The following is a 144,179-nucleotide window of genomic DNA, read 5'->3' as shown; positions in this document are numbered from 1 at the left end:
CACATTAAATGTAATTTTCTTAAACCATTAACACATTAAATGTAATTATCTTAAACTATTAACACATTAAATGTAATTATCTTAAACCATTAGCACATTAAATGTAAGTATATTAAACTATTAACACATTAAATGTAATTATCTTAAACTGTTAACAGATTAAATGTAATTATCTTTAACTGTTAACACATTAAATGTAATTATCTTAAACTATTAACACATTAAATGTAATTATCTTAAACTGTTAACACATTAAATGTAATTATCTTAAACCGTTAACACATTAAATGTAATTATCTTAAACCATTAACAGATTAAATGTAATTATCTTAAACTATTAACACATTAAATGTAATTATCTTAAACTGTTAACACATTAAATGTAATTATCTTAAACTATTAACACATTAAATGTAATTATCTTAAACCATTAACACATTAAATGTAATTATCTTAAACCATTAACACATTAAATGTAATTATCTTAAACCATTAACACATTAAATGTAATTATCTTAAACCATTAACACATTAAATGTAATTATCTTAAACTGTTAACACATTAAATGTAATTATCTTAAACCGTTAACACATTAAATGTAATTATCTTAAACTATTAACATATTAAATGTAATTATCTTAAACTATTAACACATTAAATGTAATTATCTTAAACCATTAACACATTAAATGTAATTATCTTAAACCATTAACACATTAAATGTAATTATCTTAAACCATTAACACATTAAATGTAATTATCTTAAACCGTTAACACATTAAATGTAATTATCTTAAACCATTAACACATTTAATGTAATTATCTTAAACCATTAACACATTAAATGTAATTATCTTAAACCATTAACACATTAAATGTAATTATCTTAAACCATTAACACATTAGATGTAATTATCTTAAACCATTAACACATTAAATGTAATTATCTTAAACCATTAACACATTAAATGTAATTATCTTAAACCATTAACACATTAAATGTAATTATCTTAAACCATTAACACATTAAATGTAATTATCTTAAACCATTAACACATTAAATGTAATTATCTTAAACCATTAACACATTAAATGTAATTATCTTAAACTATTAACACATTAAATGTAATTATCTTAAACCATTAACACATTAAATGTAATTATCTTAAACCATTAACACATTAAATGTAATTATCTTAAACCATTAACACATTAAATGTAATTATCTTAAACCATTAACACATTAAATGTAATTATCTTAAACCATTAACACATTAAATGTAATTATCTTAAACTATTGCTATTTCGTAGATAATCTTACATTCTACACATGCATGAAATGTTATTACAGTATCATATGCATATTTGAAGTGAGAATATAAGGAAGAAATACAGAAAACATTATATCTGAGCATTGTTTTAAATAAACGCAAATTAAAAATCTCAACAATATGCAGCTTGTTCATCATTTAGCATCATTCACATGGATTCCAACGAAATCCGCAGTAAAACATCTCGTAAGAAAATTAGCATTCCACAAGAAAAAAAAAAACAAATAGACAAATTATTTCTATATTTAAGATCCTTTTAATCGTAAAATTGTAATTTATAATCTTTGTCCATGTAACGTTCAGAAAATTTCGAACTGAACCTTCGCTTTAATCTACTGCAGTAGGTTACTTTCGTCCTGTGTTGCTTGACATGTTTAGTATTGTTGGTTGCAATCATGTTAAACCTGCACAAATAAGAAATAGCACCTTTAATATCTTAACGAAGCTATTTAAGTCTTTTCTCTATCCATTTAACACCACTTTTTCCTTGTCAAGGAATCAGATTCTTTTGGTATTTTGCAAGTTCATCCTCCAGTCCTCATGCTCCAGTCGGTTCACCGTCTTCAAACTCCACTCTCTATGGTGTTGACATTTATTAATCCACATGAGCGTAACAAATTGTCCTTTCCCATATTTAGAGAAGAATGCTTATTGAATTAGTGAAGAAAGATACCCCGATACAATTCGTGTTTTATGTTTAACAGCGACATTATATGAAATTTTTAAAATTGATTTTTTTTAAATTGAATTTTTGGTAATTGGTCGAGCTCACCTTTTAAAAATAGGTTGATGGGTGATAACGTAGTGAGAATATGAAATTGCTTTAGCTATTTATATTTATTTATTTAATTTAATTTATTTTATATTATTTATTTAAATAGCTAAAGCAATAGAGAAGCAGGAAATTCCATGGAATGAGAAATATATTTAATCAACAAATACGTTTTGATAAAACTCGTATTTTTCTGGAAAGCACAAGAATTAGTTTTTTGGATACTAAATAACACAAAGCAATATCTCATGTTCTTCTCCAGGGATGCCAGATTAGCCCTTTTAAAGCAAAATCTCTCGAATTTGGCCTTTATTGAAGAAGTTTGGCATTCAAAAATTGTATTTGGCTTTTTTCAAAATTTAACTCCAATTTTTTTTTTCTGATTATTTTACAAAAATATTTACTTGATTAAAGTTGCATAGTAAAGAGGTTGCATAGTTATGAGTTTTGACTGAATCTAATTAGGAAAGTGTAATGCACAAACAAACTAAGGAATAAATAATCATAATATTATACAGATGATCAGATTTCCCAGTTGCTTTAATTTTTTTTCAAATTTGAATATCAATAAAATATAATCATTCATTATCTTTCATATCCGAATAATTACTGAATTACATATGTGTAAAGGCATATATATGTTTGCCTTTCTCTCTCTCTCTTTCTCTCTCTCTCTTTCTCTCTCTCTCTATACATCTGTGTGTGTGTGTGTGTGTTTGTGTATATGTATATATACATATACATTATATAATAAAATATTCTCTGTGAATGTGAGGATTCTGCATGAATCCCAAGGGCGTAAGTCTTTTAGAAAGATCATGAGCTTTTTTGACTCCTTATGAAACATTTAATGCTTCCTTTATTACATTTGGAATCTTGTTGGACAACTCATAATAGAAAATAATCCCCAAGTAATTAAAGGAATCAGTATGTTTTACATGCAACGAGAATCACCAGAAGTAATATTGTGCTGTTGATCCTGAATCAGTAGCATGGAAAAGGTCAGTCCATGAGAGTAATGAAGCCTGTGCAGAAAGACAGGTGAGCCTGGATCATATTGAGATTACAGGTTTCTGTTTAACACTTTTATTTGGCATTTCCTTTCTGTGTGGTGGAATGGCAGCACAGTTCATACCGAATCTAATTCCTCAGAGCAATGGCTGATTGATCCTGACCTGAATGTTTATTACACAGTTGCAATTCTGGGTGGAAAAGAAAAAGACTGAAAGAGAAAAACGAGAGGGGGGGGAGGGAACAGTAAGTAAATAGTTAAGACTTTTTCGTGTGTGTATAGCTTTAAGAAATGTTTGTGCTAAGAGAGAAAGTAAGATGAGAAGTCAAACCGCTTATAAACTTAAATAACAAACGTAAAGATAATGCTAATTTGTTCAAAGTAAAATTGTTCATCAAACTCTACAATATTCTAGATCTATAATGATAAACATTTCAAATATGAAAATATAAAATTGGAACTATATTTTCATTCATTTTGTCAGTGGCTTTATTCAGATGCCCACATCCACGTTTTCCTCTTGTGGCTAAAAAATTGGAACACATTGATGACTATGTATGGCGTATAATATTTGAAACATTAATTTATTAACTTGATTCAACAAATAATTATAGATCGGTTAATTTGTATGCTCTAAACAGTTTGGCATTATTATTTTTCCTTTTTTCGAATTGCTAATAAAAATGTAATCAGATACAATAACCTGTCACCAAGTTTTGTACGTTGCAAGTTTTTTATTTTAATAAACCTAGTTTATTTATTTTTATAAAATTCTATCTAAAGAAAGAAAAAGTGTTGCTTATATATCTCCTTACTAGAATGGATATATTGTCTAAGTTAACCAAGGATAGGATATATTCTTAATTCATTTTTTTCTGATTATATAAAATTCTTTTATCTCTTAATCTCCCCCTCTCTGTCTTTATATAGTGTAGTAAGTTATAAATATATATATGGCAATTAAGCTACACAGAATATTACGCGTTTCATTCTCGGGAGAATTTGTGAGGTCTTAATTGTCATGTATATTTTTATAACTTACTACTTAGCTCTACCTATGTATTAAGCACTGTTGAATTTAATACTGAAAATTTATGCATAAAATTATATTTTCGTATATTAATTTATATGATTAAATGAAGTAGTCATATATATATATATATATATATATATATATATATATATATATATATATATATATATATATGTGTGTGTGTGTACATAGAGAGAAAGAGATAGATAGATAGATAGAAAGAAATACCTGCGTGTTCCCTATAGAAAAAAAAAGCTTAAAGAATCAACATACAACCTTTAAGGGTATTTATATGTTAAATTTTCAGGAGAATACAATATAAGTGAATCCGAATCAACGAACATGTTCAAGGAGATAATGAGTGCAGAACCTCCGTTGAATATTTAATCCCTCCTATATTGATGAAATTTAAATCATAAAGCAAAAATTTTTCCAGTGGGACAATAGAAGTGATCCTGAATCTATAATTGTCCTCTAAAGACATGTATGGATTCTTAAACTCTCTTAAAATTTCAAATATATTCTATTTTAATACAATTTAAATTATATGTATAATATTTTATGGGGAAGATAATGGAAATGATCTCAAATCTCTACATGTTTTCTATATACCGAATATCTATGCACCCCTACCCAAGTGAGGTCTGGATGCAGATACTCCTTAGAAGTTCAAATAAATACATGCTATCCTAATGAAATTTAAATCATATATATAAACTTTTCTGCTGACAATATTGGGGGCAAAAAAAGCGGGAGTGAGAAGAGAAGACAATATGGCGTTATGAGCATAGTAAAAAAGATATAGTAGTGTTCTTCAGTCAGTCTCAAGCAATATTGGATCTTTTTATTCTCTAAAGACTTTATCTCTACTTTGTGTGTCTGTCTGTGAGTGTATGTGTGAGTTTGTTCTCCATGGACGCTGAAATGATTGGTTCGACGTTTTTGAACTTTTGCACAAATGTACTTTGCATGTTTTGAAGTGTTCTCAAATAGGATTTGTTCTGGATAAGTTTCGAAAATCGATAATCGAAAAAATTCGATTAAAGAAGGAACAATCCTATTTTAGCCAAAGTTAACACCTTTATATAACCTATCATCACAAGTGTATTTGAGAAGTTTTATTACCGCACAAGCAGACCATCTAGGTGTATAAAATCAACTTTAGATTTTTTGATAAGACAAAGGTGCGTTCGAATTGAATCTTTCTGTATATAGCACAATTAAACCAATGATATTTGACTTTTGTATTTTAAACTTTAATTAAAGCCATTATATTAAAATAAGTTAATGAAATCAGCAGTAGGTTCTCTACAGTGTAATGTAAACTACAATTTATTGTGGATTAAGTACCGAGAGGCACGTAAAGCGTTCTCTCGGTGCACGATGACAGTAAAAATATTGGAAGTGTGAAACATTCATTGCCCCTCATTCAATCCCGGGCACATCAGGTTTCCCTGTAGTTTCCACTAAAATTTAAAAAAAAAATAGTTTGCACGTCATATTCTTATTAACGTTTCTATAATTGTCTTTTATTACATGCAACTTGAAAATGAAAAACAATAACTTATCTATATTGATTGTTCACTGGAATGTAAAACACTGTTGACTGAATCTGAATATCTACTAATTTAGAAACAAGATATTTTTCTATTCACAAATGTTCAAATAACTGAAATGAAGATTTTAAGTGTTATTCAGACTAAAATAACAAAAACTGTTTTTTTCTAATAGTTTAGGAAATATAAATCAAATTTTAAACACCTTCACAGGAAATTAGTTTGTTAAATCTATAATATAAAGCTGAACGTCTGTGTGTGTCTGGTTACGAATAGGCTCCTATATGGTTGACTATTATAGAAAACTGATCACATATAATGGTAGAAGATGTATCGAGATACAAGAATGGGTATGTTTCATCTGGCATAATGATGATTCATTAAAATTGTGGGATCTGCATACGTGCCTGGTCCACAAAGTATGGAAATAAAAAAATGTAAAAATTAAAAAAAAAAACGCTTACAAGTGTTTTTTATATAGATGTACATAAGAATACTTTGATAAGTATGTTTTAACTTAAATAGGGATGGTGTAATAAAATTGTGGAGTCTGGTTCGCGCCTGGCCTCCATAGAATGGAAATAGGCACAAACTTTAATAAAGACTTTTCATATCTATCTGCGTAAGTATACTTTGATAATTATGTTTCAGTTTGAAGAAATATGGTATAATAAAATTATGGGGTATTCGTTCGCACCTGACCTCAATAGAATGGAAATACGTCACAAAGTTTAACAAGGTTTTTTTTAATATAGATCCACAGAATATTGTGATAAGTGTTTCAGTGTGAACAAGTATGGTATAATAAATCATAGGGTTTATCTATTTTATTTTTACTTTCATCATATTTTGCTTTGGTTTTGATACCCCCAAATTCGAAGCTATCTCTTTACAACCCTTTCTTTTCATAACCTATCATACTTTCATAAATCAGAGTCCATTTTCTGTAGGTTGTTTTTGAACCCAGTCAACGACGTGTACTTTTGCTAGTATTATAATAAAATGTTTACCTGAATTCTTGGGATAACGAGTTATTATTACTGACAATTATTTGGAAGGACTTTCTCTATCAATGTTGATAAGAATGTGTGATCAATATATTCTTTGACCTTCTTTTGATCTAGTGTTCATTTGCAGTAATGTTTGCCATGTATATAAACTTCTAAGTTTATCGATTATTTCTAAATTAATTAATACTAATATATGGTGTGAAATAAACAATAGATGCTTTTTTTTATAAAAGCTTGTTATTGTTTGATATTATTTTTTGTATTTATGTCTAAGCTATGTTGCTTAGTAACACTTGAATAATCTGACAGATGAACAGATTCTTTAAAATGTAGGACACATCGGCTGAAGTGTAATGGAAACATCATATTTGATGAGGATAATACTCCAAAGTAAAGCAATGAAGACGATATCATTGCTATCATGTGTTCTTTTAATTAGCAGATTCTGATGAAAGTGTAGTATATGTTCTGTCCCAATACAAGAAGGAAAAATCCGTCTTAACTGGGGTCATTTTCATTTTTGTTTTATCCAGATTACCGTGTTTTCGGGTTATCCTCCACCTACAAAACAATCTGATGTCATTTTTTTTCAAAGTGAGAAATTGTGCATTTCTCAATAGTATGAGAATAGATCTGCCATTTAATTGTGCTTTTGCGAATATTTTATAATTTACTTGGAAGTTCATTAAAACTTGTCTGAATAATTTGTATCTCAATATGATTATATAAAATAACCATCTTTCGATTCCAAGCATGAATGTAATCACATCTTGAGTTTCATTTGTAATGGAGGCTGAAATTCTTCTATTAGTCTTAGTTATGTTTAGGAAAATGCAATTTGCAAATAATTACATTTCTTTTTAATTTAAAATATGATTTAAAGATTTATACTTCTTCAGAAAGTAACAAAATATAGAAAGCAAATAATATTTGTAGAGCGAAGAATGTTTGTAGAATGAAGAAAATGTCTAAAAGATAAAGATATTGATGAAAATATAATTTGAAATGAAGGCAGAAACATAAGTGAATTTACACAGTGAAAGAAAACAGAATTTATGATTAAAAGAAAAGAAAACAGTAAAGAAAATAATCCCATCTAGAAATGAGAATAAAAGGAAGAAAAAGGAAGTCACTAGGTAGCGAGTTCGCATTAAACACATAATCTAAACGTATGTCGACATCTAAAAGCATTTGAGCGTTGTTCTGTAGAAAATATAAGACATTTAGACGGACAAAAATGGATCCTTTTGATTGCAAAACATTTGGCAGAATATACACATCGTGTGTCCAGCAAAAGTCAAATGCAGCTGATCTTTAATATTCTTATAGACTTGTAAAAACTGATATATCCAAGAGAGCAAGAAAAAGTGCGAATACCATTTTTCTGAGAGAAAATTAAAAATACCAACATATTTCATATTTATACGTATATAGACGTACTATCTTTCTATCTATCGTTCTATGAATATGAATTAAGCAGATATACCGACACAATGGAATCAAATCAACTCATATAGAGCTTAATATTTAGTTTTAAATACACAAATGACTTCATCATAAAGGAGTTACATCAATTAGCTTTAAGTTAAACTGAAATGACCAGAGGAAACGTGTGGAGAAGAGGGGGAACTTTTAAATAGAAACTAAATACCAATGAATTTAAGCAGTGGAAGTATACAATTTTATCATAAAAGGGATGCTAGAATTTAAATTCCTTGCAGTTAGGCGGAGTGGAGTGAATGAAATACTGAGGTTTCTGATTAGCACACTTACCATTAAAAAATATGACATTAAATTTGAACTCAACCTCAGATCAAAAGTCTCAAACTCAAATCCAACTGTTCTCTTCTCTCTGCACTTTCCACACTGACGCCCAAAATAAAGAAGACGGCTCTTTTATAGAGAGACCCAACTACATCTCATTTGCATACTCCCTCCCCTCTCTCGTCACATCACGTGATTTTCAGTCCATAAATACCACGCAGGCTTGTTCTTCTCTCTGTGTTACAGCCAATAGATGTCGCCATTCATAAAAAAAAAATAGACCGGTGCGGCACTGAATTTTCGTCTTGACCAGCCTTCAGCATCATATTGTACCAAAAAACTGCTTCTTGGGGCGAAATCTGGCTTCTTGATACTACAGCTTTATAGTGCGATGGTGCCTCTCTATAATTACATTTCCATTTGGACGGTATGCAGCTCTAAAATATAGTCCCACATTCCACTTCGCACATAAGTCTCTAAAAACTTCCGAGTGAAAAGATGTACCATTATCCACCAACACCTCTTCTACTGGCCCCCTTTCCATAAAAACCTCTTCGACAACTCTCTTTACCTCTTCTGCTGTTTCATTCTTGATTTTCCGCCATATCACTACTCTCCCAGGCCCACAATCAATCATAGTTACATGCGGTTCATGTTGATAATGTGTGATGTCAATGGCCAATCTCCGCCAATTCTCTTCAACATGCAGTTCCCCTTTTTCATGTCTAGCCGGTGCAGGGTCGATTGATTGGCATTCCCTACATTGTTCCACCACCTTTTGGACGTCTTGCATTGTGACGTGCGGGTTTACTTTTCTTGCCAGCTAAAGGGTTCGTTCCTTTCCAAAATGATGCAAATTATGCAGGTCTTTTAAATTCTCTACTGCACAACATGCTGGAGCCCCGTCTCTTTCCTTAACTCTTGTCAGCCCATCTGCTTTATTTTTTTATGCCGAAACTAAGGTAATAGACACCTTTAGTTCGAATTCTCGAACTAAGTCTCCCAGCGCTCCAAGTCTATGCTTGATAAGCATCTCCGCTGCTCCTTTTGTTTTGGTCCGCTTATCACCAGACAGCTCCGATTTAATCCACGACACCACTGTTGCAGAGTCTGTTTTAACGTTCACTATCTGTAGCCCCCATTTCAGAGCCAGATTGATGCCTTTCATCACATCATCGAGTTCTGCAACATTGATATGGGCGCTATCATCCTTTTTGCATAGCCAAGCAGCATCTTCAACAGCCACTTCTCCTATTTCCAATAATACCCCTAATGCTACACTGCTAGCATCAGTCCATATAACCCCTTCATGACCCTCCTTTACATGCCATTCTCCTCTCACAGGGTCCATTTTTTTCACTTCTGCAATGACTTCTTGTATCATGAGAAGCACTTTTTGATCAACTGCATCTTCCCAACTGTCTGTCCCAGTCTGCCTTTTAATAAAACTGCACGCAGTTCGCAGCTATCCAGCTATTAGGTAGTGGCCAACCAGCTTTCCACATTTAGAGAAAAGCTCTCTCTTGGCTAGGTCAACCTTGGCTTCAGGGATCTCATTTCCTCGCCCAAACATCAATTTTCTTGCCTTATTGTTCTGTAGTCGAAATCCCAAAGCCATTCCGTTTTCCAGTGACTCAGGCGGTTTTGTCGTCAGTCCATATGCTTTGATATGCTCTCTCACCCTTTCCGCAGTCACCTCTGTTTCGTCCACTAGTACATCGTCGATGTAAGAGCAGGTGCCTCTCTTCACTGCATCGTCTTTGGCCAACACTGTCTTAAGAACTGCAGTCATTATCTTTGGTGCGGAGTTCAGACCAAATCCTAATCTGGTCAGACAATAAACTTGACTTTTGTACTCTACCAATTGATATTTCCACAATTTCTCATCCACATGAAGTTGGAGGTAGGCTGACTTCAGGTCCACAATTTTAGTTGCCTGCTTCATCCTCCTCCATTTCCTTACGACTTCTTCACACACGTCGATTCTGTCCTTTGTGTGACAAGCGACAAACTTGTTCAGCTCACGGAAATCCAACACTGGCCTAACTTTCTTCTTAATAGGTTGGACCACAGCCATGAGTGGCAAAATTCCTTCAACTTTCCCTGACCACGGCATTAATATTCCTTCATCTATCCATCTCTCAACTTCTTTTTCAAACTGTGGCTCCGCAGCTCCTTTCAGTGTGCTTTTGTAGCAGCTGACCCGATTCGTCAATACAGGTGACTCCGTGGTCCATCGCCATTCTACCATCCATTTTTCGCCATCGAAGCAGGCTCGAAAGTCATCATCCTCAATCAGACATGGTCGAGGTTTCGATGGTTGGTTGGTATCACCCCTGGTTACACTTCCTGTTATTCCCAGTGCACTCTGATTGCCAAACTTCACCTGGCCTTTAGCAATAGTAGCTCCTCCCAGTTGGTCTATCGCGTCCAGGCCTAGCACCACATCAATTCCTGCAACCAGTCTATCCAGCACGATCACTCTTAGCCGCAATGGCATATTCCTTACTACAATCTCCGCATCAACCTCTCCACAGCATTCCACTTCTCTGCCATCCACCGCTCTAACGTTGTTGGTTCCATTCCAAGAGTTGGCGAAGCTCGTAGTAATAAGTGTTGTTGTACATCCAGTATCAACAAGAGCTCTAGCCCTCTTTCCATTGATTGTGATCACTAACTGTGGCAACAAACTCTCATACCCCTTTACTCGGACAATTCCTTCTAATGTGCCCTACTTGGCCACACCGAAAAAAGATAATGTCTAACCATGGCTCCCTACAGTCTCTCATCATGTGTGTCCTTGACATCGAAAGCATTTACCGGTAAATCCACGGTCTTGTTTCATCACTGGTCGCTCCTTTCTGCTTGCCACAGCAGCTCACCGGACTGTTTCGCCAAAACTCTAGCATGCCTTAGAATCTCCTCCACCTCCATGGTTTCAATATCAGTAAGTCGTTGCAGTTCCATGGAGACGCGATCAGGGAAACTAGTTACAAGTTTTCTCAAGGCTGCGTCCCCCATATCCAGCCAATCCTGCTAGTCACCTTATCTCTGCCACGTACACGTCCACAGACTCCCCAGTCCAGGTGACTCTTTTGAGCTTGTTGTAAGCCTCAAACATGCTCTCGGAAAATGCGGTCTTTAACCGGTTTTCAATGCTCTCAGCAATGGCCTGATCCGTCTCTCCCATTTCTAGATAGACCGCTAGAGCACTTCCTTCCAAATACATTGGTATTAACGTGGCTACATCCTCGATCTTCTGCAGCCTTGCCACCAACTTCAGCTTGTTAAGCCATGCAACCACGTCATCTTCTTCAGTAAATGGCCTCAGGATATCGATACTCAATCTTATTCGGTCATCCATTTTTGTCACTGTGCCGAAATAGCTTGACGTTAAATTTGAACTCAACCTCAGATCAAAAGTCTCAAACTCAAATCCAACTTTTCTCTTGTCTCTGCACTTTCCACACTGACGCCCAAAATAAAGAAAACGGCTCTTTTATAGAGCGACCCAACAACATCTCATTTGCATACCCCCTCCCCCCTCTCGTCACATCACGTGATTTTCAGTCCATAAATACCAGGGGCGGCCATTTTTATTTTCTCTTTTTTTTTTCTTTCCTAACACGAGCCGCACGATGCATGAGGTAAGGTTCTTTACTTTTAACCACAAAATATTTTCCTTTAATTTTATTTGGTATTTGTGTGTATGTTTTTTTTCATTTGAAAAGCAAACAACAAGAAAGTCTCTCTGTGTTGGCTAATGTTTAGAAAAAAAAAAGTTTCTTATTCTATAAACATGTTGGGTGCTTTTCCTCTCATTATTAAAAAAAAATAATGAAAAAATTTCTTTCAGTAATTATGTTTTAAATAAAAATGACACTTTAGTTGTAAAATTGTTATCATAAACGGAAATAACACCTGCTCTCAACGTCAGTTGCTTATAATATTTCGAAATAGAGTATGTATCTCATGTCAGCAGGAAATATCAACACATATACAAGAGCAAAGTATGTAATTTTTATTTATTTTACTAGCAGGATACATTAATCGTGGAAGCGGATCCAGAAGAGAATTGTTAAAAATATAGCATAATTAAAGTCTTAATAATCGCACAAAAATAAAAAAAATTAAATATTAGTATTCGTAAAAGAATTTTCTGAAGGCCGTTTTTGGTGGGGGAGGGTAGTGTCGTGTCGGTATTTTGTGCATTCCCAAACCAATGTTGTGTTTAAATTTTGAGAGTGTTCCGCCCGTGCAAGGAAGGAGCAATATGTGTTTGTTTACATTTTATGGTAGTTCCGTTTCTGCGGGGAAAGATACATCTTATAATGCTAATAATTCTCAAACTTTTTGAGTTCACCATAGTAAAGTTTTAAGGGTTCCAGTATTTAAGTTTCATAATTTTGAGCGATTATTAAGGCTTCAAAGACGCTATATAGGTTTTTAGCAGAATTGCATCATGTTTAGAAGTTGATTTAATTTCATATTTTTGTATGATTATCGACTTTTTAGAGACATTAAGCATATTTTTTTTTTACTTATGCTTGTATGTTAACAAGTTGAATTGTTAAAATTAATTGCCATTATTTATGAAACATTAGGATAATTTAATTTATTTAATTTTCTGTTTTTGAGCGATTATTATGTTTGTATTTGGTTTTTAGCGCTACTGCGTCCTGTGGAGAAGTATTTTTTTTATGTTAGAATGTATTCTCAGATTCCACCATGCAATTATTTTACTACAGTATTATTTAAAAAAAGTCTTTTCCAGTTAAATTTAAGCTTTACAGCATCTGTTATTAATTTGTCAGGTGATCGTATGCAATAATTACAAAACACTATCCCCTCCTCACGTTTGTACCTACCGACGCCATATTGTCATGTTCTAAAGTGTTCGTTTAGAATGATCTAATTCCAGAATAAGAGAATTAGCGGGCAACCAATCAGATGCAGCAGACTTTTCTGAGGGAGACTTTATCATTTTTTTTTATTCTACTAAGGGAAAGATAATGGTATATCTGTGTATGTATGAGCCAATTATGGTCGGTGTAAGCGTATAATCTGTGAAACATGTAGACTTCCTCCCAGTGTTGACTGGTTGCTGTGGTAGGACTAACCATTTAGAGGGAAAAATTGGTACCCCTTCCTCTTACGATGTTGTGATTGTGATGATGTTGCTCCAAGGATGTAATGTAGTATTTTATTATCACAATTGAATATGTCTACGAAGGTGTTTGAAAGCTACATAAGATAGTGGCTATTAGCCTAGCTGCATTGAAATTGTATGTGGCATTTGTTGTTGCAAACCTACAATACTTTTTTCCAGAGGGGAATTCATGCAGCTACTTTATTAATATAGAGAAGAGAAGAGATATATTTACAGATGCCTACATGTATAGTGTAGGAATGAAAATATACACACTATACACACACACACACACACACACACACACACACACACATATATATATAGAATGCAAAGGAGTATGTTGAAAAGAAATCAATAAAGTGCTCGGTTTGAGAGCTGGAATATGCAACGGATAATTTTTAAATTTTAAATGAATAATTGGTGTATGAATACATATATATATATATATATATATATATATATATATATATATATATATATATATGGATAGATAGATGTGTGTGTTCATTTTTGTTTTGGAGTGTAGCTATTTTTTGTAGTGGTTTCTGTCTAGAAAGGGAGATATATATAATTTACAAATACCTTTAGAAAGGAAAGGAAGGGCAAACTTAAAATTAATGAAACTAAATTAAAACTGAATGTATATTTATTCTGAAAAGAGTATGATAGTTCTATTATGTATGTATACAGCTACCCGCACACTAGTTTCATGAATGGAAAACAATATTTGTGTGATCATATATCTATCCCTATATAGATGCATTTTAATATTGAATAAAATGTAAAAATAAAAAAGATAATAAAAATAATTTTTAAAATAAGATAATATTGCAATGATAATATAAAACACATTAAAGTAAAAGAACCATGGTGGGATTAACAGATTTAAAAACTCAATTACAAAGTTTCCAGAGTCCGACAGACACATTCTTGAGTTCAACAAGATACACCTGATGAAAGTCAGAGGTTACATCGACCGAAGCATTGTGCAAATACCATTCAAAATGAGAACAGTAGTCTAATGAACCGAAATAATACGATCAATCACAAAGGTAATCCAGTTTATGGCCTGATATGATCTTGGACCAAAATATGATTGCATTTGTGTAAGAATTTAATTTTTATTTGTATAATATTTTTATTCGTATATATGTAAACAATAGAGATATGTGACCATAAGTATAGTTTTACTAGTATATATATATATATACTAGTAAACTATACTTATAAAAAAAAAAAATAAACATACATACACATAAACTATCACACACACACACACACACATATGCATATATATAAACTAGCAAAAAAGAACAAAACATTTAACCTAGATTTAAAATAGGCCAGGACACTAGATATATATGCTCCCCCTCACAAAATAGCACACACATAGAAACAGGTCAACCGGAAGTCAACTGGGTCTTTGTCCTGATAAGGAAGGGTGCTGTGGAAACTAGAAAGCTGATTGGCTTACTAAAAACTCAATAGAAGGTGCGTATATAAAAATGCGAGACATCCACAAAATTTTCGCATAAGCCTGATGCATCCTAGCGTGGATGAAACACGGAATATTCTGTGTAGCTTAATCGCCATATATATTTTATAACTTACTATATATATCTATATATATATATCTATCTATCTATCTATATATATATATATATATATATATATATATATATATATATATATATATAGGGTGACCCCCCCAAAAAAACGGACCCCAACTCTAATGAGGCCCCGTTTCTTAGTATTTTGTCCAAATTAAATGAAACTTTGGTCATAACTAGTTTATTATATTCAAAACATCACATCAAAACATTAGGGTTTTTGGCTTTTTTTCTCCGATTTACAGCATATGTTCTAGATGGACTCCATTTAGCTTTTGTTTTTGGGGGGGTCACCCGGTATATATATAGCAAAACTGGTAATTAGTAAAAACCTGAAGAAGGTGCTCAATACTATTGCAGAGCAAATATATAATTTTTTATTACCGTTTTATCTGTTCTAGTTACACATGTTTCTGTTACCGGATCGTATTTACGATCCAGCAATTTCCTCAGACTTGAACAGAAGTGGTTATTAAGATTTGGAAAGACAATATTAGAAGAAGACGATGAAAAAAAGGGGGAATCTCAATTTTGATCTGACAGCATGTCAGTTTTAAGATTTAATAATTAAATAAATAAATTAAAAAACATCGAACACGGGTGAAGTTAAAAACTTTAGCCAAATAGAAACGGATTTCAATTGTATGGAAACGGGAGATAGATAGATAGAGAGAGAGAGAGAGAGAGAGAGAGAGAGAGAGAGAGAGAGAGGAAGAGGGGTAGGTGGAGAGAGAAGTTGGAGGAGGTAATGTTGTCATGGTGTCATATGGAATTTGACACGTTAATGATTTACATGGATTGGGGGGGGGGGCTTGTTCGGAGTAAATAAGATGCGTCCTCTTAAGGTAAGCAAAAATTACAACCAATTTAAGTGAATTACCTATTTAAATGCACTTGCTGTAATGGTATTTAAGAAATTAAATAATTTAAATTAAATTAAAAAGTAAATTAAAAATTGCCGGGGATGGATTGAATAGGTATAAAATTATAAAATATGCATGGAGGTAGATATAGGTAATAATAATAGTAATAATAATAATAAAAGATAAAATAATATATATATATATATATATATATAATAAAATAAAATAAAACTAATAATGATTAAAATGAAAATAATAATAATAATAATGATAATAAAAAAAGATAATGATAGAAACAGAGAGCGATACTAATAATAGAATGATAAAGATAAAAATAATAGTAAAAATGAAAGTAAAGGAAATTGGGTAGATATGTACATATACATATAAATGCATATATATATATACACATACATATATATATATATATATATATATACATACATATATATATATATATATATATACATACATATATATATATATATATATATATATATACATACATATATATATATATATATATATACATACATATATATATATATATATATATATACATATATATATATATATATACACATACATATACATGAATATATATATAAAAATAGAGATGGGATATATATAAATAAGTAAGTATAATTAACTGGGCTAGTTTAGTGCCAAATGCAACAAAATACATCAATTGTACCCAGAAGCAAATAAATATATATATACATGCATATAAACACACACACACACACATATATATATGCATACATATACACATACATATACAAACATAGGCATACACATACAGAAATATAAATACATATACACAAATCTAAAAAAGATATAAAAAATATAGAAAAATGTATATATAAATAAATATATGAAAAAAAGGTAAGATAAAAATGGGATATATAAGTAGGTATAATTTATTAAGTGAGTTTATTGTCAAATATATCACATGTATCCATGTGTACACAAGTACATATATGTATATATACATAAATATATATCCGTACAGACATATATGCAAGCACACATAAATATACACATACACATACATAAATACATATACATGTAGATTGGCACGCATATACAAGTGCATACACACATATACATACTTACATATGGACACACATACATATATATATATATATAAATAAATATGACCCATGCATACAATCACCTATACAAATACAAATAAATACATATAAATACAAACATACATATAAATATATACACACACATATACCAATATCCACATATATACATACACATACAGAACATACAGGAGCATATAGACGTACAAACACACGGATACTCATAGATTTGAGGATTAAGTAAGTAACCTGAAGTTAGTAAAAAAAACGGGTAAGACATATTAATAATGGTGTTCGGAGTATACCCGTATACATGCATAAATAAGTAGGTGACTTGGTAATATAATTAATTTATGGGTATCCAGGAGTATTTTAGGCTTTATTCCTAGCAAGTAGGGAGTGAGTGTGTGTTCTAGATGCTTATATGGTTAATAGTTGGGTGGGATGGTGGTCCCGGGAATGTATGATTATAGAGTTTGGGGAGAAGTCTAGGGTAGTTTTATGGAGATTAAATGTTTCACTTATGGCCTTAGGTTGATATATTCGATTTTAACTATATTCTAATATACATTATAAACTATTTCATGTCCATACTTATATAGGGATATCTATATAAGTTATCTACACATGTATATAAATGCAATATTCTCCAACAAACTAGGGAATTGTTTTGGGAATAGGTGTATCAATTTAACTCAAAGAACAATGGACGTAGATTACTAGGTAATTGTATAGTAAAAAGTTAAGTGGGGTTTAAATTGATAATATTCGAACGTATAGGTTATTTTGTTGGATTTGGGGGGATGAAAGTGTAGAGTAGCGTGTGTGGGAAAAGCAGATGACAACACTAATCCACGTGCGAAAACGATCCCGTCAGAAACAAAGCGCCGAAGAGTTAGAAGACTTGAATAAAACACTGCTCGTAGGTAGTGTTGATGACATTATATAAGTATGTAGTTCGTATGTAACCTGAGAGCATCTCAACAGGATACATCTTCCTACGCCAAATGGTCACTAAGTAGTGACGGAGTCCTTTTTTCTCCATTTTCTTTCACCCCATGTTGTGTGGGTACGATTTCCGAATAGAACTTAATCAGAGTTACTATACATCACATAGTTCTCTTCTAACAACTTGGACATCTTCAGATTCGTGAAGACCGATGCAGATCACTAATTTCATCAGGAACTATACTCTGGAGGCTTTCTTCTATCGGGTCCATACGGTTTGTACTGTCATCTTGCATGCTTTGTGCGTCTCTATGTTTAGTAGAGTCCGATTGTTCATTGAATGATGAATTGGGTTCGATATATTTAGGGATATTTATTTCATTTTCACTTCCGTTTGGATCAGTGGTGAAATGGTTAGGGCGTTGTTCAACTTTGATAATATCACATTTCTTCACTTTGTATCTTTTCCCCCTAAACTGTCTGTCCATAAACTTCTGCACAGTAGAATAATGATCTCCAACTTCCATCACCATATATCTACTGCGGGCGTTAGTTTTCACCCTATCTTGGTATAGATAGACAATCTCCCCAACTTTGACATCGATCTTTAGCTCAATAGTTTTGCCTCGCCCTTTTTATTTAGCTGATGCCTCTGACTTTTTAACCTATTTTAGTATTTTTCTTTAATCAGGTGTTTGTCTTCTATCGGTAGTTGCTCTCCAGTGGTTTGGTCTCTCATTGTCCAAACTTCTAGAGGAGAGTAGCCGTTTTCTCTAACTCTACTATTCATATTAGATATTATCACGGCCAATGCAGTATCCGTTATCTTACTGCCGGATGGTTTTTATTTGCATAATTCCATATGAAATTCTGATACTGAGCGTTCACTAATTGGATTTTTGTTACAGTTCTTTATCTCTCCAATCTCTATTTTAATACGGAATGATCCCAGTAAACTGCCTGTGAGTAGGGCTTGAAATCCAGAAGCGCCATCAACCCTGATCTTTACTTCATCACCTGACAGGGGACGGAACCTCGATATGGCTGTGATTAAACCATCTCTTAGAGATTGGCTGCTTTCTGATAATAGTAATGTTGGATGTGTTAGGGCAGAAACATTTTCTCGAACCAATAATACTAGTTGTCCTTCACGTTTTACGACATCACCAGCGTACCAGCTCCCAATTTTATCTGGTGGTTTTGTTGAGGATTGTTTTTTGAATTGGCTTAGTATCTGCTTTAGTGACATGCAGGTGTGGCAATTATCTATGGTATGACTGATGGCCTTGTCCACATCCAGTGCATAGAATCCCATATTAAAAATCTGCTTTAACTGGTGTTTAGTGGCAGGGTGAAGTTGTAAGTGTAGAGCGACTAAAAGTCCGTCTAATACTCCTTGGGAAATGACGATTCTCTGTCTAGCTGGGTGCAAGGCTTCTTCCTGTGTAACTATGATCAACCCATCTGCCGGGGTTGATGAGAGTTTACAATGTTTAATAATGGTTAAACCATTCTTCTTCTTAGATGGAGTTCTGCCATCGCATACTAGTCTATAGACTTGTTGTAAGTCTGGACAGTCTTGTTGAGCCTGGATCTATGCGTTATGAGTCATGTATGAGATCCGACAATGACCAGCTAATATATCTTTTACGGTGATTTCTCTAATTACTGATGTCTCCAGGGAGTTGATAAATTTACAAATTTGGCATTTTTCCTTGCAATGAATAGTGTTCCGGCTAGCATAATCTGATATATTATTTTTCCCTGGTATATGGGATAATTTAATAGAATATCAAGGAATGCTGTGACTCTAGAGCTCGCAGAGAATGCACCACGTTGGAGTTTCTTATATGCTTGTACACAGGGGCAGCTATCTGTGAGCACTTTGGTAACGTGTTCTGATTGAATTATATATGAACTGAAGTGCTTGATAGCCGAAGCAATCCCCAGAACTTCCAACTCACAGGCTAGCCAACCTGCTTGGTTAGATGTTTTACGAGCATTGAATAAACCTGCGAGATGAGCTTTGTCTCCTCTCAAGATGAAAAGAGATGCTGCTAAGCCAGCAGAAGTCGTGGATGCGTCTGTAATTATTTGTAATTGGTCCTCTCTTCTAGGTAAGGTCAGGATTTTTGCTTACTTAAGATGTTCTTTTACTTTGAAGAATGCCTCCTCCAGGTCTGACGTCCATCTGATTCTGTCATTTGATGAACCTGTTGGGCAGACTTTATCCAGAGGTGCTAAAAAATCCGAGTGCTCAGTTATGACTTTACTCAGGAAATGTAGGATCCTATGAATGATCTCATGTTTTTGATGGTTTCAGGGGGATCACAGATTGCCAAAGTATTCAGACGATGGCTTGTAGCTTTGAGCGTTCTCCTGGTCCATTGCCAACCTAGGATTTCTGTTGATACCACACAGCAAATGGTTTTGGATGGGGACTATCTTAAATTATTCTCATGTAGTGTTAGTGTTACATGATAAAGGGCTGGCCTCTTTTCATGTAAGTAAAAAAATAGGAAATTAGTTAAATGTAAATATGAAATAGGATAGTCAAGGATTCGAACTTGCGAAGCTAGACTTGGAATTGAAAATTCCAATCATAAGTACATAAATAAATAAATAAATACAGAATGTTATTGAAATAAGGAATTGCAATTGTTTGTCTGCGTGGTTCCCGTAAGTACTTATTTTTTTTTTTTACTTCAGTAAAGGTCTATTTGGTCAGGTTCAGATTCTGTAGCAGCACGCTAATTTCAATAATAGATTAAAACAAACTAATGTGTGGCACGTAGATACGAGAATACACATAAATGTACTAATATAAAATTGTCATGTGATTGTCGTGTCCCTGCATCACAGTAAAACGACTTCAGAAAACTGGTTATATTGTCACTTTCAAAGGGAACTGTTGGTTTAAACCTGCATACAGTTTTTTACTTCTAAATTAGCAAGAAAAAGAACAAATGATTCTCTTTTTTAAGTAGAATAAAGTACATTTACATTTTATTCTGGGGATGTTGATGACTATAATTTGAATATTTTATATTATTTGTTCGTTCGTTATGACAATCCAATGTGTTCACATTGTTTTCTGATTTGAATATTGAGCCTCCGTAATGGGGGAGGGTTTCTGTGGAGAAAGTCGCTTACCGTTAAAGAGGCTACGTGTTTGTGCCTGCACAGCACAAACTAAGAATCAAGATGGCGCCCGCATGCGTTTATGTGGAAAAAAGTCTCGTGGAATCTTGGAGAATCTCGTACCCTGATTCGATAAATAACGAGGAAAGAAAAGCGGGAAGGGAGACGATTTTGAGTGACGGAAACGAACGGACGTGTGTAAAAGAAGAGGGAGAAGAAAAGAGTGTGGTGAACGAAACAAACAACGACTCGGTTGAAAGTAGAGTTGTAACGAACACAAGCTATTTCGGCATGACGTCAGGATTTGACCCCAAGCTAATTCCCCTGTTTGATGGCAGTAGCACTGATCACTCAGTGCAGGAATGGGTGGAAAAAGCAGAATTAATATGTCAGCTCAGTGGGGTGAAGCGTATAGAATGCGTGGTCCCAATGCGCCTCACTGGGGGAGCATATGCAGTATACCAGTAGTTGGCTGATGAGGAAAAAACAGATTTTGCCTGCATCAAGCGCGCCCTTTTTACAGCATTTGCATTAGATCCAATTACTGCATGGAAGGAATTCATGGCCCGAAAATTACATCCCGGGGAAACGGTGGATGTGTATCTGGCTGAGCTAAAAAAGCTATTGGTCCTTTTTGGAGGGATGTCAGACAAAGGCTTGGTGTGCGCCTTTGTTGCAGGATTACCTAAGAGTGTGGAAGATCTGCTCCGTGCCTCATCCCAAGTGGACGAGATGGACATATCGGAAGTATTGGCGCGGGCACAAGCAATACTAAAGAAAAGCCCTAACACTATAGACCAAGTGGCAGCTGTACAACCATCACAGGTTGGATTGCAGGACCTGGGTGCAGCTACAACCTGCTATAAGTGTGGAGGACCCAACCATTTGACCCGTGATTGTCTTTCGTCACGTCAACCAACTCGGAAACTTGACGGGCCGCAGTGCTACAAGTGCAAAAAACGCGGACACCTGGCCCGCACCTGTCCGGGAAACGGGCAAGGGGAAGAAGCTACAGCGCCAGTCTTCTCTCCAGATCGTCATTGAGCAGGGCGCTACCCACTGTAAGCATACACATTAATGGAAGCGAGTGCCTCGCGCTTGTGGACACTGGGTGCACCCAGACTCTCGTAAGCAAGATATGCTGTGCTACTTGGAAAGCAGAGAGAATTCCGGTACTAAGCGGAGGTTCACTAGCCTCTTGTGGGGTGAGCATTATCCGCGCAAGCATCAACGATGGGCCTGCAGTAGCCGTGCGAGCCCTGGTGATGGAGGGAGAGCTTCTCGGGTACGACCTACTCCTGGGTATGGACTTGATTACACAACTGGGTGGAATTACCGTGGATAGAACCGGCAAGGTACAGTTCTCCCAATGTGAGGAACATGTTTGTGCTGCCATAACTCTCGACGAGCCTGACTTTCATGCAGAGTATGATAGAAACACAAATGCATGGACGGCGTCTTGGAAGTGGTCAAACGATCAGCCACCAATATCCTTGCGAAACCGGTTATCAGAATATCCCCCACCCATGTGGCTAAGGGAACAGTATGAAGAAGAACTGCAAACGTGGATCGACAATGGCTGGCTTCTTCCATACCCAGAGGATGAGCTTGGCCCCCTGCGAGGGCTGATTCCCTTGATGGCCGTCGTACAAGAGACCAAACAAAAGGTCTGCCCCGTCCTAGACTATCGTGAGCTCAATGAGCATGTTGACCCATATACAGCAAGGGCTGATGTGTGTGCACTCAAATTAAGGGAGTGGCGACAGCAGGGATCGAATGTGGCAACTCAGTACCTACACAGGGCCTATCTGCAAATACGCATCGAGAAGAAATTGTGGCCATTTCAGACTGTGGAAATTAGAGGAACCCGATATTGTCTAACCAGGCTAGGGTTCGGTCTAAATGTGGCCCCAGGCATTATGACAGCAATCATGCATGCTATCCGGCAGCAAGATGAGGCAGTGCAACAGGCAACATCCTCATACATCGATGATATATTCGTCAATGAGAACCTCATGTCAGTGCAATCGGTTAGAATGCACTTTGAAAGCTTTGGACTTACATGTAAGGAAACAGAGCATCTGTGCGATGGAGCAAAAGTTCTCGGCCTGCACGTGCGCAATAGCAAGGAGGGACTTTGCTGGAGAAGAGGAAGTCACGTTCCCAAGGTCCCATCAAACATCACTCGACGAACAGTGTTTTCGCTTGTGGAAAGATGGTAGGCCATTTCCCTGTGTGCGGTGGCCGTGGCAGCCATAAAGAGACATGCAACAGCTGTGTCGTCAGGATGGGACGATGCAGTACACAATGTCACCCTAATGAGCATGTTGACAGAGACTGTGTCCAGAGTGACCAGTGATGACCCCATTCAGGGAAAGTGGTGCATCAGCGGGAATGAGTTCACGGTCTGGGTGGATGCTAGTTCACTGGCCCTTGGAGTTGCCCTTGCAGTTAATGATTCCATTATTGAAGATGCCTGTTGGCTTCGGCCAGAGAATGATTCGAGGCACATAAACCTGGCCGAAATTGATGCCACATTGAAGGGCGTTAACATGGCGCTTCAATGGCATGCCAAGGTTCTACATATCATGACTGACTCGGCATGCACTCATCGGTGGATAACCGATGCATTAAGTGGAAGAGCACGGCTGACAACACGAGCATCGAGTGAGATGTTAATTTGAAGACGGCTTGCCACCTTGGTCAACACCATCACGGAGTACGACCTGACCGTGGACGTAGTGTTGATCAGGTCTGCGCTCAACAGAGCAGATGCTTTGACAAGAGTCCCTCAACGATGGCTTCTGGCTGGTGCTCGGAGAGATGCTGATAATCTGCAAAACACATGTGCAGCAGTTGTGTGTAAATGTGGATGCAGCGCGCATCATGGACATTCATCGACAGTGTGGACATCCTGGCATCAAGCGGACACTGTACTTTGTCAAGATGATTGATCCAGGAGTAGGAAAAAAAGATATCCGAAGAGTGGTGGAAAGTGTTGCGAAGCCTACCAATCCATCGACCCAGCTCCAGCATGATGGAAGAAAGGGGAGTTAGGAGTGAGTGGTAAGTGGCAGAGAGTGGGCATAGACATCACACACTACGATGGCAACCACTTCCTTACCCTCATCGATTGTGGGCCTACACGTTTCGCAGTCTGTAGACTCCTCGGGCGCCAGGACTCTTGCAACATTATTCACCAGCTGTCATCCGTGTTCTGTGAAAGAGGTGCGCCTGATGAAGTGCTGACGGACAATGACCCAGCCTTTTGCAGCCATCAGATGAGGCAGTTCTTACAAGAATGGGGTGTGCGGCTGCGGCTTGGATGCGTTTATGTGCCTTCTGGCAATGGTATAGCTGAGAGAAGCCATCGCAGCATCAAAACAATTGCAGCCATCGCAGAAGCTGTGTACTGGTATAATTTCATGCCAAAGGATGGCGTCTCTCCAGGAACGGCGCCTGCAAACGCAATCTATCAGTACTGTGTCCGAGAAAAAGGGATCCACCCCGATACAACTGTGGCCACTGAGATAGAACGGAATCGATATGCCAAAGGGATGCTGTCTGGGTGAAGCCGCCAGGAAACCGATGTACTGACAAGTATAAACGAGGCACAGTGACCGATGTGGTGAGTCAGCAGTGTGTCCAGGTTGATGGCGTACCCCGTCATGTTAGGGACCTATGGCCGGCGACACATGTACCACCTCCAGTGGACGATGAGAGTGATTCTGACTCTGAGACGAGTGGGCCATCACTTTGGTTTGCACCATCCCTATCAAGCAGTGACTCTGATATCAGTAACCTCCACGGAGATGAAGCCTACCCCGACCATCAGGCGGTGGATGAGAGCGCACACGAAGACGAGAGAAGCACTGTCCCCTTTCGTAGAAGCACCCGACGGCGGCGATCACCACCCCCTGTCGTCTCTGTGATCATGAGATCAGGGGGGAGTGTGGAGAAAGTCGCTTACCGTTAAAGAGGCTACGCGTTTGTGCCTGCACAGCACAAACTAAGAATCAAGATGGCGCCCGCATGCGTTTATGTGGAAAAAAGTCTTGTGGAATCTCGGAGAATCTCGTACCCTGATTCGATAAATAACGAGGAAAGAAAAGCGGGAAGGGAGACGATTTTGAGTCACGGAAACGAACGGACGTGTGTAAAAGAAGAGGTAGAAGAAAAGAGTGTGGTGAACAAAACAAACAACGACTTGGTTGAAAGTAGAGTTGTAACGAACACAGTTTCACCTCAAACACATAAAAAAGATTATAATTTCAGAAAGTATCTCCACTCCCGTTGCGCCTACTCTCCTGCCCGATCTGGAATCGCTCAGCACCGAAAAATGAAGCTCGTTTTGTAGTTTCCAGCTTCACGCGCACACGAGATTATGCGAGAACGCACGTAATAAAATGCTGGCCGCCATCTTTGTTTTTCCTTTTCTCAGCCTGAACTCACTCGCTGAGCACCCACGATAAGACTTGTTTTTTCTTAACTTCTAAGCACATGCCTCCCTGATCTCAAGATCATATTTCATAGTCTCTCATGTGGTGATCGCCTCTCTCTACTTGGCCTCTGAGGTGTCTCGTCCTCCTCCTGTTGCTGAACATTCCCCTCCATTGCTTCGCCTTCCACTGGTCTGATGTCGAGAATATGCCTCGGTACTCCGTCCACCACAATGTTGTTTCTAGTGTTCCTCCCAGTCACGCGACCTCTACTCCATTGTGTGGTGCAGCGCGCCCTCGGTGACTTCACCCATACCTCATCCCCGAGTTTAATGGTCCCTGTGGCCTCTGCCTCTCTGCTTGCCGGCTCAACTCTGGGATGTCTCCAGGAATATGCAAACGTTGACAGTTGCGGAACCGTCTCTGGCACTTGTTCCAATCTAGGTGACATATTATACCAGAAGACAGCTTGTTCAGGTGAGGTGCCTCCTCTTTCCGCAACTTCCTTTATGGTGCGGTGGTTTCTCTCCACGATCCCATTGCCACTGGGTCTGTAGGCAGCTCTGAAAAATTGTTGGATATTCCATTTCTTCATTACTTCCGTCACTGCTACTGACTTGAATGCGGTCCCATTGTCGGTTAGCAACTCTTCCACGGGACCTCGCTCCAAAAACACCTCATCGAGGATTGACGCTATTTCATTGCCTGTTCCTCCACGTAGCTTCTTCCATAGGGCAAATCGCCCAGGCCCGCAGTCAATCATGGTCAGGTAAAGTCCACCCCTGTAATGGGTGACATCGCATGCCAGTCTCTCCCAGATCCCACTCACCCCCAATTGACCAGCTTCATGCATGCTTGACAGCAGGATCAATCAACTGACATCTGTTGCATATCCTAACCACTTGCCGCACTTGCTCCTTGGTGACACTCGGGTTGACTTTCTTCACCAAGTACCACATTCTCTCTACCCCCATATTGTGCAGATTGTGCAGCTCTCACATGCCAACATCATCTAGATTCGATGCAGCAACAACATCTTTCTTTGGCAAAAACCAACTCTTCTTCACTCTCGTGAGAACATCTGCTCGGTTCTTCTCAGAAGCCACCATGTCTACGCGAAGCTTCAAACAAAACTCCTGCATCAGCTCAGCTAGCATCCCAAGCCTGTGCTTCACTAACATCTCTGCTGCGCCTTTCATTCTTATCCTTTTTTCGCTTGAAATGAGGAACTTTAGCCAAGCAAACACCATAGCAGAGTCTGTTTTGATGCAGATGTCATGCAGTCCCCATTTCAAGGCCAGATTGACCCCTTTGATTATCGCATCTAATTCCGCTACATTGATGTGGCTGACATCATTCTTCTTCCTTAAGCAGGCCGCATCTTCTGCAACCACTCCTCCAACTTCCAAAACGACCCCTGTTGCAATGCTGCTTGCATCACACCACACGACTCCATCCAATGTTCGCGGTACATTCCAGGTTCCCCAGACTGGGTCTTGCTGTTCTGCTTCTTTCAGGAACTCTTCCATCATAACAACTGTTCTTCCTCCCACGTTATCATTCCACCCTCTTCCTTCAGCATGCCTCTTTATGTAGCTGCATGCTGGTCTAAGCCAGCTAGTAATGGGGTAATGTCCGATCAACTTCCCACATATGGAAAAAAGTTCCTGTCTGTTGAGCTCTTGCTTCAGTTGTGGGGTCTAGTTCTTCCTGCAAAACTCTAGGCTGCCCTACGCACCTTGCTTCAGCCTTAGCCTCAAAGCAGCCCCTCGGTCTAATTTTTCTGGCACTTTGGCGACCAACCTACACCTCTTCAAATGAGCCACCACCTCCTTGAATGTCGTCTATGTATGAACTCACTGCCCCATCTCCCTTTCCCATTGTCTCCAGAATCTTCCTGAGGATAGTTGACATAATCTTGGGGGCCTAATTTAACCCGAACCCCACTCGCGTAAGGTAGTAGGTTTTGCCTTTGTACCTGACTAACTGGTATTTCCAGAGCTTCTTGGCGATGTGGAGTTGCAAATAGGCAGATTTTAGATCTACCAACGTAGACGCGCCATTCACCTGCCTCCATTCTCTAATGGTCTCACTGCACACATCTATGGTGTCGCCTCCAGTATGGCACTTAACATGGCCGTTCAGCTCTCAGAAATCAAGGACCGGTCTTACTTTCCTTTTAGTTGGTTGCAGAACGGCCATCAACGGCAAAATGCCCGATTCAATGTCATCCGTCCAAGGCAGCAGTATACCCTCCTCAATCCATCGGTCCACTTCTTGTTCAAACTCCTTTCTCGCCCCTCCTCTAAGCAAATTAGTGTAGCACGCCACCCTGTTTGTCAGCGATGGCACTTGATGTTTCCATGCCTACTCCACCGTCCACTGCTCTGCGTCAAATTCAGCTCGGAAGTCCTGATCTTTGATCGACATTTTTCTTTCCTCCCTGGCCTTGTTGGTCCCTCTGGGAGCTTGCACTGTCACTGCGCACACAGCTAGTCCGAACCTCACGTTGTTGCATGTGATGGTAACGCCTCCAAGTCGGCATATAACATCCATTCCAACGATGGCTTGGACGCCAGGCACCAGATGATCGGTGACAATTGCATGGACCCTCATCCGGTGTTCAGCAATATCAATAGTGATGGTTTTCCTCCCTCAACACTTCACTCGCAACCCATCGAATGCCGCTACTTCACCCTTCCCTTTCCATCTTCCAACCAGGGTCGTGTGCCCCATGGTAGTGGTACAGTCAGTGTCGATTAGGGCCATAACTCCCTGTCCTTCCACCACGATCTTCTGCTTGGCCATCTGCTGCGAGTGTGCCACTATTTCCGAATCGGGACGGCTGCCTGCACATATGCTTCCCCTTGCCAATTTCCCAAACTCGCGCATTTTACCGCTAAATGGCCTCTCCGATTGCATTTATAACACACTGTCCATTGCAAGAACTTCCTGCAGTCTCTTCTCATGTGTGGTCCTCCACATTCGAAGCATGCCACCCTTGGGTTCGGCAGACTCCTGACCACATCCTGCTGTACCGTTGCTGTTGTCCCTCCAGACTCCATGGGCTGGGTGCTCACCAAGATCTTTGCAGTTTTGAGGAGCTCACTCACATCTAGGGTCTCCACTCCCAGGACCCGCTGCAAACGTTTTGATATCTCTTCCAGGAACCCAGTAATGAATGTCATTTTGACTACGTGACTAGTGGTGTGTCCCCTGATGCCCAACAACTCAACCAATCTCTTTATTTCGTTCGCGTAGACATCAACAGATTCACCAGTCCACCTCTTCTCCTTCAACTTATTAAAGGCCTCGAAAGGCCCCTTTGCAAAAGCTTCGATCAGTCAACCCTCGATGGCGTCCTCATCACCCTGTTCCCACTTGCTGAGCTCCAAATAGAGGGCCAGCGCGTCCCCTTCTAGAAACAGTGGTATTACTGCGGCCACATCGTCCAACTTTTGAATCCTTGCCACAAGGTCCACTGTTTTAAGCCACACCACCACATCAATGTCGCCATTAAAAGGCTTAATCATGTTGCTTAAGCAAGCGTTGGCCATCGCTGAAATAGCTTGAGCCTCCGTAATGGGGGGGTTTCACCTCAAACACATTAAAAAGGATTATAATTTCAGAAAGTATCTCCACTCCCGTTGCGCCTACTCTCCTGCCCGATCTGGAATCGCTCAGCACCGAGAACTGAAGCTCGTTTTTTATTTTCCAGCTTCACGCATACACAAGATTATGCGAGAACGCACGTAATAAAAGCTCGCTGACATCTTTGTTTTTCCTTTTCTCAGCCTGAACCCATGGTAAGACTTGTTTTTCTTAGCTTCTAACCACAAATATAATGTTTGTTTGCAACTTACTGCGTGGCTCTCGCAAGCAAGTAATTTTTTTTTCTTTTACTGCATGGTTTGCATAAGTGACTAATATATTTAGTACTTTTTTTTTTCTTGGAGATGCATATAACCCTAACCCTAACCCCTCGCATTTATTTCTGGCTTAAGCCATCTGCACTCGTACTTAGAAACGACTTGTAGGAGTACGATGTTGATTTATTACTTTTTTTTTCTTATCAGTTATTTTTTGAAAATCGTCTCTTCTCATCGTTTTTGTAGCGACTCGAAATCTTAAGGTATGATGTGGTATTTGTCGTAATTCTTTCAGGGTACTTTCCGACATGCAATATAACGCGACTTGTAATCCTCGCACTTTTAACTTAATATTTCCGTGAAAACTTTTGTGTATACTTAGTCAATGAGTACGACTGTTCTCGTTTGTAGAACATATTATCGTCGAAGGCTGAATTCTTTTGAATGTTTGCTGCTGCCACCACGTGTGTGGCTTTAAGGTGCCTTTTCTGAGAAAAGCAGATGACAACAATAACCCACGTGAGAAAGCGATCACGTCAGAGACAAAGCGCCGAATAGTTAGCAGACTTGAATAAAACACTGCTCGTAGGTAGTTGTAGAGTTGAATGTAATAATCAAAGAGGAAAGCTCCCCCGTGTGCGTGTGTCGTGCAGTCATACAACTTACCTTCGGATGGGATCTGAGAGAAAGAGAAATTAAAGATGGCAGCCATGGATTTATAAGGTGTAGTCTCGTGGAATCTCACGAGATCTCATCTTCCACTGCACATGTATGCAAATGGAATGGGGTCAGTTTTCTGATAAAATGTCTGTTGGCAAAGGCAGTGGAGAGAGACGTGCTGGAAGTTGAGAGAGAAAGTTGTCAGTGACGAATTCTAGCTGGACTTTTGCGTATTGTATTTGGTTTATTTTGTTTTGCCGTTTACCAGCCCATTTAAAGTCAAGCTATTTCAGCATAAATTCGACCATAAATTAATACCGGAATTTGACGGCTCGACCCCAGTACTTGACTGGGCGGAGAAGGTGAAACTGCATTGCCTGTTGTCTAGTGTGAAGAATATTGAACATGTGGTTCCTCTACGTCTTTCCGGCGGGGCTTTTGCAGTATATCAACATCTTAGTCCTGAGGAAAAACAGGATTATGAAAGGATCGAGGCGGCATTATACAAGGCATCTGCTATGGACCCCGCCACTGCTTGGGAGCAATTTGAGGCAAGAACCTTGCATCCCGGTAAAACTGTCGACGTTTATTTGGCCGAGCTGACAAAATTGACGGTGTTGTTTGGTGGGCTGCCTGAGCGGGCCTTGGCATGCAAATGTTTGGCAGGGCTCCCAACTGAAGCAAAGCAACTCCTGCGGGCTAGCTCAAGCATAGCTTCATTGTCCCTTAACGACCTTGCCAGGACCGTGATGAAGAATACTTATGAGATGGGAGAACCGGTAGTCGCTGCTGCACAGCGCACATTAAATGAGAATAGATCGTCCCAGGGTCCTGTCCTGCGCGGTGAAATCATGTGTTATAGGTGCAATGACCAGGGCCACATATCGAGGAACTGCCGATGGCGACTGACAGCTATTCACTGCTACTGATGTAATAAGACTGGTCATATAGCCCGGGATTGTTCGGGAAACAGAATCGTAGACAAGGTGCCATCGTCGACCTCTTCCCCAAACAGAAATTAGACGAGGCGCTTCTGACCATTCAGGTTTATGTCAATGAGACATTGTGCTCAGCACTCTTCGACTCTGGGTGCTCTCGCACCGTAGTGAGTGTGGGCCTCTACCGCACTCGGAAGAAGAAAACTACTAGATTAACCACCCTCAGTGGAGTGACGTGGACATGTTGCGGGGTGGGAACTGTGAACATTCGCACTAAAACTGGAAATTCAGCTAACATCGAAGCACTGGTGGTACTCAAGAAACTGCTCAGCTTTGACCTGCCCCTAGGCTATGATGCCATCAGAGCCCTAGGTGGGGCTCATATAACGCAGACAGAGGCGATACAGTTTCAGGAGAAGGTTCCAGTGTGCGCTGCTTTGAAGATTGATCAGCCAGAGTTTATTGTCGAGTTTGACCAGCAGCAGAAGGCTTGGACAGTCACATGGAAATGGTTGGAAAACCAGGAACCAGCCAAACTGCAAAATGAGGTAACAGAGTACCATCTGCCTGACCAAATGAGGCCTGCATATGAAGAGGAACTTCGTGATTGGATCAAAGGATGGCTGGTTGATTCCCTACTCCTATGAGAAACTTGGACCTCCCAAAGGCCTGACTCCACTGATGACGGTCGCTCAGTACAACAAAGCAAAGGTGAGGCCAGTGATGGACTATCGCGAACTGAATGCGCATGTTGATGTGTTCACGATAGATGCTGACGATTTTGCCAGCAAGTTACGAGAGTGGCGCCAGCAGGGTTCCAATGTGTCCCTGCTGGATCTAAGAAAAGCATACCTGCAGGTCCAAATCAGTGAAACAATGTGGCCATTTCATATGGTAGTGTTTGCTGGCAGGAGGTACTGCCTTACCAGACTAGTCTTTGGGCTGAATGTGGCACCCCAAATAATGAAGACCATTATTAACACTGTGTTCTTACAGGAAGAAACAATAAAAGATGGGACATCGGCGTACCTTGATGACATATACGTAAACAAAGACATTGTGTCATCGACATGTGTGAGGGCCAAACTGGCTGAGTTTGGTTTGATGTGCAAGGATGCAGAACATTTGGTGAATGGCGTTCATGTCTTGGGCCTGAACGTTCAACAGGAGCGAGGGACTTTGAAATGGAGGCGCGGAACTGCAGTTCCTGAAGTGCCCGATGTCTTCACAAGGCAAGCAGTATTCTCCTTGTGTGAAAAAATTGTGGGGCACCTACCAGTGTGTGGATGGACTCGCATGGCAACAGGCATCATAAAAAGGAGGGCAAACGCAGTCACAAAAGACTGGGATGATGAAACAGCCAACGATCTGTTGATTTGCATGGTGAAGGAGACCATTACAAGGGTAAAACAGGACAACCCTGCCAAAGGAGACTGGTGTGTGCAGGGATACAAACTGAAGCTCTCTGGCAATTAGTATGCTGTTGGAGAAGAATGGTGCTGCGATTGAGGATGCTTGCTGGTTGCGACCGGCGAGTGACGCTGCTCATATCAACCTGGCAGAGCTTGATACAGTGATAAAAGGTATCAACCTGGCACTCCAGTGGAAAGTCAGGAAATTACGCATACACACAGATTCACTGTGCATGTACCACTGGATATCAGACATACTTACAGGCAAGATTAGGGTGCGCACTAAGGCAGCCAGCGAAATGCTGATCAGACGGCGGTTGGAGACCGTAAAAAAGCTGGTAACAGAGTACAACCTGTCAGTGGCAACGGCATAGCAGAGCGATGCCATCGAAGCATGAAGACGATCACAGCAAGAAAACAATGCACGATCACAGAGGTGGTCTATAGTATAATGCAACTCCAAAGGATGGCATGACTGCTGCAAGCGCACCCACCAATGCAATCCATTGCTATCGAGTGTGCATCAAGGACATTGATGCCCGTCTGCCTGATCGGCAGGAAACCCGAGGGCTGTATGAGTTAGGGGACACTGTTTGGGTGAAGCCTCCCAATAATCGATGCACCAGCAGCTTTCAAAGAGGGAGAATCACTGGCATCATCAGTGAGCAAGCCATGCTAGTCAATGGTACTCCACGCCATGTGAAGGATATCTGGCCTGCACTGAATACGAACCAGATGGCGAGTAGCAGTGACGGTGAATCATCCAACGATGACCTGTGGATCCGTCCTATTCCCCATGATGGTACAACTGTGAACCCCAAGACTGATGCTGATAGTTCGAGCATCCCCTCTGAGAGTTCTGATGAAGATGAAGAAGTCCAGCATGATGGTATGACTGTACACCCTAACGCTGATGCTAATGGTTCTGACATATCTTCTGAGAGCTCTAATGAAGATGAAGTAGTCCAACCAATCCCCCTTCGTAGGAGTGCCCACAACAAACGACCGCGCCCACCATACCAAATGTGTGGTCTGGAGACCAGGGGGTAGTGTAGAGTTGAATGTAATAATCAAAGAGGAAAGCGCCCCCGTGTGTGTGTGTCGTGCGGTCATACAACTTACCTTCGGATGGGATCTGAGAGAAAGAGAAATTAAAGATGGCAGCCATGGATTTATAAGGTGCAGATGTTACAGTAATTAGTTGTATGTGGAAAATGGTTGTATCGGGTGTATGGTTTGGCAGATTAAGGACTTTGTTTGGGGATGTTTTAAAAAAGTGTATAATTGCTAAGAAGGTGGGATTTGTAATGACGACAGTTTATGGAAGTTTTGTGTTTCCCATTAAGTAATATATCTCTATCTTTAAAATTAGAGATAAAAAGTTTTCCGTTTAGGCAAAGGAGGCAAAGGAGAATTTCAAGATTTACTTATGTTAGATTTTTGGAGGATTTCCCAAGTAATGGTTGGTGTACGGTTACTTTGGATTAGATGTAGATAGTGTGAAGTTATGAGGTTTTATTAGGATGGTTGGGACTTGTAAAGGAGTATTTATATACTATAAATCGGTCTTTAAAAGAGGTGACGGCCAGGCCAACATAGTATTTTTTGTTGTTTGGGTTTTCTGTGGAAGCAATTATAGTTTATATATATTACTTCTGTCAGTAGATATTGTTGAATAAGTGCGCATTCCGATTTGTTGGTGCAATTATAATTAGTATTGTTAGTGTTGTTTGTATTTTTATCCATGTTAAGTATCTTCCTATTATTTCTTGATTATTTTTTCTAAGTTTTTTTTCATCGTCTTCTTCAAATATTGTCCTTCCAAATCATAATAACCACTTCTGTTCAAGTCTGACAAAGTTACTGGATCGTGAATACGATCCGGTAGCAGAAACACGAGAAACTAAAGCAGATAAAACGGTAATATATATATATATATATATATGCATGCATATGTGCTTATATATATATATATATATATATATATATATATATATATATATATATATGCATGCATATGTGCTTATATATATACATATATATATATATATATGCATGCATATGTGCTTATATATATATACATATATATATATATATATGCATGCATGTGCTTATATATATATACATATATATATGCATGCATATGTGCTTATATATATACATAATATATATATGCATATGTGCATATATATATATATATATGCATATGTGCTTATATATATATATATATATGCATATGTATTTGTATATATATATATATATATATGCACATGTGCTTATATATATATGTGCTTATATATATGCATATGTGCTTATATATATATGTGCTTATATATATGCATATGTGCTTATATATATATATGAATATGTGCTTATATATATGCATATGTGCTTATATATATATGCATATGTGCTTATATATATATGCATATGTGCTTATATATATATATATATATGAATATGTGCTTATATATATATGCATATGTGCTTATATATATATATGTGCATATGTGCTTATATATATGCATATGTGCTTATATATATGGATATGTGCTTATATATAATTATATGCATATGTGCTTATATATGTATATATATGCATATGTGCTTATATATATATGCATATGTGCTTATATATATATGTATATGCATATGTGCTTATGCATATATATATATATGTGCTTATATATATACATATGGGCTTATATATATATATACATATGGGCTTATATATATATACGCATATGTGCTTATATATATATATATGCATGCATATGTCCTTATATATATAAATTCATATGTGCTTATATATATGCATATGTGCTTATATATATATATGCATGTGTGCTTTTATATATATATACATGCATATGTGCTTTTATATATATATATATATGTATATATATGCATATGTGCTTATATATATATATGCATATGTGCTTATATATATATATATATATATATATGAATATGTGCTTATATATATAAATATATATGAATATGTGCTTATATATATATGCATATGTGCTTATATAAATATGTATATATGTATTTACATATGTGCTTATATAAATATATATATATATGCATATGTGCTTATATATATGCATATGTGCTTTTATATATATATATATGCATATGTGCTTTTTTATATATATATATATATATATATATATGCATATGTGCTTATATATATAAATATACATATATATGCATATGTGCTTATATATATATAAATATATATGCATATGTGCTTGTATAAATATATATATATATGCATATGTTCTTATATAAATATATATATATATACATATGTGCTTATATAAATATATATATATATGCATATGTGCTTATGCATATATATATATATATATATATATATTTATATATGTGCTTATATAAATATATATATATATATACATATGTGCTTATATATATATGCATATGTGCTTATATAAATATATATATATATATATACATATGTGCTTATATATATATATATGCATATGTGCTTATATATATATGTGCTTATATATATAGTATATATATATACGTATATACATACATATATATATATATGTGCATATGTATATGTACATATTATATATTTATATATTATATAATTAAATGTAGTTGGTAATGCCCTTTTTTTCCCCTGTACCCTCTTTCCTACAGAGGTGACATTGCGAGTCTGTCTCTGCTCTATCATTATTCCCATTCTCGTCTGACCTTAAATCTTAGGTTTTCCCCTGTCAAACTTTCACAAAATGTACTCGTCCAGCTACAGTTTATCTGTGCTTAAATATAAATGCAACTCCATGAACAAAGCATCTTTCCTAGAACTCCCCACTTGTGGAACTCTGTTTCTTTAACCTGCTTTTTAGCTAACTACAACATGGTCGTCTTCAAGTCCAATGTAAACAAGTTCTTGTTGAACTGCCCCCGTAAATAATCAAATGTACATAAACACTATCACTAACGATCACTATGCTTTTATCTCACTCACAACATTACACTTATTAACCCTTATCCTCGAGTAGCCTTTGGGCCTTGTTAAGTGGAATATATATATATATATATATATATATATATATATATATAGGCTTGCCCAGAAGTAGTGACCTATTTTTAAACTTGAATAACTTTGAAAATACATCACTACTTCTGGGCCTTACTGTATAAATGGTACATGAACATGAGAACGAGAGAGAGGAGTGTGGGAGAGAGAGAATGAGATATATATAGAGAGACCGGACTCACATCACATACATATCTGGGCATGATTGTTGTGTTAAAGCTAATACTGCTACCAAGCGAATAAGCAGCAGCTATAGTGGAATTCCTTCTTCCATGTGGTCAAATATAGAATTGAGCTGTCAGACATATTCTATAATTCCTAATATGTGGTCATGATTAGTTTGCAACCATTTTTGGTAACACAAGTATTACTGCTGCTATAACTTAACTGCAGCAGAAATAAGCCTAACCCCGACAGCAGAGTGTAGCTTAATCATAGAATAATATATTAACACCTGCAATGTATGAACGCCATGAATTATAAAGATATGTAAATATGGCATTTCGCATGAATGCATTCAAGTTAGTTGGATATTTGGGGGTTTAGTACCCGTTTCAACATGTTTGATTAAATACCACTTAAATACATTTTTCCATAGATTAATGCAGCTTCTCGTCCAGTGCAACATGAATCATAGTCGAATATCATATTTATCATCATGACTGATCATGATGATTCCAAAAAACGAATTGATCTATTTGCATGCATACTCAAATATTTATAGTTTTCTATTTGTAGATATATTAACTCATTAAGCCAGCGTTGCCCGAATTAGAGTTTAACATCACATGAAAAATAATATTAAGGGGAGTTTATCTTTGCTGTCGAGCTATTCAGATATATGTTGATACTCTAAAACTAGTGCTTATCAATAGATTAATTTATGTTAGAAAGCTTCATTAGTTCATTTAAGGTGCAGCTAGAGATGCAGAACTACTTCCATTATAAACACATGCAAATTGTACATGTGAATACACTTACTTAGTATTGTACAAATTGTACATGTGAATACACTTACTTAGTATTGTACAAATTGTACATGTGAATACACTTACTTAGTATTGTACAAATTGTACATGTGAATACACTTGTATTTAAGGTACACTACTTAGTGTATCTTCATTTTTATAGAAAAACTTGCCTCCTTTATATATTTTTTTATTTCTCCTTTACATACATGCATATATATATATATATATATACAGCTTGTAATAAAAATCAGATTTTCATTGCATTTTGTATAAGCTATATCGCCTGAAGAGGTCTCTAGTTATTTGTAACTAGCTGTCCAGAACATGTGCATGAATGTATCCGACATATAATTGCTTATGTAAAAACCAATAAAAAGGATATATATATATATATATATATATATATATATATATATATATATATATATATATATAACCTTTCCTCTGATGAGAAGAATTGCTCTTTTTGAAACTCCATGGAATAAGGTTTTTCTTGTTTTATTTTTATTCTTTGTCGAATAATTAAAATTCTTCTTTACAGGTTTATAAACATTTTTGAAAATTTGAAGAAATTTTCACTATCAAGATTTTTATTCTCTTTTTCTCCTTCTCTCTCTCTCTCTCTCTCTCTCTCTCTCTCTCTATATATATATATATATATATATATATATATATATATATATATATATATATATATATATATTAAGATAAAGCCGTATTCCTGTTTTTAGTTTGTTTGTTCACATAGTCATCTATGACCTCATAGCAACTGATATATATGTGCAGTATACATGATATATGACATTATAGCAGATGACGTCATGTATGATGATGTCATATGTCATGATCTCATATATAACGCGAGAGCCAAAAGACAGTTTAAAAAAAATGGAGGGGGCAAAATTGGAAGTAAAGATTTCCGGGCAACGTCGGGTATATTGCCCAGTATATAAATATATGTGAAAATGTGCTTATTCAATTATATTTCACGTTTTACTCATGCCAATCCTTTAATTTATGAAGCTCGATGTAACTACAGAGCATATACAGATTAATTACAAAAGGTCTATATTCTAGATTTCAAGATATGCCCATTTTACCATTTATTTCTTTAAGCATGTTAAAATATTCAATATCTAACAGCACCTGCTTCTTAGTGCTGAATCATTTATGTCAATTATTGAATTTATGCCGCCTTTAACTCATCAAAAGAAAAGGGACTCATTAACTTAAAAAATAAAGGATTATGGGCATGATTAAAAAATCTGAAAATGGGAAGAGAAGTTGCAATCGTGTTTTCTTTTAGTTATACCATCTTAGAATTTTAATGTAGAGCCACCAATGTTAGATCTACGTATTTATAATAATATTATTATGATTTAAATAAAAATATCTTATTTTATTAATTTATTATTAAATAGAAAAATGCAAGCAAAGTAATACGTTAAGCTTAGAAAAGTAAAAGTACTAGTTGTTAAATCTGGAAAAGAAAGATAAACTATTCTAGTAAAAATGTAATAAATGTATAACTTAAAATATTGCAGCATAAGAATTAAAAAAAAAATTCAATTTCACATTATATATCAATTCTTAATCGGTCCTGGATATGACCTTAAACTATATTCGATGGTGAGGCCCCAGCTTGCGGGCTTTGGGGAGTGTGGAGCCACCCTTTAATTGCCATTGATGCCAGGTCCACTCTGACCTGGACTGGTAGTACCTGTTAGGATCCCAACTATGGGTTAAATAGAAACTGACTTAAAAAACAAATATACTCTATTAAAAATTGTTCTACAAAATCACTGGATTCGGCATTAAATAACCTGAAAAGGGTTGATATGCTGTAAAACAAAAATAACCAATTCTTAATGCTGCAATATTTTAAGTTATAAATTTATCTTTTTTTGCTAGAATATCTTTTTCTTTTTCCAGTTTTAACAACTAGTCCTTTTACTTTTCTAAGCTTAATCTTAATCATATTACTTTTTATGCTCGCATTTTTCTATGTAATCCATGATTTTCCCAGGCTTTGCTTTAAAATAATATTTTCTTTTTTGTGTTCAATATTATACACAATGTCAAAAACCCATAAAAAAATATTACCAACTTCTTAAATAGACGTAATAAAAGAATCAAATAAAAGACGTATATAAATAGAAAGCAGGGACAAAAAAAGAGAATTAACGGATGACATTGTAAGCGAAATATTATCAGCCCTACCACAGCAAAGAGCATCACTTTTATTAACTCGCTCTATATAACCCAAATAAGATGGCATGCGATCGACATGCCTGCTATGATTTATGAAGGTTTCAGAGACGAAAAAGTTGCTATGGTAACCAACAGCCAATTAGAAGAAATCGTCTCTCATGTTCCTTACTTATACTGAGGACTTTTGAACACCAGTAATTTTATTATTTTTTAATTTTTTCTTAATTACATTTTTACCCCAAACTAGGCACATTGCCACTTTATTGTAGGGGCTACTATAAGGAACATAGGCATCAGGGATACTGTGTAGGGAGTTGGGCAGCAAGCTGTCAGTTCACGTTACACTTGAACTTCTGCATGTCAGTATAGTTGGGGAAGCAGGGACCTAGAAGGGGATTCCAAAGTCTAGCTGTCTTTGGGCAGAAACTACTGGAGTAGAAGGTTCTCTTACATCTAGGGATCTCTATTGTGTAGGGGTGGGATTTAGCTGCTTGTCAGGTTTGTGGGGGTATTTACATCGAGGCAGCACAAGTGCTTGCAGTTCGTCAGAGCATTCACCGTTAAAGTACTTGTAGAACAGGCAGAGGGATGCAACGTTTCGTCGATGGGACAAAGGCTGAAGTTTAGATGACAGTTCAGGACCTATCAGATTGGCGACTGTCATTTGAACCTTTTCTAGGCGCGAGAGACTAGTGGCAGATATAGGATACTTTTGTTTTAATAAACGAACATCGAATATTTTTATTTCAAAATATAGCAGAGGTGACCTATGAACTGTAAACATTGTTTGAAATTTTGTCACAAAATGAGTAAGCGATGAATCTTTAAAGCAATTCTACGTGATTAAAACTAACACTTAACAACATATTCAAACACGGTAGTGTTTGAATTATTTACAATTAATCTATATTTTTCTAAGATAATATTGATAACGGTCAAATCCAGAATGTGTATAATTATGTTTATTTCATATGAAACTACTTATTAAATCTATTGATTTGTGTATGATAATAACCGTTGATAAATTAGATTAAAATTTTGCTCATCTATAACCTTCTTTTGTTACATGAATAAATATTTTTATTATGAATATTTCTACGTTTAAACGGATTTCTATTATTGTCATTTAGTTAGATTTAATTAATCATTCATTTACATTATTATGAGACATTTTTTTAATTTTTTACAATACATTTATTTATTTTCTGCGTCCAAGGGAGACAATTTACTTCCAGAAATATACTGAGTGTTTTTCCATTACATATTCTAATTTTATTCTTTAGATTTTATGAACTTTAACTGTACTAATTAAATGTTGTTATATTCTAATTTAGTAGTTTTACTTTATTTACTTATTTATTTATTTAATTTTTATCATTTATTGATTATATTTGTTCATTTAGACCTTAATATTTTAAAACAATTTTCAATATAAATTAATCCATATTTATATCTGAGTTTTATACATTTCTATTAAACTTTTAAGTATTATACAGGGTGACCCAAAAATATACAAAAGCTAAATGGAGGCCATCTAGAACATATGAATTTGGACGAATTTTTTAATGTTATGCTAATTTTTCTATTTTCTGGTAATTTTAAGTGTGTATCACTTTATTGCAAGTGTCTAAAAATCTATATTTTCGGTAATAAAACAATATTCTAACTTCACATTTCTATTTATATGAAATAAAGAAAATATCCAGTAACAATATTGACTAAAAACAAGAAAAAATTTCATATTGTTTTGTTTAAGGAAATATTTATTTATCAACATAACTCCCATGCTTCAAAATCACTTTGAATAGCCTCTTGTCAATGGATGATGTCAATCAGCGGATTTGAGATGATGTGATGCTATAGGATGCGCGAGCCTTGTCTAGTCTCACACAAAAACACGCGTTCACATCTCAAGCTATATCACTTGTCATATACATACGCGCACACAAACATACGCACGCACGTCCACACACGTACATATATTCACGTTGGCATATATACACTCACATTCATGTGTATACACACACATGCTAACGTACACACATGTACTCACATACGTGCACACGTACACACACATGGGCAACATCACTTCCCCTTTCAAAGGAAATTCACACATGCGCAAAAGTCCACCGGAAACAACTATAAAAACGAGAGCAAATTTCTTTTCCGGACCAGCTTCCGACCAACAGCATGCCCTTTCGGCAGGTGCGCGCCCGCGCACCTCACGCCACTTACTACTATGTGGGGCAAAGAGCTAACAAACAGTACATACACTTTATACACTTTCTATCTCCATAACCTGGATTGACTTTCTCTTTCTCTCTATCTACAACTTGTGCCAGAGAACACCCCCGCGTAGCTGACTGCTAACATGGCGTGCATTTTAACTGATGTCAACCCTCTATCTTTGTTTTTGTCGGCACGCGAGACTATCATTCTCATTTCCACTACATTACTCACGCCTCTTTCCACGAGCGAACAAACGATAGTGACCTGAACGTGAGATGAACACACATTTCCTTTTCCTTCTATACTACAAGTCCCGCAACAAACGATGGTGACACCCACGCGGACATGAACACGTGTTACACTTAAAACATCCATTCTTCAACAGTAAATAAACGACACGTTTATTTTATACAGCAATTGAGTCTTTGTTTCCTTCTTTTCATTCGTTTCATAATTTTCTTTTGTAACGGGATTAGGATATATATCCTAGTCCTCTACAAGGAAACAGCACCATGCAAAACTGCTACATAGACATACACAGAAAATTTTGGGCAAATATGGTAAAATAATCTCAAAAACGGAGTGTTTTTATTAGCCCTAAAGGAGCCCTGGGGCACACACAAAAGTTATTGCAAAGTATAGACAAACAAAATTATATAAAAATCAGTTAGTTACAACTTATTAGAAAGTTTTATAAAAATCCAAGGCATAAATTTTTTCAATAAGCATAAGAGTGTCAATTTTAGCCATTTTAACCCGAAAGGGGAGGGGGGAGCAACCGGGGTTTTCCCAGAAAATTCGTTCTGTTACTTTTTAACTTATATCATGTTTAATCTTTGTGAAAAATTTCAAAAAATTCAAGGGCGTAGTCATTGAGAAAAGTGCGTACAAACGAACGGACAAGAGTGAATTTACAGGTGCCCCCCCCACTTTTGTCAGACGACCAAAAAATATTGATCTGCAATAAGCGATACACAGTGTTTATATGTTGACTAATCTAATTTGGGGAACGCAAATATAGCATAATTCGCCTTATATTTATTTTTAAATCAATTGCTCATTTACCATATATACACTTATTCAAATTTATAAAATTAATTCATTTTATTACAATTCAAGATTCAATACACATTCTTCTATTATTATATTTAGATCATACTTATCTCTAGCAGTAGTGTTCGTGTGTGTGTCTGTGTCTACAAATCCCCATTGTCAAAGAAATATATAAATCCGTTATAGGCTATTTCTTGCAAAGCAGATGACACATTCAATTTTATGCGCTAGTTTTATATATAGTATTTTACAAGCGAAATCCGCACGGAATGAGTTGCCTCATTTACATATAACATTAACGAAAATCTATTTAATAATTAGCTCAGTCTTATTTATTAGTTCATGTAATAGAATCGTTTCAATTATACGATTTAGAAGTATTATTTAAAAGTTTTTTATTTAGTTTAGTTTTAATTTAATTTATATTTGACTATCATTTCAGCCCGGCGTTGCCCGGGTGTTTGGAGGTGTATGTTAAAGAAAAAAAGAAAAAGCGGTCAATTTTTTTAACTTTGACCCCTATTATAATTTTATTATATTATGTTTGGAGTTGTATGCTGAACAAAAAAAAAATAACAAAAAAAAAAACGGTAAATTTGTTTAACTTTGACCCCTATTGTGACCCCTTAAACTTTATTATTTGGGGCTCAAATCGAGTTATTAAGTTAGATCCATGTCCAAGGAACCTATATCTAAATTTTCAAATGTTTAGACCCCAATTTCTTGGAGGAGTTTAGTAGAGTTCTCAAAGGTCAAATCATTGAACTTTGACCCCTTAACAGCCAAATTTCAGGCCGAAAATGGATTACAAAGATTTTCCCAAATTTCAGTACCCTGTATATCAAATTTCAAGTCGGTCGACTAAAAATTAACAGAGTTAGTGCATAGGGAAATGTACACAGACACACACACAGACACGTTCACTTTTATAGATATATAGATTACTAGCATTTCATCCCGGCGTTGCCCGGGTGTTTGGATGTGTATGTTGAGCAAAAAAAAAGTGGTAGTAGGAAGGCAGGCTCGAACTCGTACCGCAAAGGAGTTAAAGAACGGGGTAAAATCTAACGTTTATGCTGTTATGACCACCGCCAAACCAGAAGCGACATTTTTTAAAATTAAGGCTAGACAATCTAAAGGCGAGGATAACTTTAAAAAAATATCGGCGAAAGAAGTGACTCCCCCTGTAGAAAAATGCCTATTTGAAGGGGAAGCCAATTTTTTGATATTTGTCGTATGAAAGGTCGAACTTTAAAACGATACTGATCTTGGTAAAATCCGTCGCCTCTGTCGAAAGTTTTAGGCAGATATGCAAACAGACAGACATACATACATTTATATATTGGTAACTAAACATTTTCGACCCATACTGATGAAAAAGATTGCCCTGTCTCTGAATACCCTTTATGCAAAATTTCAAATATTTAGACCAGAAATTGTCTGAGTAATTTGGAAGAGACCGCAGAGGTCAATTTTTTTACAACTTTGACCCCCTTAAAATTTATTGTTTTGGGCTCAAATCGAGTTATTAAGTTAGATCCATGTCCAAGGAACCTATATCTAAAATTTCAAGTGCGTAGCCCCAAAATTGTCGGAGGAGTTTGGTAGAGTTCTCAAAGGTCAAATCGTTGAACTTCGACTCCTTAATCGGCAAATTTCTGGCCAAACACCAATCACATCGATTTTCCAAAATCTCAGTATCCTGTATATCAAATTTCGAGTCTGTAGACTGAAAATTGACAGAGTTATTGCGTAGGGAAATGTACACACACACACACACACACACACACACACACACACACACACACACACACACGCACACACACACGTTCCAAGGAGATAACTCTCAAAGTTTAATTGTTAGAAATCCGGAAGTAATTGTTCATTTAAACGCTGAGAGTTACAATAAGCGCGACGTTATTAAATGTTATATTTGTTTAAATTTAGAAATATTCTTTAAAGCTGATTTATTATTTTTATTTTTAATTTTAATGTTTTGCGTTTAAAGCCGGGGGTAATTTTCTATAATTTGTGTTCAATTATTTTAATTTTTAACAAACGTTTTTATTTTTGTTGTTGTAGTGATCCGTTTCACTCTGTTTTAAAACTTATTTAAGGTTTTCTTTCTTAGGAAATGAAGCAAAAATAAATCCTTTAATTTTAAATAATGTCCACGCAAAAATGTCATTTATTTTCTCATATATATTTTTTTACATAAATTCTTCATAAACGTCCTCATTTACTTGCATCTCCAGGAAAGCAGAATTAGTTAGACACAAGGTCGCTTTTTAATGTTAGCAAAATCCAGCCTTCCAAAGAGAATACTTTGGATTGGGACACTAATTTAAAGTGCCTCAGTCTAGAAACATTTCTCATTTACTGACCGAGAATAGACAGAGAATACCAGCAGAACAGATACTATACTTTTCAAAATATGATCATTTTACAATTATATTTTATATAGTTATAAAAAATAAGCATTATTTTCTTCACTTTGTTTCTAATAATCATAATATAGTATCCGTACCGTGCTGATGATAACATACTCTCAGGGATTATCAAAGACTTTTCAGGGTGGGGAGGAGAATTGAAAAGGATCTGCGAACTACATCCTCTCTACGATACTTTAATGTATCCATTAATGTAACCCTATCGTTTTCTATCTTACGATATCTACTTGAAGGCATTCAATGGGCGAAACATTACCCAACAGCAGTTTTATTCCTATCATTTGAGGATTTGACCTGGAACCTATTTTCTCCAATACCGAAAGCTGTTTTAACAATGACTAGTGGATGTGTACTACAAGATTGAAGTAGAACGTTTACAGTTGCTGAGGCAGGAACAACAGACTTTGAGAGTTTACAATTATGGCAAATTGAGGGATTCAATTCTTATGAAGGATGGGACTTCAGGACAGATTGGTCAATTTTATTACTTCCGGCAACTTACACAGGAGGCCCTTAATACATGTTTCAGCGCCAAAATGACGTCATGGCTTATGTTCAGTGAATCGACTGAGCCAACCTCTTCATCACTTTCATGACAAATCCACAGTGGACAGAAATTACAGAAAATTGCCTTCCGGATATTGTTGCTAGGCAACAGAATCTAAAAAAAGTAATGGAATTTATTAAAAAAGGGAGATTTGTCAGATTGAGGGCTTTCCTGTAAAGTATTGAATACCAAAAGAGAGGACTGTCGCATGCCCATATACTCACCTGGCAGGCCCCAGAGGACAAAATTCTACCAGAACAAATGGATCTTTATATATCTGCATCACTGACAAAGAGGAAACCCTGACCTTGATGCAAAAGCGATGGCGCATATGGTGCACGGACCTTGTGGACCATTGAATCCAAGTTGTCTGTGTATGATCGACAACAAATGCCCCCAAAACATACCCTAAAGAATTTCTACAGTGTACCAAGCAAGGCCAAGACTCTTATCCCAAGTACAGGCGAAGAAAACCAGAAGATAGAGACCAGACTGGTACAATAAGGATGAAGAAAAATGGTTGGTATGTTCATCAAGAAATCACAAACCAGTGGATTGTTCCCTACAACAGGATACTCCTTCAGCAGTTCAATGTTCACATTAATGCAGAAATTTGCAGCTCGATCCAAAGCATCAAATACGTGAACAAAGGATGCGACCAAGCAGTGTTTGAGCTATAACTGATGGAGCAGCTAACCAATAAGGTCAAGTACAAAGACAAATTGTGGATGAGATCGAACAGTTCCAGAATGCAAAGTATGTCGGCAGTTTAGAGGCAGCCTGGATAATATTGGAGCATCCCATTCCTGAACATTTCCATCCAATTGTACAACTTTCTGTTCATCTTGAAAATGGGCAGCGTGGCATGTTCTCAGCTGATACAGCTCTGGAACGAGTCCAAGGTCAACCGCCTGCCACAACTTTGACAGCATCTTTTCAACTCTGCCATGAAGATGGCTTTGCAAAGGGCCTCAAATACGTAGAAGTCCTCGAGTTGTTTATACGTGGAACAAATCAACAAAGAAATAGAAGAGAAGAATGCGTGAGGAACAAGTTAAAGGAGCTGACAATGATGATGTATGGAAGACATCATGCATTGGAAGAATCTACAGGATTAGTCCAAGAGCAGAGCAGTGTTATTTCTTACGGTTGTTGCTCAATGAAGTTGCTGATCCAACTTCGTTTCAAGATTTGCAAGCATACAATGGTCCAATTTTTTAAACATACAGAACAGCGTGCCTTGCTTGAGGCCTTCTTGAAAATCATTTGTAGCAAGTAATGGGAGAGGCAAGTTCCACTCAATCATCTTCGAATTTGTGAAGTCTGTTCACATTAATTTTAATGGCATGTGAGCCAAGCAATCCTCTTGAAATTTGGATGAGTTTCCAGGATGTAATTTCTGAAGACATCCTTCACAGACACAGGAAAGAAGTTAAAAATCGAGAAGCAGGTTTTAATGATGGCATTTACAACAAAACTCTTTGCCTATTTGAAGAAAAAGTTTTCCTTATGTGCGGTCAACCATTGGCAAGCTATGGATTACCTGCACCGAGGCAAAAAGATGAAAGACTTGCAAGAGAGTATCATCGTGATGTACATTACAATATTGAAGAACTTTCCCTACAAGCAGAAAATATGCAAGAAAAACTGACATATTATCAAAGAGAAGGTTACAATTCATTCATGGTAATGTTGAAATCAGAAGGTGAGATAAACAAAAGCATGATATTTCTTGATGCTCCAGGTGGCAAGATTTTTTGTAATCAATTTGATCTTTGCAAAGATTATATCCATGGGAAAGATTGTGCACAACAGCATCCAGTGGCATTGCTGCCACTCTACTACAAGGTGGTCACACTCTTCACAGCATACTGATTGAATGGATCAGCCAGTTTGCAAAATTAATAATACCTCATCGATGGCCAATGTCATTTGAGACATCTCAGCAGTCATTGTAGATGAAGCCCCAATGATACAAAAGAGTGCTTATGAAGCAATTGACCGAACACTGCAAGACATCACAGGAAACAAGAATCCTATGGAGGCATTCCAACCTTATTTTGCGGTGATTTCCATCAAATCCTCCCAGTGGTTAAAAATGGCACAAGGGCAAACATTCTCAATGCAAGTTTGAAGCAGTCCTACCTCTGGAGGCATGTTATAGTGAAGAGACTGACTACTAATATGAGAGCCCATAACTCTGGAAATACAGCCGCAGCCGACTTCTCAAAATTGATTCTCGAAATTGGTAATGTTCTGTTTCCAATCACTTCTCCACCTGACACAATTAAGATTTTGACCTAGCTTGGTAATTGGGTGGATAATCAGAAGAAACTGAAAAACAAAGTTTACCCTAACCTGCAAAACAACAGAAAATCACCGAAGTGGCTTGCTGAGAGGGCTATTATTTTGCCATTAAACAGCAATGTGAATCGCTTGAACAATTGGATAATGGATGAATTTCCAGGGGACTCAAATGAATACAAGTCAGTAAATTCGACTATTGAAGGTGAAGCTGTTCACTATACTGTGGAGTTTTTAAACTCTTTAGAACTATCTGGAATGCCTCCTCACATTTTAAATCTCCAAATTTGATCTCCAATCATGATTCCTCGATCCTTGCAACTGCCAAAAAACAACTGATTGAACCAGATGTGTTCGCACCAGATTGGATACCAATGTACTTGAGACCACCAATTCTTGTAGTCCTTATAAAGGCGAAACAGTTCTACTGGCAAGGATGCCAACTCGGAACTTACATTTAAATTCCGGAAACCCCAATTTCCTGTGAAAGTGTTTTGCAATGAGTATCAATAAAAGTCAAGGTCAGACATTTAAAACCATTGGACCTGATATCAGAATGATTCAGTCAAAGTACATTCTATATCTCCATCAGCTGGACAGTAAGTTCAGAAAAAATCACATTCTTGCTCCAAATCAAAGCAACAGAAATGTGGTTCTTCAATAAAAAAATTTATAGAAGAGGATATGATGAAGAATGATATGATCTTGATTGTGGTTTTAAGTATTGAATGTGTTAGATAAAATTTAAGCAATGAGTTCAAACTAACATGAAAAATTTACTATGTGATATCATCTCTGATAAAAAATGTATTTGTGATATTAAACAAATGTTAACCAAACTGTTTCTTTGTAATTGGTTCAATTTTTATGTGTAATAATATCAGTGTCAACTTTGATATAATCTACTTGCTTTAAAGTTCATGGTTGGATTTTAGTCACTTCAGGAGATAGTTAAACATTTTAACCACCTAAGGCAATAGACTTACTGGAAGGGTATCTGCAAAGCAGGTATGACCAAACCTGGCATGATGATGGTCCCACACCATCTATATATATAAAGTAGTAGTGTTTGTGTGTATGTATGTGTGCGTACAACTCTCCTTCAAATCACACCATGGGATCGATTATGAGCAAACCTGATGTGATGATGGTCCCCCTACCTAGGGATCGTGCACACCATTTATATATATGAAGTAGTAGCGTCCATGTGTGCGTGTGTATCTGTGTGTGCGTCTCTTTTCAAAGGGCTATTATTTTGCCATTAAACAGCAATGTGAATCGCTTGAACAAAGTTATGGTTAAAGCTCAATGTCATCATAGCCTATGTATATATACTCCCCTACAGCATGATCATGATCAAACCTGGCATGATGATGGTCCCCGACCTAGGGATGGTACACACCATTTTTCAACTATACGGTCAAAGGTCAAGGTCATAGCCTGTCTATATATATTCTCCACCAGCCCACACCACTGGATTGATCATGACCAAACCTGACATAATTATGGTCTCCGACATACGAATGATGGAGACCATTTTTCAAGTTCAAGGTCAAATGTTAAGATTATATTTAGTGCGGCTCTTCATCAACTCTTCACCTAGGGATTGTGCACACCAAGTTGAGGTTCACTACCATTCCGGGGTCATCACCATGGCGCCGGTCAACTTCTTTTTGAATTTGAATCAGATCACCCTCCTCCATTTCCGTCCCCTCAACCAATTAAACAAATGTTAACAATTGTGAGTCTTTGTAATTGTTTCAATTTTAATGTGTTACAATATAAGTGTCAACTTTAATATAATCTATTTGCTTTAAAATTCATAGTTGGATTTCAGTCTCTTAAGGGGGTAGTTAAAAGTTTTGAATAGTTGCTCTTACAACATCCACTTACTGTAAGGGTGTCCACGAAGTTGGTATCCGTGCATACAGGAAAGTCCTGTGTGAACCATGGTTATATTTGCTAGTAAATCTCTATCTATCTCTATCTATCTATCTATCTATTTATATCTATCTATCATATATATATATATATATAGAGAGAGAGAGATGGATAGATAGATAGATATAGAAATATAGAGAGCGATAAACAGAGAAAAAGGGAAAGGCTGGCAAAGAGACATTACATACTAAATATATAAACATTTTTCACTTACATGTTATATCAAAAATGAATATATTATTTTATTATTTCTTTCTATTCAGGGCTCGATTTTTGCCCTACAAACTGTATTTGAGGCTGTCACCCATGTTTATATCGATCCTGATGGATGTGTTCAACTATTGGTTTGATCAGAGATACATCTCAGGTCAAGTCACCAAGGGAGTGATCACATTGCTGAGGAAGAGGAACAGGCATTAGATGACTACAGGCCTATAATTCTGCTAAACACAGAATTTAAGATTTGGGCTAGAATCCTAGCCAATCTGCTGCAGACTGTTATAGGCGATCTGGTCGAACCTGAGCAGAACTACTCTGTGAAGGGGAGATCGATCCAAAACAATTTACACCTGATCCACACGATTTTAGACGGAGGAATAGAAGAGGATATGAAAGCTGTGTTAATCAATTTGGACTAATCCAAAGCTTCCGATAGGGTTGACCATCGCTTCCTGGCATCTGTTTTAGAGACTGCTGGTTTTAAATCAGACTTCTGCAAATAGATCTGTTCTGTACCGCACACCGACATCCATGGTGCAAGTGAACAGAAAGCGTTTGAAACCCTTTGTTATCTCCTGGTCAATCCATCAAGGCTGTCTGCTGTCCTCCTTGCTCTACATCCTTGCATTGGAGCCACTACTCTTTGGAAGCTGAAGAGCGGGGAGGCAAGTTTGGTCCTGCCCAGAATAGCTCTGCCCAGCAGAATGCCAGCCAGCATCTCCATGTTCACTGCCACATCTTCATGTTGTGCTTTCAAGACAGTGACAGAGGTGCTCACTCGATATGAAACAGTTACAGGGGCCAAAATCAACTACAGCAAATCGATCGGTCTGCATTTGGGTGCACAGAGAGGTGCCACCACCCTTCCAATGCCTTTCAACAGGACAGATGGGCTGGTTCAGATCCTCAGCATGTGATTCAGACCTGGTCTCCAGCTAGGAAAGAATTGGTCAGAAGTATGGTCAGAGGTCGCTGCTATGGTCGCCTCTTAGCAGCAAAGGCAACTTTTCTTAAAGGGTGGAATGGAGGCGTGTGCCACTTATGTCTTTCCTCTCATATTTTACCGGCTGGCCATACTTCCCTTACCTGTAAAACACCTGAAGGCCCTCTGGTGCTGCCTGTAAAGCTACCCTAGAATGAGGGGAAGCGTTGGGTTTCCAGGCAGGTCTGTATGAGGAAGGCTTGGGAATGCCTGATTTGTAGTGTCACTGCAACACCAAAAGGCTGGCCTTCCTTAGTCAAACCTTGATGGAGGAGTCTGTGTGAGGCCCATCGGTCGACTCCACTTTTGCCAACCTCATCCTTGACCACACAGTTGAGGCATGTTGAAGGTCATGGGCGCCAGGTAGGAGAATAATGAACAACTCTCTAGAAGTGTAAGCCATGTTTAGTTTTAGAAACGTTTCAGATGGTTCGTTGTTTTAAACAAGTCTTGAGAGGTGACTGGTTTGCAGTAGACAGAACAGTTTCCGATGGTTCGTTGTTACGCACAAGTCCTGAGAGGTGACTTGTTTGCAGTAGACAGTTCCACAGAGCAAAATATTCTTATCGTGTCGAGACAGAAAAAAAACATGTGTAATTGCTCCAGAAAAGGTTTAATATTTATGAAGCAATTCTGGTTTCTGATTGGTTGGTAGCAAAACGTGAATGAATTCGATTCGTCAGTTCCTAGCAGCATCGTTTATAAATAGAATCGTCCGACTGTGTGGGATCATACCCCATTCTTCGTCGTTAGGATGGGATGTGTATCCTAGCAGCTTCGGCTGCAGGGAGACAGGGTAGTAGTACTCGTCAAGGATCCATTCTTGACACTCAGCCCAACAGGTGAGGGGCCGGGAACCGGCCCAGCACCTGTTGAACTGAGGTACGCCGCCTGGGTACTACCTAGGAGGTCCACCCTCCCAGGCCTTGCCACCGGGCTTTCCGGTGGGGCAAGTTAATTGCTTGTCGCCTGAGGCGCCCCTACCGGAGCATGCCGACGAGGGTGCCCAGGCAATTTTCATGAGGCAAGAGCGCCCCTCCTTTAGGGGAGCTTGCCTATTTCCACCTTCCGGCCTTGTGCCACATTTTGGTGTGGTGGACACCAAATAAATAGCTATCCCATTCTTCGTCCAAAATATTGCAACATATCCCAAATTCTCTCTGACCTGGCAACTGTCCCAAAATGTGTTGCCCCTTAATGCTATAGAATGCCAAACTAGTGAGTTCACCCAACTGCCTCCACTGTGGGACTTCAGCAGAAGAAACACAGGAGCACAGTGAACTCTATTGGTACTGGACATATGTCAACAAGGTGACGGCTCGCATTGATCCCGAGCATCCTCACCCGATGGTGTTTCTCCCGATCCTGGCTGTAGCCAGAATGGTTGTGTGGACGTTGAGACTGAATGAGAAGCATGGGGTTGATCAGGATCTGGTCGCATTCTTCAAACAGCAACTGAAGGTCAAGATTGGGACAGATAAGAAGAGATTACATCTTGCGGCTTTCGAAAGACAATGGATTAAGGCAGTGAGCCAAGTTAGAGTTCCCTGCCAAGGCATGTTGTGCATGGCTCCTAGTCTTGTTGGACCCCAGTCCCAGTAAGGTAAGCCTTGTTTCCTTTAGCTAGTCGAGTGAATGGTCCTCCTCTCCTATCCCGATAGAGAACTCCAAGTTGCCTGCCCCATTTTTTTTTTTTTGCCCCTGGCTCTTTTTCCACAAACTTGGAGGGTACCCCCCCCCCCCAACTTCCCCATCTTTTATTTTGTCCAAAACTTAGTTTTTCAAACACCTTAATGATCGACCGGCTTGTTTTCGGCCTTCATCAAGCCGGAAAACAGTGGAAGGGCTCCACTAACAACTTTTTTCTTTTTAGATTGTTTTTTCCTCACCCTTAACCAATGCAATCTTTTTCTACTCTTGTTGAATTTGTTTTTTTATTAAAAAACGATCAATCTTTTCTGTTATATAAAAAAAAAAATCTATTTGGAAACAGGAATTAGGACAGCCCTGGAGTTATAATTGCGAGTGATATTTGTGAGTGAGAACTTTAGCTAAGGATATTCCTTAGACAAGTAAAAATGTACAGTGACAAGAATCACTACAGACTCCCTTCTTAATGTAAGATTGTTTAACATATGTGCTGGCTATCATTAGTTGCTCTTAATTAAATGTAATTTTACGTTTGCAGAAAATAGATGATAAAAACTTCATATGTAATATCTGTTCTGATGCTACACTTTATTTTTTCTGTCCTCGATCAGTGGAAGAGAAATCTTTCATGATTGAGACAATTTTTTTGTTTTCCTATCCAGAGTGACTCTTTTTGAGGAGCTGGATTTTGCCTACATTAAAAACCAACCTAGTGTTTAACTCTGCCCTCGTGGGGAGGCAAGTATATATATATATATATATATATATATATATATATATGATTTATTGCAAGTCTTCTGTAATTTTATATGAATATTATTGCAATGTTATGTGTATATTAGAATATTTTTGCTTGTTATGTTAACAACTCTGCCCTTGAGATTTTCGACTGTCATTAATTTTATAGTGTTTCTAATATTTCTTAATGCACATATTATACTATACTGTACAACACCGACTAGAATAGACTAGCATTGGATTGTTAGTAGCGATCCTCTGAGAGGGGTAGAAGATAGTTGACTCCTGAATTAAGACCCCTTTCCATTTTCATACTATTTCATGGAAAAGTGTAGTTAGAATGATTATTTCCAATTGCTTAAGAAACACTATACTATAAAGCTATAGCTTTTGTTTCATGGCAAAGCAATATTAAAAATGAGGAAGAAAAGTTCATGAGAAAAATTGAAGAAAGAAAAAATTAAATATTTAAACCAAATAAGTTTCTAAATTCACAAATCATAAATCTTGGTCAAACTGGTACCAACTTTGACCTCAAAATAATAAAAAAAATATGACATTCTATGATTCAATATCATTCAATTGTCACTGTACCTCTTTACTTGTCTAAAATATTTAATAGATAAATACTCAAATCTTTAATATCATCGTTTTATCTACATTTGTCTTGCATGATTTTCTATCAGACAGTTACGTCATCAATTTTAATAACAGCATTTCTTACACACTACACACAAAGCTTTAAGCAAATTTCAACCCACCACCACCACCACCACCACCACCACCACCACCACCATCATGATCATCATCATCATCATCATCAGCAGCAGCAGCAGCAGCATTTATTATCATTGTAGATCATAACACTGCATATAATGATGCTAATGTTTTTTGGCTAGATAGCATTTTACTTAATTTAAAGAACTATTATGTATTAAATATGATTAAATTAACAACCTCAGATTGCATGAATAAAAATTCATCTTCATATGCGTTTCAACATCTCTTAAAAGCAACGAATGCTAGTCAGCCATTTTACCTCTAAACAGTTGTGCGTATTATTTCACATATTAACTGTCATGGTGATAACGGTTTATTTACCCATGTACATTATTCTCACTTTAAAATTTCCCAAGTGGAACGAAGATATTATTTATTAACCAGTTGGGCAATTACTGAAAGGTAAACTTGTAATATAAGTTTACACTCAGACAATTATTGAATACCAAATCGGCGTTTATAAATTAGTCACACAGTCACTAAACAGCCTTCTGGAATTGACACATTATTAGTTGCTCAGATATCTCTCAGTGTTGCTGCATATGCCCCAAAATAATGATTCTAATAAAAATCGAGACTATCTCTTGCTTCAAGTTATTGAAGAACAAATTGACATACTATTTCTCATTAGAGCACATCTATGCACAATTCCTCAAAATTTACTTGGAAAAAAAACTTGGAGAAAAACACCATGTGTATCGCTTTATTGCAGGTCAATATATTTTTTTAATTTTGAAATTGCTATGAAACGCAAAGAAATGAAATTTGGCATACTGGAAGAGCATAACAGCCTTATTTTCTTGATTTTTGTGGAATGTAAACAAATATTTTGAAAGTTACGCTTATTTTTCTATTTTCTGGTAATTTTAAGTGTGTATCACTTTATTGCAATTGTCTAAAAATGTATATTTTCGGTAATAAAACAATATTCTAACTTCATATTTCTATTTATATGAAATAAAGAACATATCCAGTAACAAATATTAACCAAAAACAAGAACAAATTTCACATTATTTTGTTTAAGGAAATATTTATTTATCAACATAACTCCCATGCTTCAAAATAACTTTGAATAGCCTCTTGTCAACTGATGATGTCAATCGGCGGATTTGAGATGATGTGATGCTATAGGAAACTTCCAAATTTCATCCTTCGACGAAAATTGAACACCTCTTTCATAAACTTTATCCTTATTATTGACCAGAACTACTCAATTGGGTTTATATCTGAAGAACAAGGTGGTCATGTCATCAAATTTTTTCCACTAATGCCTAATGACTTAAGGTAGGATGCTGTAGCTTTGGCTGAGTGGGATGGCACATTGCGTGCATAAAAATCAATTTGCGCCAATGCACCAATGGAAGGTCATCAAGCCATGCTGACAAATGCTCATTTAAAAATAAAATATAAGATTGGCTTGTCGGTTTGCCACCTTCTGGAACTCGAAATGGCCCAATTAGTTCATCGCAGATTATTCCAGCTCAAAACATGTCACTTCCACCTCCTTGTTGATGACAGAATCGATGAGAGTAGGGAATCCAAGAAGACTTCAAACTTTGGCTCACCGAACTGGTCCATCAAGAGTTGATCTGACCTTATCGGTGAAAAGAACATTTTAAAAGCTGGTTTTCATGTATTTCTGAGTCCAAACCAAACGTTTTTCCTTATGAGTTTGATTTAAAAGAGGTCTTGCTAACGGCTTAATGCTTCTTTACATTTCGTTTAAGACATTGCAATGTGTTTTTGGACAAGAAAGGCATTCCAGCCTTGTCAAATATAGCTGACCGGCTGCTTGATAAGTTGATGGCGAATTTTTCTACAATCAGGAGCAGAGTCTCAATTTTCCATAGTCACAAACTTCGGAAACCGCACGACCATGACGAAGATAGCATAATTTGACTTTATATATAAAGACTGTAACTCCAGAAACCTTGAGTAGTACAGTCAATGAAACAAACACTTGTGAAGAATAAAGACAACTAACCAGACTTCCACCATTGACAAGAAAAAGCTTGCAAGTAGTTGCAACTCCCCCACTCGGACACTGACTTAGAATACTCTAAACTCTTACAACAGCTTACCTTAAAGATTATGTTGCAGACTTCCTATTTACACACTTCTATACAATATAATATTAAAAAAATAAATGATAGAACAAAAAATGATAAAAAGATATCACACCAGTAATTTTCTAATTCTGAGTTATGGTTACTTGAATTTTGGTCTCCAAACAATGAACACTGATCAATCATCCTTCATTGTCTCTCAGTTTGTTTACGTTTGACGATCTGAATAAATTCTAATTATTTCATGAATTATCTTTCCGGCTTTATCTCACAACTGAGCACAACTCATGGGAAACAAAAGTGCTTGTTTTAATTCCAAGAAGAAATTCGGACAGTGTTTGTCATTCTGGAAAGAAACGACAAAAAGGATTATAAATAAAACTGGCAAAACTATTAGTCATTTTATTGGTCGTAAGTATGTAATGTTAGGAGAAAATATACACCCCCCTCCTTATATCACAATGGATATATAGATATGAGCCAGACAGACCTCCCCTTCCACCCTTCCAAGTCAAGCAGCAGACCTCCCCTTCCTAAGTTGAACAGCGACCAATTGAACGACACAATCCCTCTCTCCCTCACTGATCAACTATAAGCAGCAGTCAAAAACCCACGCAAACATAGGTAACCATAACAACCGACATCAGGCGATTTTGACGTTAAGTGCAGAAAGAAAACGTGCGAAAAAGTTTAGTTTCAAGCTGACAACCGTTGTGAAATGACGGCAATATTTTCTGCTCCCCAAAAAGCAGGAATATGCACCCGTGTGAACGACGCATGGTGACCGACAAATGATCAGCTCAACTCAACTTGGAGACGGCCATGAGACCAAAAAGGGACATTTACTCCAACATGGAATTACCTTGGTTAACATAATTTAACGAGAGCCATTCTACCCGAGAACTTTGTCAGGACAAACCCCGTATTGAAGATGACGAAGAAAGAAAAAGAAGTGATAAAGAAAAACTAAGGGCATTATCACATCATTGAAATGCGCGCGTCAGGAGAGAAATTTCCACGAAAAAAGCTAAGTATCGTTCGATATCCATTCTCTCATATTTCACCCCCCCCCTCAGCCCACTCAGTGACAGTCGAGTTCTTTCCGTGAAATAATTTCTTTCCTCACCAAGCATAAAAGTGAAAGAATTTGAAAAAGAAAAGAAAGATAAGGAGAGAAAGAAAATTGTTACCTAACTTTCACTTTGATTGTTCGAATGTTTGTTTCAACTGTGACTTTATGCATTATCAAAAGAAAAGAGAAATCATAACCCCATCCCAACCTGATATTGTCTGCTACCCGACTTTCATTTTGATTATCCTAATATTTTGTTTGGTCTGTGTCTTTGTTTTGCCAAAGTCTGTGACCCGACTTTCATTTTGAATATTCTAATATTTTGTTTTAACTGTGACTCTGTGTTTTATCAAAAAAGAAAAGAAGAAACGGAGAGAAAAGGAAAAGAAAACAATAATATATCTCCACCAATGACCCCCTCCCCCATCCTGATGTGATGTTGTCTGTGACTGGACTCTCATTATGACTGTTTTATTATTTTTATTTCCTTCATTTGTTTTTTTTTTTTGTTTGAATAATAAATTTATATATTTTAACGTTATTCATTTGGTGTCCGACCTTTTTCATTCTCTGCCATCTTTATTATTAAACGTGAACGTTATCCATGACGATTCCACTGATTCGAAACTTGGGAAGTGCCATGCGGTTGTGATATCATTACGGCCGGCAAAATTCCACACTTTTCCTTTTCTTACGACGTGTATTTGGGTATAGAATTTCTTGCGAAATTCCTCACCCCTAGGCTAGACCCGGAACACGGCACAGTAAGAACAAATACTATATGTATGTGTGTGTGTGTGTGTATAATCTCGTCAGAAAACGAATCATTTGATTCAACACAACTAAATTGGTACAGTAATTACTTTAATAATTGAATTATTCTTTAAACTAATAGATAAACTTTTCTCCTGAGACTACATTTGCAATGCCATAAATAGGACAATTTTATGATCATTTACGTATAGGCAACATGCTAGCTATAATAAGGACACATAACATATTGAATAGTTACAAATAAACCAACGACAATAACAAAAATATCAACACCAATAACCAAAGCATAAATAATAGCAACAGTATCCACCTATGGAATTGTGGAATCGGGGCAAACTGTCATTTGATGAAAAGTTGCTGTAAAAATATTACATGAGAAACTACTACATGAAACAATATTTATAATTAAAAAAAACGTCATATGTCTACTACTACTACTAATAATAATAATAATAATAATAAGAAGAAGAAGAAGAAGAAGGAGAAGAGGAAATAATAATAATAACAATAATAATAAGAAGAAAAAGATGAAGAAGAAGTAGAAGAGGAAATAATAATAATAATAATAATAATAATAATAATAATAATAATAATAATAGTAAAAGGAAGAAATATAAATAGTTCTAAAATATAAAAAAACAATTGTTGAAATCATTACCAACGTTATATATAAAATATATTTAATCATTAATATGAACAAAAAATAAATAAATAACATAAGAGGTATTCACACTAATCTAGTAAAAAACAAAACAATAATAACACTGAAATGAAGGCAATATGACAGAAATAAGATTAACCAGATAAAAATAAATTTAAAAAAAAATAAAAATTCAACTATAAAATAAAATAATAGTAAGATAAAAACAATGGACGGATTTTGCAAATGCGAAAATTACAGTTATGGCAGAACCACACAAATAAATAATGAAAGGGAAATAATTTAACAAAAGTAAGATATTCAAACAATAAACAAACTACGTGAAATAAAAATAATTAAATATACAAAGTGAAATGATGAAAAGTAAAATGTACATTTATAATATTTATTAGTTCGTCAAATGTTAGAACAGAGAATATAAAAATATGTTTTTGTTAATCCATCAAGATAGAAAATAAGCTCTTCTTGCCAGAGGAAATAACTAGTAAAGTAAAAAAATACAAGTTCGTAAAACTTTGATAATTCTAAGTAAAGGAATTTAGTGTTTATTTAATGTCTACAGTTATTAGTTAATTACAGTGGCATAGCATCAGATTTAGCTGCCCGGGGCGGTCGTGAATCCCCCCCTCCCGCTGGCATATAATTGCCTGTTCCCCCACCACCACCGGAATATAATTACCTGTTTTGACCCGCTCCCGCGCTGGCATATAATTACATGCCCCCCCTCACCGCTAGCATATGATTACCTGTTTTGCCCCCCCCCACTACTGGCATATGACAACCTGACAACCTGTTAAAACCTTCAAAATTCCAAAAAGCCCTCAAAATATTTATTTTCATTGAACTAATGTTTACACAATTCCCTTCAGATTAACGTTTACACAATTCCCCCTTTTTTATTTTAATTTAACAAATTCTTTTCACTAATTTGAATAATAATAATAAGTATGTAAATATGAATCTGAAGGGAATTATGTAAACGTTAATATGAAACAAAAGAAAACAAATATTTTTTTTCAAAACAAAAACGTATAATTCAAATTATAAAAAAAATTAATTAAATTAATTGGCTACATAAACAAATATAGTAATAAATTTAAATGAGAACATTTGAATACCTGAAAATTTTATGAAATGATAAAATCATTTTTATTTACTTTTTGTTGTTAAAGTCCGAATTTTCGCCAAATTACATGGCTGTATCAAAGAGGATAGTCCGATGTAGTTTTCTTTTCTGTCATAATGTTATTATTAAGAGGTCGAGCCTCTCAAAGATGAAAAAACGTCTTGCATCGGCGCTTTTTTAAATCCTTGTTCGTAATCGCTCGATTTAAGCGCAAAATGTAAGGAATGGAAAGTCACATATTTTAGAAAACATTTTTTTATAAATTTAAATGAGAATATTTGAAATTTGAATAAGAACATTTGAAAAAATGAAAAGGTTAAGAAATGATAAAATCATTTCATTTACTTTTTTATTGTTGTTATTTCCGAACTTTCACACAAAAAACATGGCTGTATCATAGTTTTCTTTTCTTCTTCTTCATAATGTTATTATTAAGTAATAGAGCCCCCCGCCCCGACGATAAAAAACGTCTTTTATCCGTGGTTTTTGAAATCCATGTGTGCAATCGCTCGGTTTAAGCACGAAATTTAAGAAATTTGTTGTTGTTAATATAGTTTCAATCCTTTTAAAAATTCTATATTATTTTAATTGGAATTCATTATTGAGATAAGTATTATTTATATTAATTTATTTATTGCGGACTATTATTCTCATCTTTATTAGTTCTTGTTGCACGACGTTTCGGCCAACCTGACCTGACGAAGGCTAGAGGAATAGCTGACCGAAACGTCGTGAAACAACAACTTTTAAAAATAGTTTTAATATTTTTTTAAATCAATATATTATGAATTGAAAATAAGGCTATAAATTTATTTTTTGTGAGAGAACTATCGCAAGCCATCAAGTCAGTTGAAAATTACAAACATACTTTTCGCGCTTTTTTCGGCAAAGTTATCAATAACTTTATCAAAATTCACTCTATTAACAAGTTCGCTCTCTTTGTCTGTAAGCCTCGTCTAGCTCATTTTTGATCGAAGGTAGTTTTTTTATGAGCTTCTGTTTCGAAAAAGAACGCTCACAGCTGGCAATGCTAATAGGTCGGGTAGGGAAAATGCGCAGCAAGATTACAATATTAGGGACGGAATCCCCCAAGGTGGTATCTCTGTATAAAGTTCAAAAGTTCAAGAGGTCCATTGATTTTATCTTTTCCCGAAGCTTTCACAAAATACTGTAATCTCTTCCTTTTGGCAAAGAATTTATCTTTTTCTATATCTTCGTCAATTTCACCAAGCTGACAATCATAATTATCATCAAACAGATTTGAAGGTGTAAGAAAAACGTATTTATTTGCAAGATTGTGAACGTTTTGAAATCTGCAAAATATTTCTTCAGTCAACCTGTCTATGACAGACAGCATTTCCCTTCTCAACTCAGTATGAAACCCAATTGCTGCATCAGCCAATCGTTCCCCATTCGTTTCTTTTTGCGGATACGATGCTACATGCTTATCCGCATTTCAGAGCAGAATTTCTTTTGGACTCATCTATTGTAGCATTCAACATCTTTTCTCTATGCTGAAGAAGGCAATCTCTCAACGCCATCAGCATGACAGAACTTTATTGCAGATCCAGCCCCTTTTCTTAAAGATACTTCTGGGCATCATTGATTTCTGAGAGAATAGTTTTCCAAAAGCTCAGAAATAAAAGAAACGGAAACAACAATACCGAGTTGAGAATTAAAAATGCATCTGATTTTGTGGTTGCAGTTTCTCCTTCTTCTGGGAGCTGTTCCAGGATAATGACGACTTCCAATAATTTTTTTACCACAACATTTACAGCATCTGCTCGACTACTCCATCTTGTTTTCATAGTCCGCTTGATACTTAGACCGGTCAACTGAATCAAGACGTGCCAGCAATGTGTAGATGCATAAAAGCACAAGAATAACCAATCCAGTATACCAAAAACATGTAACAGAGTGAACCACTACAGAAACGGTATGTACACAAGCCAGATTTAATGAATGGTTAGTGCATGGCACAAATAGAGCTTTTCGGTTGATTTAGGAGATTCGTTTCTACACACCCGATCGGTGGATTGATTGTAAAATTAAGCTTGGCTGGATATAAAAGCAATAACATCGAGACTACTAGTAAATTCTTGAAACATTTGGTTGGTGTGTTTCCACTGAGAGACATGGAAATTTTGCCAACATTAACGTGTATTTCTAAAAATCTATTCTAAATACATTTAAACTGTTTTATAGATTAAAAAAAGAATTACTATTTTTATAACATTTCATTTATCTTTTGATATTGAAACTTATAATTTATAAGAACTTACAAGTAGTAGTAGTAGTAGTAGTAGTAGTATATTGAGTCTCTCGATTAGGTTACTCTTCCAAAATAAAACAAGATTCTATTTTTTAGGCGATAACGCGTTAATGCCTAAAAATACTTGGCGAAAAATAAACAAACTGTGGTTAGAAGCAAGAAAGACAAGTCTTACCGTGGGTGCTCAGCGAGTGAGTTCAGGCGAAGAAAAGGAAGAACAAACATGGCGGCCAGCATTTTTATTTCGTCCGTTCTCACATAATCTTGTGTGTGCGTGAAGATGGAAACTATAAAACGATGTTCATTTCTCGGTGCTGGGAGATTATTCCCGATCAGGCAGGAGAGAAGGCAACTAGAGTAGAGACAGAGGACTGCAGCAATAATCTTTCTTGAACATTCCGTTTGTGTATTTGAGGTGAACCCCCCCACCATTATACTTCAAGCTATTTCGGCGATGGCCAACGCAGGCTTAAGCATAGCCTTTTAATGGCGACGGTGATGTGGTGGCGTTGCTTAAAAAAGTGGACCTTGTAGCAAGGATTCAGAGGCTGGATAATGTGGCCGCAGTAATACCACTGTTTCTAGAAGGGGACGCACTGGCCCTCTATTTGGAGCTCATCGCGCGGGAACAGGGTGACGCAAACGCCATCAAGGGTCGACTGATCGAAGCTTTTGCAGAGGGGACTTTCGAGGCCTTTAATAAGTTGAAAGAGAGGAGGTGGACTGGGGAATCTGTTGATGTCTACGCGAATGAGATAAGGAGATTGGTTGAGTTGTCGGGCATCAGGGGACACGTCACGAGTCATGTAGTCAAGATGACTTTCATTACCGGGTTCCTGGAAGAGACATCGAAAAGGTTGCAGCAGGTCCTGGGAGTGGAGACGCTGGATGTGAGTGAGCTGCTTAAAACTGCAAAAATCTTGGTGAGCACCCAGCCCACGGAGCCTGGAGGAATGACAGCAACAATACAGCAGGATGTGGGCAGGAATCTGCCGAACCCGGGAATGGCATGCTTCGAATGCGGGGGACCACACATGAGAAGAGACTGCAGGAAGTTCTTGCAACGGACAGTGTGTTACAAATGCAATTGGAGAGGCCATTTAGCGGTAAAATGCACAAGTTCAGGAAACTGGCGAGGGGAGGCTGATGCGCCAGCGACCACCCCGATTCGAGAATAGTGGCGCACCCGCAGCAGATGCCCAAAAAGAAGATTGCGGTGGAAGGACGAGAAGTTATGGCCCTGATTGACACTGGCTGCACCACTACCATGGTGCACACTACCCTGATCGGAAGATGGAAAGGGAAGGGTGAAGTAGTGGCATTCGATGGGTCGTGAGTGAAGTGTCGAGGGAGGAAGACTGTCACTATTGATATTGCTGAACGTCGGATGAGAGTCCATGCAATTGTCACTGATCGCCTGGTTCCTAGCGTCCAAGCCATCATTGGAATGGATGTTATATGCCACCTTGGAGGTGTTACCATCACATGTAACAACGTGAGGTTCAGACTAGCTGAGTGCGCGGTGACGGAGCAAGCCCCCAGAGGGATCAACAAGACCAGGGAGGAAAGAAAAATGTCGATCAAAGATCAGGACTTCCGAGCCGAATTCGACGGAGAGCGGTGGATGGTGGAGTGGACATGGAAACATCAAGCCCCATCGTTGACAAACAGGGTGGCGTGCTACACAAATCCGCTTAGAGGAGGGGCGAGAAAGGAGTTTGAGCAAGAAGTCGACCGATGGATTGAGGAGGGGATACTGATGCCTTGGACGGATGACGTCGAGTCGGGCATTTTGCCATTGATGGCCGTTCTGCAACCAACTAAAGGGAAAGTAAGACCGGTCCTGGATTTCCGAGAGCTGAACGGACATGTTAAGTGCCATACGGAGGTGACACCGTAGATGTGTGCAGTGAGACCATTAGGGAATGGAGACAGATGAATGGCGCATCTATGTTGGTAGATCTAAAATCTGCCTATTTGCAACTCCATGTTGCCAAGAAGCTCTGGAAATATCAGTTAGTCAAGTACAAAGGCAAAACCAACTGCCTTACACGAGTGGGGTTCGGGTTAAATTAGGCACCCAAGATTATGTCAACTATCCTCAGGAAGATTCTGGAGACAATGGGAAAGGGAGATGGGGTAGTGAGCTCATACATAGATGACATTCTGGTGAAGGAGACTGTGATAACTGCCAAGGAGGTGGTGGCTCATTTGAAGAGATTCGGGTTGGTCGCCAAAGAGCTGGAAAAATTAGACGGAGGGGCTGCTTTGGGCCTAAAACTGAAACGAGGTGCGTCAGGCAGCCCAGAGTTTCACAGGGGAAACAAGATCCCACAAGTGAAGCAGGAGCTCAACAGACGTGAACTTTTTTCCATATGCGGAAAGTTGATCGGACATTACCCCGTTGCTAGCTGGCTTAGACCAGTATGCAGCTACATAAAGAGACATGCCGAAGGATGAGGATGGAATGATAAGGTGGGAGAAAGAACGATCGCCATGATGGAAGAGCTCCTGAAAGAAGCAGAACGGCAAGACCCAGTCCAGGGAACCTGGAACATACCGCGAACATTGGTTGGAGTCGTGTGGTACGATGCAAGCAGCATTGCAACAGGGGTCGTTTTGAAAATTGGAGGAGTAGTTGCAGAAGATGCAGCCTGGTTGAGGAAAAAGAATGACGTCAGCCACATCAATGTGGCGGAATTAGACGCAACAATAAAAGGAGTCAATCTGGCCTTGAAATGGGGACTACGTGACATCTGCATCAAAACAGACTCTGCCACGGTGTTTGCTTGGCTAAAGTCTCTCATTTCAAGCGAAAAAAGGATAAAAACGAAAGGGGCTGTGGAAATGTTAGTGAAGCGCAGGCTTGGGGTGCTGGCTGAGCTGATGCAGGAGTTTTGTTTGAAGCTTCGCGTAGACATGGTGGCTTCTGAAAAGAACCGAGCAGATGCTCTCACGAGAGTGAAGAAGAGTTGGCTGTTGCCAAAGAAAGATGTTGTTGCTGCATCAGATCTAGATGATGTTGGCGTGCGAGAACTGCACAATTTGCACCATATGGGGGTAGAGAGGACTTGGTACTTAGTGAAAAAAGTCGACCCGAGGATCACCAAGGAGCAAGTGAGGCAAGTGGTCAGGACATGCGACAGATGTCAGTCAATTGATCCTGCTCCAAGCACGCATGAAGCTGACCAATTGGAGGTGAGTGGGACCTGGGAGAGACTGGCATGCGATGTCACCCATTACAGGGGTGGACTTTACCTGACCATGATTGACTGTGGGCCCGGACGATTTGCCCTATGGAAGAAGCTAGGTGGAGGAACAGGCAATGAAATAGCGGCAATCCTTGATGAGGTGCTTTTGGAGCGATGCCCCGTGGAAGAGTTGTTAATCAACAACGGGACTGCATTCAAGTCAGTAGCAGTGACAGAAGTACCGAAGAAATGGAAGATCCAACAATTTTTCAGAGCTGCCTACAGACCCAGTGGCAATGGGATCGTGGAGAGAAACCACTGCACCATAAAGGCAGTTGCGGAAAGAGGAGGCACCTCACCTGAGCAAGCCGTCTTCTGGTATAACATGTCGCCTAAACTGGGACAAGTACCAGAGACGGTCCCGCAACTGTCAACGTTTGCATATTCCTGGAGAAATCCCAGAGTGGAGCCGGCAAGCCGAGAATTAGAGGCCACAGGGACAATTAAACTCGGGGATGAGGTATGGGTGAAGCCACCACAGAATGGAGTAGAGGTCACGTGACTGGGAGGAACACTAGTAACAACATTGTGGTAGAAGGAGTCCCGAGACACATTCTCGACGTCAGACCAGTGGAGGGCGAAGCAGTGGAGGGGAGTGTGCAGCCACAGGAGGAGGACGAGACACCTCAGAGGCCAAGTAGAGAGAGGTGACTGCCACAGTGGATGAGAGACTACGAAATGTGATCTTGAGATCAGGGAGGCATGTGGTTAGAAGCAAGAAAGACAAGTCTTACCATGGGTGCTCAGCGAGTGAGTTCAGGCGAAGAAAAGGAAGAACAAACATGGCGTCCAGCATTTTTATTTCGTCCGTTTACGCGTAATCTCGTGTGTGCGTGAAGATGGAAACTATAAAACGATGTTCATTTCTCGGTGCTGGGAGATTATTCCCGATCAGGCAGGAGAGAAGGCAACTAGAGTAGAGACAGAGGACTGTAACAATAATCTTTCTTGAACATTCCGTTTGTGTATTTGAGGTGAACCCCCCCCCCATTATACTTCACAAACAAAACAATTATTTAAGAATTTAGGGTGGAGATCCGGTTCAATATTAATTGGAGGTAAAATGATTTTTCATTTCAGACATTGTAGCATTTTAGAACACTAACCAAAAATTATTATTTTCCTCATGGAAATAAATTCTGTAAGCTTTTTTTTTTTGGGGGGGGGGTCTAAGCGATTGTGCATAGTTTTACAACCTTGCCAGCCAGACTTCGGGTTAGTGAACATTTCTACAATGTTAGAGTAGCCTGGAAATGATGATTAATCACCATTTTAGGTTTAATTAATCTACGAAAGTTTAAATTTAAAAATAATTGTTTGTGCCTTTTTCCGGCAAGATTTTGAAGGTATGCAATCGCATAAAACAAAATGAAAGTCGAATAAAACAAAAAGAAAATATCATTTTTAGCCATGAGTGTTAGTCTAAAATTCTCACAATATTAGTAAAAAGTATTTCTATTATAATTATCTGTATCTTGTTTTTTTTTTCATTAAAACAAATCAATCTACTACACATCTATGACATTGTCAGTTGTAATAACCGGGCAAATATTTATAATAAGGGTAAACACATGAGCATTCTTTGGTAGAGAGAACGTATAGAATAGTTTAGAATACATTCACATCCGTTCTTAAGTTAAGAATTGTTTTCTATATAGTAACTATGTTATTTAGAAAATGGAGAGGAGTCTTGTTAAATTTTCTGTTTCTATACCGTTTTATTTTGCATAACAATCGTTAATTATTTTCAATTGTTTATGAAATATCCAAATAGCATCTGGCAAATAATAACAAATGCAAATCGGCCTTGTTTTAAAAGAGAAATGCATCTTTAGCTGTTTCAATATTTTCAATCAATTAAAAGGAAAACATTCGAGAAAAATATTTAGAACCTCCCCCCGTATATTTACACAGTAAATGCATTTTTTTTTTGCGAAAATATTTGTAAACATGCGAAGGTTTTAGAGTAATTCGAAAAAAAAAAAAAGACAAAAACAACTCACTAATCAAATATTTCGAAATTTAAAAAGAATCGGAATCGGGAATCGTACCGCATCGGGAATTTAAGACAGAATTGGTAGTTGAATCGGAATCGCGAAAAAATTTGGAATTGTCCCATCACTAGTATATACTCATACACACACACACACACACACACACACACACACACACACACACACACACACACACATATATATATATATATATATATATATATATATATATATATATATATATATATATACACATGTATGCATACATACATATATACAACTAGGGGATCGAACAAAAGGACACCGGATAAAACCTACCAGCTAATTAAAGCAAAAACAGATAACATCCCAAATGAATCAAAAACATTAAAAATCACTTTTTATTTTGTTATTTTAATTTAATCAAATTTAGGAAAATTAGACACCGGAGAACTAATTTTGACAAGATATGAAAATGGAGTATCTACGGAATAAATGTCAATTGAAGATAGAATTTAAGACCATTCTTAAAGACGATAAAGTTTTAAATAGGATTCAATTACCTCTCACAGAAATATACATATTTTTAAATATTTACTCTTGTTTGAAAGCAAGTAAGTCGATTCTTCTAAGTTATGTACGCGTTCTAAGGAGATTTTTCTTGTATTATCTTTTACAATTATTATATTAATAAAAAAGTAAAAAATGAAAATCCTATTACCAGAATTAACTCATCATAATAAATTTCGGTTTAATCATAAATACGTCAGTGATTATAAAATTTTGTTAATAGTTTGAAAAAAATCAATTACTCCGTGATTGTTCGAAACTTGACAGAATTCGGCAGTATTTAAACTATCGAATAGAAAGCCACTTAAATAGTATTTGAGGTGTAGCGCTTCGTTCCCATTTAAAATGATATCCTTTGATATAACGATCATAAAATATGTTTACAGTCGATTTTCATTCCGTACTTGCTTAATGTGTCTACAATTCCAAAATTACGTTATTTTCTGTTGCTAATTTTCCGTTGGATCATTTAATTATCAGTGATGTTTGAAAGTAGTTTCCTTGGCAAAAATGTTTTGTTTAATTTTTCACCATTTTTTGGAACAAGTAAATCGACTGCTTTCTTTGAAATATTACTTAGAGAATTTATGCAACATTTTAAATCTTTGTTTTGCAAATAAAATAAATTCACATCGTATGTTGATGTTATTATCATAAAATAGGGACACATTTTTCCAGTTCCGATACCTCCAAAAGTTCCGATTTTTTTTACAACCTTTTCGATATAAAATTTAAAACTTATTGTTGGTTTTTTAAAAAAAATCATTTATTTTTCTATTTTCTATTTTTACCCTCTCAAAATGCCGCCCCCTTACATGGGACGCTCGAAAAATAGGGACACATTTTTCTGATTCCGATATCTCTAAAAGTTCCCATTTTTTACAACATTTCGGTATAAAATTTCAAATTTTTAGTTAGTTTTTATTTATTTTTTCTATTTTCTATTTTTATCCTCAAAAATTCCGCCCCATGGCATATGCTGATTGTAAAATAGGGGCACATTTTTCCGATTCCAATACCTCCAAAAACTCCGATATAAAATTGAAGATATTTCTTTAGCTTTTATCTATTTGTATTCATTTTTTCTATTTTTTATTTTTACCCTCTTAAAATGCCGCCCGGTGACATGGGCCGCTCGTAAAATATGGACAGATTTTCTGATTCCGATATTTTACAACTATTTCTGTAAAAAAAAATCCGATTTTTTTGTTAGCTTTTATTTATTTTTTCTACTTTTTATTTTTAACCTCTCAAAATTCCGCCCCTGACGTATGCGACTCGTAAAAAATTACAACATTTTCGGCGTAAAAGTTCAGATTTTTTGTTAGTGTTTATTTATTTTTATTTTTCTTTTACCCTTTCAAAATGCCGCCCACTGTCACGTGCCGCCCGGGGCGACCGCTCCACCCCCACACACTTGCTACACAACTGGTTAATTATCTTATTCGGTTAATTACTTACTGCATTCTTATTTCAAAATTTATGTACATTATAAATAATCTTAATTCATTATCGAAATTTAACTAAATAATTTTATTATTGTCCATAGTGTATTCAGGATATGTTAAAAAAAACTCTAACCATTATTAATAATTTCTCATTATTAATTAATTTTCTTTATTGTTTAGCTAATTATACATTTATTTAAAGGTTTGTGTTAAAGCTATATGAGGAAATTCCTAATAGACGTATACTTATACAACAAATGGTCGCAGAATTATTTCTATAAGCAGATTTCAACCAGGATATTGTTTAACATATGTGCTGTCTATCATTAGTTGCTCTTAATTAATAGTTTGTGTTTTTTCATTTATTATTGACTTCAAATTGTCAAGTCTATATTTTATATATGCAACGTCTATTATTGATATCTCATTGTTAGACAATTATCTTATTGGCTAAATTATCAGATCGATTCATAAATAATTCCTGGTTTATGATCTTAAATTTAATTTATAGTACAAACCGAATTATCAGATTTTAATTGATTGTATATTCGACATTTCAATGACCTTTTTCTCATTTACCAATTATCTTCTTAATATAATCCGAACAAAATGAAGACCATTTTGATTTTTAAAAAAGCTTTCAATGTTCTCTTTCACCTATTTGTCGAATACACGCACACGCACACATACACGCACACACACACACACACACACACTCGCGTACATACACAAGGACACCCACACACGCACAATTGTACGCACAACACAAACACACAAACACACACACATGGGTACACGTACATACACGCACACACACGCACACGCACACGCACACACACGCAAACGCACACACACGCAAACGCACACACACAAAACACACACACGCACACACATACACACACGCAAACGCACACACGAACAATTACCGTCGTCGGTATATTTAATGTAACAAGTAAAAGAATTCTTGGTTTCTTAACATATCTCGATATTTTGCAGTTGGTTATTATGTTTGTATTTGGTTTATTCTATTTAAAACGATTGCCTCTTGTAGAAAGTGACGTTTGTTTTTGTAATAGGATTTAGATTCTGGAATGAACGAATAGTCAGCTCTCAGCTAAGGATATTTGGCGGAATGTGAGAGAGAGAATTTATTATTTTTGAATTGGGAAATGGAAAGATCATGGTATGTCTATGAGTATATGATCCAGTTAATAAGGGTGAAATCCCATATCTACCCGATGATGAGTGGGGGCGGTAGGAAGATTTGTTAGTAAGAGGGAAAACTAGGAACTACTTCCTTTAAAGATGGTTGTGATTGTGATGACGTTGCTCGTAGGATGAAATGTAGGATTTTATTAGAACGACTAAATGCGTCTCAGAAGGCGTTCTAAAGTTACGCAAGGTAGTAATAGTCTAGACATACATTTGTATGCGGCATCTCTTGTTGCAAACCTACGGTACTTTGGTCCAGAGGGGAATTTCTGCAATCATATATATACTAGCAAAAGTACTCGTCGTTGACTGGGTTCAAAAACAGTGTACAGAAAATGGACTCTGATTTATGAAAGTATGATAGGTTATGAAAAGGAAGGGTTGTAAAGAGATAGCTTCGAATTTGGGTGTATCAAAACCAAAGCACAATATGATTAAAGTAAAAATAAAATAGATAAACACCATAATTTATTATAGTATACCTGTTCACACTGAAACACTTATCACAATATTCTGTGGATCTATATTAAAAAACCTAGTTAAACTTTGTGACATATTTCCATTCTATGGAGATCAGGCGCGAACGAACACCCCATAATTTTATTATACCATATTTCTTCAAACTGAAACATAATTATCAAAGTATACTTACGCAGATAGATATGAAAAGTCTTTATTAAAGTTTTTGTCTATTTCCATTCTATGGAGGCCAGGCGCGAACGCAGACCCCACAATTTTATTATACCATCCCTATTTAAGTTATAACATACTTATCAAAGTATTCTTATGTACATCTATATGAAAAACACTTGTAAACGTTTTTATTTTAATTTTTTAATTTTTTATTTCCATACTTTGTGGACCAGGTGCGAACGCAGACCCCACAATTTTAATGAACCACCGTTCTGCCAGATCAAATATACCCATTCCTGTGTCTCGATACATCTTCTATCATTATATGTAATCGGTTTTTTAAACTAGTCAACCATATAGGAGCCTATTCGTGACCAGACACACACACACATATACACACACACACACACACACACAGACATTCAGCTTTATATATATATATATATATATATATATATATATATATATATATATATATATAAGAAAAGCAATCAAAGTTGTAAATTAAAATTTACAAGTAAATTTATTGTTCAACAGAATACTCCAAAAGCAAATTTCAAGAAATCCTTATTCCGCGGAGTTTCAAAGAATGCAATTCTTTTCTTCAGAAATTAGTAAATTATTATCAAAGTCGAGCTAAGAATTTGCTGGTTATGGCATTAAACGAAACAGCACATTATGATGGTTTGTCATAAATTGCAAAACAAAATTTTTTTATGTCGGTTAAAGCATGTGAAAATAGAGAAAAAATGGGAGGAAAAAAACAAACCGGGTATAGAAGATTCAGAGTGCAGGAAGACTCACTTGGATTTTCATTACAAACATTAATTTATTACATGCTTTTTAAAATATAACTCTTTTTTCTTCTTATTAAAAGAAAGCTTAGAGAAAGTATACAAATAGTCGGATTTAGATCATTCGTCTCTACTATATATACAGTACTAGCGGGGGGGGGGCATTCGGCTTTGCCTGACTTTGCCGGCTTTGCCCGGTCGTAAAATACGCTTAAATATGATATTTTAATGTGTCCAGATTTCGTATATATTATTATAGAGTCGTGATTTCAAAAGCAAAAAAAAAAAAATGTATTTGGGTGCCATCAGCTAGAATTGAAACTGAAAGCAAAACTGTAGCATTCAAAGCTGGTGACGTTATCACTGTACCAACGTGACATGCATATGAACTGATTAAAAATTAAAAATAAAATAAGATGAATGTACAAAATGTATAACGTTTTTTTCAATTTTGACCCATTTCATACCCCTTAAAAACTATTTTCACCGGCTAAAATCCATAAAAGAACGGTCCATAAAAAAATCCAATCATTTGAGGCCCCTAGCGCCGCTCTGTGACTTTTAGTTTCGGAAGAGATAGAGTTTGAAAATATAGAGACAGACAGACAGACAGACAGCCATAGTGCATTTAATATATTGGACTAGCAGGAGGGGGGCTTTACCCGGCCGTAAAATACGTTTAGATGTGATATTTTGATTTGTCCGGATTTCGTATATATTATTATAGAGTTGTGATTACAAAGTAAAACAAAAGTATTCGGGTGCCATCAGCTAGAATTAAAACCGAAGGAAAAACTGTAGAATTCAAAGCTGGTGACGTTACCACGCTACGCATATGAAATGATAAAAATAAACTAAGATGAATGTACAAAATGTACGACGATCTTTTTTCAATTTTGACCCATTTTTGATCACTTAAACACTATTTTAACTGGCTAAAAAATGTCTATAAAAATCCAATCTGCGGCTTTTAGTTTCGGACTAGGTAGAGTTTGAAAATATGGAGACAGGCAGATAGACAGACATATATCCTTTTATATATTAGATTAGACTAGATTAGATTTAACCCGCCAAAGAAAACAATTTGGAGTTTAACCTATTTTTTAAAAAATAATAATAAAATATAGAAAAATTATTGATGTACATATCCGTCACGTAAGAAAAACATTCATATTCAAAAAATTATATAAATTGATCAAATGTTTTTTTAACTAAGAAAATAACATTTTATAAGGAAGCAACTACCTTTATCTTCATTCATCTTAGTGACTAAATTAAGATTCTAACTAAAGTTTTATTGAAAAAAAAGTATTTTTGTTACGGTTTTCAAATTCACATAAACTTCAAGAATCGACTCATCTCCTATTATTTATTCTAAAGAAATGACACAAAATATTAATAATTGTAAACTGTCGGCTTCATTTCTATTTTCATTATATAAATTAGTTATGGATTTCATCATTGGTCGCTAAAAAACTAAGTTTTACTTATACTACACTTAAACTAAAAAAACAAACATTTATTTCTACCAAATGTGAAACGCTGTATACCAAATTTGATTTCAAAATGAAAAATCAATGACTTGAATGCTATTAGCTAGAATCAAATCCGAGACCGAAAGCAAAATTTAAAGGTGAAAATAAACTTAGATTAACGTACAAAGCTCATTTTACATATAAATGTTTGCGCATGCGTAGAAGATTTTAAGTGGACTTTACGATTGATAAGTTCTAATTTTATTCAATTTTCTCCTTTTTTTTATCCCTTAGCAACTATTTGAACCGAGTAAACACCCATAACAAAACAGCCCATAAAAACATGCAGGCATTTGAGTCGTCTCACACCGTTCTGAAACCTATCGTTTAGTAGGAGATACAATAAAAAAGGGAAACAGACAGATCTACAGACAGATATGGTGAGTTTTATAGATAAGATTAAGCATAAGTGAGAGATTTTAATAATATCGTATGACTGAGAAACATGGAAAATATAAAAACGAATAATATTAAGCCCATATAAGAGGTAAATAATAACGGAAATACGAACATTAAAGGTCAGTGCATTTGTTGAAATAGTTGTAATGTAAAATTTATAAACCATTGATACTTATGATTTTGGATAACATTATCCAGAATCTTTCCTATTAGCTAAATTCAGGCCAGTAGAACATGAAAAATATGCAAACTTTATCTTGCCAAGGAACTCAATGAAATGACGTTCCAAGAAACGACACAAATATTAACGAAGATATTTGGAGAACAAAGCTCGCTATTTATTACTCGCTAGCAATGCTTAGATCTGTCAAAAAAAAAAAAAAGATAACGTATGCCAGTTTAGAGAATAAATGCTTTGAAAAGTTCCGGTTAAATGTGATAATGTTTAATATTCATATAACACTTAATCTCTGCGTTAAAAAATGAGGACACGGTTACTAACAAAGATGGATCAAAATTAAAACATAGCTTACCAAAATTTTACAGAAGAATACCAAAGAATGTTCCACTTGAAAGTGGCCAACGCAAAAATCGAAGTACGTGATATAGCAAATATTCACGTAATAAAGATGGATAAGGTAACAAAAAACGTATTTAAAAATTAATCTGTGTTACAGCTGTGGGGGGAATTACATTTATATTAAGTTTGGCAATTTTAAAACAAAAACATGTAATGGTTGCGGATTCAGAGGACATAAATTCTCCTGCTGTAGGCGCAAAGCAAAAAAAACAAAAAAAACAAAACAAAGACAGCGGTAACAGTACGCGACTGAACAGACAACAATTGAGAAAATTCAAAGAAAATATATCAATATCGGTTTCAATAATAATAAAAACAACCTAGGTAGACACTGGTTCATAATTAATGCTGAGATTCGAAAAAAAACTGTCCAACACTAACTGGTAACATTTGCAAGGAAAAATTGCTTAAATATCTCCTTCAACCGATGAGAAAAAAATTAAAAGTTTTGTCATTTAAAATTTACAAAATTTATTGAGAACAATTTAATATTCCAACAAGTAATTTCTGCAACAAACCCACCACAGCCATTGAGTTGCATCTATTATGCATGTAAAGAAAAACAAACAGAATTTGCGCTGATTATTCTATCAGGCTTAATGATTATTTAAAAGAAAATATTATCCTCTCTCAACATCGAAGGGATTTTTGTAAAATTAAATGGTTGGCAAATATTTTCTTAATTAAATTGGTAAGAGGCATATTTGAAAATCCCAGTGGAAGGAAAGCGTACCGAAATATTAAGCATTAATGCACATAAAGTATTATTTAAAATTAAAAAAAAACTGCAACATGAAATAAAGGTAGCATCCACCATTTTCCAACAATGATGGCAGACTGGATTTCGCAAAAACTTATTTAGATTATATTTTAATAAAAAGCGAAAATCGTGAAGAGCACATGAAACTAAAACATGTACTGTTCAAAAATGTAAGAGAATTTAGTTTTAAACTGAGTCAGGAAAAATATGATCTTTTTCTACAAAAAAATCAAATATTCAGGACTGATAATTGATTAAAACTGTAAAACTCTTCATCCGCAACGGACAGACGTGATAAAATATATGCCCGCACCGACTAACGTGGTATAATTTCAATGAATTTTGGGTTTAGCAAATTACTACACTAACTATATACCGAATATCCATATTTTAAGAGCTTCGTTAAATCATTTATTTAAAAAAAATGTAAAGTGGAGTTGAAAGACAACTGTCAAAAAGCATTCGTTAAACTAAAAACTGCGTTAACGTCAATATTCGGTAAACAAAAGAGAGTACTAACGAACAGTGCGAATCGTTTACATAGGCAACGATGTTGCTAAACTTTTTTCAAATGGAATTTCTACCATCAAAACAGATTGCACATGCGAATGGTTTATCCAGATTAATACCAAAAATAATGAACTATTAGAGGAAAGGGCCATCGCTTTCTTAACGTTCTAGATGGACATAAAAGACATTTACAGTAAAAGAACGCCAGTTACTCCTGAGGAGATAAAATTTAAAACCCAATTTGCTAAGTTCATGAAACAGTTAAGGTAAATTTGATAAGTTCATTAAAACAGTTACGATATTAAAAAATGAAAGAAACAGTATATTTTCATTATGTAATGAGGTACAGAGACCGGGTGGTTGTGACTGAGGTGTTAACAAAGAAAATCCTAAGAAATTTTCACACCGGACATCCGGGGATTTGTAGAATGAAGGCACTAAGGCAAAGTTTTGTATACTGAGCCAGGATGGCTAAAGGTAATGAAATTATAGTGAGAACGTGCAAAACCTGTGCGTTTACAGCAAAAGCACCGCAAATAAAATTTATCCCTTAACTTAAAACCGACAAACCGTGGCGTTGTATATACACTGATTACAATGGCTAGAAGTTGCCAAAAGTAAAAACACAAAAAACAGGAATTGTTCGCGAGATTCGGCATACTCTTACTATTGGACAGTACAATATAACACATTTTCGTCAAAAGAATTCGAAAATTTTTGTAAAATACTCTCGATAAACCACCTAAAACATGAACCTTAGCAACCAAGATCAAACAGCCTGGTTGAGAGATTTATCGACGTGTTCATAAGAGATATCAAAAAGGGAAATGGGGTCGAAGCAGAAAATGAAGAATTACAAAAATTCTTATCTGCTTATTAATACTGAAGTTTAACACAGACGCTAACTTGTCCCCTGTGTATTTAATGTTTTCTAGGAAAATACGTCCAATTTTCGATAAATAGATGACTTCGAAAACGGAAATTAAGAATAGAAATAATGCCGTAAATAAAACTTATAGTCCATGCGAACAAAATCTTTCTTAAATTATTATTTAGAAAAGGCAACATGAATGGAGGATATAATTGAAAGAAGAATGGAAAATAGGACGTACATTATAAAACATCCAAAATGTAAAGGACGAATGAAAAAATATACACCAAAATGTATTACCAAGGAGGTTCACCCTTTCAGGCCTTGCTAATCGGTTTTCGGGCAGGACAGGTTTATTGCTTGTTGCCTGATGCGCCCCTACTGATGAATGCTGATGGGAATGCCCGGAAAATTTTTACTAGGCCAGAATTCCACTCCTGTAAGGGCGCCGGCTGGATATCCCAACTTTCTGATTGTGTCACATCTTACTGAGGTGGGTAGAAAGTAAATATCTATACCCCAGACACAAATGAACGACGAGAAGAATCTGTGTCATTTATTATATGTTTGAGGTATCCCTTCACCAATTCAAAAATAAAAACGTACAAAAAACGAAAACGTATCGCGATGGAAACTATAAAAATAGATATTTTTTTTAAATAACAAACCCAAAAGTTTGAGGTGGATGTTGTGACGTGGTTCGTACCGCATGACTCTCGGTCATACACATATAAAAGATATAAAAGAAGGTGCGCTGAGCACACATGGAAATGCATATTTCATTAACATGGATTTGTAACTAACACCTACTACTAGAAATATATCCTGTTTTTGTTATACTACTTAATAAAGTATTCATCTCAATTTGATCCGTCTTATCGTTTTATTTGGTGTGATATAAGATATAATTAATAAAACGGAAACTTTTTTAGATAAGCATAAAAATTAGTGTTTGATCCTTTTGAAGCGGTATATTTGGAAGTTTATTTAATATATGTTTTCTATACATTTTTATAATATGGAATCAATTGGAAATGGTTTCATCAACTTATTTTGAAATAAACCATAATGAATTATGTAGCTAATGACAATAATATCCCAACATTAAATCATAAATAACATAACATTAAAAAAATCTTAAAATTCATTAAAATTAAAATTCAATGCGGTTTTACTAATAATGAGATAAACACGTGATAATTCTGAATAAATTGTACAGGTTTTACACTTTGATCTGGTCTGTTACTAATAAAAAATCTTTAACCGACGAACAAGTGTACAAAGGATCATTTATAGTATCATTAATCTATTTTGTAAATATATTGTTAACCAAGATGACTCACTAAATGATGGAGCCGTGATGAAAAGGTAAGTCTGCAATTAGAAAACAAGATAGAAGTGTTATAAATCGGTTTTAGGTTGCACTAAACTATCAACATAGAAAAAAAACTTAATTTCCAATCAGTCAGTCATAAAAGTCTCTCATAAAATCGTCCAGACTCTTGCTCTGAAATATGTGGCAATTTCAAACTAAACTAAATCTTTTGGGAATCAACCAGCAGATCTACTACCATGATTAATCAAACTCTTAGGACAAGAATGCACACGCATGCAACACACGCTTAAACACATAGTCAATGGCCGAACTAAAAACACAATCATAGATTCAACGATTTGCCATTGAAATCGATGAACTTAATGGGTGATTTTTTAAATATCGCAGAATGTTGCAGACAAAATCTTTTTCTTGCAACAAGTAATTTATATAAAATCTTAAACTTTATGCAAAGAGCAGTGATAAACAATACTCTAAATAGTGACAAAACTTGAGACTTGCATGTCAAACCTCCATTACTTTCATAAACACTTGAACCCTCAACTTTCAAGTCCATTCCATCAATTAAGTACTTTTCATATTTAGTTACATAGGCAAGTAATATTTATTAATAATAGGAATCTAGAAACTCTCATAGAAGTATGATTTTTCAGTTAAACTACAGGTTCTGACTAAACATGAATGACTTAACCTTTCTGTTATTTCCATTTGATTTTTACTAGATTACTAGAGGTTGATAATCTGATTTACACGATATGCAGTGAAATAAAGATAACTATGATATAATAACAAGAGCAAATGACTCAACTTTCACATAATCGTTCTTAAAAATAATATCAATGTCAGGAAATAATTTTATTCACTTTACAAATTATTTCCATATTCAATTGCAATCATTCAGAAAACTTTCAGTTAACGAGTTTTAAGAGATCTGAAACGCTTACCACTTGTTAAGTAGGTTTTAATTCGAAATAGGTTATGGAAGATCAGTGTGTAAAAGTCAACACTATATTAAGTAAAATTTAGTAAAAAAAATTTAATATAGGAGCAAAAATCACTTCGTTTTCGTTTTGCCTCTCAACTCTGACATATTTCTACTTCTTGCACTGTGATATACATCTATGATCCCCATTTATATACATATTACACTTTAAGCAAATTACATCATTTATTTTCAACTGAGGCATATTTCTTAACAAAAACCAGTAAACTTTTAAGTCGCTCTTTAGTAAAATGACCGCTAGGAGATTACAAAATAATTAGGTGCTTTATCAGTTTTTATATTAAACACTAGCAGAGAGACCCGACGTTATCCGGGATTGAATGAGGATCAAAGAATGTTCCACATTTCTAATACTTCACTGTCAGCGAAATTGATGAAATCGCATATTTTTCAATCAAATCGATTGATTGCCTGTTCTAGTTGGGGATCCACGTGGTGTACCGGAAGGAAGCTCCACATGCCTACCCGCAATGACGTAGTGCACAATACACTGTAGTCTACATTGAACTACAGTAAAACTGCTGTTGATTTTATAAAATTACTCTCAGGTTGCCCGACATTACCTGGTCGTAAAATACGCTTAAATATGATATTTTCATTAATGCATATTTCGTATTTATTATTATACTAGCGGGAGTACCTGGCGTTGCCCGGGTGTGGCGAGGTGGTGTAGTAAGGATATTGAGCAAGGGCGAAGCGTAAAAAAAAAAGAGCATGGAGAAATAAAAGAGATAAAAGCAGGAAAATAAAGAAGATGCGAACGAAAAAAAAACACATATAAATAACCCTGTTTATATGTTAAAACTTTCAACAACAACAACAACAACAAAAAATAATCTGTTACGTTATAACTTTGGTCAAAATCAAATTGTACCTTCTTTAATCAGATTTTTTCGATTATCGATTTTCGAAGTTTATCGGGGGCATTCTGAAACAAAACCTTTCTAAGAGCACTCCCAGACACATAAAGTACATTCGTGTGAAATTTCCAAATAATCGGTCTAACCGTTTCAGAGTCAACTCACACACACAGACATACAAACGCAGACACGAACACACAGATAAAGTATATATAAATAGATATTAAAGTAACGTGAATCAAACACCCTTTTCTATATATTTTTCTATTGAGTATGTATACCACATTCAAACTTGACTCATAATAAAACCCAAGTCTTGTGATAGAGACATCAATTTTCTTAACTTCTTTTCAAGTTATAATAGAGATAGACCTTATGTGTTATATCTTATAATCTAGAAGCTAACCAGAAGGCAGTATTGATGTTTATCTAAACGAAGAAGTAAGTGAATAGTCTTCAAGTCGCTATAATTTTGGCTGCATATAATCATTTATCAATTTATCTTACTTAAAGCTGATTATCCCTATAAGTTATTTCTTCGTGGAATTTTCATCTCTTTGTAATTCTCACTTTTAATCTTTTACACATATCTCTTAGTTATTGTTGTCTTAGCTGTAATTTATTCATTCGTCAATAAATCATCTTTATCATTCTGTATAGATACTGATATCTTACTAGTGTTCGAATTAGTAAATGAATCAAATAGCCTATATTATTTTCTTTGTATCTATGAAGCTATATTTGTGTATGTCTCATTTTCTGTCTGGAAATATTATGTTGTTAATTCGTATTCTCTTTGTATTTTTGATATTCTTTTCAAATCCATTGATCATTTCTTACAAGTATTTATTGAAGAAAAACATAGTGTTTTTTTATTTACTGACAACTACTCATAACTCATAATATTGCATATTTCTCTATAAACCAGTAGCGAACATGTCAAATACATACATTCTCCATTTACTATACCTGCTTTTTTCATTTGTGTATTTTTCACTCTATTGTAACTTTGTTTCTTCTTTGCTTTTTCCGGACACTCATTGCTTCTTCTTCTTTTTTCTCATCTAAAGCACTTAATATCAAATATTTAAAATTTATATTCTATGCCTATACTCCAATTGTTACGGTTCATTTAATATTATTAGACTGGATTCAGGCGAGATAGAAAATAATTACAGCTTATTTGGTCCATCCATATAAATAAATCTTATTTCATAATTATATAATTATATAAATCTGATTTTCAAAATTCAGTTTACAGTTAGACTAATATGGTTTTGTGCAATAAATAAGAATAACAATTTGTTTTTATACATAGAAATCTATTATTAGGCTCTTATAATATTTGTAGTTAAAAGCTAACTAAAATACTACATTTCTTTGTTTTTCAATCAACGCTTTATAATTTTAATAATGTTTAATAATATGCAAGAAACACTTGAGATTAGTTACTGCTTCTACAGTGGAATTTGAATGGTGGGGGCAACGGGATAATTGCCATGTGCATCCAAATTGGGAGTGCATCAAATTATATTCAAACTATTTACTTTTCTCATAATATTTCTTAGTACTAGAACTTATACTTGTGTTTTTGTGACATATAACCAAGAAGCATCACCAGACTTGTATTAATCACATCTACATATTAATGAGTTTTTAGCAACCAAATAAATGTCGATATAAAGGTCGATATGCCTTTCCTATAGATCAAAATGCAATTTTATGCAGTGACTAACTTAAGATCAAAGTGTAGCGTCTAGTTTTCTCATGCAGTGAAATGTATTATTTTATACAAGCAAGGATAATCAGCATCGCACTAGTCCTAAATCCCATAATATATGTAGATGACAAAAAAGTAAAAATAAAACTAAACATGACAAAAGGACGAATAAAATTACTTATGCTTGTGTTATAATCGAGCTCATAACTTCTGCCTGTAAAGTATGGCGTTCTAACTAATTGAGCCACCGAATTAATTCTTTCTCTCATAATAATATTAGTTTTATAAAAGAATTGGATGGAATTCTTTCGGCCATCTTTCTTTTACTTTCCTCTTCTCTCATTTTGTCAGCCAACTCCCTTCCTTATGTCGTTCTATTTGCGTTTTTCTGTCCCTTTTCTCTTTACCTCAGTCAACCAAATGAAATGAAAGAAAAGGCAAAAAGAAACCGAAAAGGACATATTAAATCTTCATTTCCTTCTTTTGGAAATATTTGTCCATTTTTTTCCTGTTGTCACTGGTGAGAGCCGGAGTCTATTTGAATTAAGGAGAGAAAACTACTCCTTCTGCCTTTATTCACGAATAATGAAATAAAATATTGATTAGGAATAAAAATAAAAATCCATAAAATCAATTGAAAATACTTTTTATTAGTTTTAACAATATGAACCAATATTTGCGATGTCTGGCCGATGAAACAGATTTTTATACATGGCTTTGTTTTTTAGAAATCTGAAAGGTACATATATATATATATATAAATATATATATATATATATATATATATATATATTGTATATTAGATAAATTAAACTTTTTTAGTTGTTTTCGTTTTCTATGTTAAACTGCATATCCGTGTTTTTTTAATGTTATTTCATGCAAAAACGCACTATTCATTTCACATGATTGCTTACATCCATATTGTTATTTTACCTATAACTGAGAGATTATAGTTTCATACATTTATCATCGATGTTATTGCATATTAATGAACAATAGATTCAATTCAACATAACAGCATGAATGAAATTGACTAAGAAATATTTTTCAATATTGTGGGTTCATTGTTTTAGCCATTAATTTAATTACTTGTAAAATACAAGTAGATTTTATATTTGGTTTATAGGATAATATGTAAGATAAATACTGTACTCATACAATAGATATGTCTCGGTTTAAACTGGAATTAGAACTTCTAGCGAATGTGATGATTGAATAGTCATCATGTTTCTCAATAACACATGCTTTTTTATTTCTATCAGTAATAGAAACGCCCATCTCTTTAGATACCTTGGTAAACGAAAATACAGGAACACTAAAAAGGAACGATTAAATTCGACAGCAGATGAACCTGTATGTGATATATATCATCCAATCATTGTTTGCGTTAGAGGAGGAAAGATAACCCTAATCCTGAAAGCCATGATGAATAGGTCGACAAAATAGTAACCTAAAAGCGTAGAAGAAAATGGCAGAAGGCAAATTGTAGATTGAGTTTTCTTGGACTGCTCTTTGTTAAACCGCAGACAAGATTAAGGGGTTTGTTTTGAGATAAAGTAGATGATCAGTAAGTCAATTGTCTTTGGGTTTGGTTATAGCATTCTTTGGTTGGTCAGCATATTTGCTCCAGGCTTGCAAGAAAAAAACAAAACAATGTTGAGATTGTTAAGATGTTAGTAGGTTGTATTTCATTAGTTTTGTTGGCAAATTAAGGACACAAAGAAGATAAAGACAAACAAAGAGGGAAAGAACAGAAAAGTCAATATTCTTAAGACAAATCAAGGAATAAGGATGAGAATAATGACTAAATAAAAAATAAATAAAGAGGAAAGAAGAAAAGAAGAGTTGAGAATTTATACCAAAATAGTAAACACAGAAAAGACAAAAATAAAAAGAAAATGAAGGAAATCACCAGGTTTAAATTAAATGAAATCAGAAATATTGAACATGGGGATGATAAAAAGCTATGACATTTAATACAGTAACTTGAATCAAACAATATGAACAATAAAGTCCATAGGAGATTATTCAATAGTACTCTCTCTCCCTCTCTCTCTCTCTCTCTCTCTTTGACATAGTCAACATATAATTAATCCTGAAATCATGATGATTCACCCATGTTTAATCATAATAATGATGATTCAACCATGAAATATAGGTTTCACACCAAGGAGAACGACATCAGCATAAAATAAAATATCATAACTAATAATAATGGCATATAAAAACCATTATTTATGTGAATAAATGAAAAAAGTAAAGGAAATGGATATAAGTTTAAAATGTTTAATATGATTTTGTCTTATCAAAAGATAAAAGAGTAGTTTTCTATATATCCCGTGTTAATCAATTTAACGGCTTTTCCACCTTTGATTCATCCATCTTAAAAATTGAATATTTAAAAGTTTAAATGATAAGTTATAAATGTGACTGAATCTTTAATTAATCTGAACACATTCTAAAAAATATTTTGTGCCAAGGAAATAAATTGAATTATTTGTTTCTTTTGGGTAGACATTTTAAAAATAAAAAGATGAGCATTCTCACTTATTCATGGTTAGTCTTTGAATCCGAATTAATAAAAGAATTCTCCACATCTAAAAAGAGAAATGCTCAACAGAAACAATTCAAGTGTTGGCGCTTCAAACTTTGAACCGCATATTCTTGTCTAAAAATTATTTCTTTGGTACCATATTTATCTTTATTGTTACATTTTATCTTTATATTCAGCATTGTTATAAGACATTGAATGATTATCAGAGATTTGTTTGGATCCATATGTCACATAAGCGCACGTGTTAAAGCTTGAAAGATCTTCTTTAAATATAAGTAGAAAGAAAACCACTTTAAGCAGAACTCATGCCGCAGCTGTCAAATGGAATATATATATATATATATATATATATGTATATATATATATATATATGTATGTATGTATATATGTATATGTATATGGCGAATGAACTCTTTTTCTGGGTCAACGGCCAACTAGCACCGTGTATATTTGTGTGTGTGCATATGTGTATTGAGGTAGAGAGGGCTCCTGTAAGCCGTGGTGAAGGCAACCTTTCTAGGAGAAGCAAATCTCTGATTTAAAAAACCATAAAGCGGAAGACCAGTACCCGCATTAAGCAGGTCTGCAGTTTAATTTGTTGCTGGCTATCTTGCTCTTGCTTGTTGCTGGATCTCAACATTTTGAACCGAGAGAGAGACTTAGCTGTCGTACAAAGCTAAGACTCTGTAACATCATATTTGTATAGATACTCCCTCAGACATTTGGGCTCATGGGTTTTAAATGTCTGAGGAAGTGGCACTCGTCTGACAAGACGTTGCAATCATCATGTATGTATGTATATATGCATATATGTATGTATGTATATGTATGTATGTATATATGTATGTATGTATATGTATGTATGTATGTATATATATGTATGTATATATATGTATGTATATATGCATATATGTATGTATGTATATATGCATATATGTATGTATGTATATATGCATATATGTATGTATGTATATATGCATATATGTATGTATGTATATATGCATATATGTATGTATGTATATATGTATATATGTGTATGTATGTATATATGTGTATATATGTATATATATATATGTGTATGCATATATGTATGTGTATATATATGTATATATATATATATATGTATGTATATATACATATATATATATATATATCTTACTGAACTTAATAAAAAAACCATTGGATTGGCATTGACCCAGATTAAGTTCTCTTTTCAAACTAATAAGTAATTTAGTTAGTTTAATAATGTCTAGAATATTGTCTGATTACGTTTTCAACTCTATATACAGACAAATGAAAGTGCATACATAATGTACACCGTGAAACATTAGGAGCATTTGGATGCATATAAAATATCTATTAAATATATCTCATATATGTTTATACGAGCATTATATTGATTTCAACTTTATGCAGGTTATGTATTTCCAAAATATAGTTGTCTGTTTGTTCGTATGTCCGGCTAAAAGTTGTAAACATTAAACCCGTCAAGTTAGTATTGTCTTGATTGACATGCTACAAATGGATAAAACGTATATTTACTCTTCGAGGATCAAGTGAACAAGGTTTTGTTAGGGGACTGTTTTTCTAGATTTTAAATGTAATTATATAGTAATTAAAAAAATAATGTATGTATGTAGTAATTTGGAAAAACTGTTGTACCATATGGTCTTGGCCAATGCCGAGTAGTCTAGTTAATAAAAAATAAATACTAAGAAAAGAAAAAATATTAGTTTCAAATAAAACAATAAATCAAATGTAACTTTAAAAGTGGTAGCAAACATTATTTGTTCTGTTTTGCAATACTAGAAAATTTTAGTAGCGTAATAAAAAACAAAAAACGATGGCAACAGTTTTTCAATGACAGAGTAATTTTCTTTATGAAAAATCTTCTGACCATCTGCTTCCAGGATCGTTCTGATGAATACAATTTTTACATATATATATAGAAAACATCTACATAAATTAAAAAATCATAAGATTTGATTTTGCATGGATCAATCCTTTTATGTAAAAAAAATAGAGATAGTTTAGAATATTAGGCCACTAACAAACCAACTACTTAAAAGTAAATGTAAATATGCCCAATATGCCCAGTCTGTTAAATCCAAGGTAGCTGATCAGCGGCTTGGTTCCCACCAGTTTTGGCAAATAACAAATAGGATCCTGAACAGAAGTGTGCGTTCTATCCCAACCATTATCAATGGACCAGAGGTCATCTCGTCAGTGTCAGACAAGGCCAAACTATTTGCAAAGAACTTTGCAGCTAATTCTACACTATGCGACGAAGGCCATCAACTCCCCATATTTCCTCCTATAACACAGAACATGCTAGGTAGCATACAAATATCCGTGCATGAGGTCGCTAAGCTAATCTAGAACCTTGATTCCAGTAAAGCAACTGGCCCTGACGGCATCCCAATTATAGTGTTAAAAAAGCTTCAACCAGAACTTGCTCACATACTTACGAAACTATTTAAGCGCTGCCTTAAGGAGAAGTGCTTTCCGACTCCCTGGAATACCTCATTAGTTTGCCCTGTATTTAAGTATTCAGGTGATAAGTCATCTCCCTCTCAGTACACACAAATAAGTCTCCTGTGTGTTATGAGTAAGTTGCTGGAATCCATATTAAATAGAGAAATAGTCAATCACCTCAGCAGAAACAACCTTCTTAGTGAGACGCAATATGGTTTCCGCTCTGCAAGATCTACCGCAGATATGCTGACGGTTATATCTCACAGGAGTAGTGAATCTCTTGACAAAGGCTTCCTTTCTAGGGCAATTGCTCTTGACATATCGAAGGCCTTCGACAAGGTATGGCATAAGGGTCTACTTCACAAAATTTCCAGCTACGGTATAATTGGAAATGTTTTCTCAATCATTAAATCATTTCTCTCCGATAGGCTCATAAGAGTAGTGGTCGATGGACAAAAATCAGAGGCCTGAAGTATTATTGCTGGAGTCCCTCAGGGGTCAATCCTGGGCCCAACTCTCTTCCTGATCTACATCAATGACCTCCCTAAACACATACTTAAATCATTCGTTGACATCTATGCTGATGACACGACCATCTATGGCAAGACATCAAAGGCTGTAAATGACAAAGTTCTCTCTGATTCTCTCTCCTCTGATCTCGAGCGCATGGTTCAGTGGGGGAAGACGTGGCTGGTTACCTTTAATGCATCTAAAACCAAACTCCTATCCTTACGTCATCAACGCTCTGATCCCCATCTGGCATCAATTGGGATGGATGGCTCTCGTCTGAGAGAGGTCCCGTGTTTTGACAAGCTTCTGGGTTTGACCTTTACTCTTGATCTGAAATGGAACCCGTACATCAAGTCTGTTGCCAAGGTCGCTGGAAAGATGGTGGATCCTTCTACCGCTTCAGAAGATATCACACTACTAATGCAATTCTCTATCTATATAAAAGCCAAGTACGGCCAAGGATGGAATACTGCTGCCATATCTGGGCAGGATCTGCTAAAAACAGCCTATCCTGCCTTGACAGAGTGCAAAATAGACTTCGTGGCTTAGTGGGGGATGCCCTTTTCTCTACCCTGCAACCTCTCTCCCACAGAAGAGACGTTGCGAGCCTATCCTTGTTTTATCGTTATTTCCATGGCAGGTGCTCTTCTGAACTCCAATCTCTGGTCCCCCCTCACCAATCTTTCACGAAACACACCCGTCTAGCCGAATCCACTGTGAAAAATTTCCCCCACTCTTTATCTGTGCCTAAATCAAAACGTGAATTCCATGAACAAAGCTTCTTTCTTAGAACTGCACGCCTGTGGAACTCTGTTCCGTCTGCCTGCTTCCCACCTGACTACAACTTGGATGTGTTCAAGTCCAACGGTTACAAATTCCTAATGAACCGCTCCCTTAAGTAAACACTTCATCAAATCTCCACACTAACGTAATGTACTTGCAATAAACATTATCCCTGAGTGGCTTCTGGGCCTTGATAAGTGGTGACCACTGTGTAAAAAAAAAAAAATAAATAAATAAATATCAAGTTGAGAAAACAAATGAAATGGAAAGTAACAAAGAATAAAATCTAATACATAAAAGGCTATATGTCAGTCTTTCTATCTGTCCATCTGTCTGTCAGTCTCCATATTTTCAAACTGTATCTCCTCCGAAACTAAAAGTCGCAGAGCGGTCCTAAGAACTTCAAATGATTGGATTTTCATAGACCGTCCTTTTGTGGGTATTTAGTCGGTAAAAATTGATTTTAAGGGGTCGAAAATGGGTAAAAAATTGAAAAAATCGTGATACATTTTGTACATTAATCTTAGTTTATTTTCCATTTTTCATTTTTAATCAGTTCATATGCATGTCACTTTGGTAGAGTGGTAACGTCGCCAGCTTTGAATGTTACAGGTTTGCTTTCGGTTTCGATTCTAGCTAATGTCACTAAAATACGTTTGTTTTACTTTTGAAATCACGACTCTATAATAATATATACGAAATCTGGATAAATTCAAATATCACATTTAAGTGCATTTTACGACCGGACAAAGCCCTCTCCCTCCCGCTAGTCAATATATATGCTAATAAAATTGATAAATCCCATGAAAAAATACACGGCAAAATTGTTTTAGGAAATAGACTGATATAAATTTAAGTAAATGGAATAAGGTATTAATATTATATACTTTCTTCCTATTTTTATTACTTGTTTTACAAGGATTATATGTTTTCTTTATTGCTTCATTCTCATATATCAACCCACCAAAGATTGCCATTTCTTTCTTTTTTTTTTTTTGTTAAATGATTCATGTAAAATTCATATAAATCCAATACTTTCTATAAAAAATAAAGAAATAAATGAGAAAACCAACAAAATGACCAAATGATGTCATAGTCTGGCAGTTTCCATTTCATGCTATTGACTTGCTTAGTCCAGAGTTACAGTGGACAATGTCTATTGGCAAGGAATCACCCACTGTGTTTGATCTTCTTGACATGGAAAATGTCTGCTCAAAATTCTATCAACCACCTACTGGTCAACCTTCAGAAGTTCAGGTCTAAAATCATTTCTTCTTGACTTATATGCACCAACGGGCAGATATCTCGTCCTGTGTGCATTTGGCTGGGAACTTATCTTTATCAGTCTAACAATGAAAACTTTTCTATAACAAAATTATTTTTTTAAAATCACAGAATCAGCTGTAGTGAAAGCCTGATTGAAGAGATGAGTTTCAACAGAACTCTGAAGATCTCTGTAGTTTTATTTTACTCCTCACCAAGAAAGATTGCTTTGAGAAGCACCTACTCCAGATGTAACAGCATTAAAACATATAATTTGTTGAATAAATGCTAAAACCATTTGATTATTCATTGAATTCTGATTAAAACTAACATATTAGTTTGCTTCAAAAGTCTAGTCTCTTAGTGGCTGCTTTCCATCATAGAGTACTGAAGAAGTTCTAAGCATTGGAATTATTGATGCTGATGTAAAATAGGCAGTATTTGATTTTCAGTGTATTATACCCTTTAAATGTTTTGAAAACTTCTGATTTGAATCATTCCTTGCTTTAGGTTCTGATTTCAATCCCTGAAAAATTATCCCATTTCACAAACTACCATCATAAGATCTTCAAGAAGGAATTAACTCAAAATTGTTCAATTAAAAATTTGATTAATTTTTTTTACATATTTCTTAAAGTGACTAAGTTAAATCTAATTGAGAAATATAATTTAGAAAATGAACACAAAATGTGTACTTAATTTGCACAGCAACAAACTTTGTTGGAAATGTAAATGTAAAAATGTGTAAGAAACATTTGAAACCAAAAACTCAATAATTTTTGTTTTCGTTAGTTGTAGAGTTTTTAAAACTTTTTGGGTGATTTGTGACGTTCTTCGATTTCTCTTGTATGATATTAAATGATTCATGATTATTTTCAGAGATTTACACCTTGGCTAAAACACATTAAAAACACATTAAAACATGATGTAACCTGACAATAAATTGTAATAAGTTTGCAGTTTAAAAGTCCCAATTGAATTAATTTTGTATGGGAAAAGCAAAAAATGTAAAAAGCAGAATTTAAAATATAAAAGAGAATGAGATGAAAAAGTAAAATAAATTACAATTTAAAAAAAAATATAAAAGAGAATGAGATGAAAAAGTAAAATAAATTACAATTTTAAAAAAATATAAAAGAGAATGAGATGAAAAAGTAAAATAAATTTAAAAAAAAATAAGTGAAAAAGAAAGTAAACATTTATAGTTCATCGTAGAAAAATTCTTGTGATTTCTTTTTGATACAAATGCGCTAATCTTACTGGAAGTTATATGTGGTAATAGTTACAAATTGTTATGATTAAACGAAAAAGTAACAGAGGGAAAGGGGTATTAATCCTAAAAGCAATTTCAAGCATAATTCATTCTTTTTTTCATTTTGATCCAATATTTTTACAATTCCTTTTTTAATCTAATTATTATATTTTGTTTTTGTCTTGTTTTTTTATTTTGTTTTTGTCTTTGTAATCAGAAAACAAACGTCTGTAAATGGCAAGATGATGTTTGGGGCATGTCTAATTTGTAGATTTCCAGCTATAAATGATAAACTCTTGAACTTATTGTAGAATAATCAAAAGAACTGTGTTAGTCAATAACACACAACAACAACAACAACAATAATAATAATAGCAGCAACACTTACCAAGGATCCAGCTTATGCACAATACAGACACCAGATTGAGCTGGACTGAAGGCTTGTATTTATGCACAAGCATATCCAATCAGGTGATTCAGCCAATCACAATCCAAGGAATAGACTGGCCCATGTGTGCACAATGGAATCTCCCATTGTGCCATAAATAGTTCTCCTCTTTCATGAGAAGTAACTTTAGTCTTTGTCAAGTTATCCACAACTTGAACGCTGACCGAAAGTCCACTACACAATCCAACACTTATTCTATCATATTGAGCTTAAGGTTTATGTTCATTTAAAAGTAAAGAGAAAGGTTGTATTTCAATATTTCTTCATACAGAGTTTAATACATATGTGTATATGGATTTAAAATGTTATTTTAATCAAATTTTAGAAATAAGAGTTTATTTCATATGAGCAAAGCTATTACGTTTACATATCCACGGGGAGATTAGATGTACTTTATATGTTAGACTATTCTATACAAACTGATTATTATGATAAACAATAAAATATTTCTTTGCAATTAATTAGCTAATTTCTATTACCTTTTAGTTACCAATAGATTCTGACTGCAATCTGAGGGAGTGAGCAAAGTTAAAAGCATTTTAAAATTATCATTATTTTTATTTGTACCGTTTTACTTTTTCTGGCAACACAGTTACTCAACTTAGCAGTTGACTATTATCATTAATAATGGTGTTGCTTTCCAACACACTATCCCGCAAACTGACTGCGCCTCCCTGCCAGTTTTATAAAATCATTGTAATCACTTAGGTAATGGCCCCTCAGAAATCATTCTCTTGTAGCCACTTTTATTTCTTCAATTCAGGAAGGAAACAATTTACCTTTTCTTGTTCATTTGATTATTTTTTATCTTCTAGTCAGCGAAGGAGAGAAATATCTTTCTCTTTTTAATTCAATTTTTGCTTTCTTTTCCTCTCCATTAACTGGAGTAAATGTGAGTCTGGTCGGAAACACTGCTGTCTGGGCAATTATTTGAAATCGGAAGTGGCTCCTTCCAAGCCTGGAAGCAGAACATGCTTTTAATGTAAAAGAGGCTGATCAAGCAACCCAATGGCCCCTATTAACGTCTTCCTCCTTTTATCTGGTTAGCAATACAAAACGCAGTTTATGCTTAACAAGCTTTTGAATGATTCAAAATAAATAAATTGGCGTAATCATTGAGGATTATGAAAAACCCATTGCATGACTTGATATTATGTCATTATTTATACTAGAAAATCCCTCGAGAAAGGATGCAAATATTTAATATTTTATGAATGTATACAAAAGATTATTTCTTCCTCTTTTTAATGACTTTTTTTTAAAAATGTATTCACAGCGCATTTATTTCTATGTATGAAGACCTTAGTGAAATTAGAAATAGAGTTAAAAAATGATAACATGATCTCTCTTAAGAGCTTCGCCACATGATTGAAAACATAAGTATCGGTCAGGAGACGTTGGTTTGTAGAGTTAACGCACATGTTAATAAGCAAGTTTAATCTTCAGAAACATATTTTGGAGCATGGAGCTTGCTTGCCGTTCTCAAATAGTTATCTGGTACTGGTGAGAGGAAACATTGCTTACCGTCAGTGGCATAATGAAAACACTTGTGTCCACATGATTTTGCTGAAATCTATAAAGTAGCAATGATATTAAAACATCATTTTTACAATCATTATGCAAATTGGATTTCGAATTTAATTCAATAAACACAAATTCTTTCTATATATAATCAACAGAGATATCTGGCGTTGCTTAGGCAAAAATGTAAGATATTTCTATTAAAATTTCTATCTTTCTTTTTCCTTGTTTCCCCATCCCCTCTTTTTTCTCTACCTGAACTATTCCTTTGATACACATACAGACAAACAACTCTCATCCATGCAGATCCTTCAAGAATTAATCGGCATTGAAAATAATCAGAGTTACTTCCTTTTATTTGTGATTGGAAAGCAGATCTTCATTCTTTCACAAAATCTGCATCAGTTTAGAGTCAAGAAGTGAATAATTTGTTTCTAAATTCTAGATATTATTCATTTGGGACCAAGAAACTATTAACATTGTGGATGTTTGTTTCGTCATTTGCTTTATTCGGACATACACACATACAAGCAGGCATCTGCCCTTTATATAATAGATAAACATTAGATGAAAATACATACTCAATGACAGTTTGTTTAGAGTGAAATCGATATGTGAGTGCCCGTGGACTTTTGCTATTCACATATAGCAGACTAATCATTATTTTCTTTGAGGCAGTCAAAATAATTGAATTGATTTAATTTTTGATTTATTAAACAGAGAAATATTTTTATTAAGTAAACTTCGATTCAACATCTAAAGCAATCTAGAAAACTTTTTGTTTTTAATAAATCAAAATAAGAATTTGCTGGCAAAATATTAAACTGATGACAAGAATTCATTCTGATTTATATATATTATTATAAATGTTGAACCAATCGGGAGAATTACAGAAGAAACAAAATAAAAGTAAAAAAAACTCTTTACCAACCTGTCAATCAGAATAAGATCCTGTCAACGGTAATATAACATTATGTCGGTGAATTCAATTAATTTTATATATTTTCAATTCGAAGTATTGATTTTAAATAATCTAGAAATCTTAGAATATTTTCTTTTATCATAATATGAACTCATGTAAACAAATTTCAATTGATATGAAAAATACAAATTTACTGGATTCTAGGTATTTAGAATTTTCTTGGTTATAATGGCGAGAAATAAGCACAAAAATAACCAACATTATTGGAAAATATATTTTGCTTATCTAAGTCAAGTCTTTCTATCTTTCTATCTATCTATCTATCTATCTATCTATCTGTGTGTGTATGTGTGTATGTGTCTGTGTGTGTGTTACTGGATTATGACAGATGCCAGGGTCCATACTCAGATAGATGAGATATGATAAAGGGCGTTATGCTGACACTTGGTCAAGAAAAATAGATGTCCATGAAATTCTGTCTATCAGAAAAATAATATCTGTTTCAAAGAAAGGAAAATATAAATCTGATAATGGGATTTCTTTAGATTTTAAAACTAGGCTGTGTCGCCAGGGAGTCTTTGGAGACTATGAATCTAAGCAAAATTATCTATTCGGTCTCCAATATATTATATGTTTAAATGATTGACCACCCAGGCAACCATAATATAGTGATAGTCTACCAGTCGGAGAAAAAGAAAGGTGGGTCGTTACAAACAACCTTTAAAATATATGAAGAAAGAAATAAACAAATAAATAAATGACTTAGGCATATATTTGGTTGGAAAGCAGAGACAAGGAGAGAGAAGAAAAAGGAAAGTGAGAATTAAAGACGGATAGAGAAAGAAGAGATTCACGAGAAAAGAGAAAAGAAAAAGAATATAAAATAACGGGATAGAGAAAGGAAAGAATAATCTTCAAATGACAGAGGAGAAGAAGCAGATTTAATAAAAATTATTGTGTTTTTAGAAATATAGGGATTTGGCTGGCTAGCACTGAAGAGAACGCATTGCCTCCTAGGTTCTTGCCCAAGGGGCAGGAAACCTCCATAAGAGATAAGTTGAAAGGCTCTTGTTCCTAGCTGGGAAATTGTCTAAATGAACTTAAGTTGTACAACCTGCATCATAAAGCCGTCGAAAACCTAAAGAACTTAGCATTCCTTGTACAAAGTTTACCATGAATATCTTTTAAATAATTATTGTTGTTCATAAGAAATAATCTCAAAGTTAATTTTGAATTGTTGACTTGAAACACAGTTTATTATAGCACCGACGCCAAGTTGCAGCTTAAAAGGGCAGTATACAAGCCATTCATCAAGGCACACACAAAGGATGAACTCAACCGCAGCCTCGGACAACAAACGGCCAGCGGAAGACAAGATTTGCCACATAGACGTGCACGTCTTGCATGCCCAGAGTAGCAGAACAGAACTTAAAGTCTATTTTATTTAGCATGCATCGTAATATAATATTGGATTGACATCATCTTCTGAAATTGAAATATATTAAGATAAAATATCTATTTACTAGATTTTAAATACAGTCAGATAGAGGTACATTAATTCTGTTAAAGTTCATAATAGACAGCGTTGAGGAAGAAATATTCATCATTTTTACAAACGCTTGAAAAAAAAAGATTTTTTTTTATTTCATAATCTAATAATATTATTTCAGTGAAGAATATGTAAATCCAGAGGCCAGTTATTGCCTCAGAAGTCTAGAAGTAAAGGGAGAAGAGTACGGGATGTAAGAAAATATCGATTTGTTAAATGTTCTCTGTCTGGGAGTACAAAAACCTTGCGAGCTTTGGCATGCCTACCAAAGTGTAATGAGACTTTAGAACAGTGAATGACTTTAGATTTGGCTCAGCTCAACTGAGAAAGTTCGACCGACTGATTATAATCATTCTGACAAGATCAAAGTCTGAGACAAATATCAATTCGTCTCAGTTATTGTTTTGTTACAGATATTTTTCTAACGCTTTTCAAATTGTTTTTTTTTTTTTAATTATGGAAAGACTTTATTGATATGCCTACACAACAAAATTATTTTTATTTGTTTAATTGATATTAACTTTTTTATTAGGTCAAGTTTGGGTATTTAATGATGATATACAATTCACTTATTATAAAAGGTTTACCGTGTACTATTAATTGAACAAAAGTTGTTATTTTACCATAGTTAGCGAGGAAGTTGTAGGTTCATACCATTCAAATCAGTATTAGTAAGTGATTTTGCAAAGTTTTACTCATTGCAAAGCAAATATTATTGAAAATAAAAGCTTGTATCATTTGGATTATTTGGACAACTACTACAGTTTTATTTGGGATGTTATTCTTACCATTTTCAGCCGATAGAACTTACGATTTTTTAAAAATGTGTTGCCAAACTCAGGAATATTTATGTCGAACACAGAGATATGTAGTAAACTATGTAATACACGGGGGTAATTTTGTCATCTATAACTGGATAGAAGTCTTCAGAAATTCTTAATTATGTTGCCTATACTTACATTAAAAATTTAATGTCCAAAATGCTGTCAGTCAGAATTGATTACATTCAGCACTTTATCCGTTGTGCCACAGTTAGCTGTGGCACAACCAAATAAGGTTGCAGCTTACAAAACATTGTGAATATAGCAACTAAGATTAGTATATTCGTCCGATTAAGCCATGCAATACAAATGATCTAAAAAAATTCTGAACATATAAGTTTGTATTTACAATTAAACTTCATTTTTGTAGTTGTTATTTGACATTTTTTATGATTGTTATTTTATAAACGAAATTCATTATTAAATGTATGATAAAATTATGAATTGCAAAAATAAGTATAGTGCAACTGTAACAATATTATTGTCATAAAGTAAAAGAATATTTTTTTTGTTACAGGGAAGAAAGGGAAAGTAAGCCAGCTACCAGTACATGTTAAGGAACGCCGGAAACTAAAGGATAATGTGGTAAGTTTATTATTTCTTTGACACAATTTACGTAAATTATATTCATAAAAGTCCCGGATAAGTCCTCGACAATCAGTATGTTGGAATCGCGGCCATTTTTGATAAGGCCTTGTATCTGTTGGGCTGTGGCATAGTTTTGAGCAGTTCTAGGAGGTTCACACTCCCATGCTTTAACTTTCTTCTTTAAGAGGGGATTAGTTTATTGCTAATTATCTGACGCCCTCCTACTGGGGAATGCTTCCAGGGCTGCTCAGGCATTTTTAAACAAGAGACTACCGTTTTTATGTGCTGGCCTTCCAATCCTTACCTTCAGACCTTGTGTCACATCTTTTTACTGTAGGAAGGCGGTAATACCTATTTCTTTTAGCTGTTCCATTTTTTTCCTTTTCACTTGTATGAATAAATTTTCATGAGATTAAGCTAATGGTGTAAAAATGAAAAAAAGTTATAAAATTGGAATAATGATTTCAGCCAGCGAAAGAAAAACATGTTTTTTTATTTAAACTCAACAATAGGCAAATTTTGTTGGGAGTTTCATACAAAAATCTTAAATAGTAATAAATTGAAAAAAAAAATGTTTTCTATTTCCATTTATCAGTTTTTCTAAAGTGTGTAACTTTGCTTAGCATGTTTCCTCATTTTCAGGTTTTGCTTTTATCAGAAAAAATAAATTCAATTATTTCTTTTTTATAAATAATAATCATTATTTTTTTTTTTTGTAAAATTATTTTTTATTTTAATGAAATTTCTATATAACAAGAGAATTATATTATAATCTAAAAGTTCACATAGAGAGTGGATGTTGTTTATTGCCTTATTTTAAATGTATGGAGTTTGATTCAAACATTACAAACATTTTTGAGATAAAATCCGATAAAGAAATAAATTTAAAGATTTTATATTATCAGTTGCATCCATTTCATGAATTATGAGGAAGTTTCACATTTTTGTTACAGTCTGAGATTAAATTCATTGGACAAATTCCAAGTGTTTTTCTCATTTGTTATTGTAAAGATTTTTCATTGTGGAAGCACTTGTAAGTTCGTTTATGATTATGAAAATGGAAAAAAAAAATAGTGACACCCAAAATCTTTTTCATCTATACATAAGCGTTCAGAATATTAGTAGCTTTATTCAGAAAGAGTCAGACTAACAAGATAGTTTCTTAATATGTGTTATCAATGAACTTGGTCCAACGATGCTAAAGAATATCTTATTACTGAATAAAGAAATATCTTGATCTTCCAGAGACTGATCTATAATACATATCATGCGACCATGTGGCTGGGTTTTGTGTTTAACATACAGACAGGTTGGTTGTTTGGTTGTTTTTGTTTTATCTTTTCAGGTTATTTAATGCCGAATCCAGTGATTTTGAAGAAAAGTTTTTGATATTCTTTTTTCAAGTCGGTTTCTATTTAACCTATAGTTGGGACCCTAACAGGTACTACCACTCCGGGTCAAAGTGGATCTGGGATCAATGGCAATTAAAGGGTTGTTGCACACTCCCCAAAGTCTGCAAGCCGGGGCCTCACCATCGGATATAGTTTAAGGTCATATCCAGGAGCCATACAGACAGGAGTCAGATGAAGCTACAAATAGTGGGTATAAGGAATGAGCAATCCAAAGCTAGAGTTGGTTTGTAGTGAGAAGGTAAACAAGCAGGTTTTCCTAGAGCAAGACAATATCGGCTTCCAACTTTTTTCAATATTTTTACTTAATTTATTCCTTCCCTTTTCTTAAATCTGATGCATATTGCTATCCATTAATAGTATTTCTTTTTTCAGATAGTCTATTGTGATTACACCTTCCCATCCTTCCCCATCAAAATTCTTACATTGCCAACAAACGTTGGCAGTTTTAACTTTTTCAGAGGTGAATAACTAGATTATTTCACCGTTTTCTTTGAATCTTCTATTCAGATTTTAAGTGGTTAACTCAGTTCTCATTTTGAATTATTAATCGCAGTTAAAATTCTTAGTGTTAGCCTGGAAGCGAGTCAGAAATGCTCTGAAAATGTCAATCCGTTTCAGCTTGTGTTTCTAGTATCAGAATTCTTGGAACGAATCTTGCAGAGAGCGTGCTTATCCATCCAATTTTATTTTAAATAGAGTGTACTGAATTAGAAATAATTCATATAGACTTTGCTATCTACTGGACAGTAAGATGTTTGTCATCTGTAGCCAAACACGGTGAATTCCGTCATTTGTTTGGTTGAGGGTTATTGACAATGTCTGTCATTTTCTGTACCGTATCTGCCACATTGGAAGTCCACAATCCACAGTCTAACTCTTCACAGTTGCATAAGAAGTCACTAAGCATTCCTACTGTGTTGTCAATGATTCCCGTGGTATTATACCTTTCTTTTACAGATACAACACGGCTGCTTGAACCTCTATTGTGTTAATTTTCTTGATTTGTCACACAATTTTTTTTTTATTGCATTCATATATTTTTATTGCATAGTGATCATAGTTGCCATAACTGTTTTTCATATTCTGATCAGAGATTTCAATCAAATGGTTGTTTTAGCTTTTTAATATATATGCGCATTGCATAGTGATCATAGTATAGGATAAGAGTATAAAACAGTATGAATAGTTGCTTAAACAATGTTATTTGCAGTCAGTACATTCTTATTACACTTTTTCAAGTGCTATTCTTGGCCATTTTTACCCGTTTTGACCCCCTGTGGACGCAACAAAATTTTTGTCAAAAGTCCGAGAATGTTACATTTCCTCCCTTGCCTAGTTTGCAAAATTTCAGAAAAATGTAATGTGTAGTCATTGAGAATTTTTGAGAATAAACGGTGTCTTGTTCTAGTCTGTTTCTTGTATGTTATGACCAGAAGTTCAGATAGGCTGGATCCTATGAGAAGTTTTTATATGTTTTTTGTTTATATTGGAAGTGTGCGTTGTCCACTATTATGTTTAAAAGTTGGTGTATGTTTTCCGTGGTGAGATTAAAACATTTACTGAATGAATAAATATATATAATTTTCCCTTAGATCTAACCATAAATTTTAACAGGAATATAGAATTACTTCCCCTTGATCAGAAAATCCATAGATAAGTAACAAAATAGAATTACCTCCCCTAAACAGTTAATGTAATTAATTTAAACTTAAACAGCGTTAAAATTTTATGAAAAATTTAAACACAGCGGCCACTTTACAGTTGACAGCATAGAGAGTGGATATGCGTTTCTCAACTGGCGATGAGTGACGCACTCGAAAGGACCTATGAAATAAATACCATCTCTGGTTGAAAAAAAAGGAAAGAAAAACAAACTAATCAGGTAAATAAAAATGTTGTTGAATTATTATTTGTTTATTTATCTGCTTACAACGACTGTACATTCATGCATTGTCAAGCCTTCAAAAACACCTTTTAGACTAATGTTTAGTTTGAGCAGTGCTTAAAACAAATAAGGATTTCATAAACAATTACGTGGTATCATTGATTTCTAATGATACTTCTATATTTCTAATCAACATTTCAGTTAATAAATTTGATAATAACTATATATTATTACACCAAAGTAATTTAATGTGCTTAATAGTTGTGCTCTTAGTTTGCAGGGCATCGAGTGGCAAATATTTTTCTCCAATATCTCTGATTGGTTCTTAATCGACCTTTTTTAAGTACTTCTTCAGTTTGAGGTCAAAATTTAATGGTGATATCTGTTAATATTAAAAGCTGATCAGAGTGGGCTTTAAGCATTTTGACACATAGGTATCAGATAGTATAGTCAGGCATAGATCAAGAACTGAAACTTGCTGATTCTCACGATTATAATAGAATGTGCAATAATATTGTAATCATCCTGAAATTATAATTTTTTACTTTTTCTTTCTTTTTTCTTTTTTTCTTCTTCTCTCTAACTAAACTTTACTTGAAACTCTAAATCCTAATGTAACTCTACTGTATCCTATAAGTTGATATCCCCTCTCTTGAAAACTAACAATTAGCTCTACTTCCCAAGCTGCCACTAAAACTTAATTAAATATACGGATTACGCCATAACTCATAATTTACCTCGAGTTATACCTGTACTGTATTGCCCTTACATGTTAACCTTCCTGTCATCTAAAATATAGTCTGGGCACAAAAGTTTTTTAGTATTAATCTTAATACCTAGTCATACTGCAACGTTATCCTATTCCTAAGCTAACATATAAATATTAAAAAAAAATAAAAATAAAAATCTAAAGGAAAAAATCTTAAACCACATTTAACTCGTTTCTAACAAGCCTGCTTGTAAATATAATTGCTTCGATTGCATGAACTTTACTCACCCCTCTTCCAGTAACAAAGAAATAGCAATATCCCTAAAGCACTTTGAAGAGTGTAACATATACAACCTTTACAAACTAACCCAGTAACATTAACTACCCACGCGGGGTCGCAGATATACCTGGATTAGGACTCAGGCACGGAGCAAACACTCTCGGTGCCGATGGACCAAGTAGATCTTCCCAGATCATCCGTCTAGGACAGGGGTTCTCAACCAGGGTCCACATGGACCCTAGGGGTCCATGGAATATTTCTGGGGGTTCACAGGAAAAACATAACAAAGTTGGGGTCCACAACGATATTTTGTTGGTCCAAGAAAACCAACTCAAAATAGTTTTTATTATTAAAAATTTAATTTCTACTGTAATTTTGTATGTTTTTTTTTTTCAATCATTCAAGTTATTTTTACTATAATATTTCTATTTACCAGGTTTACCTCAAAAATTAGTTTTCCTTTAAAAATAAAGCTTAATTATATAATATTTCTTTGATTATTAAAACCTCAAAATTTATATTAGTGAAAAATAGAAGATTGTTTTATGACCAATAGTTATGAAGGAGTCCACCAAGATCAAAAGAAGGGAAAAGGGGTCCATGAGTAAAAAAAGGTTGAGAACCACTGGTCTAGAAGAAGGAAAACTCTGAAATTAAACCTAAGTGGAGGGAGGCCTCTCTAGTCTTGGATGACAACCTTCCTAGAGCTGGTGACTCAAACAAATTACCGGTTTGCAAACCTAAACTGCTTAAGGAGTAAATAGGCTCTGTCTATCGCCGGCTTCCATACTCCTTCTTTGCCTGTTAGCACAGGGATTTGACAGAAACACTCAGTGGTAGATTTTGTTTCCTGACTAGGGCAATGAATGCCGTTTTCCCCACTCCCGTCACATCCCACACCTCTAAATTGGGCACTTGGGAGTGCTTGAGTGCCACATATGCCAGTGCAATTAGATTGGGTTGACCTTCGTCTGATGGGTTGAGGGTAGCGGATTGACAGTTCTTGGCTGCTGTTTCCGACTAGTAGTACAAGAGCCGTAACTCTTTGATAGCACTTAGAGCAGCTGCTCCACTAACAGTTGTATAATATAAAAATGTTTGTAGTGCTCTGTCGCACATGGAAAAAGACCCTGCACTCATCCCTAGTGGGCTTTCCTGAGAACACAATCCTAGTTCAGCTGATGGTCTACTTGTGTTGCATGTCTGGTATTCTGCACAACCACTTGTTCAGCACCCCTTACCTAAACTGAAACTCCTTAAAAAAATGACAGTACAACAAAAAATTACACTTAAACCAAACTTAGGTTCAAAGAAAATCAAATTGCCTCCTCCCTGGCGGCTTGCATTTACGAACATCTGTGGGATAGAACTAATTTAGATGATGTTGAAGCAGTTCTCCTAAAGAGCACCCCAGATATCTTAGCACTAAGTGAGACTAACCTACACTCCTCCATCCCCTCTAACTACTTTAACATGCCTGAATATCTCCTACTCTGCCGTAAGAACTCTGACAGACATATGCACGGACTTGGATTCTATATTCGTAATACCCTCCCATTGACTAGAGAAACAAACCTAGAATCGAACGATCAAGCCTTTATGTGCTTTAGACTTCACATTCAACATAATAGCTACTTCTATTGGTGGATAAATTTCACACGACTTTTACATATGTCTGTCCAAACACACTTTTGGCAAACAAAGAATTCCTAATTTTAATTGTTCAATATCTCATCTTTTTTTAATCATTACTTATAAACTCATATTGTCCATTCTTTTAACTGACATATTTAATATCGAGTTATTTCTAAAAGAATGAACAATCGCTCTATCTTTGACATAAATAATATTTAGTCATTTCTAAAAGAATTAACAATCGACTACATTCCTAGGATTTCAGTTATCCATTATCTTTTAACACTTGCCTACAGGGTTCGATTCTAGGCTTTTCCTAATATCATTTTCACTTATCTAGTCTGCCTTCTTACTTGCATGAGAAGGGGACAGCCCTTCTTATGTAACACTTATATTTGAGAACATTGTAGTCTTATGAGATATAATAGCGAAATTAGAACATATAAAAAAATAAAGAGTGAGAAAATGTATTTCCCTTTACATTATTCCTCAGTCTATTGCAAGGCATATTATGATTTCATTTACCCACTCCTAACTTTTAAATCTTCTTACTAAAAAATACAATGCTATTAAACTGATTCATTTTCATTTTGTTTTACTCAAGAGTAAAAAGACATGAGACCTGCTCTCTTACCTGCTGAAACAAACATTCATCCATGCATGTCAGACGCATGACTATCAAATATATTGCTGCCAAAATTGAATTTAGTAGCAATTTTTCTTGAAATGCATATTGTGAGAGTATTGTGAGGGAAATAAATGTAAAATATTAAATAAAACGAACATTGAAGTTGTTCACATTAATGGCTACTGAATCATCAAGTTACCAACATCACCAGCAGATTATGAAACATATTCTGGTGTACAAATAAATCAAGGTAAAAGAAGTCCTGCAGAATGGAACAAAACAAAGACTTTCAGAATTGAATCCTTTTTATAAAAATGCATAAAGAATTAGAAATCAAAGCATATTTCAGTTTCTAATCATTTTGGAAAAAAAAAAAAAAAACATGCCTCACACATTTAATTTTGGTTTCTTTGTAAACAAATTAGCCGTTTTAATATTTTGTTTATAGTGAGAAGGAAAATAATGAATTACTTCATAACGAGTTGAAATTTGAAAGAAATTTAATTTTCGAAATCATAATATTAATTATTATATTAACCATTATACTAATCTAATATATTAGATTAAAGGCTTTATATCTGTCTGTCTGTCTGTTTCCATATTTTCAAACCCCATCTTCTCCGAAACTCGAAGATGCAGAGTGAGGGTAGGGGGCCTCAAATGATTGGATTTTTTATGGACCATTCTTTTATTGGTCTTTAGCCGGTTAAAATAGTTTTTAAGGGGTTAAAATTGAAAAAATCGGTATACATTTTGTACATTCATGTTAGTTTATTTTAAATGTTTAATCATTTTATGTGTGTGTCACGTTGGTACAGTTGTAATGTAATCAGCGTTAAATGCTACAGTTTCGGTTTCGATTCTAGCTGATAGGACCCAAATATTTTTTTTTAAACATGACTATAATAATATATACGAAATCTGGACAAATTAAAATATCATATTTAAGCATATTTTATGACCGGGCAAAGTTGGGCACCCCCGCTACTTATCATATCACTCATTATATTAAAAGGTAATAGTTGTTTCGTAAAAACAAACAATAAAAACAAAGAGAAACTAAATTAAAAGTTAAAGACTCCTGAGCAATTGCGGGAAAATATTACTAACTGTAAATAAAATTTAACTTAATTTGCTTTTAAAATTTATGTATTTTAATAATAATGTGTGGTCTAAGAAGTTGCTTTATCTGATGCAAATCATATTTACCTTTTGAACTGACGCAGTCAAACTACAATCAAACTACTACTATTCTATAAAAACTACTACTATTCTATAAAACTACTACTATTCTATAAAAACTACTACTATTCTATAAAAAATCTTACAAATAATGTCTAGTTGGCAATAAGATCATTAGCATCCAAATCTGTAGAACCTGAGTCAAGTTAGTTATACAAATAGGTAAAATATAAAAGTTTACATAGAGAATTCAACATTTGTTATTCATAGCTTTTGATTAATCTGAATTAGTTTTACAATCATGACAATCACAGAAGGGTTTTAATCAGATCAGTATTTTAAGCAGAAATGATAAAATCAGATAAATCATGCAAAAAATAAATAAAAAAGAACAGAAGAAATGATGCTGATTTTCGGTTAATCTAGTGTATTTTGTTTCCTCAAAGATGCACAAATAAAGAAATTGAATCATTTACTTTATTCTATCTTGATCATGCCACAAACCAAGCCTTTTAATTTGTTGCAGAATAATATCTGCCCGATTTGGTGCAGTCGATCTTAAAATATTGAGCCATGTATCTTCTGACTACACACCTATTAAACAATTCTGACCAACATGCTTTTTTAACTTTGTATACGCATGCCTGTTCAGTTATGGGTGACAAATTGCCCCTTCACATGTATGGTTTGACCCCCTTCCTCCAATCTTGGTGCCTAGTATAAATGTCTCCTTTAAGATCAAAGTTACTTTTGTTCTCTATAATCCATTATTCTTATTATTAGATCGCTAATTAACCCGTTAGTAGATCTTCATTGTGAATAGACGATCAACAACATGATCCAGTAATTACTCCAAGATGACAAATTACTTGATTTATTATCTAAGAATAAACACTGAATCCAGTGACAGGTAATCCATTTTAGCAGTAACTTCATATGATAATTCTGTAATTAGACTGAGATTGAAAAGCAATAAAGAATTTCATGAGTTTCCCTCCAGTTAAATCCATCGAGTAATGCAGTTATTTATGGCAAATCGAAAAGACAGTAAACAACATCTTATTTTTTATTCAACATCGAAATTCAAATCAAAATATTCTAAGATAAAAATAAAAGTAGAATGAAATTACAAGAGCTTATTGAATGTCTTATCGCTACTTGAAGATAAAATGTGACATTATAATTTAATTCCTCTATCCAACAAAGACCATTTATTTGAAATAAAAGTATACTTCGATAAATCCCTATTTACAAGCCTCCATGAAAAACCTATCTGTTTTCTTCACCGAGCCTTAAAGTTTGCAAGGTTATGTCATAATCGACATAATGTTTCCACAGATTGTAGGTAGGAAATGTACTAGAATATACAAGCGGTTTCTATAGGCTATAATCTGTTCAATGTCTCGTATATATATCGTGAAGTATCGGGACATGACTTTTCGATTTCGAAATTTTTAGAAATTTTTAGGTTATTCGTATTATTTGGATTTATGGGACAGCTGTTCTCATCTTGAGTGTCATTTTCACAACGTTTCGGTCGATGCAACCTTACAGTGGTTAAAGTACTTGGAAAAATCAATTATTAAAATCATATTCTTCTGAAGGTTGAAGGTTCAATTCTTAGTGTGGGCGACTGAAAAATACAATTGCGAATTACTTGAGACTTCTATCTAATCATGGCTATACGTGAAGTTAATAAAAAAAAATCTGTTCAAAATTCTATCCAAATTCCCGAGTTTCACAAAAACATTCCCGTGTTCGACAAGATGCTTGAAAAAGTCGGAGGTTACATCAACCGAAACATTGTGAAAATGATATTCAGGATAAGAATAGTAGTCCAATGAATCCAAATAATACAAATGATTTTTCGATTTAGATAAAATGGTTAGTGAGTTATATTGTGAAATGAGTGCTGGTGCCAGGATTGAATGTTCATTAAAGTTGCAAAGATTAACTGGAAAAAGTCGGAAATTTTTAGGATATCAAAATCGATATCGGAATCGGGAAAATCTATGCCTAATTTCTGATGCCAAAAACGATTCTTTTAATTGTCATTTTGTTTTTGTTTTTTTTTCTAAACAAAATTTTCCATTGCTGGTACTAATGATAACATAATAAATATTTATTGATTTGAAAAAATCAGTAAAAATAAAATCTATAGATAACCTTTCTCACAAATGTATTTCTTACATTTGCAGAAATATATTTTCATATTACATGGGTCTTTACAATAATCTGAAAATTAAAAAAAAGAAAAACTTTATGATTAAATATCTTAACATTAAAAAAAAACAACAAAATTGAGGTATTGTAGTGTATTGTTTTTTTAAAAGGGAAAACTATTAATAAAAAAAGAATTCAGCTTTTCTTCTCACATTTATTAAGCAATTGTTTTCATTTGACAGGATTGGTAATATTCTAAATTAAATCTTGAAAAATGAAAAAAACTTGAACACACTTGGGTTTAAGTTAATGACCAAAACTTGCGTAGTTATCAATATTTATCAAAATTCAAAAGGAAAACAATATTCTATAAAAAAGACATTCTATAAAAAATATTCTATAAAAATATTGGTCAGTGACTAATCAGTTCTACGAAGATTGATAACATGTAGACAGCACAATCTTTTCTCATGAAGCATTTTATAAAGATATTTAAAAAAAATAGAGAGAGAATTTACACATAATAGTGTTATAATCGTGACTAAAAGAGTTACAAATAAAACAGAAAAAACGGGAATAAAGTAGAAAAATATATCAACAAGAACATACAAAAGTGTGAGCTGTTCAACTAGCCAATGAACAAGTTCTGTTGGTTCTTCAGATCCAGACCTTGCATTAAGAGCTTGTCTTCCAATATTTATTGTATATATACATGTAATCAGTTTATTCGTAAGTAATGAAGAGAATTCCGCCACAACAAACTCTCTCAAGTTGATTACTTTAAAGGGTATATCAGTATTTATTTCTCTTTGAGTAGACGATGAGTGGGTCCATAATCTTCCTTTTCCTGCAACCCCATCATGGTTCTGGTGTGATTTGGGGAGACTCAATATAAAATGTGTTCTAGACAGTTTCAATAGTCTCTATTTCTTCCTGCTTGATCCTCAATTTATACGTTTCTGTATCTGGTTCATATGTCTTTTATGTTTGATTTCGGGACCTGGAATATGTAGATATCATTGATTATCCTCCGTATTATCTTCTCCAGTTCAATCAAAATGTTATTAATATGACAACGAAGAGAAGAACTCCAAAACGTTTAAATAACAAAAATACCTAAGCATGAAATAGCATGAAATACAGAAATCATGGCTAACAATAATCTTTTGCTAGCTATCTGTTGTGACAGAATTATCTGCATTACCTACGAATGAACTGATCCAGAACCTAGATCCTCGGCTAGTCGAACAACTCACCTGTTGTATGTTCTTGTTAATATATTTTCCTACTATATTCTTGCGTTCTGTTTTCCTTGTAACCTTTTAACCAGGGTTATAACACTGCTGAATGAGGATTCGAAAATACGTGCTTGCGTAAATTTGCAATGAATGAGGTTTTGAAAATACCTTCTCATGGAAATTCGCGATACCATCGGCGAACATAGATTTGATCTTTAAGAGATACCTCTTTCAAAAAGTCCGGTTTACTTTGCTCATCAGCAAACAAAGAACGAGCCAATTTATAATATTTTGCCACTAATTGTGAATTCAGCGGGGAGTCAAATCAGAGTTCTTTTTCTTCAACTACAAAACCGACGAAAAAAAACAGCGTTTCTTTTTTCTTCACTTGAGTAAACCTTCACGAAAAACAAATACTGCTTTTTGTTCATTAATTTGAGTGGTACAAAACGGCATATGTGAAATAGTCAGAATTAAGTTAATGTATAAATGGTTCAATCAATAGGGCTGTCGAGAAAATGACAATTAGAAAATTATTATGAGTTTATTAATGAACGCCTAGAAGAATGAAATAAAATAATTGATCGTGTGACTATTCAGTGTTCATGTTCTGTCATTTAACAAAATGAAGGAGGAAGTCACTGATCATTGTTTACTCCACACTTGGAGTCCATAAAAGGCCGCTAAAGAATCGTGAAGAAAATTTGAAGTTATTAAACCATCTTCCCCTACAGAAGGAAATTTCAAAGGAATATTTAATTCTACAAACGATCCCTAGTCGCATTTTTTGTTTGGCATTTATTTAAAGGTCATCTGATTAAATTCCAAGGATAGGACATTAACAATATTTTTAACCAAGCTCAATAGTTAATTGTAAAAGTTAATAGCTCTAACTGCTCATAAAAAGAATCACTGATTTTACACGATTAAAATTTAATGAGTTAATGCCAAATTTATAGAAGGTGATCAGTATGAAAAAATTGTTTACAATGGATATATATGTTTTTTGCATGAAGTATTAACTTTTGCAGTTATATTTTATTTATATCGCTCTACCTATATGTGAAATGTAGAAGGATTTGTGTGTATATATAAGTTTGCTTATGTAGAATCAGTAGCACACGAAAAGTGATAGAAAATCATGTCTCTATGAATTATAGAACATAATAACCAAGATGAGAACTTGATCAGTTCAAGCCCATATAACTTAACATCACGTAAGACTCATCATAAATTAATGCTACAGATGTGTGCATGTCTATTGGCTTTGTAAATTTCAATGCTTTTCATGTCTGCAATATATCAGTTGATAGAACGCATTGTCGACCAGAGGATAGACTCACTTTTGTCCAATATTCCTACTAAGATTGCCTTATCTTACACAACTTCACTATATTGTTGTCATAACCAAAAATACTAAATCCAAATATATTTTCACTCATGTTTTCACAGAAATCAATGAAATAATTTTCAATTTTTTAAATATACAATATAAAAAATTGCTTGAATATTTTATAATATCTTAATTTCCTTAAGCTAAAATCTAATAAAACTTAAGCAATAAACATTTTCTTTCATTTTAATTTGAAACTACTAATAACATTTGAGATGGTTTAGTGCTCAATTTAGAAATTTTTGAGAATCAAAATGATATAATGGATTTAGACCAAAATTGAGATTTAGTAACATTAGATATTAAATCTTTAGAAGAGTACATAAAGACGTGTAAAACTGATCTGTGTAGGGAATTAATTTTACACGTCCTGAGGTGGGTATTATTCTAGTATTCTAGTACATATATAATAGTGAGAAATTAGTGGTGCCTTCAATAATTTTCTAGATTTTTTTCATATGGACACTCCTATTGATAGTACACGCATTAAACACTAGTACACCTCTAAGTAATCTCCCCTGGCCGCAATGCACTTGTTGCCTCATTCCAACAACTTCTGGCAGTCCTCTTGTGTGACCGTATCAATGACCCTCGTCACAGCTTCTTAGAGCTTAGAGAATAACTAAAAGTCTGTGATAAGGATAGAGTTGTAGACTGGTGCATTATCCTGGTGGAAATGCCACCAGTGCTGACCTCTCCCAACAAAATCTCTTGCTGAACTCCCTTAAAATCTCAATATGGTATTCTTTGTTGCTTGTCTGTCCAGTGGAAAATCAGTGCATGTAAACCATGCATGTGTTGTCAAAAAATGAACCATTATTAGTTTCTGGGTGGATTAGTTCTGTCTGGTCTTCTTGGGTTTGAGAGACACAGCATGCTTCCACAACGGACTCTGTCTCTTAGGCTCTTGGTCATTGTAGTAGATCCTGCTTTCATCGCAGGTCACCAGAGTATCAAGAACTGTGGAATCTGGATTTATTAGCTCAACCATCTCCCTGCTGTCATGACAACGCCTTTCTTTCTGATCTTCTCTGAGCACCTTTGGGACAAATAATCCGCATCTTCAGTTTCTTGAGAATAATTGTGTGTAGTTATACACCGACATCAAACTGTGCACTTATTGTCTCTATAGATACCGACGGCCCTTATACATGAAATTCTTTATTTGACCAATTAACTCTGATTTCTTTACTCCTTCCACATCTCTCTTTATTCCTCACAGACCCCTGGCTTTCCTTGAACCTATTATGCCATTCAAAAACTGATACTCGATTCAGGCAAGATGGTCTAAAAGCAGTCTGAAGCATTCCATACGTTTCTGTAGCATTTTTACAAGTTTAAAACAGAATTTTATTGCATATCATTTTTCTAAAGTGTTCTCGTATCCAGATTGCATTTTGAAATTCACCATTAAATATTAAATTAGCATATGGAATAGAAGTCATGGTGTTACATGGAAAGGGGACAGCCTTTCCATGTAAATGAGAATAATATTAGGTAAGTGAAAATGAGATTAGGATAAGCCGAGACTCGAACTTCGTAAGCAAAGTTAGGAATTGGAATGTTAGAATTTAGTTTATTGATAAATTCTATTAGAAATATTTCGATATTGTTTATATCGTAAAAAGAATTGATTGTTTATTCTGTTTGGAATCGGAATATTAAAAAGGTCAGCCAAAAAGAATGAACAATACAAATTAAAAATATATTGTTAAAAAATAAGTTATTCATATGTTTAGAGTTCTTTTGTTGTCAAAAGCGTGTGCATAGCCACGTGAATTTGTCACGTTTGGAAAACACATGCCTGACGTCATAACGAAGGGGGATTCTCAGTATAGGAGCTAAGAATTAGTTAGTCAGAGAAGAGTCAGGGAGTCAGCAGAAGAGTAGAGTCGAGTGCAGTTGAGTTGAGTTGGAGGCAGTCCTTTGGAAGCGGAAGGGAGAACATTTAAACTATGTAGATCCAAATGTGAATTCCTGACGTCATCATCATTCGACCGGTCCAATGAATGAATAATCATTGTGTTTTTGTCAAACTGTTGTCATGTGTCATCTTTCAACACTTAAAACATAATGTGTTAATCATCTTGTAATGAACATTGTGTAAACCTTCCAAGAATATGTATCTCTCCTCCATCTGTGTTATAAGAACTTGTATACATCTCCAGTCAGTATATATATGAAGTCCCAAGCATCCCAGAACTGTATAACTGTCTTCTCTCCCTCATCATTGTTATATATGTCCCCGCCGTCATATCACCTTAGTATGTACCGATGCAACAATGGAACTTAAAATATTCTTACAACTGGTCTAATGACAATACGTGGGCATATTAATTATTAGTTACAAATAAATACTTCTTAATTATAAATAAACAAAGTAAATGGAAGAGTGTGAGAAGATTAGATATTCTGTTTTAATGAGAATGTTTAATGATCACAATATAATAAGGTATAAGTAAAATTAAATTCTCAAGTGTTGATTTAAATTCTTATTTATTTAGTTTAAATAAGAAAGTAATATATGATTGTTGCATTGATACAAATAAATAAACTAAATATTAAAACATCAGTTATAATCAGATATATCGATAAAATTAATTTAAACATAAAATATGGTAGTATAAATATATTTTGTTTTTTTTACGTTAATTAGACGTTAATAATTTTATTTTGGAATTATAGGTTAAAATATATTAAACTATCAAATAACCATTCGAAATTGAGGATGTGGAGCTTGAGATATTCTAACTGTTAGTCTAATTTAAGCATTTAAACAGGTTACATATTAGTTTATATAAAAATTTCAAAATATAAATAAACAAAAATGTATAAATGGGAGGGTAAAATATTATGTTATAATAACAACATTTACAATCTTAAAATAATAAAAGCAAAATAAGAATTAAACCACCAAATATTAATTAAATACTAATTTAATTAATTAAAATAATAAATTATTATATGATTAGTGTACTTTTAAATACAAATACAAGTTGAAGTAAAGTTTATTCAAGATGAAAAAATTGTACTAAACAATTTAACTAGTTTGGGAAATGATTATTAATACTTTATTGAATAATTTTTTATATAGCAATTACAAATAGAAAAATTAAAAGAAGTTAAGTTTTAGAGTAAATCTTTCAAAATAATTAAATTAAAAAAATAGATAAATAAAATAGTAGTAATCAAGTAAATAAAATTAAATATTAAGTCGATAAGGGTATAAATATATAATAGACCAAATTAAAATAAAAATTATTTTTTTATTAATGGATATAAATTAAAATGAAAAACAATTAAAATAAAATTGAACAAAATGCACAAATTAATTAATGAATATATGATAGATGTAAGTAAAATATATATCAATAATAATCACAATTAGATAAAATATAAAATAACTTAAGTATATGATCTAATGTCAATATATTAGGATACAATTAAAAATAATAAAAATCGAGATATATTTAAATTCAATAAATTAGAGTATATGAAATATAATTATAGGAGGATAACTAATAGACATACAAATTTATCGTTGATTTGAATATTATTATTTAACTTAAATTATTGATAAATAAAACTCATGAATATATATTAATTTATATGAAAAGATTTTAAATGTAAATATTTAATTTAAATAAATAATCAATTTATAATACGAATTAAATCAAGAAATAAATAATGTATAATAAAATATCAATAAAACTAGATAAATAAATTATTCATCAATATAATCAAAAATAGTTTAATATAACTAAAGAGAAATAACTCATCTATATAAATAAAAGCGAAAATGTATGTATGTATGTATGTATGTATGTATGTATGTATGTATGTATGTATGTGTGCACCTTTTCTGTATGTCCACAAAAGGCTTTTTTCGCTGGGCTTCTCGGTCGGCTCACTCCTTCTTAAAACTTTTTATATGCTATCTAAATGATAATATGTACGAGTTATGAACGGGGGTCGCATGTGTATTTAATTTTCCCGACTTCCACGTGCTATTTTTCCAGATTTTTTGATCGCCACAGGTTTCTTTTGCTTTTTAGTATAAAAAAAAGCGAAACTGGATTCGAATCGTCAGTTCCCTGGTCTCAGAAAAGTGATGTAAACGTTTGGTCAATGTCGGCTTTTCACCGTCATATCATACAATTGCTTTCGTCTGGACACTCCCCTAATAAATGAGGTAGCTGGTTTTCCCCAAAGTTGGATAAAAACAAACCGGATTTTGGACCTCATTAAAGATAAAAACTGTCCCGCAGAAAATGTTAACTGCAGAATAACGATTGCTTACATCGTCGTAACGCTCACTGGCCTCAAGGCTCCGGGTTCAAGCCTACCTGCCACCCCCTCTTTTCTTTTTCTTTTATACTTACAAAAGATTATTTTTTCCATTTTTAAAATTGCTGTTTTTTTTGTTTTATTTTTTAAAGAAGTTTAACATTGTTTTTTTTTTATATTTAAACAGAGTTAAGTTTCCTTTTTGTTCTGATTTACCCCCACCCCACCCCATACACACACCCGGACAACGCCAGGTAGCCCGCTAGTTTAAATATAAAAGTGAATTATCAACCTTCACTGTTTTTAAATAAATTACGATAAAATATTACAAAATGGAAATTTTATATTAAAATTAAGTAAGATAATTAAAAATAATTAAATTTGAATAAAATAATTATAATTCATGTAATAATAAATTAAAATAATAATAAAAAATAAATTATATGGGGATACATAATTTAGATAAAATCAGCAATAAGTATAACCATAAATAAAATACATATATTTTGTTATTAGTTTCGTATAAAATTAAATAAATAGACATATGTTTATGCATTACAATTATTAATATTATCTAAGTGAATATATATGGATCAATTATAAATAATAAATGAATAAAATGCTAAACAGAATATTTTTAGTAGTGCATATCAAAATGAATAGAATTTATTAATACGGAAATTTAATTGTAGTAATTTTACTTGAAAATTCAAAATGGCGTAATAAAACGTAAAATAAAAGTTAATTGCAACTTCTCTTCCAATTTTCGGATTTTGTAATCATACCCAAATGCATTTTATTTTCTTTTGATGGATTGATAGTTGCTATTTCTTCTGACGAGTTAAGAGCAGAATAGATTAATTGATATATATATATATATATATATATATATATATATATATATATATATACTGTGTATGTAAAATCAAGACTTCAAGACAAGGTGTTGATGGCAACAAACAAAAAGTGTATTTTATTTTACTTTACAATTGTTTCCATGTCCAGTTCGACAATTTCAAGTATTATATCGTTTGAAAATTTAAAAAAAAACAGCATTTCTTAAGACTTTATGAATAAACACACTTTTGGCAATGGAGAATTTTTTGAAGAGAAAGCAAAAAGGAGAAAATCCCTAACGGGAAAAGCATGCGAGAAACATTTACCTTGGCTATGGTTATGGAAAAGGCCGTTTTAATATTGATATATCGCCTAATTTTCGTATCTTTATTTAAGAACAGAGTCATGAGAAGTTTCTACAGAGAATCCTAAGCCATTTAAAAAAAAAAATTTATATTCCATTCGTTGGGTTCCTAAATTAGTTCCTGCTATTCCTTTATTTCCCAATAATTGATTTTTTATAAAAAGAATTTTAAAAAAAAATTTGTTTCTATATTTATATTATGGCTGAAACAACCTTGCAAAAACGTTACGGTTAGTTTTAGTTTCGTATTAATGGCAAGTAATGTTTATAGATTATCGTTATATTGGTACTTGGATTTAAGACCATTTTAGGTTTAAAGTTTAATTGAATATGAGAATAAATAAAATGAGTGCATTAAATATATATAAATCCTTGTGCAACATTTCGGGTGAAGTGTTCTAATCTATTTATTGTTATTTAATGTTTTAAAATTCATTGTTATTCTACTTGAAAAATGTTTTTATATCGTTAATTAGGATAATTATGACGGGGGATAATCCAATTCTGTTAAGTACTGCTAGTTAATTTCGTTTGAAACTGGGTCGATTTTTATTTCCTATAACGGTTAAAGGAAGGTAATTCAGGCTGTTTGATGTTTTCTGTTCATTGATTACTAGAAGAGGTCTATGATTTAATAAGTAATTTAATCAGATAGGTCCAGAACGTGCTACGATGGCTTATTTAACAAATTAAGTATATAAATTATGTTTTTCATCTTAAAGAATTTGTTTATTACTCATGGGTTTAACCCGCATCTGTATTTAATCACTTATGCTGCTCATGTCATATAATTCATGCGTTGTATTCTTGGGTGTCTAAATAAATAAAATATTATATATCCTCTAATTATTATTCTGACAGCAAAACCACCCATGGCTTCAAGTGTGTTCCACTCTGATGGGAAGATGTCTACTCCTGCATTTATGGGTAAAAAAAACAAAAACATTTAGAACAGGGAGTGAAGTAGGTGAATAAATAAGTCAGCATGGATTCTACCAACTTAGGGTGTCAGATGACAAAAATCCATTGAATTAATATTTAAATAAGTTTAAAGCCCCCAAATTGCTAATTTAATTTTTAATAATAACTAGTTACTTATTTCACCGTCAATACTGCTACGACTGAATACAAGAATGTTCGCCGTTATGGAGAAAAAATCCCATACTTAGATGAGCTATATCCTTTATTTATATTTCTTACCCGGTTAAGAAGAAAGGAAGCTATATTCGCATGTTAGATTTGGATCCTTCATTTAGATTGTAACAATTCTAGCTATTTAACTCTACATTAATATATATATATATATATATATATATATATATATATATATATATATATATATATATATATATATAATTAAATGAATGATTTTGCGCTACAAAACAGTTGGTGTCAAAAATTGTGAATGTGAATTTAACATAATTAAAGGAAAACATTGTTAAATGGTCAAGAGCATAAAATTTAGAATATAGATTTTTGTCATTTGTGGTTTATATACACTATATTTTCATTGGGCTCCATAAATTAAGGATTAGTATTTAAAAAAAAAATAAAAAAGTGAAATATAATTGGAAAAATCATATTTTCACTTAAATATATATATATATATATATATGTGTGTGTATGTGTGTATATATATATGTGTATATATATATATATATATATATATATATATATATATATATATATATATATATATATATATACAAACACACTAGCAAGCCGCTCGGCGTTGCTCGGTCATAAAATACGCATAAATATTATATTTCAATTCATACAGAAACTGAGACATGTGCATGCGTATATTATGTTTTTTTCTAAAAAAGTTCACTTCTTGTAATTAAAAAAAATACTCGAGCTGAGACCAGAACCAAAACCTAAAGAGAGAGTGTCATGTACCATAACTATTAGGCCAGCTTGACACGTTCTTTATAAGTGTTTTGAAACTAACTTATTCTTAACATAATGAATCTGTCATGTGAACGATTCATGCATGCGCATTTGTGAAACATTTAGGAAACAGATAAAAATCTGATGACCCTACGTACCAATTTTTCAATTCTGACCTCTTAGCAGCCCATTTTTTCCATATGAAAACAGATTAAAAAGTTTTTCATATGTGTAAATATTCTGTATACTAAATTTCAAGTTTTTAGATTAAAAATTCATTGAGTATATAGGTTGAGAATTGTCCTCACACACACGCATATTCTCACTTATATATGCATGTGTGTGTGTGTTCTTTTCCTTTCCTTCTGACTATACTGAGTATATTTCCTTATTTCAAGAAACCTTTTCTACGCTTCTTACATTGTCTTACTCTCTCCTCTTTTTTCTCTTATTGTTTTTCAACTATTTTTAGTCTTTCCATTTCGTTCTTGATCTCTCATTGTCTTTATAAATTCATTGTCTTTATAAATTCCTTCCTCACATTTTATTTTTTATCCTTTTACTCTAGCTCCTCTTTCTATCAAAGTATTTCTAACTTATATTCTCTTTAATGTCTCATTCTTTTATGCTTATAATGCCTTAATGTTGATTAAAATATTTTGTGTTTTCTATTATTCAGTTAGTATGAAACTATTTGTTAATGCTTAGCATCTTTAAGAAGGGTTTTATACTTTACTTAAGTGTAAGGAAACAAAAGAACTATTATGAGAACTTAAAAAAGAATTTGACCTTGAAAGATATTTACCCTTATATGTTTCAATGTTTTTCTTTCGTGTGGCCTTTCTCTGGGAATATTTATAATCATGTAAATACAGATGGATATAAACTAGAGGAAAATAATCACTTATGTAGTCATTATAGTGTCAAAACCAATGCTTTAATTATACAATATATCATAATATAGTGTATCAATATATTATACATACATACATACACACGCGCGCACACACACACACACACACACACACACACACACACACACACACACACACACACACTTATATAACTACTTCATTTAATCACATAAATTAATATACGAAAATATAATTTGATACGTAAATTTTCAGTATTTACTTCAAAAGTGCTCAATACATAGGTAGAGCTAGGTAGTAAGTTATGAAAATATATATGGCAAGTAAGCTACACAGAATATTCCGCGTTTCATTCTCGTGAAAATTCTTCAGCCTTATGAAATATTCTGTGTAGCTTAATTGCCATATGTATGTTTATAACTTACTATACACACACACACATACATATATATATATATATATATATATATATATATATATATATATATATAATAGTTGAACGCAACAAATCATAATTTTATTTAGCAAAACTTGAAGGTCAAATAACTGAACCATATAAAATAACAACTCGTGATATAATACTTTTAATGTCAAAAAGTGTTTTCATCTGTGAAAATATAAAATGGAGGAAACAGAAGATTACTATTGACTTTTAAACTAGGATCATATTATAGTAGCCGTTCTGTACTCAGTCAGAGGAGTAAGGTATTTGTTACGGGGTCAATTTTTATTTTTGTTCTATCGAGAGCGTAACTTTTTGGAATGTTCGATATCTCCCTCAAATAAAATACCGAACTGTCTCTAACTTTGCACACGTGCGGGGGGGGGCAGCAAAAGGTCGGGATTATTATGAACTAGTTTCATAATAATCATAGATAGTGTATTCTTATCACTATATTCTTATCACGGAAACACATTTTCTTTTATATACCGAAACCTTACTCATTTTGGCTGCTTCATTTTTAAATAGGGACATATAACTACATACATTTTTTAGGTTTGTGAATGTGATATAAAAAGAAAACAATTAATACTTATTTTACCATTTTAAATATCAATTTATATCAGTCAAATTTAATCCGTGTTTTTATGTGCCGCATAAAAATGATAGGTAGATATTCAAATATCTTTTGTTTATAAAACTGGTAAAATACAAAAGTATTCCTCTCTAAAAAGTCACCTTCTTTAGTCTGTTTAAAAAAAGACACCCGCAATATGGCTCTAGCACAGAGAGAGAGAGAGACTGAGATATAGACCAAGATTATATGCGAAGATACAGCCAGCATTATCATCAGCTTTGATGACTGCCATATCTACGAATCGACCACTACTGTGCCTCTCTATGGCAGCCTACTGCCACTGCTACTGGAAATAGAACTTGGTCTGCTACAGAAGCAGGATATAGATGGCAGCACTTTTTTCTTGGGGTTATTGCTCTTCTGTATTGATTAACGAGTTTAAGCTGAATTCTATCACAAAGTTAGAAAGGGAACGGAAATGAATGCCAGGTGACATCATACACCTCGATGATCACATCTGGGAAGCAACAACAGCCATACGCCCCCCTCCCGTCTCCCCTTTCTTTATATCCTTATCAATAGATCCGTTATTATTATTAAATTATTATTGTTGTTGTTGGTGGTGGTGGTCGTCGTCCCCGGATCTTGCTATTTGAGCCGCGTCCTCACTTCTTCCATCTTGTATCTGCCTATTATTCATTTTTACCTTTCTTATGTTTTCAATTTTTGTTTTATTTTGTTTTGTGGCAAACTTCTCTAATTTTACACGAACGCTTGCGGTTATACACGTTTCCCCAGCATCATCATCATCAGCCCCATCGTTTCGAACTTTCAGCTTTACTTTATTTATTAGTTTAAATTCAGGTTAATTCAAATGTGGCATCATATTAACACCCACAATCACAATAAACTTCTGTTGAAATTTCACTTGGCTACTATTTGCTAGATTTTACTTGAGATCAAGTTATAACAGGCTTCATTTGTAATATTAAACATTTATAATGATAAAAACAATAATAATAATAATAATAATAATAATAATAATAACAACAACAAGAAGACAATATAACGAATAAGCGTTACATGGAATAAAGAACACCGAAGCTGCATATCTACAAGTTCTACACCCCCATCATGCATCCCCACCCATAGTTTCACCACCGCTCCTCCCAATAAAAAAGTGACACCAAAGAGCTTAGAAAGGTCAAGAAGGACTGAAAGACCGAGGAGAGAGCGCCAGCCAGACCTCGGTTGGACAAGCGCAAAGAGAACTGGGACTTTGGGGAGGCTTAGTGCCACTCAAATTCCAGTATAAACCAATGCCCACTGCCGGCGAGAAATCAATGGTAAGAGGCTGTTGCGATGATGCAAATTCGTTTGCAAATGCTATCGAAGGAGGTGGAGAGAACTTGACGTCTGGGGAGACTTGTTGTCACTCAGCCTCCACAGAACAGGTTTCCAATCAGATCGTTTGTTGACTTGTGTGAAAGCTCCATGTGAGCCACTAATAATAATTGTAAGTTAACTCTCCTGTGCTCCTGCCTTCCGCCCCCACCTTTTTTCTGTGTGTCGCTATAAACAGACGCCACGCCAAATAAGGGAGGATCAAGGAGGATGGAAAGACTAAGAAGAGAGAGCACGAGCACTAAATACACCTCCACTGGATGAGTGCAAAGAGGACTGGGTTCCTGGGGAGGCATATTGCTATCAAAATTTCAGTGAAAACCAATAGTCACTACCAATAACGAATCAGTGGTAAGCGGCTGTGGAGACTTGCTATTACTCAGACTCCAGAGAACACCACAAGTTGTTCTCCAAGAGAAATCTTTGATGATGACCTGTGTGACTAATCCTAGAGAGTAAATAATAATGATGATAAAATAATAATAATAATAAGAAGAAGAAGAAGAAGAAGAAGAAGAAGAAGAAGAAAAGTAATATTTTTTAAAAATGTTTTAATATTTTAATTTTTTAAAATGTTTTTTAATTATGTTCGTTTGTAAAATGGAAAAATAATATTTACTGCAACCACACAAGCATTTATAAGAACATAATTAAATTTGTATGGAAGACCTATTTAAAAATTGTGTCTTTTTTACAGTTTTTATTTTAATAATATAATTATTTAATAATAGTCTTATCTATGGTTTATTATGAATCAATTAATCATAAATTTATATTTTCTTACATTTATTTATTCGATCACATGTGCATAATATTTACTAAGATTTGGTATATGCCTGTCTGAAACCAAACTTATTCTATTACTTCTATTCATAACAGAAGATTCTGTATCTGTTTGTCGAAAGTTATAATTATATGATTATTATATTGCAATGAACAATGCTGGGGATATGTAATGTACTATCTGTTTTGTTGTCATGATACTATGTTCCCAGGCATCACCGCTCTTTTTGAGGAGAGATATAGTGTAGTATGTGTCTTGTTATCATAAGAACATCTGCCTAGGTATTATCTTTGGTTAAAAGTGTAGTATCTGCTCGTTCATCATAGTACCATCCTCACAGGAATTATCTATTCCTTTTTGAAGGTTAGTGTAGTTCTGTTCTGTGGTCAATATACCATGTTTCCATAGATTATATTCCTTGGGAGGAGAGAGTGGGGTAGTGTGCATCTATTCTGTTTTTATGATACGATCCACCCAAGCAATATATCGTTCTTTTTTGTTGATGTGTTTTATAGTATCTGTCTATTGTCAGGAGACTATCCTTCCAGCCCCTCTTTTTAGAGAGTAGCAATGAAGTACATGTTCAGTTTGTCATATATGCTAGGAAAAATATGCAACCAAAGGGGATATATTTTTCTTAGTATTATTAAATATACTAGCATTTCAGCCCGGCGTAGCCTGGGTGTTGATAAAAAAAAGCGGTCAATTTTTTAAACTTTGACCCCTATTATGACCCTTACCATTTATTGCTTTGGGCTCAAATCAAGTTATTAAGTTAGACCCATGCCCAAGAAACCTATATCTAAAATTTCAAGTGTTTAGACTCAAAATTGTCGGAGGAGTTTGGTAGAGTTCTCAAAGGTCAAATCGTTGAACTTTGACTCCTTAACAGCCAAATCTTTGGCCGAAAACCGATCACAAAGATTTTCGCAAATCTCAGTACTCTGTATATCAAATTTCGAGTCTGTAGACTGAAAATTGACAGAGTTATTGAGTAGAGAAATGTACACACACGCACACACACATGTTCATTTTTATAGATATACTAGCAGTTCCGCTCGGCTTTGCTCGGGCCCTATGTACTGTTCATAAGGTTATGTGCATATGTATATATTAAAAAGTGTGAATATGTAAAGTAATGCCTTTCTGTATAATAGTCTTCCTTAACTACCATAGAGAAAAGACAGACAGACATTTTCATTTTTATAGATATAGATAGATAGAATGCAATATATAGTAATGATTTAAAAAGTATAGAAAAAAACAAGACGCATGCGTCACCACCGAGAATCGAAACCAAAACGTTCAGCTTTATTTTGCCTCTGCCGTCAATGACTGGGCTATGAAAACATGTTTACTGCAAGGCTAAAAATTAAAACCTGAACCAATAGCAACTATGTTATGCATTCGTAATGCCGGCGTTCGACCTTCACCTGGCAAATTTCATTTTTTTTAATTTTCACACTTTTGCACCGATTTTTTCCGGTTAAACCCCAAATATAAAGTTTTGCATGGATTCAAATACCTTATATATGAAGTTTCATGTTTGTAGACCAAAACTCTAGGAGGAGTTTGATAGGCAAAATTTGTGCAACAAAAATATATACGTATACATAAATATATATGGAAACAATTTTGTGTTTACTATAAACTTTTTGCGCAAATATTATGCAAGTATAAATCATGTAGAATATCTGCATGAATATAATTAAACGTAATAGTTAACTAAATATGATTATCCCATTAGAAAACCAAGACGCTAATAGAGAATTAATTAAAATGAATTTTTAAAAGAATATGCAAATTAGCTAGAATGCAATTTCACAAGCCATATATAAGAATATAGTGCATATAGTGAATGCAATTCCACAACCCATATATTGGAAAATTGTATTTTCTTTTTAAATGAATAAAAAGGGGGTTTTTTAATATGAACATCAATACACACAAAAGAAAAACGAATTTATAGGAGGATAGATAGATCATTTCTTAATTCTGACATTGGCGGATAATGATGGGGTTGGGCTACTTTTTTAAAAATACATATCATTTTTTGATATCGTTAGATATATTTTTTCTTGGAACTAATCATTCGTTTGTATCCTGCCTCCCCCATCTCTCCCTCTTTCCTCCTTTGTCCCTTTCTCTCATCTTTTTTTTCTCCAACTTTTATCTAACCATTCCTTCTTTCTCTTATTTTTCGTTTTCCTTTCTTTCTATTTTAATCATTTACAACATTTGCCTCCTTCCACTACTTCCACTACTTCTTTTGTCATTTAATCTCTGTTTACACATGCGTCCTTCTTCCTACTATCTAGACTATGTACATATAAAAATTATGCACGGTAACAAGCAATCTACCAAGCAGGATCCAAATACATTTATGTTGAGCCATAAAACTAATATTTATTTAGGAAATTGTCGACTAATTAAGCATTTTTCTTCTAAATTTCTAAAAGTTATTGAATGATATGATCAATTATTTTTACTATTACGGCCCTGTCGGTGGGGCATTAGAATACGCCGACTGCCCCCTTGCAGAGGGTAAATGTCCCTCAATGGGGGTCCTGGATATGACCTTAAACTATATCCAGTGGTGAGGCCCCAGCTTGTGGGCTTTGGGGAGTGTGGAGCCACCCTTTAATTACCATTGCTCCCAGGTCCACTCTGACCCAGAGTGGTAGTACCTGTTAGGGTCCCAACTATGGGTTGAATAGAAACCGATGTGAAAACAATAAATATATTCTATTAAAAAATTTTCTTCAAAATCTTTGGATTCGGCATTAAATAACCTGAAAAGGGTTGATATGCCGTAAAACAAAAACCAACCAACCAACCAACCAATCTTACTATTACTTTCATTTCAAATATTAAGAATGTTAAAGAAGTTTCAAAAATCGAGTGTTTGAAAAATCGATGTCAGAACTTCAGAAATATGTTCTATATACGTAAAGTGTAGGGGCTGTTTTTGTAAAATTACTAGTTTATTTTTCTTTGCGGTTCATTTCTTCCTCTGTGTGGTCCTTCTTTTGTTCTGATCATATTTATTTATTTGTCTGTTCGATTACGTTACTTGAAATAAGCAGAGAGACAACATTTGTAGAATGCCAACTAAAACCACCATGTTTGCTATCAAAAAAGCACCTGCTGATCATTGGGTTCAGATCTTTTTTTAGCCTCACATTTGGTTTAATTTTTTCATTGTTTTGTTTGATAAATGGCAATAAGAATACTAGGCTTGTTTTACTTGTGATTCTGCCACATTGATAGTGGCTACATATCCTTTATGTAAAAATAAAAGTGTACACACACATTTTATACATGACAGATACTTTGAATAAGGAATGCTGATCAGAATGTTTTAGTAGCTTATAACTCGAAAGTCAAGCATCTCCCAACTTTTACAAACACTCTCCATATAATCTGGATTCATATTATTAGTGACTGATTTATTTTCCTACTATTGCTATTTATGATTGACCAGTGTTATCCAAAAATATGCTGTACATTGTAAATATTTACAGAATGGACTTTTATGTAAGTACTAGACTACACGTGACCCATTGGATCAGTATGTTAGATTAGCTATGGAATTAATGTATGAGCGTGACACTTCTGACGTAAAGAAAATAGTTTTTGTGACATAACAGAAACATTTCTACGAAAGTATATTAAAATGGAAAAAGAATAAAGATAGATTTCTATGAGTCGTTCTGTTTATAATTGTTTATTTTTGAAAAAAAGAAACTTACAGCCATTGAATTATAAGTGGTTTGCCATACTTATAGGTAAATTTACACCGAACAGATACCGTAACATTTCAAGTTAAATTCAAATTTTGATATATCTTTTTTATATGAAATTGTTAGTTGAAAGCACAGAATAGTTAAAACACTCTCCCCATGTTAAGAATGGCTTTTTAAATAGAAAATGAAAATAAAATGTAACTTTCTTCATTTATTTTAAACAAACATCCATGACCCATTGTGTCAAATATTTAATTTATGTTAATAATAAGGTCAATAAAACTAATTAAGACAATGTGGAAATGAAAAAAAAATGTAAAATAAAAAAAAAGCAGAAAGTATTAACAATTGTTTATTTGGATAATTTAAACCCGAAAAAACATAAAAACAATTGGGACGCTGAAAACGTACTCAGTAAAACAATACATTTTATTGTGTTGATTATTTATTTGTAAAAAAACATATTTTCGGGTTATTTATTTATATTGGTAGTGTAGAAGAAAATCTATGAATGTTTTTAAGAAAGGTGTGTTAAAAAAATGGAGAATAAATTTAAAAAAAAAGAAGAACGTGGGTAAATTTGTTATGTACACATGCGCAACCGGAAGTCGTAAATCGGATGTGTGGTTATAACACTCATTACAAGGTCATTTGAGTTTTATAATTATATAGATTAAGCCACTAATCAAATATACACCTGGTCAGAACAGGGTCCCAACCTTTTTTTATAGGGAGATACATGTAAACTTTCAATTTAGAAACTACACTAACTATTGTAGATACTAAACAAACAATTTTTCAAGAAATTTATTATTCTTTTGTTGATTCTTGACCTTTTATGCTGGGATCCTAGTGTAGTATATTTTCCGTCTTTAGTCAAAAGATGAGGTAATTTTTTTATGTATCACAGTTTATTAGAAAACAAATTTTAATGAATTATTTCCTAAAATAAGAATCCTATTCAGAATCAATTATTTATTCACCAAGTTTACTTTACTTATAAAATTAAATCTGCTAGAATGCATTTCGGTTTCTTAGAAAACAAGTCACCTATTTCAATTAATTCATTCCTGAAAATGTATTTTTTATGGTTTAAAATTCCTTATTTGTGATATAAACAACAATAATTAACTCCTGTGCTACATTGGGTAGGGACGGTTAGTAGTTTAATAAAATTCCAGCAAGAATTATCAGAATTATTTCCTGTTTATTCATAAAATATGTTTAAAGCAGTTTTCGTATGGAGTGTGCACAATAGTTGAAAATACTATCTAAAAAAAAAGAGGGGCCGGTCCTAAAACTGCATTGCGTCTCCCGGGGGGGGGGGGGAGTTCACTTCAAACACACAAAAGGGAATAAATATGAGAAAGTAGAATCTCCACTTCCGTTGCACCTACTCTCCTGCCAGATCTGGAATTTCCCCAGCACCGAAAAATGAAGCTCGTTTTGTAATTTCCAGCTTCATGCACACACGAGATTTTGCGAGAATGCACATAATAAAATGCTGGCCGCCATCTTTGTTTGTCCTTTTCTCAGCCTGAACTCTCTCGCTCCACACCCATGGTAAGACTTCTGTTTTTCTTAGCTTCTGACCACACGCCCCCCCCCCCCGATCTCAAGATCATATCTCGTAGTCTCTCATCCACTGTGGCGGTCGCCTCTCTCTACTTGGCCTCTGAGGTGTCTCGTCTTCCTCCCGTTGCTGCACATTCCCCTCCATTGCTTCGCCTTCCACTGGTCTGATGTCGAGAATATGCCTCAGTACTCCATCCACCACAATGTTGTTTCTGGTGTTCCTCCCAGTCACGCGACCTCTACTCCATTGTGTGGTGCAGCGCGCCCCTGGTGGCTTCACCCATACCTCATCCCCGAGTTTAATGGTCCCTGTGACTTCTGCCTCTCTGCTTGCCGGCTCAACTCTAGGATGTCTCCAGGAATATGCGAATGTTGACAGTTGCGGAACCGTCTCTGGCACTTGTTCCAATCTAGGCGACATATTATACCAGAAGACAGCTTGTTCAGGTGAGGTGCCTCCTCATAACGCAACTGTCTTTATGGTGCAGTGATTTCTCTCCACGATCCCATTGCCACTGGGTCTGTAGGTAGCTCTGAAAAATTGTTGGATATTCCATTTCTTCATTATTTCCATCACTGCTACTGACTTGAATGTGGTCCCATTGTCGGTTAACAGCTCTTCCACGGGACCTCGCTCCAAAAAAAACCCCATCGAGGATTGCCGCTATTTCATTGCCTGTTCCTCCACCTAGCTTTTTCCATAGGGCAAATCGCCCGGGTCATGGTCAGGTAAAGTCCACCCCTGTAATGGGTGACATCGCATGCCAATCTCTCCCAGATCCCACTCACTCCCAATTGACCCGCTTCATGTGTGCTTGGAGCAGGATCAATCAACTGACATCTGTCGCATGTCCTAACCACTTGCCTCACTTGCTCCTTTGTGACACTCTGGTCGACTTTCTTCACCAAGTACCACGTCCTCTCTACCCCCATATGGTGCAGATTGTCGAGCTCTCACACGCCAACATCATCTAGATCCGATGCAGCAACAACATCTTTCTTTGGCACAAGCCAGCTCTTCTTCACTCTCGTGAGAGCATCTGCTCGGTTCTTCTCAGAAGCCACCATGTCTACGCGACGCTTCAAACAAAACTCCTGCATCAGGTCAGCTAGCATCCCAAGCCTGCGCTTCACTAACATCTCTGCTGCCCCTTTCATTCTTATCCTTTTTTGCTTGAAATGAGGGACTTTAGCCAAGCAAACACAGTGGCAGAGTCTGTTTTAATGCAAATATCACGCAGTCCCCATTTCAAGGCCAGATTGACCCCTTTGATTATCGCATCTAATTCTGCTACATTGATGTGGCTGACATCATTCTTCTTCCATAACCAGACCGCATCTTCTGCAATCACTCCTCCAACTTCCAAGACGACCCCTGTTGCAATGCTGCTTGCATCACACCACATGACTCCATCCAATGTTTGTGGTACGTTCCAGGTTCCCCGGACTGGGTCTTGCCGTTCTGCTTCTTTCAGGAGCTCTTCCATCATGGCGACCGTTCTTCCTCCCACTTTATCATCCAATCCTCTTCCTTCGGCATGCCTCTTTATGTAGCTGCATGCTGGTCTAAGCAAGCCAGCAACGGGGTAATATCCGATCAACTTCCCGCATATGAAAAAAGTGCCTGTCTGTTGAGTTCTTGCTTCAGTTGTGGGATCTCATTCCCCCTTCGAAACTCTAGGCTGCCCGACGCACCTCGTTTCAGCCTCAGCCCCAAAGCAGCCTCTCAGTCTAATTTTTCTGGCACTTTGGCGACCAACCCACACCTCTTCAAATGAGCCACCACCTCCTTGGCAGTTACCAGAGTCTCTTTCACAAGAATGTCGTCTATGTATGAACTCACTGCCCCATCTTCTTTTCCCATTTTTTCCAGAATCTTCCTGAGGATGGTTGACATGATCTTGGGTGCCGAATTCAACCCGAACCCCACTCGTGTAAGGCAGTAGGTTTTGCCTTTGTACCTGACTAACTGGTATTTCCAGAGCTTCTTGGCGATGCAGAGTTGCAAATAGGCAGATTTTAGATCTACCAACGTAGACGCCCCATTCATCTGCCTCCATTCTCTAATGGTCTCACTGCACACATCTATGGTGTCGCCTCCAGTATGGCACTTTACATGTTTATTCAGCTCTCGGAAATTCAGGACCGGCCTTACTTTCCCTTTAGTTGGTTGCAGAACGGCCATCAACGGCAAAATGCCCACCTCAACATCATCCATCCAAGGCAGCAGTATACCCTCCTCAATCCATCGGTCCACTTCTTGTTCAAACTCCTTTCACACTCCTCTGAGCAAATTAGTGTAGCACGCCACCCTGTTTGTCAGTGATGGTGCTTGATGTTTCAATGCCCACTCCACAGTCCACTGCTCTCCGTCGAATTTGGCTCGGAAGTCCTGATCTTTGATCGACATTTTTCTTTCCTCTCCGGTCTTGTTGTTCCCTCTGGGAGCTTCCTCTGTCACTGTGCACTCAGCTAGTCTGAACCTCACACTATCGCATGTGATGGCAACGCCTCCAAGTCGGCATATCACATCCATTTCAATGATGGCTTAGACGCCAGGCACCAGATGATCGGTGACAATTGCATGGATCCTCATCCGGTGTTTAGCAATATCAATAGTGACGGTCTTCCTCCCTCGACACTTCACTCGCGACCCATCGAATGCCACTACTTCACCCTTCCCTTTCCATCTTCTGACTAGGGTTGTGTGCACCATGGTAGTGGTACAGCCAGTGTCGATTAGGGCCATAACTCCCAGTCCTTCCACCAGATCTTCTGCTTGGGAATCTGCTGCGAGTGTGCCACTATTCCCAAATCGGGGCGGCCGCTGGCACTGCAGCTTCCCCTTGTCAGTTTCCCGAACTCGTGCATTTCACCGCTAAATAGCCTCTCCGATTGCATTTATAAAACATTGTCCATTGCAAAAACGTCCTGCAGTCTTTTCTCATGTGTGGTCCCCACATTCGAAGCATACCACCCTCGGGTTTGGCAGACTCCTGCCCACATCCTGCTGTACCATTGCTGTTGTCACTCCAGACTCCATGGGCTGGGTGCTCACCAAGATCTTTGCAGTTTTGAGCAGCTCACTCACATCCAGCGTCTCCACTCCTGGGACCTACTGCAAACGTTTCGACATCTCTTCCGGGAACCCGGTAATGAATGTTATTTTGACTACGTGACTCAACAGATTCACCAGTCCACCTCTTCTCTTTCAACTTATTAAAGGCCTCGAAAGGCCCCTCTGTAAAAGCTTTGATCAGTCGACCCTTGATGGCGTCCGCGTCATCCTGATCTCGCTCACTGTGCTCCAAATAGAGGTCCAGCGTGTCCCCTTCTAGAAACAGTGGTATTACTGCGGCCACATCGTCCAACTTTTGAATCCTTGCCACAAGGTCCACTTTTTTAAGCTATGCCACCACATCACCGTCACCATTAAAAGGCTTAATTATGTTGCTTAAGCCAGCGTTGGCCATCACCAAAATAACTTGAAAATACTATCTTTAAAAAAAAAAAGGGGGGCACGGTCCTAAAACTGCAGTGCGCCTTCCGGGGGGGGGGGAGTTCACTTCAAACACACAAAAGGGAATAAGTCTGAGAAAGTAGAATTTCCACTTCCGTTGCACTTACTCTCCTGCCAGATCTGGAATCTCCCCAGCACCGAAAAATGAAGCTCGTTTTGTAGTTTCCAGCTTCATGCGCACACGAGATTTTGCTAGAATGCACATAATAAAATGCTGGCCGCCATCTTTGTTTTTCCTTTTCTCATCCTGAACTCACTCGCTCCACACCCACGGTAAGACTTCTGTTTTTCTTAGCTTCTGACCATTATAATATCTGGTGTTATATTTAATTATATACATCTTGCATTTTCTAAATACACATAAAACTATACATTTGTGGTCTATCAGTTGTATGCATAAGGTGTGTTTGTGTAATTTTATGCTCCATTCTTTACTGATCCCAGAATAATGAAGAGTTTTGCAGCAAAATTGAAAAAGCGAAACAAGAAAGTGTTTTTTTTTTATTGCAATAAAATTTCAACAATTTTTAGCACATTTTCTCATGGGTGTCTTCCACATTTTTATGTGCATCAACTATACAATTACAACTCTAACCCTTCACACCTTCAAAGTGATCCCTACACGCATTAGCTGTAGAAAAATAAAAACGTTGTAGAAGCTAGATCAAGTGAATAAGGAGGTTGTTTCAGTACAATGATATTCCTTTTATTTGTAGTTCAGTATTTATGATTTTTTTTTTCAAATGTTCATAGCTGAACAACGTAAAAACATGAAATGTAAACAAAAACAGCTGAAAAATGCATCTGCAGCAAAAAGTTAAGGTTACAATTAGATTGATTACACAATCCCCTGTTTTTCTCTTCGCCTATAGATCACAGATGACACTTAATCCTGATACTTTTCAGATGGAACTTATATACTTAGAAAATATCTTCATACATACATCCTTGCCAGTAATAGTATCAATATTTATCTGCATTTGTCAGCATCCTGTATGTCCTTTGTTGTTTTTAGTCTGTGTGACATTCATTGCTTGGTGCTGCTGTTTCTTGTTTGTAAATAATGAATAATTCAAAGAATCATTGTATTTGAGATCGTTGCAATTGAGTGTTGCAACTGAGTGTTGCAATTGATTTTCAATAGCCATAATCTGTTTGAAATCACGGCTGCCGAGAGTAAGAAGAAGGCCTGTTAACTGAAAAATGTCTGCAGGCAATGTAGGCAAGATGTCATACTGTCAGTACTATATGAGGGCCATTTGAAAAAGAGCAATAAAACATTTTTAAAAAGAAAAAGGAACACAGTTCGATTAATACTTAAACTGAACTTTATTCAATATAAAATATGAATATTACGCATATAAGATTAAGTAATTTTAAAGCAATATACAATTTAATACTGATAAAACTGAATTATGAATTTAGGGAACAAACAATTAAAGAAACATTAAACAAAAATATTTTTTGGCCTTCGGAACAAGATCTCAGTGTAGTATCTGTTTTGATGCTACACTTTACCTTTTCTGTCCTCAGTCGGTGGAGGAGAAATCTTTCATGACTGAGACAATTTTTTATTTTTGTTCTTATCCAGAGTGCCCCTATTTGGGAAGCTGGATTTTCTCCACAAGATTATATGTTAAAATATTTAAATAACTATTACTTGAAATACAGAAATGATATTTTGCTTTTCTGTTATTCTCTGCCCATTCCCCCCCCCCCATGTTTTTCATCAAAATGTGTAGCGTATTAGTTGTCTCATAGACTATCATCAGTGATCGATCACTGGTAGTAACCTGTGGTGTTCCCTGGAGACCAAGTGACAACTAGTCTCCCCAGATTTCCAGTCTTCTCCACCTCTTGACCACTTGCGCGGATGATTGCATGTTATCGCAACAGTTGTTGTCATTGATTTCTCGTTGGCATCGGCCATTGGTGTTTCCTGGGGTTTGGGTGACAAAATGTCTCCCCAAGGTACCAGATTTGAACTGCACACTTCCAGTGGAGATTTGGTTAGTACTCTCCCACCTCGGTCTTTCCATCCTCCCTAACCCTTCACAACTAGTTGGAGTGGCGCCAGTCGATGTCATCTACAGCAGTTTTTTTTATTATTATTACTATTATTATTATGATAATAATAAGGGTGCTTGTAGAGTGTACGCACTTGTATTTTAAATATTATTTCCAAGTTAAATTAAATTTTGGGTTTGTATTAATGTACATATAGATTCGAAAAAGTTATCAAAAAAACATATGGCAAATAAATGTTATCAAAGGCAAGATCAGTTACTCTTCTACCTAACTGGATATGTTTTTAGGGGTTTGTATTATTATACACATAGATTCGAAAAAGTTATCAAAAAACATATAACAAATAAATGTTATCAAAGGCAAGATAAGTTACTTTTCTACCAAACTGGATGTTTTTAGGGGTTTTACTCATTTTAAAGCGTGTAATTGCTTCGAAAATCATACAATATATATCGATATATTTTATTTGTTATATATATATATTTTGACAACTTTTTCGAATCTATGTGTATAACAAAACAAACCCGTCATGTAAATGCTTACTATATTTGGAAAGATTCAGTGAAAAGTTTTATTTTTTATTAAAAGAACGGACTGAAAAATATTATATAAAAATTGTTTGTTTTGCAGTAAAAAAATAAATAAAATGAAATATTCGCCTTTCTCCGATAGAAATTAAAGATTCAAAACTAGTTCACTTGCTATATTTTGTTAAATTAAAATTCTCCTCCCAATATGCAATTATGATAATTATTATCCAAATGGAGAATTGTTCTTTCTGTTTAGAACATACATGGACAATAGGTAATACATATTGGTAGCCATGGATAATCGGTAGCCATATTTTTTTGCTTATTAGCGTGACCATGTGGTTGAATACCGGAAGCTGTCAATACCTACAATTTAATCAGGAAGTGACGTTATGCTGCCATATGCATCGGCCTTCTTCTTACTCTCGGTAGCCATGCTGAAATGCACGTAAGTTCAGCTGAAAAGAAAAAGCATCCAAATTGCTTGTGTAGTAAGAATTAAAAACTTACAAAAAAATGCATGTAAATCTGAAAATTATCAAGTTATTTAAGTGCATGTTAATGCAGAGTTATACGTGCATGTTACATGCTCTTACATTTGTTCAATTAAGAGATAAGAGTGTCAGATGTATTTTGAGTGCAAGATTTTTACCACTTTAGAATATTTGCAACAAATTCTAATTTTGATGGCAATGAAAGTTACTGCCCCTTCTTAGTATGTCTTTGAATAAATTTATTATTGTACTAAATTTGAACGAATCAATGTTTATTTCTTTAAAATTTTCTTCCAATATATTTTTATCACATATGATACACGATAAAATAATTTTTATTTTGGGATTGAGTTGTACTTGAAAAAAATTGAATTGTTTTAATTAGTACTAACCTGTAATTAATTCACCAGTGACCTACTACGATCCTATCATTTTCACTATCTCTCACTATATGTTTGCTGAGACCTCTTATTTTCTATGATACTATCCTGAGAATTCTCGCCTGCATGACGCATCTTACATAATCGACAATGTTGGTCCACCTTCAGACATGGAGAGACGGATGTTTTTTCTCACAATCCTGGCCATAGCAAAAATGGAAGCATAGGTTGAATCTTTTACTGAAAGTTACTGCCCCTTCTTAGTATGTCTTTGAATAAATTTATGATTGTACTAAATTTGAACAAATCAATGATCTGATTGTGTTCTTCAAGCACCAATTGAAGGCAATATCAGATGTGATAGAACAAGATTACATCCACGATCTTTCACAGAAGATGGATCAGAGCAGCAAGCTTGTGTGCAGTTAGATGTGCCAAGTTGGAGTACATGTTCCTTACCTGAGTATGGTGCACACGGTTCGAAGACCTCTCAGACCCCAGACCCCATAAGGTAAGCCCTTATTAGTTTAGTTTCTTAGCTAGTCGAGTGAATACTCCCTCCTCTCAATAGGAAACCTCAAAGATGCTCACACCCAGCTTTTCTTTTCATCTCTGGCCACCCCACTAATTGCTTCCATCTTGAAGTGACATAACAGCGTCAACTCCCCCATCCTATTTTTCTTTCACCCACCTGCCGTCTAGAATGCAGCCCCATTTAAAGATCGGCCAGCTTGTTTTTGAAGGGTGGGGGGCATCAAGCTGGAAAACAGAAAGGGTTGGGAGAGCCTTACTAAAACTTTTTGTTTTTAAAAATTTTTTACCCCACTCCATGCCAATGAAATTTTCTACTGAATAAAAACGGTTTTTATAAAATTTTATTTTTTACATAGATTATACACACACACACACACACACACACACACATATATATATATATATATATATATATATATATATATATATATATATATATATATTCCAGGTAGAAATATATCCAAAAATTAAGAATAATTGAATTTCAACAAGGGTCGTTGACAGTGCTCAATCAAAGAGAGCATACTATATTTTTTCATTATTCTTTATGTAAATACAGTCATATCTTGCTACATTGTGCAGACCGTTTCAATCATATTTGATTTTATCAGGCAAGAAAAATTAAAATGCAAAAATTAAAAAGGTTCCAGACCTTTTCAAATTTTAAGGAGAGAAAATATTTTCTCTCCTCAAAATTTGAAAAGGTCTGGAACCTTTTTAATTTTTGTATTTTAATTGCCTTATGAAATCAATATGATTGAAACGGTCTGCGCATCGTAGCAAGATATGACTGTATTTTCAGAAAGAATAATATATATATATATATATATATATATATATATATATATAAAACAACTTGATTTAGGAATCTTAAATAGGACGAGACCTAATTTGAATGTGGAATTATAGTGACTGAGAACTCTAACTAGGATTAGCTTAGTCAACAATTATAGAATCGCTCTTCAATTTTTGATTGGCCGTGCGCCTAAGTTTTATTTGCTTACTTTGTATTCATGAACTAAAATCTATAAATCAAACACTATCTCTGTAATCAAAAGTAATAAAATTCTTTTTCTCTTATAGAGAGACGGAAAGTAGTAAGATCTATTCACTATTGTCACACTCTCTTTTTCTTTCTCAGCTTCTCTCTCTCTCTCTCTCTTTTCTCTCGCTTTTTCTCTCTCAGTTTCTCTGTCACTGCTTCCTTTAATATTCCTCTTTTTTCTCCTCCTCTTCCTCCTCATTATGATACACTTTCTATATTGATGAAAAGATACAAGCTGAAGATAAGAGCAGAAATACTATGTAATATTATTTAACCTGTAGCTTGAGAGAGAACAGAAAGATAATAACTTTCGATTTCGTCTTTATTTTAAATTAAACTGGCTTTGCAAACTTACTTTCCTAGATTCAAATAATTGAACCAATGCATCACATTTTTTTCTAATAAATCCACTTGCGAAAGGATAATATTTCAAAAGTAAAATTGCTATCATAGAAATACAAATGCTATTTTACAAAAAAGTGAAGAAATATTTATTTTATTTGCTGATATAAAACATAGCAAGTGTTTATGAGTCATTCAATACAAGAATATAATCTCTACTGTGAACATTTCAATGAACGCACATTACTATTTCTACTATAGTTGGCATCCGTGTTCACAATAACATTACAGTTTAAGTGAATGCAATAGATCCAACTGAACTCGGATTAGTTAATCCCACAGAACACATCAGGATAAAACATTAACTTCAAACATGTGTGTATGGTTACATATGTCTGTTGACATGTTAAATTAATGTTTTCAAAAGAATCAAATTTCATATCACTCTGAAACCTGCCTCGTCTTAAATAAATTGAAATTAAAAAAAAATTAAATTGGACTTATTTATTTATTTATTTTGAGCCTTGCAACTTATAACATGTAAATGATGTTGCATACTTTTGCTTGCTTTTGTCACATACTCCTGCAAATAGACTGGTTAAAAATTAGAATCAGGAGAGAATTAAATGGCTGCCCAAGATCAAGGTTTGGTGACCAATGCTTTTAGAAGATGAGTGATCTCACACAGAAGTAGACAGTGTGATTCACCTGACATTCAGCTGTGAGATTCTGCATGGAGGGGGGGGGCTACTATATAATGTGACACAATGAGGAGTGTAAATATCTCCATTAGACGATTTGTAAAAAGTTGAATATTGAATGCAACAGCAAATCCTATGAACAGAAAGAACAGTTAGAAATAAATTAAACACCATCCACTATGACTAGGCAATCCATACGGCTACTTACCTAGAAAACGGAGCTATTAAACCTGATATGGTGATATAGGACAAGAAAAAGAAAGAAGCAGCCATAGTAAAAGTTAGTGTCGTCAGAGGATGACCTCCAATCTGTAGTGGAATGGGAACATAAATGGATGGTCACATTCAATGCTGCCAAGACTAAACTGGTTTCCTTCAATAATTACAAGAAACCTTCTCTGCCACCAATAGCAATGGCCAGTGACTTCCTGTCTGAGAGTACATCTTTCAAACTGCTTAGCCTAACGTTCACAGGAAACATGAGCTGGAACAATTATATTGAAAACATTGCCAGGGCCGCTGCAAAAAAGGTAGGCTTTCTCTACCGTGCTAGAAAACTACTGACACCTGAAAGTATCCTGTACCTCTATAAGGCCACCATTTGCCCATGTATGGAGTATTGTTGTAACATTTGGGCTGGTGCATCTGCTACTAGTCTCTCGCTCCTAGACAAGGTTAAAAAAAGAGTCGCCAATCTGATAGGCCCTGAACTGGCATCTAAGCTTCAGCCTCTGTCCCATCGACGAAATGTTGCATCCCTCTGCTTGTTCTACAAGTATTTTAATGGTGAATGCTCTGACGAACTGCAGACACTTGTGCCCCCACGACGTAGACACCCTCGACAAACCCGACAGGCAGCTAAATCCCACCCCCACACAGTAGAGATCCCTAGATGTAAAAAATCTTTCTACAACAGTAGTTTCTTCCCCAGAACTGCTAGACTCTGGAATTCCATTCCAGGTTCCTGCTTCCCTAACTGTACTGACATGCAGAAGTTCAAGTGCAACGTGAACCGACATCTTGCTGCCCAAATCCCTACATAGTGCTCCAGTAGTTGCTGCCCCTGATAGTAGCCCCCTACACCAAAGTGGCAATGTGCCTTGTTTGAAGTGAAAATGTCATAAAAAAAGTTAAACAAAGCTGAGAGGGAAAAGATAACGAAATACCAAGGTCTTATGGACGACATGAAAAGAAACTGGAATGTGAGGAAGATTTCTATCACTCCAGTAATTATATAAGAAAAAGAATTTTTAAAACTACCTAACAGATATACCCGATGGACCAAGTGTAAGAAAGATTCAAACAATTGCACTTAAAGGGGCTGTCAAATATGAAAAAGATATGTCTCGGTTTGAATGTATTAGATAGTGGGTCTGGCATTCAGTAGGATACCCCATCCTCAACTTCAACAAAATGATAAGAAAATTAAAAATAAAAAAAAGGGAAATATTTGATTGCTGGAGGAAATAATATTCTCTTCCACAAACACCTCTGTACGTTATAATTCCGGAAAAACTCCCACTGCTTCCACTCCCACTGCTTCCACTCATACACCTTCCTTGCACTCTACTGCGAGGAGATTTAAACAAGCATGCGCGAACCATCAAACGTACTTCCCTGTATTTTTTTACTCATATTTAGGCACTTCTTATTTATTCAATACTTGTGCCGCCTTTTCCTAACACTTACTTTGATCAACACTTACCTAAGATGTTTTCATACCGATCAGCGAAGATTCTTCACTTACCTTTATTCCTTCTTATTTCGCTCGTTTATCTTTCTTCTTGTTCTTCTTGCTCTTGTTGTTGTTGTTGTTGTTGTTCTTCTTCTTCTTCTTCTTCTTCTACTTCTTCTTCTTCTAATCAAGTGTTGTCAGTTGATTCAGTCTCCTTTTTTATAGTTTTTTTTTTTTTATAACTCGTTCTTCTACTAACAGGCCAATCAGTGTTGCCCGGTCGTAAAATACATATACATGTTATATTTTAATTTATGCGAGTTTCTTATTTATTATAATAGAGCCTATTGATTATTATCCAATATATGGTCATGATTTCCAAAGTTATAAAAAAATGTCTTAGGCACCATTCGCTAAAATCAAGACCAGAACGTTTAGCACTCCAGCCTTGTTCATTATTTATCTCTCCAGCATCGTTACTATGTGAACTACCAACGGATACGAAAGGGTATTTATTTGCTCCCCCACCGAGCAAATTAGGCACAAAGTCGATTTTAAATGTGAGGAGTGAAGGGGAAATGGGGACCAACTCTCCGGGGAGTAGGGGAGTTGGATAGTGACAATTGGTGTGAAGGGTTGCCAAGGTCTTATATATGGGATTGCCCCCACATATGTTCTTTGATTGCAGGATCTGCTGGAACAGATGCTACACTTTTATCTTGGCCAAAAGGCCAAGAAAATCTTTACCAACGGATATGAAAGGTTAAAATTAAGCGACTTTCAGCTATGAAGGTTTACTTTTGCACAAGCACAAATATTTACTTTTACATAGATACTAGCAGGCCACCCGGCGTTGTCGGTCATAAAATATGCATAAATATTATGCTTAATTCATAAAGAAGCTGAGACATGTGCATGCGAGTATTATGTTTTTTCTCAACTGTTTACTTCTTGAAAGTAAAAACAGAACTGAGATCGAAACTAAAACCTAAAGACAGTGAGTCAAATACGATAACCATTATACCAGCGTGACACAATCGTTAAAGAGTGTTCGAAAACTACTTATTTTTAACATAAGTAATCAGTAATGTGAACTATTCACGCATGCACATTCGTTAAACAGTTAGCAAACATAAAAATCCGACATGACATTTTGGACAATTTTAACCCCATACCAGCATTTCTTTCCAGATGAAAACGGATTAAAAAATTTTCCACATGTCTGAATATTCTATATACTGAATTTCAAGTCTCTAGATCATGAATTCTTTGAGGATATAAGTTGAGAAATGTCCTCATACACATTCTCACTTATATGTATATCTATATATCTATAAATGTGAAAGTGTCTGTCTGTGTGTCTGTGTGTCTACATTTCCCTACGCAATAACTCTGTTAATTTTCATACAGACTCGAAATTTGATATACAGGGTACTGAGATTTGAGGAAATCGATGTGATCGGTTTTCGGTCAGAAATTTCGCTGTTAAGGGGTCAAAGTTCAACGATTTGACCTTTGAGAACTCTACCAACCTCCTCCGACAATTTTCGGTTTAAACACTTGAAATTTTAGATGGGTTCATGGCTCTAGCTTAATAACTTAATGTGACCCCAAAACAATAAATTTTAAGGGGCAATAATAGGGGTAAAAGTTAAAAAATTGACCACTTTTTTTTTTTTGCTCAATATACATCTCCAAATACCCGAGCAACGCCGGACACCAATGCTAGTATATCTATAAAAGTGAACGTGTCCGTGTATATGTGTGTGTACATTTCCCTAGGCAATAACTCTGTCAATTTTAAGTCTACAGATCCGAAATTTAATATACAGGGTACTGAGATTTGGGAAAATCTTTGCAATCCGTTTTCGGCCAGAAATTTTGCTGTTATGGTGTCAAAGTTCAACGATTTGACCTTTCAGAACTCTACCAAACTCCTCCGACAATTTTGGGTCGAATTTTGAAATTTTAGATATAGGTTCTTTGGACATGGATCTAACTTAACTTGATTTGAGCCCAAAACAATAAATGTTAAGGGGTCATAATAGGGATCAAAGTTTTAAAAAAAATTAACCCCTGCGGTCTCTACCAAATTACTCAGACAATTTCTGGTCTAAACATTTGAAACTTTACATAAAGGTATTCAGAGATAGGGCAATCTTTTTAATCGGTTTGGGTCGAAAGTTTTTAGTTACTAATATATAAATGTATGTATGTTTGCAAGTCTGCCTAAAACTTTCGACAGAAGCGACGGATTTTCATAAGTATTGTTTTGAAGTCGACCTTTCAGACAACAAATATCGAAAAATTTGCTAAAAACATTCATATCTTCACCTTCAACTTTTCTACAGGGAGGGGGGCTCGCTATTTTCGCCGATATTTTTGCAAGTCATCCTCTCCATTCGATTGTCTAGCCTTAATTAAAACATACGTCACTTCCTGTTTGGCGGTGGTTGTAACAGCAAAGACGTCAGGTTTTTTCCTCCTTCTTTTCCTCCAATGTGGTACAGGTTCGAGCCTGCCTTCTTACTAATACTTTTTTTTTTTTTTTGCTCTACACACATATCCAAACTCCCGGGTAATGAAAGTACTGAAATTTGGAAAAATCTATGTGATCGGGTTTTGGCCAGAAATTTGGCTGTTAAGGGGTCAAAGTTCAACGATTTGACCTTTCAGAACTCTACCAAACTCCTCCGACAATTTTCGGTCTTAACACTTGAAATTTTAGATATAGGTTCGTTGGACATGGATCTAACTTAATAACTTGATTTGAGCCTAAAACAATAAATGTTAAGGGGCAATAATAGGGGTCAAAGTTAAAAAAATGAACGTTCTTTTTGCTCAACATACACCTCCAAACACTCGGGCAACGCCGGGCACCCATGCTAGTCTATATATGTATAAAAGTAAACGTGTGTGTGTGTGTATATGTCTGTGTACATTTCCCTACGCAATAACTGTCAATTTTTAGTCTACAGACTCGAAATTTGATATACAGGTTACGGAGATTTGGGAAAATCGATGTAATCGGTTATTGGCCAGAAATTTGGCGATTAAAGAGTCAAAGTTCAACGATTTGACCTTTGAGAACTCTACCAAACTCCTCCGACAATTTTCGGTCTATGCACTTGAAATTTTAGATATAGGTTCCTTGGACATGGATCTAACTTAATAATTTGATTTGAGCCCAAAACAATAAATTTTAAGGGGTCATAATAGGGGTCAAAGTTAAAAAAAAATTGACCTTTGCGGTCTCTTCCAAATTACTCAGACAATTTCTGGTCTAAATATTTGAAATTTTACATAAAGGGTATTCAGAGATAGGGCAATCTTTTTCATCAGTTTGGGTCGAAAATTTTTAGTTACCAATATGTAAATGTATGTATGTATGTCTGTTTGCATGTACGCCTTAAACCTTTAATAGAGGCGACGGATTTTACCAAGATCAGTATCGTTTTAAAGTTCGACCTTTCATACGACAATCGAAAAATTGGCTAAAAACATTAATATCTTCCCCTTCAACTAGGCACTTTTCTAAAGGCGGGGGGGGGGGCACTTTTTTCGCCGATATTTTTGAAAGTTATCCTCTCCTTTAGATTTTCTAGCCTTAATTTTAAAAAAATGTCGTTTCCGGTTTGGCGGTGGTCGTAACAGCATAAACGTTAGATTTTACCCCGTTCTTTTCCTCCTTCGTGATACGGGTTCGAGCCTACCTTCCTACTACCACTTCTTTTTTTTGCTCAACATACACATCCAAACACCCAGGCAACGCCGGGCTGAAATGCTAGTATATCTATAAAAGTGAACGGGTCTGTGTGTCTGTCTACATTTCCGTATGCAATAACTCTGTTAATTTTTAGTCTACAGACACGAAATTTGATATACATGGAACTGAGATTTGGGAAAATCGAGGTGATTGATTTCCGGTCAGAAATGTGGCTGTTAAGGGGTGAAAGTTCAATGATTTGACCTTTGAGAACTCTACCAAACTCCTCCGACAATTTTGGGTATAAACACTTGATATTTTAGATATAGGTTCCTTGGGCATGGATCTAACATAATAACTTGATTTTAGACCGAAATAATAAATATGAAGGGTCATAATAGGGGTCAAAGTTTAAAAAATTGACAGTTTTTTTTTATTTTTGTGTTTTTTTGCTCAGCATGCACCTCCAAACACCCAGGCAACGCAGGGCACCCATGCTAGTATACATATAAAAGTGAACGTGTCTGTGTATGTGTGTGTGTGTGTATATATTTCCCTACGCAATAACTCTGTCAATTTTCAGTCTACAGACTCAAAATTTAATATACAGGGTACTGAGATTTGAGAAAATCTTTGTGATCGGTTTTCAGCCAGAAATTTGTTAAGGGGTCAAAGTTCAATGATTTGACTTTTCAGAACTCTACCGAACTCCTCTGACAATTTTCGGTCTAAACACTTGAAATTTTAGATATAGGCTCCTTGGACATGTATCTAACTTAATAGCTTGATTTGAGCCCAAAACAATAAATTTGAAGGGGTCAAAATTTAACAAAATTGAGCTCTGCTATCTCTACCAAATTACTCAGACAATTTCTGGTCTAAACATTTGAAATATTACATAAAAGGTATTCAGAGATAGTACAAGCTTTTTAATCGGTTTGGGTCGAAAATTTTTAGTTACCAATATATAAATTTATGTATGTATGTATGTTTGTATGTCTGCCTAAAACGTTTGATAGAGGGGACGGATTTTACCAAAATCAGTATCGTTTTGAAGTTTGACCTTTCAGACGACAAATATCGAAGAATTGGCTAAAAACATTAATATCTTCACCTTATACTGGGCACATTTCTACAGAGGGGGATGGCTTTTTTGGAAGTTTGGAAAGTCATCCTCTCCTTACGATTGTCTAGCCTTTATTTAAACATAAGTCACTTCCGGTTTGGTGGTGGTTCTAACAGCAAAGATATCAGATTTTTTCCCCCCCGTTCTTTTCCTCCTTCGCGGTACGGGTTCGAGCCTGCCTTCCTACTACCACTTTTTTTTGCTCCACATACACATCCAGACACCCGGGCAACCCCGGGGCTGAAATGCTAGTATATCTATAAAAGTGAAAGTGTCTGTCTGTCTGTCTGTGTGTCTGTCTGTGTACATTTCCCTATGCAATATCTCTGTCAATTTTCAGTCTACAGACTCGAAATTTGATATACAGGGTACTGAGATTTGGAAAAGTCTTTGTAATCAGTTTTCAGCCAGAAATTTGGCTATTAAGGTGTCAAAGTTCAACGATTTGACCTTTGAGAACTCTAATAAATTCCTCTTAACACTACTTGAAATTTTAGATATAGACTTCTTGGACATGGATCTAACTTACATACTTGATTTGAGCCCAAAGCAATAAATATTAAGGGGTCATAATAGGGGTCGAAGTTTTAAAAAGTTTTACCTCCTTCGTGATATGGGTTCGAACCTGCCTTCCTACTACCTCTTTTTTTTGGGGGGGGGTGTTCAACATACACTTCCAAACACCCGGGCAACGTCGGGCTGAAATACTAGTCTAATAAGAAACCATAAAAAAGGTATAAGTAATTAAATAACGCTCATTTTTTTAAAGAATATGCAAATTAGTTAACCATCATGTAGTCGCTCGCGTATGCATGACTTAGTACATTATGCCATTCGTTTTAATAATTTTTAATAGAAAAAGTAGGCTTTTTATATCAATTTTTTCCCCATCTCCTGGACACAAATGAAATTTTTATTAATATTGTTATATTTTTTGTATTTTTTTTATAGAAATAAAAAATGTTTTAAAATTGGGTTTAAGTAGGACCCCCCACACAAACACACACATAAATACAAATTTAAAAGGGTAACTATAATAAAAGATGCTGGCCGAGAGAGAAATCCTTTAAAATTTCCAACAGAGACGAAATAGACCAACCAACCTCTCCATCCCCACTTCTTTTTGATTTGGCCTTGTGCCTAATTTTTTTTTTTTTTTCATTTTTCCAATTACATTTTTTTTTTTTTCTGTGAATAAAAAATTTAATATCTTAATGCCAGCGCGAGAAAAAAAACTCAACTTTATAGATATATAGATTTTCTATTAATTTCCTTTTTTATTTTAACATGAGAATGCGTGGTTGGTTTCTCTGTTTGTTTTTTGTTGTTTTGTTGTTGTTTTTTTTTTTTTGGTTTCTTTTTTGTTTTCAATTTTCTTATCATTTGGTTTTTGCTGGAGATAGGGCATCCTACTGGATGCCAGACATGCACCTGCTATCTTAGATATTCGAACATTCCAACCGAGAAATCTAAAAAGGTCTCAGTTGAAAAGCCTTAAAAAAAGTTCTAACTGACCCTTTCAGTGTAATTGTTCGTACCTCTTTTGCACTTGGTTCATTAGGTATATTAATCAGGTATTTTTTTTCATGAGACTAGTTGTCCCAATAATTACTGGAATGATGGAGATCTTCCTAAGATTTCGGTTTGTTTTTCATATCATACATAAAACGTCGGTATTTCGTCATCTTTTTCCTCTCAGCTTTGTTTAATCCAGCATCATTGATGAACTAACTTATACTTATAATAAAGTTGATTCTTTTTCTTTCTTGTCCCATATCACTATATCAGGTTTGGTTGACTTAATGGATACTCTTATGGCCTTCTAAATAGGCTATACTAAGTTAAAATCCTTTCAGATCCTTTATTGTCATTTTATGATTTTATATTATTGGAAAGATATACACCCCTAATTTATCACAGTTAAGAG

This window comes from Euprymna scolopes, chromosome 18 (assembly GCF_053919585.1).
Source record: "Euprymna scolopes isolate OS-2025 chromosome 18, ASM5391958v1, whole genome shotgun sequence".
NCBI classification, from domain to species: domain Eukaryota; kingdom Metazoa; phylum Mollusca; class Cephalopoda; order Sepiida; family Sepiolidae; genus Euprymna; species Euprymna scolopes.
Note: the sequence above shows the minus strand (reverse complement) of the source record.